The 144,179-nt window shown below is 40.0% G+C and overlaps 2 protein-coding genes across 23 annotated transcripts in view; one reads left to right on the top strand and one right to left on the bottom strand.

The window, feature by feature from the left end:
* SEMA6D (semaphorin 6D) overlaps positions 1-10,571 on the bottom strand; it is a 276,265-nt gene extending 265,694 nt beyond the window's left edge. For 16 of the 19 annotated variants that reach the window (XM_073303916.2, XM_073303919.2, XM_073303920.2 and 13 more), the window contains exon 1: positions 10,448-10,571. The gene's annotated coding sequence lies outside the window, so the exon portion shown is untranslated. Of the gene's footprint in view, positions 1-2,907; positions 3,037-10,059; positions 10,174-10,207; positions 10,419-10,447 lie in introns of those variants that run through there. The other 3 variants (XM_073303922.2, XM_073303923.2, XM_073303924.2) reach the window with 3 other exon arrangements.
* A 26,736-nt stretch (positions 10,572-37,307) lies between these two features.
* Positions 37,308-127,701, top strand: LOC140894943 (zinc finger MYM-type protein 1-like). Of its 4 annotated transcripts, XR_012154002.2 has the most exons (4): positions 37,308-37,607; positions 43,027-43,178; positions 52,373-52,484; positions 58,937-59,649. XR_012154002.2 is itself a non-coding variant. In XM_073303892.2 (3 exons), exon 1 carries the CDS (start codon positions 45,181-45,183, stop codon positions 46,123-46,125), a length of 945 nt encoding a protein of 314 aa, XP_073159993.1. In that variant the 5' UTR covers positions 44,927-45,180; the 3' UTR covers positions 46,126-47,408; positions 52,373-52,484; positions 127,308-127,701. The 4 variants fall into 4 exon arrangements, 2 of the variants coding, with proteins under 2 accessions (XP_073159993.1, XP_073159992.1); XR_012154001.2 differs by lacking the exon at positions 43,027-43,178; XM_073303892.2 differs by lacking the exons at positions 37,308-37,607; positions 43,027-43,178; positions 58,937-59,649 and adding exons at positions 44,927-47,408; positions 127,308-127,701.
* Positions 127,702-144,179: the final 16,478 nt, after the last annotated feature.

Genomic DNA, 144,179 nt, shown 5'->3' with positions numbered 1-144,179 from the left:
GGAAAGAAATTTTTAAAATTCTAAACACCAGCAAGGTAAATCCTAATTTAGTAATGAACTGCAATCTTTAGAAACTCCTCATTGTCTGTTAAAAGTGACGAACCATGTATGTGACGTTAGATGTGGTAAATTGATTATAACTCCATAACAGTGTTATTTTCCAAACCATACTGGTTTATAGAATTCAACTGCATTTTATTCTCACTCTACCTCACTCTTAAGCTGATGAATACCTACATACAAACCAATCTCTTTCTCTTCCCATATCTATCTATCAACATACGTACATCTCCCAATTGCGAGTAATGCAGTCAACTCAAACTCTTGTTGGATTGCTACTGAAATCTTCATGCCACCATCCTATCTCGTAGTCTCATTTTATTTAATATATTCTCTCTCACATACTGTCTATATCTATATATACACACACACAGATGCACACATAAAAAATTGCTTTTCAATGTATGACACCAAACCTCCAAGACATTCTGGATGGGCTCAGGAGTCTGCAGGCACAGAGTAACTTGAAGCACTGTAGCTAAGTATTGTAGGCAGAACTGGCAGTGATGCCTATAGTCAAGGTTCCCCAACACTTCTCACTATAAAGATGCTGTTTCCAGTTGCTTTGCCAAACTTTAACTGTTTGGTATGAAATTTCCTATGCTGGGTGTGTGCCCCAGACTAAATCTTTTCAGAAAAGTTTTAACTAAAACAGTTTAGATGTTTTGGAGAACAAGATTAGGGAAAATATACTTATACCTATATTAAAAATTATTATTACTGTTTCATTGAGAAGCTGTAGTACTCCCATGCTAGAAGCATGGCCTTGAAATTTAGTACAGGGAGGATATTGCCCTGGTGTCGACAATGTGCCTTTTGCAATTCCTGTGAAATTGCACATGCTTAGTACAGACTTGTTAGTGTTTGGTAGATAGAATCTTCACAGAATATGTCTGCAAGGACCCCATCCCAGTGGCTGAGCAGGCTCTCTCTTCAGTTGCTGCTGCTACTATGTCACCAGGTACCAGAACAAAGAGCAAGAACATTGTCTCTTCTGTACTCTTAGGGTATGCTTACACTGCAATTAGACACCCATGGTTGGCCCATGCCAGTTAACAGAGGCTCACCGGGATTGGGCTAAAGGGCTGTTTAATTGTGGTGCAGATGTTTGGGCTCAGGCTGTAGTCCAAGCTCTAGGACCCTGCTACATCACAGGGTCCTAAAGCCCAGGTTGCAACCCAAGCCTCAATGTCTACACTGCAATTAAACAGCCCCCTATCCTGAGCCCGCATCAGCAGGCACAGGCCAGCCATAGGTGTCTAACTGCAGTGTAAACATATCCTTACCGTCCCCCTTCTGGGGCCAGACAACATGGAGGAGGAGGTAGCCTGATTCATATACAGAGAGGAAAGAAGCTGAAACTGGAAGGGGTGTCAGCAGAGGGAGTAAACTGGGACAAGGCATTGGGAAGTAGGGTTGGAAGAAGAGGAGACTGGTACTAAAGTCAGCATGATCAGGGAGGAGAAAGTCATACAAGGAGGCAGGGGAGAACTTGAAATGGTGTGGGAGGAGGTGGGGAATAGAAAAAGACTAGGATTGTTTGGGAAATGAGACTGGGTCTGGGAGGAGGAGCCTGGGGAGAGAGGCTGAGACTAGTTGCCAGGATGTGGGAGGAAGACTGGGATGAGAAACCAGGGAGAGCAGTGGGCAGAAACAGGGGTAGAAGGGTCTGTGCCCACTATAGAACATTCCCTTCCAGAGCCCAAATGGAACCCAAGATTTCTAAGTCTGATCATTCCTCTGCTGTCAGCAAATATCTGTGAATCCCATTGACAAAGCATATGTCTCATTCCCCTCTAGTACTGGTCCACATAGTAGATAATCGACTACTGTTAACAGTTATACCATTAGAACAACTGGCAGAGGTCTATGAACAAGATGTAAAGGTTCCAACCCTGCTGATGACCCATATGGTGGAATTTCTATTTTTTTCACTTTGTTTTTCTAAAACCATAGTGAATTACACACAAAAATCAACATTAAAAGAATGCTAAAAAGAACTCAAAAGGCGGAATTATGAGTTACGATACAGTTTTTAATTACATGAACACATACTGTTTTTTCCAAACAAGATCCTTGCCTCTTTCAGTGCAAAAGGACAGACAATGCGCTGGGGATGAATCTGAGTTGTGTAATGAAAGAAGTTATTGTCTGTAGTATCTGTGCTTCATTTGTCGCAGCAGTTGAAAGGTGTGTAGTGAAAAAGACAGATTGCAGGAAAAGAAAGGTTGGTCAAAGCAGTAGAATGTTGCCCTGAAGTACCTTCCACTGCCACAGAGCTCCTATGCGATGGCAGGCAAGACATTTAAACCAAATTTTTCACAATTGGTCACTATTTGTATGTTCATTTTTGGGGTGACCAACATGAGACTCTAGAATCTCCAGAGCTGTTGGGCACTCATAGCTGCAAGTGAAGTTAATGATTTGAACATATAATGCTAAGTGCTCTAAAAATCAGGTCATAGGCATTTCAAATTATTTGAAAATAAAATAAATTAATATTTGTGAAGCACCAAAGAAAAGCCCATCACGAGGTTTGAATGTGGGGGGGGGGAGGCATGGGGCAACATACTGAACAATGGGGATAAAACAAAATACTGAATAGCTATTAATTAAGTGAGCACCATCCATCCTGTGTACTGAATAAGGCAGGGGGAAAAATAGTATGTGATAATGTAATATAAGACTGTGTTGTGACGCATATGCACAAGAGGTTAAATTAAGGTTGCACAGGAAACCTTCATTCTGGCATTTCCTAACTTTAGAGTGCTTGATTTTGCAACCTTAATGTTCTTTTAACAGTTTTTGTATGTAGTATATATTACAATATCAAAAGCTAAAGCTTACCATTTTGGGATTTTTCTCATTTCTAGCTGAGATGTTCCATATCAATCTTCTGCTTTGTTCCATACTTGACTTCCCCTCACCCAGAGATGATTTTTATTTTTTCCCCAAGTTTGAGAGAAATCCATTTACCTGTTTTTGAATTATGGAAAGGTGAAAAAAAGTGATTTTTTTAAAAAAAAACATACACAATTTGAAAATGGCTGATCTGTACGATCTGACATTTTCAGGTTGGCTAGCTCTGACTCAGTACTGGGTACTTTCATTACTTGCCAAGGGGAAAAAAAGAACACCCAAACAACAGATATAAACATTTTTTAAAAATTGGTTTTGTGCATGCATGGTAGCTACAACATCATCTGCACTGCTGAATTAGCACTGTAGTTAACAACCATGGTTGTAAGTTTTCAACATATTTCTCTGTAGGAAAATCAGAAAGCAGGAGGATTCTGTACTGAAATTCTTATGCTCCTGTGGAGCTCCTGAAGGTTCTAAATAAACTTCACAAGCCTAAAAGCCTGGTATTGTATTACACTTCCCAGATAATCTGCGTGGCTGGAGGCCCAATCTCCTCCTTCTCCCCTATACAGAATCTAACACCTTGGAGCACCATCTGTTGGGTTTTGAGAATAGTGCTGTAGAGGCACCCGACTCCTCCCCAAATATTCTGTATAAGAGAAGTGAGATCTATCCCTGAAGAGACCCATCCACATGTAGGACTAGCTGTCACAATCTGGCCCATGGAATTTAAAATGCAAAACCTTGTCTTCATAGAATATTAAATTAAAAAACTTTAATGCTGTAAAGTTGGGGAAAGAAAGTGTTAGTCTCATAGTAACACTCTTTGGGGTTAGTGAGTGAGTAGGGGGAAGGAACAATAGGTAGGCGAACTGTTGAATTAAAGGAAAGGGTATTGGAATTATATTGGATGCACTGGGGAAAGGACTTATTAGCTGATGAGGCTGAGAATTGATAAATTTGGAACGGGTCTGAGAACTACATAGGATGAGGGAAACTGAGAATGGAACTGATAAACTGGGTGAGGCTGGAACTGAATTGGGGAAGGGGAACTGAGAATATAATAGACTGGGAAATGACAGTGAACATTTGATTGAGTGAAAGGTGATGCAAACTCAATAGACTGGGAGTAAAGACAGAATAAATAAAATAGAGGAGAGGGACTAAGATTGAAGCAGATTATTAACTGATACCACAAAACTGATGGTAAGAACATCTGTGCCCATTTGTCTTTGTGGATAAAACTTAGAATCTTCAGCTTCAAGAAAGACTCCTTTGCTACTTGAGCTAAAGGAGTAACTGCACTAATTAATAACATTAGTAGGCATTTATCCTTTATGTTGACCACTCACTTAAGTGGAATACAACAAACTGAGAAAGCAATAACACTCTTCCCTTCAAGGGAAACTTGTCCTTAGCAAGTAAAGTCTGTGTTTGAAATCTAGTATCTTTCCACCCCACAAGGTAACAAACAGGAGCTTTACACCACCAAAAAGGGGAGATTCCTAATTTTCCAATGTGATATCAACTAGCTTGTAAGTCTTGGAACATCCCAAGATATCAGACTTCAAAGTTATGACATATTTCTTTCCTCCCTAGCTATTTTTTAATTTATAAAATGTAATAAAAAGGTTCTCATTCCTTCTGCTTCTCTAAGGGTAGTTTACATTATTTGAACAATAAACCAAAGCCGAATCAGCAGCAAAAACTCCAGCAAAACCCCTTCCATGATAACTCAAAAGGTAGGGCTTTCCCCACTAGAACTCAACCACCCATAAACCACATTTCCACTGTCAAACTCACCCTAGTCAGACATGAGGGGAAAGGATGGGCCTTACATAGTGGCCTGCCAATCAAGAATCCCAAACTACTTCAGACCAAAGATAGTGCTTCTACCACAACTGAAGGCTCCTCATGGAAGAAGCTCTATCACCAACCCCCTCTATGTCAAATAAAAGAGAATACAGCTCATGTGTCTCTGCTGATCAAAGTATGGCAGCAGTCTCTCACATAGGAAGGCCCCACACCAGTTGGGGCTTCACAGATTAAAGCCAACATCTTAAAATCCACCCAGAAACTAACAGGCAGGCAGTACACATCATGGAATACTTGTGTTCTGTGCCCTAATTAAAGTATACCATTTACTAAGTGGGCTGCTGTATTCTGAAAGCTCAAATTTCCAAGTTAACCTGAAGTGTAGCTCCATTGCAAGAATCTAGCCTCAAGATAACAAAGACATAAAACCCTGCAGTCAGACCCACACCCAAGAGAAATGGGTTGCAGGTACTCACAGATTGCAAAACTTGAGTAACAAATGGCCAATGCACTCACTGAATAGATCATCCTTGTCACAGCATTTGGCTGTTTCCTGCAGGAAACATCACTTTGGTTTTATCTGGACTGAGCTTCAGCCAACTCTCATCCAAGATCCAGCCACTTCGAAACACTAGGGTAGTCTTTCCACAGTTATGGTGCAGTCAGGTGAGACAGTACTACTGAGTTGAGGTGTTGTCAGCATATTGAAAGTGAGTAATTATAGGCTGTCGTGCTAGTTCTTCAATCAGCACCATACACAGATTGAACAAGATAGGAAACAAGATGCAATCTGGTGGAATTCCATGCCATAGCACCCTATGGAGTAAGAGCAATTGTCCCACCTTCTGAGAGCACTTAAGAAAATAATGGAGTCACTCAAGAGTGGCTCCATCTACTCCTACTGCAGTCTACAAACAAATCAATACCCCCCTTTGGTCATCAGTGTCAATGGCTGCCGATACACCTGACAATATCAGCATAGACATCCAGTCTTTGTTCATCCTCAGATCATTTACTAATCCCATCAGCACAATTTCTACCCATATACCAAGATCTGTAGCCAAAACATCAAGGAAGTCTGAGGAATCTAAGTACTTAAATAGTTGTCTCACCACCAGAAACTTCTCTTAACTCATAATAGAAGATGTCATACTGGTCAATAATTAATCAGACTGATAGCATCAAGGGTTGGTTGTGAAGCAAATGTTTCACAGTTGCCTCCTTAAGAGACCACCTGAAGGGAAACATTGACAATTCCCACCAGCAATGGACCCTGTACTTCCTTACTACCCTTTATCATACAGGAAGGACAGGCATCCAGAGGACATGTTTGATTAGTTATAACTTTTTTTTGCCTTCTGAGCACTGTGCAGTGAGCTAGTAGCAATGAAGACTGTCCAGCTTTACAAGAGGGGATATGAAAAATAGACATTTTTGTATATCTGTCTAAGACATTTTGAAAATAGATTTTCTTTAAAATACAAGGCATATGCAGAATACTTTGGATGATAGCATGGTATGAGGTTTTTATTGGCACTTCTTCTGGATAACCTGCATACGTCACACATGGCTTATTACTTATGATTAATGTGGCCATTATAAATTGATGCCAATGAAATCCTGTAACTACAGAACATCATCATGCAGTCTCTCTCATATGTACACAAAAGTAGGTATATAGCGTTGCTGGCCAAAATCTGAACTGACATTACAAAATCTTTACTGTTCACAATATCAAAATAAAAATCCTTATAATGGACAGTTCTAGCAGGTGCTTCTTATACTACTTACTCTTACTCTCTCCTCCAATTTCTGCAGGCCAAGATCTTCAAAAGTGACTTGTTACTTGGGGGGAGGGGCGCGTGGCTTTATTTTTGGGTGCCAAACTTGAGACTTTAAGGGGGCCTGATTTTTGGAAAGTACTGATAACCCATACTCTAGACTTCTCTCTACAGCAAATTAGTGCTTGGCAACTTAGTGTGCTGAAGATTCACATCCTGCCTTGCTACGCACTAACTCGCTCTGTAGACAATTCTTCTTCAGACCCCTTAGTATCTACAGATTGAGGCACCCAAAAAATCACAAGTCATTGTTGAAAATGTTGGCCTAAAAATATGGACCGCTTCCATTGACTACAGTGGGCTTTCAATCGAGCCCATACAGAACAAAAATCACAGTACGACAATAACTGTTTTAATAATACTCAAGCTTAAGTAGAAGTGAATTGTAAATGAAAAATAAATATTTATGTATAACAGTCCAAGAAGTACTGACCTAATCTTTCTTTTGCATCTTGATATGTGCAGCTAGGCAATGGATTACCAATATTTATATAAGATGCCCTTTAAAATTAGTACATAGCTTGAATTTAGAAAGGTCAAAGGAACAATCTTCATTCTATTCTCAGATAGTTAGTAAAACCTGACCTTCCCTAGTGTGTTATATGTTCTCTACTCTTACAAGATTTAATAAAGGCTGCTCCGTCCATGCAGCTTTCCCACACTTCTCAACAGAAAGTTCTATAACCTGAAGACGTTGGAGGTATTTAAACATAAATTTATGAGACAGGAGTAGACAAACAAAAGATTTAGAGCTAGCAGAGAATTCATTTCAAAACAATGGCTTTTTTATTTATTTCTGTTTTTACAGTGAATCCAAAATCAGAAAACATGTGAGCATCAGTGTACAAATAACTCTCTATTTTGGGGTCCTGAGAAGTTTCAGCAATTGCTTGTAGTGTAATGAATGTTTGTAATTCATTAGATTCTGTTTAAACATGCAAAGCACGCCATGACATCAATGATGTTCTCTTTATCTCAACAAATAGGCTATTACACTTAATATACTTCCAGTTAAGCCAGCGTGGTTAAAATAAGTATTTCTTGTATATATTCTAATTTTAAATTGTGTATTCATATTTTAATAAGATTTAAATTAATTGTCACATCCCAGACAAGACCACGCTCTGAAAATTATCCCAATAAGCTTCAGAATCTTTACAGTATACTATCTATATATATCTTCCCCACAAACGTATCTTTGTTTATATAATTTTGCAAATGATAAAATCTAAATAAACTCAAAATTGTCATGGACAGACCCTTCATAGATTTTCAGTTTGTAGCTGTCAATCTTCTTACAGCTGCTACATAACAAAACAACAGTTCTTTTCTTCATGCAGACAAGCAAATTCAATAAACATTGGTAAAGGTTCTTTTACAAAAGAAAGAAAACCTGGTTTTCTAACAATCTATTAAACCTTTTCTTATTTACTTCTGAACTTCTACATGATTTTTAAATCATTCATGCAAGTTGTACATATTTTAATGCCGCATTTAATCAAATATGAATTTTGCAAAACATGAATCTGCTGATTGCTAGACACACATTTTGTTGACAAAAAGTATGATCAAGACTATTAATGAATAAATTCATTAAAAAAGATAGAGGTACTGACTTACTATTCACATTGCATTATAATTTGGAGTCTGGGGTACAGAGAATGCAAGTAGTATGCAAGGATCTAAAAGGGCCATTAAGGGTAGTCAAATTTATATTTCACTTTATCTCAATCAAAATCTGCTTGAAATGGTCCATGTTATTCTAAGAGAACAACAACAAATGTACAATAGAAAGATCAATGCTGTGTGCAAGAATATACATTCAGTGCTCTAAACTGAGGAGGACAATGCAGATACGATAGAAAGATGGAGACAAACTGAACAGTAGTTAGAAATACTGTTAAAGGTTGAACTAGGGACAGAAAGCTATGATGACAGGCAAACAAAACATTTAATCAATAAAAATCAATGTGAAAAGGATAATAAAACTAAAAAATGAAAACAGATTGCTACTAAGAAGAGAAATAAATGGGTACATTGATGTGTAATTTATTTGAAGAAAGAGGAAATTCAGAAGTGACTTATAAAATGAAATATAAATATTTTACAGGAGCTAGATGTCTGTTTTATCTATCGTCACTTTCCATAATCATAACACCAGTTCTATGTCATGGATTTTCCCTTTGAAATCAAGCTCTGAGTTAGAGGTTTTCATATAACTAACGTGTTTCTCCTGGGGGCTAGAAACTCAGCTTCAGCAGACTGGAGCACTTAGCAAGTCCGTCAAGTACTGTCAAACCAAAATACATTCAAGGCATTAGATATGTTAGAGTCCATTGGGATTTACACCCAGCATCACTTGATGCACATGAACAATTTAGTGTTGAGAGTTGTACCAGTTGTTACCAATTTTTTATCACTAGCATCTTGTTTAGATAAATCAAACCCCCTCTGTGGGGGAAGTAAACAAAGTGACCAGGAGTTGGAATTATAAACAGGAAGGGGAAACTGTATGTGTGAATACACTTACACATTATTTGAAAGGCATATATATATATATGTGATATATGTGCATCAATATTGTATCGATCTATTCTGCTCTGGGTGCACATGCATTAGTGTTAGGAGTAGTTCATGTGGACACCGTGGGGAGAGTACACCTTTAATAGCATGTCTATGATATATGGTAACATCTGAGAAGTGGATAACATCATTAAAAAAATTAGAATTTCTCAGCCCATCAAGTAGAAACTGCTGAGCACTCCAGCTGAGAGAATAATTGGAAAGTGGAAACATCCTGAACGAATTAAACCACGAGAGAAACCAAAGAAGGTAATATAGGTGCAAACACATACACAATGCATAGAAAGAAAAGCACACAGACTGTATTGTACATATTTGTGCTGAGACTTTATACACTAAATCTCGTATAGCAATATTTTAAAATTTAAAAAATTCATTATTAAACTGCCTCCCCCTAAAATGCTTTCACTGGCTATACAGAGAGGCTTTCACTCATCTGCAAGCGTGTGCTTCCTTTGTACGGTGGGAACAGGCTCTAAGTTTTACGCTCAGAGCCAGTAGCTGTCTGAATAAAGCAGACAACTATGATCATAATCCCTTATCTATCCTGAGATTGTTGTGAGGAAGTCAGTTTTACCCCCAGACCAATCCTTCTCAGCAAAATACAGAACCCTGCCATCTCCTCACGCTTAGAGACCATCAGCAGCGGTCCTGTCTCTCGGCCACTGGCACGGATGGAAATAACACTGCAAAACAATGAGCCAAGAGAAAAGAGACCCACCCAGAGAAATGCAACGAAACCGACCAAACCCAGAGAAAGAAAGGAACCCCCCCCCCACCAAAACAAAAGCCACGCACTCCTTCTCTCTCACACACAGAGGACTTTTTCCACGCACCGATTTCCCCCACACACACACTTTTTTTTTTTTTTGCAAATGAAGCAAATCTTTCTACTCACTGACATTACGATCCAGAACCTATGTAACCCCAGAAGGACTGCGTGTGTGTGTGTGTCTCACCTCCAGACATTCTGCATATAGCTACTCTTTGAAAATAAAGATTAAAAAAAACAACAGGCGACAAAAATAAGACACGGGCCAACTCACTCGCTTTCCTTCCCTCTCCCCCAAATCCTGAGGGGCAGCAGCTCCGCGTGCGAGCGATGCTCACCTCCACCCACCCACCCAGGGGATGCCGCGTCTGGGCTGCAGCTCGCAGCGCCCCGCTGGGAAGCGCTCCTGTTTCCCCCGCCTAGGTCAGGGCGCCCGGGGAGCCCAAGAGCGCTGCAGCCGAGCGGGCAGCGCTGTCCCCGGCATGGCAGTCTGCTAGCGAGGCGGATGACTTACTTGGGGCTGCGGCTCGCTCAGGAAACCACCTGCTCCGGGCTCCGCAGGGCTCTGACAGCGATTATAGGGAGGCGGTGCAGGCTCAGCTCCCGGCACGGCAAACTCCCGGGCCGGCTCCCTCCCAGCCCCGGGTGACTCCACCTCAAACCCCACGCCCACCCCCCGCCTCCCGCCACTCCCCGCGCCTAACGCCCCTCCAGCGACCATTGCCTCAGAGCCCCACGCCCGCCTAGTAGCGACCTCCCTGCCGTTGAGCGGCCCCCGCCCCTCACATGGGTTCCGGCCGCAGCCTCCGCTCTGGAGTGAACCCCAGAGCCTCCTACCACCCCTCCTCTCCTTCTTCCACCCGACGCCATGCTCAGTGTCCCCTTCTCCCAGGGTCACCCCATCCTCCAGCCTGTGCCTCCTCCGACCCCGCGCCCCACCACAGAGCCTTTACTTCCTCCACCCCAGCGCCTCTGCCTGCTTCCATCCTCCTCTCTTCACTGGGTGGCTCAGTATGGCCTTCTCCCCCTCATCCCAGTATTTCCTGAAGACCTTACAGCTCAGTCCCACACCAGCTTCTCCATCAGCCACGCATCACTTTTACACCCTCCCCCTTATCCCCAAAGCAGCCCCCATCTCAGACACCCACACTCACACCCCTGTCTTGCAGCTTCTCATACCAAATGTCTCCTCCACCCATGTAGATCCCACCCCTGTGTTTTGCCTCCTACACACAGACCCCCCAATACACCTGAGTTGCAGTCTCCCAGATAGTGCCTCCACAACCACCCCCCAGTTCTATTTCAACCTATTCACTCTTCAGGGTGTTCCACAATGGCAGGCTGTGCCCAGTTTCACCTCTTCCTTAGCTCTTGCTTTTTCTGTACATCAGGGGCCTCCTCTCAGTGCTTGTCCTTCCTTCACCCACTCTCTTCCTTGTCCTTCTACCTCTCCTTCCTGTCTGCCACTCTTTCTTGGTTTTGGCCTCTCCATTTACTCTGCCTGTCCCCTTCCAGTTGTTTATTTTCTGTGCCCTTCCCCCCCCCCCCCCCCCCGTTCCCGAGTTTCTTCCCCTTCCTTGTCTTTCTTAGTCCCCTGTATCTCTACTGCCCTCCCATAAATGCAATCCAATTCAGGGGGCTTTTTTTTTTTTTAATTCTTCTGAGGGTTGGGGACATCCATAATGAAGGTGCATTAACTGCCTGCATTGCCTACATCTCAGGGAATTCAACAGCCTGGCTGACTGAACCAGCTCCCCACCCCCATCCTCTGCTGACACACAAATGCTCTTCAGTAATCAATAAAGCACTGAGTTGGTTTAGCTGTGAGGAAAGAGATCAGACAGAGATTTTCTCTTCAAAATGCACTGTTTTACTTTTCTCACTTTACTTCCTAGCCAAGTTTCCTGTTTAAATTTAAACACAAAGTGCTTCTCTTGGTTTACCCTAAACAGTAAAGAATACTAGATTGGGGCCAAATAATTGATTCCAGTTTGTGTGGATGTTTTCTTTTCTATCTATGCAATAGAGGTCAGGGTTTGAGCAAACTAGTGAATGTCATATAGTTGCACATTGAAAATGTATTTTCTCAGGGTTTTTATATGCATATAAGTCATTGAGGCTTCACAAACATAGGCTGAGTTCTGAATTTTTGGCCAGAAAGAAGAGGACAGGTTTTGCACCATTACCAGTTTTGTAGTAATGTTTTGTGTGTAGGCAGTTTTGCACGTAGGCAGTTTTGCACAGTAAATAACTCAAGTTATATTTCAGAGATAGGGTAACTGGCTAAAGCAACATAAAGGTGAGCTTGTTCTTGGACCCTTTTAATTCTTAATAAAAATTATTAAAATATAGTTACGTGGCTGCAGTTACTGTGTAATTAACGTCTGGTCTGAATTTAGTTGTTTTAATGTTATTTCAGAATTTTTTTTAGAAAGATATTTATATGTATGGTATGTATTTGAGTTCAGATCAATTGCTTTTGTGAATAAATGGAGACAGAAGTATATTACTAGATAAATTATTTTGTATAGCAGCATTTATAATTTCTTTAAACAAATTACAGAATGGTTCTTAAGGATAGGTACAATAGAAATTTAGAGGTGGTAGGGACCTTGAGAAGACATCAAGACCAACCTTCCAATCTGAGGAAGGACTAAGTATACCTAGACCATCTGTGACAGGTGTTTGTCCAGCCTGTTCTTAAAAACCTCTAATGATGGGGAATCCGCAACCTCCGTTGGAAGCCTATTCCAGTGCTTAAATACTTTATAGTTAGGGAAAAATTTCTAATATCTAACCTACATCTCTCTTGCTGCAGGTTAAATCCATTATTTCTTGTCCTACCTCCAGCAGATATGGAGAATAATTGATCGCCATTCTTTTATAAAAGCCCTTAACATCTGAAGACCATTATGGGGTCCAACTTTAGTCTTCTTTTCTCAAAACTAAACATGCCCAGTTATTTTTTATCATTATAAAGATGGGAGTGGTTATGCCAAGGAGAAGTAATACTAATGTTGTAATGTCAAAATCATTCTGTGTTAAGCCATTGAGCATGTCCAGTATAAACTAAATGTTTTCCAGAAGCATAAGCAACGTCAGTCTGAGCTGGTTGCTGGTTCACTTAGTAAAAGTCTTTCTTTCTAATCAACTTGTCTCCTGCATGCTCATTATATTGTATCTGGAGTTAGTGTTATGATAGAGCTCTATGTCTTATATCTATATATAGATAAGCACCAGAGGATGGCACTCTAAAATACGTAATATAGTTCCTGAATTTTATCATATTGTCTAGCTCTTAGATAGCACTTTTCATCAGTAGATCTCAAAGCGATTTGCAATGGCATGTATCATTTATCCCTGTTTTACAGATGGAGAAACTGAAGCACAGAGAGGCTAAGTAACTTGCTTAAAGTCACTGAGCAGGCAGGGCCAGGAATACAACCTGAGTTCATGTCCAGTGCTCTGTCCTCTAGGCCACAACAATAAAAATTTGTTGTGTACTGCAAATGGTTTCTAATGTGCAGCTCTTTATATCAAATCTTAAATCATCTCAAACAAATAATGAACCAGTTACTTCCTTCAAATGTACTGGGTTTGCAAAGGAAGTTAGTAGGAAAATTGCACCTGCTTAAACAATAGTTTGACATTTTTCTATATCTCATTGATGCAGCAGAGACAGACTTTTTTCACATTGTGTTTGGCAATGTTACATGTACTTGTGATTTTGACATGGGAGAAGAAAGAAAACAATGACTATTAGTCAGGGATTATAGATATATTTGTTAGGTACTGTAACCCCATAAAAATGGTACTTATGAGACATTTGTTTTATCCGTGCACTATGAGCCAGTTGATGAATATGTGACTAAAATAAAGACTAAAGCTGGAACATGATTTAGGGAATTATGTGACTCCATTTTAAAAACAAACAAAAAACCCCATTCCTTTGTGGAATACAGAATAACCAAGAGGGGCACAGACCGCTGTGGAGAAGTGATTTAACTTCAGCCTGAGACATAGCCATTTGCAGAATCTGTGTCCTAAATGTCTCAGTTCAGAGTGAACATCATCTCATCGGGAAACCAGCGTAATCTACAGTTCTGAAATTTGCTGCAGAATTCACCCATCATTGCAGAATCATGTTTCAGAATCTCAACATTCTTTTTTTTTTTAAATCAAGTTTCTAGTTCCTATGATTGCAAAGATAACCTTTAACATGTGAAGAAATTGTAAAATGATGCCCAAATGAGTTTGTAAAAAGCTTTAAAAATTCCTTGCAAAGATATCTGTAGGCTTAATAGGCCTGATTTTTTACTGACCTTCATCTTGTTTTTTCGATTTGCCCCCTGTGCAAAGTAGATGTAAAATGCTACTATTCTGCTTTGGTAGTGTGTACATACACATGGGGTAAATGATTACACAAGCTGCAAGGATCAGGTCCAATGACTGCAGATTGGTAAATACAGCTAAACATCAGTAGCAAAACTGTATCCTTTAACATGGATAATGGCATAAAATGAAATGTCATTCCAAGAATATATATGACTTCAGATAAGAGAGAACAGAGGTGCAAAGCAAAACTTGCTTCATATTCAAGACAGAAAATAGCAGTAAAAGGGCAAGAAACTATTATCTTATTTTAAAATTCAGTATCACTTGATAACTTTCCACATAGTAAATGCTGATGTAGCACTTGTTTTAAGATTAAAAAACTGCCTAGACATGAAGTTAGTTAAAAAAAGATGTTTGCTGCAAAACCACTAGATAGCACAAAAAACAGATATAATGTGACATTTTTCAGATGTTTTCCAAAGCTTAGGATGTCTGAAAAAGAGAACACTACAATAAGTTAGGCAAATCAGTAACTCTAGTGAAGCAGACACCAAGAAAAATTCAATTTTCCTTAACAGATAAAGTAAAAAATGAATTTGATAATATGGAAACCTAGGATATATTTAAAAGGTAGAACAGCTTACAGAATACTTTACTCTAGGGTTATAATTGAAAAGCCAAATAAAGTATAGATATGCATTGATCCATGTGATTTAAATAAAGCCATAAAACATTAACATTCTCTTATGAAAACCATTAAAGAAGCGGGAGCTATGATCTCAGAAGCAAAGATATTCTCAATATTAGATGCAGGAGCTGTATTTTGACAAGTAAAGTTAGATGAATCAAGCTCTAAATTAGTGACTCAATAAATGTACCATTTAGGTGTTAAAACTTTAAATTAATGCTTTTAGTTATTATACTCTCAATATATTCCTAAAGAATAATATTACCCTGAGTTTCAGAGATTGGGACATAAGGTTCAGAAATCATAATAAATGATTTAGGCCACAATTCTACAAGTTACTTTAATCAGTGCCCTGGGCCTGGACAGAGTGCCATTAGAGTCAAGGTTTATATGTTTAACAAAGATGAGGACACAGAGAAAGGGACAGTAAATACACAGAGAACCTAGACTATTTAGAGGAATAATTTTGTACTAAATTCTGAAATGGGCAGAAAGCTACTGAAGATTTCTGAGGATGGAAATGATATATTTATATTTACATGTATGAAGAAGAAGATGAGCAACTACAGTGTTGCTAACTCTTATGACTTTATCACAAGTCTCATATTTGGTGTTAAAGCCCTAGCTCCTATAGTCATGTGATTACGGAGGATCTCAACTGTCATTTAGCCCATATTTGAAAAGAGTTTGACAACATGAACACTCCATGCTCAAAAACCAAAAAACAAATTAAAATCTCATGATTAAGCCAATCTTATGATTCTGGATGCATGATTCACAATTTTTGAATGAACTGGGATTCACAATGCTGCAACTATATATTTGACAAAACAAAACAAAAATCAGAGTGTAGCCTTAGAGAGAATGTAGAGTAATTGGAGAAAAGAGATGGAAGCAAGAGTAAGATCTCTAAAGATGCTTTAGAAATGTTTTGGAGGAATTGGTAGGCAGTCTTACACACATGGGAGAAGTGGCAGGCAAAATAAAATGTAAGCCCTTCAAATATATAAAAGTTTAATTAGGTCATTTAAAAATCATTCACATTTTTCATTGAGATGACTCAGTTACACCAAAAATGTTTGTGTCACAGATTCACAGGGTCTGTTCTATGCCCCAGCCGTTAACCAGTGTCTTGTGAGTATCCCTCTAGTGTGCTGGACTCTAGGAATCCTCACTGTTTCACAGAGGCAGACCCATGGCCTCCACAACTCCAAAACTGGGACTTCAGGTTCCAGCAATCCCTGTCTCTTGCAGTGGCTCACTGCAGTGAGTTCAGCCAAGCTAGACTTTCCCGTCCTCCTCACTTCAGGACTCAATGCTCTGATTAAGTATCTGCTACGACACCAGGCAGCCTTTTCATAACAGAGGTGCCACTAGTACTCCTTTTCTTTTTGCGAATACAGACTAACACGGCTGCTACTCTGAAACCAGTAAAAAAAGTATTACTCACCAGGAGCACAGCATCTGAAAGTCTTTGGGTTAGCATGAGAGATGCAGACTTAGGACAGAGTTAATGTTGGTGGGAGACAGGCATCCCCACTCTGTGTCATTTGTCTTCCAGTCCCAAGAGAGCTGCCACCTCTCTGTGAGCCCTACCCTTTTTTAAAACAGGCACCTGTAAACCAGAAACTCTGGAGAGCTTTCATTTCAAAAACACTGTTGCATGGTGTTTCTGAAACAAAGTATGCTCCCTAGGACCTGGCAGCCTGAAATTGACAAGATTTTTATCATTTTTACAGCTCCTCACCACTGACTAGCCCTTTCACCATTGCTATTCAGTGGTTGGCAGCCATGAAACTGACAAGAATCATGTCAAGTTCAGGCAGCAGCTGATGGGTCTTCCAGCATCTACAGCTCTGGGGCATGTGGGCTGCCCCACGGCTTCCAGACTCCCAGGCCAGCTGGCTCACTGTGCTGCCTGACTTTCAAGGTATCTACCTCACCAGGCTACAGGTACCTGGCAGCCCAGGGAGCTAGTCTGCCTGGGAGTCTGGAAGCCCTGGGATCCTTAGTTGGGGGAAGAGGGGGAACTGCCTTGGTACTATGGACCTTAGAAGCCTAGAGTCCACAGCAGCCCACCAGAGGAGCTGACAGGAAACTGGGCAGAATCTTACCTGGGAGGAAGGTTTCTGTTGGAACCCTGCCCAGAAGTTCATTGAACTGGATGGGTTTCCAAAAAAACCTTTTGGGTTTGACAAATCAGCATTTCCCATTAAAAAATTCCCTTCCAGCTCTAATTGATACTTGTCCAACCTCCATTTACTAAAAGCAACAAAATGAGATCCACATTCTTCTTCTTCTTCTTATCAGGTGAAGCACCCGCCAAGCCAATTTGCAACAGCCTCAACAGTGAAGTGCAGAGCCTTCAGACCACCATCAAATCTGGCCAGAGGGTAGTTGTGTGACTTTGTCGGTCTTTGGCCACAACCACATGTGGAATCCTCTTGTTGGCCCTAGTTGTGAAGGCAAATTGATCCTGGCCTGTTTGAATTAGTTCAGAAGGGCCCATGAGTGCCATAGCAAATCAAAGCTGAGTACTTGCATATTTGGGCCAGTTATAAGAGACTGGTTTATGAGAGACACAGTAGATTATATAGATGTTCATAATATGATCCTCCCTCTTCTTTCTTATATGCTTTGATCAGCAGTGAGTAGTTAGTAACACTGACAAACTTATCATCATTGGGCATCTGAGTTTTCACCTCTTAGATGAATGGCACTGTTCATTCCTTTCTGAGTTACTATTTCAGGCTCTCTGCAAACTCAGGCTAACATCACTACATCAGTTACACTTGCTTCACATTTTCAGAATTTTCTTCACAACCACAATAGTGAGAAACACTTAAAAAATGAAAGTTAGAATCTGGAGCACAGGATAGCACTGTAGGAGCAGTACAGTGTGTCTTATTAACATGTACCACCCCAATTTGAACCCTTTTTCCTTTTGAGTACAGTGTTTAGACTTGTAAAGTTGTTTCTTTTCTAAGAGCTATAACAGCAATATGCCTCATTTCAAGTATAGGATATATCTTTCAAACTGACAGAATCATTCAAAACTTAAGTTTGAGTACTGTATGTGCTTCAACTACTTTTAATATGTGCATCACGAGGATGTGCACTTTCAAAAAGGAGGCAAAGTCAATCAAGGTGGCGCATTCTGATTTCAAACAAAAAATGTGTGTATAATAAGTAAGAATAAAGATGGAAAATAAAGTTTTTGGGAAAAAAAGCATGCAGCCCCACGGATAGCAGTAACCTACTTGCAGGGATTTGAATGTGTGCTAGTTCTCTATGTTCTCTGTTAGAAAAATGTGTGTAAACAATAGCAACAGGCACATTTCATAATACTTATATGTTAATCATTAAGCTAATGATTATTTGCTTCCTCTGAACTGGTGAAGAGCATTTTTTCTGTTCTCTTAAGTGTTAGTTAATAAAATATTAATAAAATAACTCATAAATGGTTAAACATATTGAACGGTGGAACTTTAGGTTTCCTTTTTACATTTTCTAATACATGGAGTAGAAAGATTGATTTAAAGTAAAACCTACGACACACTCATTATGTCCTTTTTGCTCTTAAGAATGGGATCCACAATAGCAAATGCAATTATGCCAAGAGTTATATTGCTTAGCCTGCTTTATATTCCCACTTCACACCTTTAACCCCACTAAGTGGACAGTAAGGTTTTCACTTTGGTTACATGAATTATTATGTAATAATAATACTCCATCACTTGTGGACATTTGTATTGGCTTATATGTAAGGCTATGTTTTCAAACTCTGAAACAATGTTATGACTTTATTATTTTCTCACCCTTCTTTCCCATTGAAATGTAAAGTGATTAACAGCAGAATTCAAATCATTTACAGATTTTCAAGATGTGAAATTTTGTTAGAGTCAAATTCTGCACCTCTCTGTCCATGTAAAGTATAAATAGGCATACTTTAATTTTACCTAGAATAACCCAATGTCAAACTCAAAAAACTTGCCAAACCATCGCAGAAATTCAACTCATCCCAAACACCAATTGAGGCTAAGGCTTGAGTGAATAAATAGATCTCGTAACATGTCCTTAAGGTCAGGAACTCAGGGTCTGTCAGACCAGTTATGGAAGCAAATCTCAGAGTCAAATGACCTCCACTCTCAACTCCCTATCTCCATCCCTAGAGGTACTAATATAGGGACAGTGTGCAAGAATACCCCAGATAAGCTCAGCTTCTGGAGTAGAGCAAGAAGATAAGGCAGTGTCTAACAATCAGGACTCAAACCCTATAGGACTTTACAGGTTCAAAGCAAAAAATTGAATACACTCGGATACTAAATGGAAGTAACTGGCATCCATAGAATACTGAATTTCGATGAGAAACCACAAGCAACACGTTGCAAAACCTTTTGCATATACACAGTAATCACTGTAGGGTTCATTAAAACATTAATGGATGACAGTAAGTGATTTATCCTATTAGGTTATTTTTATTCTTGATATGTTAAAAGTAGTAGGTTTTAACTAATTTTACTTACTATATAGAAGTTATGTGTAGCCCATTTAAGGACATAGTTTTGCAGTAGTTCCATTGGGCAAAATCAACCATCCTTCTTTCTTTGGGTATATCTACATTGCAACTGGAAGCAAGCTTCCCAGCCTGGGTAAACAGACACACAAAGTTTGTTTGAGCTAGTGTGCTAAAAATCACAGCGTAGCACAGATGGCTGCTTGGGCTACCTACCCCAGCACATACCCAGGGGATCCAGGTGGATTTCTCATCAGGTGGCTAGCCTGAACTACCACCCATTCTACCTCTGACTATTCTGCTATTTTTAGCATGCTAGCTTAAACAGAGGAGGCATGTTGTGTCTATCTGCCCAAGCTGGGAAGCACGCTTCCAGCTGCAGTACAGATGTACCCTTTGTCTATTGTATACTCTTTAAAGGATAACTCCAGAAGCTACATAATGATTTTCTAGCACCTCATTTACTGTATCTCCCTCTACCATATCCATACTGGATATCTATGTTCAGTTTTCTGTTCTTGTTTAAATAGCTCAACTCCAGGCAGGGCCAAGGCCTTCTTGATTATCTGCAGGCTCCAGCCTCTCCTTTGAAGAGGTAGTAGTACACTCTTTCACAGTGACCAATCACAGAGCTTGAATACTGAATCAAGAATATTTAAAGGAATAGTTACAGTAGCAGCAAACAATTAATGATCATTCAATAGGCTGAAATTTGTTCACCAAAATATTTGGCGAACAAATGCTTATAGCAATCAAATAAATGGATCTCACAATCTGTTCAACCAATTAGCAAATAGAAAAAAGGCCTAAATTTGCTGAACAAGTTGTTCACTTCAAATACTTTCCCCAGCTGTCCACAGGATTAACAATGGCCTACTTAGTTTTTCCTAACGGTGCACAGAAATGCTGTATAGATAAAGCTGTTGAACTCAAAGCTAAAACTTTGCAATTGATAAATGAGTATCACTACAGACCATGGATTAGTTAGTTACTTGCTTTTGAATTCATTGTACTAGCAATCAACTGTCCACAGGATTGTGTTCGTGTGTGTGTGGAGGGTGATACTTTTGGACTAAACAAAAAACAAAAGACATAAAAATGAAGTTTAACAAATTAATATCCAGTTGCTATAATGAGTTGCCATTGGTAAGGATAATAGCAATCAACCCAGCATGAGCATGGTACAGTAGTTCTAGGCTGCAAACAGGCTGAGACCTGCAAATCAAGATTTAATGTGGAGAGTCTTTTGCTTTTCCCAAGAGAACTGTAGCTGCATTTCAGATCTTAAGGTCTTGCCCTCAGTTATTTTGCCTGAGAAATTATCCTTGGATCATTGATTCTACTAATACATGTGTAGTACATAATATCTGCTGTAGGATATAAGAACTGACTTATCAGTTACAAGTAGGCACCTGTCATGCAAATAGTAGTAAAACAGAAATTCCTTAATGAGCAGCTCGTATTTGTGTTAAGCAGCAGAAATTGATCTTTTTCCTCAAAGATAGACTATTAGTATTTCCTTTCTGAGAGAGAATTTAGAGATACCCCTTTCTTTTTGAAGAGCAGCAGAGGTAAAAGAATGATCTTAATCAGTTGTTCAGTTTTCAAAATATGGGTAAGAAATAATGCCCATAAAAGTTAGGTTTCTCCTTAACATCTTTTGAAATCTAGTGTAAGTTGTTAAAGCACACTCTGAAACTTAAAAAGTGCAAATCCTACCACTTGTTCAGCTTTGACTAGGACTCCGCTGTAGCAGAATGAATTAAGAATGATTGCATCATTTACATTCTAAGTTTAGTTTTCAAGTATAGTTGATTTTGCTTAAATGAGAATCCTGTCGCTATTTTGTAATTAGGACTAATAATTCTCTGCAGTTCATAATTGGTCCAAAACAGGTGTTTACTTTTCTCTCTCCTCCCTCCCACGCAAATTATATACATTTTCAGCCTGTGCTTAAAGTATGAGATTCTAAAGAATTCTGCTAAGCATAAAACACAAATGAGGATACAGTATTTATAACAATTTTATGTTATAAAGCCTAAAACTCGCTCAACGTGCTGACATGGTCCATTTAGGTCCATTCAAGGTCCATTTAGGCCTGATTTTTAGATATATCCATAATTCCAAGTGAAGTCAGTGAAAAATGGAGGTGCTTGGCACATGTGAAAATCTTCTAACATGGTTTGATAACATTTGGTGAACCTCAGTAAAGACAATGCAGTAAATTCAAATAACCAGCAGAGCTAAAGTAGGGGAATTGTATTGCTTTTCTGTGTAGATTGTGCCCACTGTAGGTAGATAGATTCTGACTATACTGTTGAGACCCATAGCTGAGAACATACCCGGTTTTATCCCTAAAGATGAGGTTCCCTTTTACATTGCCTAATTGCCAGGAATCACAAAATACTTTAAGTTAAAAGTTTCTGTCTGATTTGTCTTACCTCCATTATTATAGATTTGTGTCTGTGCTTTGAAAGTGGTAGCACCTGGCAATCATTTATCATATCTGATTGTTCTTCAATGATTTGAGCTCAGACAACTTACCTTATCATCCGTGCAGCCAATTTTTATGTAAAGTACTCGTATTGACTATAAGAGATCTGATGGCAGTTTTAAAATCTTTCTGCATTAATAGCCTTTCCGCTGCATTTAAGCATCCTGTCTCTTAGATGCTGTGACAAATGTGGCACTGCTATTATATGTCCTAACTACCCACTTTGAATGGTGACAACGTCTATTCTTCAAAATGATAATTGCCTAATGCAATCTATCATTCAAATTTATGTCCACCTAGGGAAAACTATACCTTTACAATTACATGAGTATTTAGTTAGAAATACATAATTAACCAGTTACCCTATTGGAATTACTTTAGGGGAGTTCCATATCACATAATTCTCAGATAGAATACTTGGCATCCTCTTGTTGGGAAATTGGGGCATCAATTGTTCAAGGTCCTTTTCAGTTCCCACTTATAAATTCTAGAAGGGAGACAGTATGGTTTAGTAGTTAGGATACTGGACTGAGACTGAGGAAACTGCAGTTCTTGTGGTGACTCTACCGCTAACCTGCTGTGTGACTTTAGACCGTCACTTCATTGCTCTGTGCCTTAGTTTCCCCTCCCACCCTTCATTTGGCTTGTTTATTTCGACTGTAAGCTATTTGGGGCAAGGATTTTCTATGTCTATCAAATAAGGCCCTATTCTTAGCTGGGGCCCATAGGGCTACCGTTGCATTAAAAAAAACAAAAAAATCATTCATTCATTCACTCCCATGGATGCTGAACGCACTTGGCATCTCAGAGGAGATTAGCTGAATCCTCACACAACTGTGCCATTGGGGTTCAAACTGAAAAATTACAAGTCATTTGAATAGGTAAAGATGAATGAAAACAGAAGAAAATTGCCACTGTAAGCAAGCTGTCCTTATTTCCTCCTTGCAAAGCAGCCATTAGACTCACTAGTTTTCATCTACCCTTCAATCACAACTTAATACCTCAAAACTTGAAATAAAAAGAATCATCAGAATAATTACATTATAGACAGTCACTAGGGCGAATTAATTTTTTTAAATTGAACTCTTTCAACAGAAAATTGTGTTTGACCACACGATAATTTTTGCAGAAGATATCAGCTCTCTTGGAATTTTTAATTTTTTGTTGTTGGGGGGGGCGGGGGGGAGGACAACACAAAAACAAAAAACAGCTTGAAACTTTCCAGGTGTTTGCAGTTTTAAATCTGAGAATATTTAAGTGTTTGGCAGGTTTTGGTTAAATACATAAATAAATAAATAAATTCAGTTTTCTCTTTCTCAACAAAAAGGTCAAAATTTTCTGTAGAATTTTTTTTTCCAGCCAGTTCTAGCAGTCACACAGGGCCTCATCCAAAGTCCATTATAATCAATGGAAAGACTCCCACTGGCTTTGGATAAGGCCTACAGCCAGTACACAGCCAATAATACAAAATAGTGAATAAATGTATGCTTAGCCTTACAACATAAAAGTGACTTTAAATAATCTCCTTCCTCCCATTTTTTCTGTAACATACTAATTGTGGGCCAAATTATGGACATTCCAGTGCCAACGGTCCTAAGGGTTTAGCCCTGGAAGGTGGAGCACCTCAGTTTATATGGAAGTCAACAGAAGCTGAAAGCAGTCAGCACTGTTCAGGAGATTCTCAGTACCTTGCAGTATCAGGCCCTAGGCGAGAAAGCAGAGGTGGATTTACCATGAAACAAACAAACAATGTGGTAGCACGGGGTCCCCAATGACAAGGTGGGCCCCAAAATGTAGGACAAATCTCATCTGACAACCTGCCCCCAAGTCCTGGCCGGCAGCACAGCAGGGCTCAGGCAGGCAGGCTGCCTGCATTCCGTGGCCGGTGGCCCCACATGGCTCCCGAAAAGCGGCCGGCTGCTGGCATGTCTCTGTGTGCCTCTGGCAGAGGGAGGTGGATCCGCACGCTGCCCCCACCCCAAGGGGTGCACAGAGACATGCCAACAGCAGCGCAGCAGGGCTAAGCCGGCTCCCTGCCCATGCTGCCACTCTCACTCCGTGCCGTGCCACTCCCAGAAGCAGCTGGCATATCCCTGTGGCCCCTGCAGGGTGGTGTCTCCGCGCTTCGCCCTCGCCCCGAGTGCCGACTCTGCAGCTCCCATTGACCCGCCTGGTCCTCCCTCTGCCTAGGAGCCACTGCCAGAGGGGTGTGCTGGTCGCTTTGGGAGCCGCACTGCCCAAGGTTAGTGACTGACTCCTCTGATACCCCAACCCCCTGACTCCTCTGATACCCCAACCCCCTGCCCTACCCCACACCCAAACTTCCACCCAGAGCCTGTGCCCCAACCCCCTGCCCCAATCAAAGTACCTCACTTTATTTTCATTTACTTCCTATTACTTTATAATATAGGAGGATGAAGAAAAAAAAAGAACGAAAAATGGGGTGGAGTGGGGGAGATAATGTTCTTTTTCTTGGCTGGCTCCCGAGAGGGGGCCCCCAAAAATGAAGCTGCGCACAGGGTCTCACTAACTCTAAATCCCCCACTGTGAGAGAGGGTGCAAATGGCTCTCCCCTCTCATCCATAATTTTGCTTGCACTGCTGGCAGTATTAGAAACTGCTGAGGTTTTTCTGGGCAATCCATACCTTTGTGCCTTCTGAACCCAAGCAGGGCTGCTTCTGGGAGATTGTGCCTACAGCTGTACAATAATATCTTGCTTTTCAGTATGTTTCTTCAGTCAATGCTGTTTGGCCAGTACACCTAGTCCACATCCCCAGCATGCTACTCCCTCAGGAGAGGTACAGTTGTGCGCCATGCGCTATACAATAATCATTTATTCTAGCCTTAAATATTTCAGGAGGAACTGCTGTTCTACAAAATGTAAAAAGTATATTCCACATCCAATAAAGATTTTAAAAGAGAAAGTCACCTCTATTCTACAGTGCCTTTACAATTCTATTATTTTAGCTACAAGTTTTTTCTTCTTGAAATTGAAATGACTGCATTAAATGACAAATATTTAACATGTAACTAAACAGGACGTTAAGAATGATATATTCGTCTGAATTCGTAAATGTGCAAGGGTTTATTTAAAACCTCCTCAAGGCAGATTCATGACTTCGCATTTTATTAGCATAAATGACACTATACTGGGCAACATAATGCACCTGATGAAGCACTGAAAGAAAGACTGAAAGGCAAAACCCATCATCTAACATAGATGAGAAAAAGGTCTGAAATTTGTAAATGTCATTGTAATGAACTAAAATAAATATACTGAAGGCTCAATCTTGCAAAGTGCTGGATTGAGTCCTAGAAGCACTACACAAATTTAGCTGATCTTCCTCTGCATTGAGCATAATAGATTTGTTACAATCCTATCCATATGATGGAAGGATATAGATCTAAGATTGTTCAAAATTTGCTAGGGAAGAACCTCAGCTGGTGCAAATTGTCACAGCTCCCTTTACTTCAATGGTCCTATGATAATTTACACCATTTGGAGGATCTAACTACATTCAAAGCTGACTTTAGAATGTCTGGCAATGTTTTACTGCAGCTCCCTCTGTTCAGCATTCACAAGTCCATCAGATGTCTTACTTAAGGTTCCCACAATCTCAATTTAATTCTCGCACATATTCTTTCCCAACTAATGCAGCCTATGTTCCTTGACGTTTTTAGAGCGACTTATAATTTTCTATTGGATTATATATATGTTTGATTGTAGGATTTTTTTTAAAACATACATGGGGCGAAATCCATCCCTGTTGTTGTTCTATTCAACTTAATGGAGCAACACTAGGAATGCATTTATCTTGACACTCATATGGGGAAGAATCAGAGCAGTAAAAATGGTGTCTGTGGCACAGGTCAGTTACATATCTGCAGGCTGCTCTCACAACCATAAATCATTCCTTGAAACATTGCACAAAGTGATTGTAACATTTGGGGGCTGGGGGAGGAAGGGAGAGGCAAGTTTCTTCTTTGACATTTTGTGCCCCACTGGGAAGGAGAAGAATAAACACTCCAAGGTTTGAAAAATTATCCACAGGCCTTCAACTACAGTACAAATTATTCCACAGATATCTGCAGAGGCAGAAATAGAGGGCATTCCATGAGTGGTGCTAGGGCAGCATATGTCAAGCTCTGAATTCTGTGGAGCACATGTATATAAAGACCCTAAGCATTCCTGCCCAGTAGTGCTGCACACATGGATGATAGGAACAGAAACACACTCATCACTTAGCAAACATATCAAAACAACTCAACACATGAGATGGCAAGGAGATATTTCAGAAGTAAGAGACGAATTTAAGGCCACTTGTACATAATGATGAAACAGTAGTATACTTGAACTGTGATTATATTTGGCAGGACTTCTCCACTGCAGTGTCATATGACCCTCAGAATTAACCACACAATGGGCCAAATAATGAAGGCATTACTAATTTCATACACAGGCAAACGCCTAATGACTTCAGTGAGAGTTTTGACTGAGTGACGGCTTCAGGATTTGTCCCTACAATAACTGATTATATAAACAGTGATATAAGCAAAATTAATACACAGTGAACTGTTTCCATGCATTTTCTTAGAAAGATGTATTTGTTGGGTTTTATGCAATTAAAAGTACAACTAAAGAGAAGAAATGAGAAGCAATTTTATAAAAAGAACTTTTGAAAATGGGAATAAATCTTAAGCCATTTAGGGCCAGATTTTTAAAAGGTATTTAGGGCCCTAAAGATCCAGATAGGTGCTTAGTAGGATTTTCAAGAATGCTTAGGTCCCAATATCCCATTGAAAGTCAAGGGGACTCGGGCTCCAAAATGTCTAAATTTGTTTTGAAAATGGGACTTAATTTCTGATGTCACTTAGATGCTTTTGAAAATTTTACTCACTCGGACTCACTACTAGAGCTGATTGGAACTTTTTTGACAAAATACGTTTCTGTTGAAATATGCTGTCTTTTGGAAGCTAAACATTTCACAGAATTATCCTGATTTCACCAAAGTATGGGGGGATGTTTTCTGAGGTCCAAGGCTCTACAGCCATTTGAGTTGAATTACAAACCATGACCTTTTGGATCCAAAAAATGGATGTTTTGATACAATTTTGTTTCACAAAAATATTTGAAAGGCCCTGCTTTTGTTCCAATGCCAAATGAAAACCAATTTCAAACCCACAAAAGTTGTAAGAATGGAATTGTCATCCTCCAGGCAGCTCCATTCACTAGTACTACCAACCTTTTCCTCGAAAGAGAGGGAAATAATAAGTACAAAGGAGGCCATTAGGGACATTTTGTTGCTTATCACAAGGAAAAAGATCTATGACTTGCAGGAATTATCTTTAGGGTTTGTGTGCAATATGCCTACAGTTTAAGATGGTGTACATGAGATTTATGTAAATAATTATTAGGATGAACTTTGAGGACATCTGTACATATAGACCACAAATCCTTTGTGCAAAGTATAAGTCACCAGGTTTCATACTGAACTTACACATCCTGCCCTCTCCTTCCAACCTGGGACCAGGAAGAAAACAACCCCGTAGCTGCTCCGTGGCTTCTACGTACAGTTCACAGACCTGCAGACTACAATCTTGCTCCTACTTCAACACTGGCCCAACCAGCCTCATGAAAGCGGCTGCACTGCTGTGAAGAAAGCCACTTAACAGCAGTAGGTTTGCAGCTTGGAGAGGGTTTACAGTCTCTGCATGGCCTCTGTAATTTCTCTTTCCCCATGAAACAGAACCACAGCTCTGCTGTTCCACGGTTTTCAATCAGTGCAAGAGAAAGTGAGGTGTAAGGGACTAGGGTTCATATTAGGAACACTGGACTTTGAAACAGATCACCAGGGTGCAAGGTCCCTTCAGTGTTGGAAGCAGGAGTGTCATTTCACAATACGTGTGTGTGTGTGTGTGTGTGTGTGTGTGTGTGTGTGTGTGTGTGTGAGAGAGAGAGAGAGAGAGAGAGAGAGAGAGCACGCGCGCGCAAGCGGAGCCACAAGCTCATAGTATACAGCGAATTTTTGACCTTTTTCTGCTCTTCTCCTGTAAACTATGAAAACACCTACTGCTCTGCAATAGCCATGGTCTCTATAGAAAGTAATTATGCAAATAATATAGTCTTTATTAGATTTGTCTGAGTGGCTGTGTGTGTCAGAGACTTCAAAGCCTTGGCAAAAGACTCCATTCTAATACACTGGCACTTCAATTAATAGAAACACTCGCCCACTATTTTGGACCACATTTGGTCACTTTTAATAATGGTATCATTTGCCCAAGAGTATGCTAGGGTTTTTCTTTTTAAATAATACCCTGATTAGCAAACCTAAAATCAAGGACACACAGTTTGGTTTCAAAGACATCATCTGTAGTATCTTACTGTGTGCAGACCAGTGTGAAGATAAACCCTTCATTAGGAACAGGAACTGTGTACTGAAATGAGGGATCAAAACTGCCTAATACTCTGTGTAGCTGCAGCCTGCAACTGACTTTCTGTGGGCTTCTTCGTTTCTGCTCCAGCAGAAAGTGTCGTGAGCTACCAAAGTCTACATAAAGAGTGTACAGGAAGTTTGGCATCTCTGCACTTCCTGGATGACTTACCCGATAGCACAGCTTCCCTTTTTAAAAGATCCTTTACTGAACTAAAACACTATTAAATTAAACAAACTATACCAGATACAATAGTTGACTTAACAGCCCTTCAGGCTGCCTAAACACAACATATTTCTATCAGCCTATTCAGCAATCTTCCTGATCTGCTGTATTGCAAACCCCCAAGGCAAGTCCTTGTCTGCAACAGACCATTCTGTCTCATGATCAATAACAGGGTCAGATTGTGACTTGTTTCACCTTGTGTGCCTACTCTCATTTCATTTGTCTCAGCCAATGGTTCAGGTATCTTGAGCAGATGTCTACTATTGTTTTGTAAGATTTTGCCTTCATCTGTGAACACTAAGTTTGAGAGAGGTGACTTCTCTAATCACTGTAGCTTTCCCTGGGCAGTGCCCACCCTGCCATATTCTTAATTTTTTCATATTTTTGCCTTATTCATATTTTTTTAACCTGTGGAAGAGGTCTTGCTCCTTCAGTGTAATATTTTGACTGACTTTGCTTTCCTAGACTTTTCCTCACTATTACAGACTCCTTAGTCATCCTGTTATTGTTGTCGTCATCAAGTATTTATAGGTATTTCTTGTAGAGGAATTCAGCAGGTGATATTCCACATTGTAGAGGTGTAGCTCTGTAGTTCAGTAATACTAAATATGGATCTTCTCTTGCATCCATGGCTTTTTTGAGCAAATTCGTCACCGTACGTAGTCCACATTCCACAAATTCACTGTTTTGAGGATATTTGCGAACGAATGTCTCGTGGCAAAAATCATACATTTTAGAAAAAGTCCAGGAATTCCCTATTCTTGAACTATGGTCCCCTGTCAGTTATTCCTGTTAGAATTTCATGACATGCAAATACAGATTTAATGTACCTGACAACTTTTGCTGCTGTGGTATCTTCAAGTGTGACTGCTTCTGGGAGAGGGGTAAAGTAGATCATTGTAACCAGGTGGTGATATCTCCCCAGGCTGAATATGTCATTCTAATTCAGTCTCACGGAACTGCACAGTATCATTGGTTCCTTCTGCTGGGAGTTGCTGTACTTCTGATATGTTTTCACCATTTCTTTGATGTCACTGTTCATCTGTGGCCAAAATATAACTCTGAACACTCCTTTTTGCTTTGGTCATTCCCAGGTGCCCTGTGTGTATTCATTCCAATAGATCCTCTCATCACTGTGGTAATCACAGTCTGTCTCCTTGAAGAGCATGCTTGAGATCACTGACAGCTCATTTTATAGTGGGACTAAGAAGGTGGGAAATCTTGATTTTTTTCTCGTGTTTTACACATTGCTTGTGTCACTGCTTAAAGAATTCCATCTTTAGCTGTTTCTGCTTCCATTATCCCATATATCTGGAGATCAGGACCAGCTCTAGGCACCAGCAAAGCAAACATGTGCTTGGGGTGGCACATTTCCAGGGATGGCATTCCGGCCATCTTTTTTTTCCCCCCAGCCCCGCTCAGCCAACCAATGAGCCCCTGTGTGGGGTGGGGCGGTGGGCTCAGCACGGGGGTCCCGGCCCTGGCCCCCTGCCACCTCGGGAGTGGGGCGATGCAGCTCCTCCCCACCTGCCCGCCCCTGCCACATGTGTCACAAGTGGTGGAGGAGCCAGAGCCGAGCCCAGGATCTGGTCTGTCCCCCTCCCCACGGCTGACCCACCCCCCGAGCTGCTCTGTTGGTTACTGTCCCCTCTGCAGGGGTGAAGCCAGGTCTGAGATCGGGCTGGGGGCCCACGGGCGGGATGTACAGCCCTGAGCACCTCACTACAAACACTGCTATAGCATTATGCATTCTTTTAACATTACCAGTATCAGTGGCTTCTGGTGAGCTCAAGTTCTCAAAACTGAAAATTACTAAAAAATTATTTGAGGTCCACCATGTCTCAAAATCGTTTGTCAGGACTTGCATTAATTTCAGTTGAAAAGTACCATTGCACAAAATTTAGATTTCACTGAATTATTAAGAGACTACGCAAGTATAAAAACCAGAAACATTCAGTTCATATAAATTCTTTTAATTTATGAAAAACTGGGCGCACTGGAAGACACTAACATTTTTCATTACAGTGTATAGTTGAACCCAAATTCTTTGTAATTGTGATTTTATTAAAATTAAATGAGTACACTAGTAGGAAATTGTTTTATTTCACTAACTACAAATTCTCTGGTTTTCATTTTTTTTTAAATTTTAAACAGTCAAAAAAACCCAAAACAACAACAACAAAAATTGCAAAGTGCAAACAGGTGTAAAAAGCCAAAAAAACAAAAGGGGGTGGGGTGGCGGGGGGCAGGCCAAAATTTGTTTTTGCTTGGGGTGACAAAAAACCTAGAACCGGCCCTGCTGGAGATACAGCACATGACACTTATATGTTCATATGTACGTTTACTGCTTGTTCCACATTACCAGGCTGAATACTGTCCGATGGAGCATATGCTCTTGGGAATGTGTCCGTCTTTGCTAAGTGGTGTCCCAGCTGGAACTCTCAGGTCACAACATAATTCTGTATTTTCAAAAGTAGTCACTGCATTCTTGGGTACTCTATCCCTTTGTGTGTCCTGCAGTCAGTGGTTTGTACTCTATTTTGAAGCTATGACCATATAGAAAATCATGAAATATTTACATCTGGTGTAATGATGTACATGTCTCTTATTCAGTTCATAGTTACATCTTCTCTGTGTCTACTATAGCCCTAGATATATGTGAGGCTGGGAACCAATCAGCTCCATGACACTAATAGTATTGCTCCCAACCCTCCTTTTGAGATGTCTGTGGAGAGTTTGGTGTTTTTAAAGAGGTCAAAAAATTGCAGCACTGGAGCGGATGTCAGACTGTGCTTTAAATCACTGAACTCCTTTTCATGCTCTGGTATCCATTCCCCATTGTGACCTTGTGGAGGAGATGTCTTAGGTGAGTTGCATGAGCAGTATAGTTAAGTATGAATTTGCTGATATAATTCAACATGCCTACCAGCCTTTGAATTCGTTTTTTATCTTCAGGTCTTGGCATGTTCACAGAAATGTAGGGCTGGAAGATACCTCCAGAGGGCATCTAGTTCATCCCTCTGCACAGAGGCAGGACCAAGTGCACCTAGACCTTATCAGATAGATATTTATCTAACCGGTTCTTAAAAACCTCCAGTGACAGGGATTCTACAACCTCCTTTGGAAGCCTGTTTCAGTATTTAACTATCCTTATTGTTCAAAAGCTTTTTCTATATCCCTTGCTGGAGATTTAGCCAATTACTTCTTGTCCTACCTTCGATGGACATGCAGAACAGTCAATCACCATCCTCTTTACAAGAGTCCTTACTATATTAGAAGATGTATCAGGTTGCACCACTCTCAATCTTCTTTTTTCAAAAATAAAGATGCCCAGTTGTGGGTTCCCTCTACTCCCTAGTATTCAGTATTGCCTGAATCTTTGATTCATCAGGCAAGAAACCTTTTGAGGTCAGTCTCTCTCTCTCAAGTGTGTTATTTCCGTGGTTTGAAATTGGCCTTATTCAGTTTAAGGTTATTAGCTCTCTCAACTTCCAGTTTGCTCCTCAATGGCAGTGCTGCCCCAAATTATATCATCAATGTACAAGGTCATGCCTGCTCATCCCTCTAGCATCTGGATTACTGTACAGTGAAATACTTCTGGAGCCAAACATACTCCTAAATGCTGTCTTAGGAAGCAGTATCTGCGAAACGGTGTATTGAGGGTGCTGATCTTGTAGCTCCCAGTGTCTAAGGGGATCTGCCAAAATCCTGCTGCTGCATCTAATTTGCTGAAGAATTTCACTCCTGCCATTTCAGGCAATAGTTCACTTCTTGCGGACAAGTGGGAGTGTTCTCTTCATGTTCCATACACAGCTGCATAACAGCCATAGTGGCTTTTAGATACAGTTCAAATTGCTGTCTGAACCTCTGTCTGAGCCAGGCATAGTCAGCATTTCCCCTGAATCTCAGGGCTGGTGGGAGGATTTACTTGCAGTAGCACAGGGGCTGTAGCAGCCATTTCAATGTTACCCCTCCGACTGGGTCTCTCAGAACACTGTGCCTTCCACCCCGGTACCACAGAGTATCTTACTGATGACCGCTGTCAAGATTAAACCCTTTATTATGAAGGAGCTATGTACAGAAATGAGGCAACTAAACTCCCCATTGCTCTGTGTAGCTGCAGCTGGTGATGGCCCTGTCCTGAGCTTCTTTGTTTTGGCTCCAGAAAGGAAGTATAATAGGCTACCAAAAGCTATATCTAGAGTATAGAGGAAGTGTGGCATCTCTACACTTCCTGGAGCACTTTATCTATATCATATCATCCTTGCTATAGGGTGGTGATAATGGACTTAATCCCATGAGATGGTGAGAACCCTGTGCTTCCATTAGTGAATGGGAGTAGAGAGCAGCCAGCACCTCACATGGGTGGATTCACTGCTTCTAGGATTACTGCTTATCAGAAAATGGATAGGAAGAATATTGGTCTTTAATCTTAAGAGTGAAGTGGAACTTAACTAGTTACGCCACTGCCCACTTTGGGTGGGAGGTGCTTGAGGATGGACTGCATGGATGGGCCTTCACCCCAGGGATAGCTCACACAGTACAGGCATCTGTATCATGGTTATAGGGCTAACTACACTTCAGTCTCCTTTCTGGGATCACTGAGCGCACTTCCTTAGGTGTCAAACCTCATGAATTTACCTATCTTAGGGTAGAAATTCACAATTCTTCCACTCTGACATCAGTCCCTGGGCTACAGTACCTTGAGTATCCACCCTGCTTACCCACCTGCTGTTCTTCCCTTTGGAGTTTGTGACCAGTGGTCTACACTGATCAGGTAGCTTCTTAAGCCAAAGCCTTTAGCAGTAGGACTAAACCATAAGAGAAAACGGTTTTTAAAACAATGGTTTACATGTGTATTTTACCTAAAGTATTCCAATGGTAATTAAGCAAGCCTAACTTCTTCAGACTCCCCCAAATTCCTGTGTCTCAGTCTTATTCCCCTTAACATCTACTGCCCATCTCTGGAGATGGCCCCCCTCTCTAAACCTGGATCCTGTGCACAGCAAAGGGAAGCTCCTTGCACCTTCTCCCCATGCATAGCCATGCAGCACCAAAGGCTAGTTTGTGAATCTGCCACATGTACTTGTAGCCTCAATTTCAATGATTACCTCAATACAGAAATCAATATAATTTTCTTTTAAAAAGTGGTGTAGGAAATAAAACCAAAAATAAATAAACTAGGAGAAAAGAGAGTTACAAATCAAGTCTTCAAACCTAATAGGATTCTTTTTTCTTCCTTAATTGTAATCCCTAATTGTAATCACATTTGAGAACTGGCGATGGATTTTTTTCTCAGTTGACATGACACATGATGTGGTAGATGCTACAATGTTTTCTCCTGTGAACTACATGTAGCTGAGATCTCCAACAGTTATGCTACAAAGCCTGCTTCAGTCTACTTATCCTTTCTTAGTGCTGTCACGATCTTCCTTAGAGGAAAGAAGGAGAGATGTAAGGGGACTGTTTCATGTTCACTTTATGAATGAATTTAGTTATGCAATATCTCATAAAATGAGAATACCTTCTTGTGATGTGTGCTGTGAGCATTTCTGGTGCCGATAAAATGAATGAGACTTTTCTGACAATGTGGTGCAATGACACTATGTTTTCTATTAATTTATTATAAATCACTGTGCTAATCTTTGTAGATTTTAATCAGCAATGAGTTGTGTGAATGAATACGGAGCTTAGCTTCTTTTATTTGTGAATACTACTACAAAATCCTATAGATTTTTTTTTTTTTTTAACAAGTGGAAGAAAGAACGGTTTGGGACTTTCATTTTGGTAAGTGTGGCAGATTCTGATCTCAGTTACACCAACATAAATTTGGAGTGATTCCACTGACTGTAATAGACTTACTTCACACTTACACTGGTGTCACAATGATTGTCTCTACCTGGCTAAAAGAAATGTTACAAATATGAATATTCAAAATCTTTCAACATCACTTCAACTGAACAACTGAATGGTTGAAAATCAGTCCTTATAAAAACTTCATGCTCTTTTTTACATTATTTTCAAAGACTTCATTTTAGTTTCCTCCATAAATCTTTGTAGACCACTGATTTGTCAGTTTTTTTTGGCTCCAATGTATCCCATGGGTATTTAAACAAAGAAAATGGTAAGTAAATGGGATACTAGTTTGTAGTATGTGGAAGTCAGTACAACTGTTTTTCCTATCAACATATGTACAGATATATAGAGCTTCTTCATATTCCAGATGTTTAAGCATATGGAGAGAAGAGATTCAATGAGTTGGAACCGCTTGATACAATTATTCTGGTGACAAACTCTCTAGCTATATAGTTCATTGAAAATTTTCTAGCATTGCCAAAGTAGCTGCAGTTGCCATTCACAGATGTGCCCACACCTGCATTTCCACCCATACCATTTATTACACTAGAAAAGAATAATAAGTTTAAGAAATGAGCCATGTGCCATATGTGGTCTATCCTCCCACTGATGAGCAAATGATTTATGTGGGTAACTCCCACTAAGAGAACAGATTAATTGGAAAATTACTTGTGAATCAACTGGCTTTCAGACCTTTATGTATGGATAACAGCCACCAGTTTTTATGACACATCCAATTTTGTAAATTCAAAATAATATTTCATCCAAGAGTCATTTTTGTATCGTAGCAAAATTCTAGGATTTTTGGTGTCACATAAAGATATCGGGCACATTATTCACTGCAAAGTTGCTATCAAATATTTGGCCCATCTGTGTATCAGTATAACTTCAAGACACTACAGGATGTCCATGTACTTATAACAATCTCATAAGCTAAGCAATACCAGTCTTATTATTTGATTAGGAGAAGTCAATGAAAATCTAGGCTCGGTAGGTAGAAAGTATATTGTTCCAAATGCAGGAGGTAGTACTGCACTCTCTGAGTAGGTACTGATTGAACAAATACCCTATTATAATGCTAAAGGGTCAATACTATACTTTAAGTTCCAACTTTTAGCAGAGACATCTATTTTTATGTCTCTGCTAACATGATCATTAAAGCTCCCACGGAATTTTTCATAAGAGCTGTTGTGTCCTAGCCAAATTCCAACATTCTGCCTACCTAAAATGATCCTATATTGTCAGCTGGATAAAGTAAATGCTTTCTATTTACTATTGTGTAGTATTGTTACATGGTATTGAAGAGCTGCCCTGTTTCATTTCAAAGCTGGCTGCATTTCAATAATGGGTTAAAACATAGAACACTACCTTGTCACTATTGTGGCAAAAATAATTATATAAAATATAAGTGGTTATTATTGTCTTTTAGTACTCTGCCTTTTTCCTAATCCGAATTTTGCCTAAATCAAAAATTTGAGAATTTTTATGAATTTATGAACATGCATAATAAATATGGTAATGGTCACTCCTGAACAAGTTTTAATAAGCCAATATAGGTGCTAGGCAATCGTAATAATTATCCTTGAGAGGTAATTACTCATTTAGTGATTTTTTTCTGATAATGGAAGTTCCTCAAGCAGCTCACGATTTCTATTAATTTCTTTGTTAATCAAAATTACTCAATTGTTTTTGCAACTTTTAAAATAAATTACACTGTGCATTGATCACAAACTGTTCCCCAAAAATGTTTTAAACTTCATATTCAAAATTTGAGTGGTGTGGGTTAGGTGTTGTTGATCTGTAAGTCACCTTGTACTGTTTCTGTTCTCTGAGTGTATGAAAATAAATCAGGAGCATGCTTTGAAGAAGCTACTGGGCTCTGTATGTGTTTGGGAAAGGTAGAAAATAAGCAGGATTAGGGAATATTAAAACTTTTTCCATTCTGAGCCACAGTACTGTCTCTAAACCTTATTCCTGGGGCGGGGGGAGGGGGGTAATGGGGATGGGGTGGAAATGGGCAATTAAACCAAAAAAGGATCTGACCACAAACTTCACAACTATGACCATATTTACACAGACTTAAATTTTGTGACTGTGATATGAGAAAATTAAGTTTAAATTGTACCCCAAGCAAATAAATCTACTAGGAGTCTGGCAAGGGGTTTTGCGAACCCCATCCCTTTTGCTCATCTACTGTATACTTTTGATTCAAATAGTCAAGCTTATGAGCTAGAAATGAACTTCCCACATCATTTGTGTAAGAATATCCAATATAAATTCTTTTTTAAATTCAAGCAACTGCTTATGGAAAATATTTTATGATATTCATCTGGCTCTGCAGTCCAGAAAGGAGGACTACAAAACCTACATATCTATTCTAAAAGTGTAACGTTAGCTAAGAGTTTGAGCTTATGATTAATATTGCTGTTTGTTACCTTCTCTGGGAAGACCATGTACAACCACAGTGAAGATTTTGCTGTCTTTCAAGTAGAGAGAGAAGCCAGTTCAGGGAGAAACAGTGAAAAGTTTCAGAGTTAAATTTGCCTACATGCTGTACAGAAGTGTCCTTACCAGTCTTGCATTTTCCCTATAGTCTGTCCAAGGCAGGTAGCCTAGCCTACAAATCCATGATGTCCACTAAATCTGATGACAGTCTTATTAAATTACCTGAACAATTGTAAAACATCATAGCATTTCACCAGAACTTAGACATGTAAGCAAGTTATGAAATCAGAATCTGCTCCTTTTGGCAGGTTCTCCTCAGCACGTTATTCTACTTATTAAAATGTTGACTGATTTCCTGAGGTTTGAGAGTGGGGGGATGGGGGGACAGGATAAAAATATGCTGTTCTAGCAGTCTCTTCCCCACTCCCCAAAATAACGGTTCTCTTTCTGGACCCATTTCCACACTTGATTACCTCCTAATTCCAACTGCACAGGAGTTTCACGGCCTTGGCAGCTTCCTAGCTAGTCTCTCCCTGCAACTACATCACAGAACTGCTATAAAGAAGAACAGGAAATTCTCTCCATCCCTTCTTTGCACACCATTTGACTTCCTCTCCAGAGACAGCAGAAACAAGTAAATAACCCTTCCTCTTTTTCAATGGAGAAGACAGAGGAAAAATAAGGTAATTTTTCCATTTCCTTAGGATCACTATTATGAAATGGCTGATAATAATGTATGGGAAGCTGCATTTATGAACTGTTATCTATTCAATTTCCTACTGTAATGGTGCATTGTATAAATATTACATTTCTATACTTACTGTAGTTAATTAAACCCTTTAAAATGTGACAGAAAATAAATAGGAGATTATATCAAATAAAAGGCTTTGGAAATCTGAAATGCAGTTTTTGGGTAAGGGGGGAAACACCCTACTGATAAACACATTTGACCTTTTTTGTGTTTCATTCTATGCTGTTTGCTCCAACTTAGATCTCTGCCATTTTATGTTGTTGGTTACTAATACTGGATTTTTTCACTGAATAGTTTAAAAGGTCCACACACATTAGAATTTTTGTCTTGTATTACTCAAACTGAATATTAATATATAACATAATAAAAATATTATGGCTTCAAAGTAATACAACAACATTTTCATATCTTTTCTATTACAGACATACCACTCTTCTGTTCTACCCCACTACAAAACATTCTGAGTAGAAAGGGATGGCATACATTTCTGTTTGTAAAAGGAGCTCCATTCACATTTCCATGGTGACATACACAGCTCTTTTCTTTGTTACTCCGGAGTAAAACGTGCAGGATCTCTGCCACATACTAGAAATGCCAGTACTTGCCATTTTAATTGCAAAAAGTCCTTCCCCCCTTCTAATTCTATTATTTTTGTCGTGCTTGCTTGCCAACTTCCTTGGAATAACTGGCTCCCTCACAATACCCAAGTTCTAGCTGAGAGGGCAGGAAGCATAGCCTTCTTCAAAGCAACTGCACTGGCTCAAATCCTGCAGCCCTCAGTTTTTACTAAATCCTTACTCACACAAAACTCCCTTGATTACAATGTTTGCGGTGTTGGTCCCAGACTAGGAGAGAGACAAGGTAGGTTACAGTGGGAATTTTGACGGAGTAAAAACGGTGTCATGACTAAGATCTGGCCCACTACAAAGGCATACAAAGGTTATAAAGGCATCAATGGGACTATTTATGTGAGTAAGTATTATTCCACCTAAATAAGGACTGCAGAATCAGGATTACAGTGTTCAATTAGCATGGTCCTGGAAACCAAATTTTCCATCCCTAATACTATGTTAGTTTACTACTGGCCTATGGAGAGATGTCTTAGGAAGACTTCAGCTTGGGAGTCTGTTGTTGCATCTCAGTTATAATAATCATCATTTTTATGCATGTAGGCATTCAGCTGAAAAGGAAACAAACAGTTGTTGGTTTGTCTTTCTATGCTCACTCCCCAGGTTACAGACCGCAGTAAAAATACTGGGACAGATTTTCAGTTGGCATAAATTAGCATAGCTCCAGCTAAGAATCTGGCCCATTTTTTTCTTTTAATATTTCATCGTGTTCTCCTTTTTAATGGAATGCTAATTCTTCCTGCACTGCAAATGCAATATTCCCTTTTCTCTACTAAGTCCGGATCATTTTCCTGTGGTTTTTCAGAGAGTGAAACCTGAGTCCTGTTGTGTCAGCCTTAAAACTCAAATCAACCATATGCACATTTCTACAGCACATTTTGTACAAATGCCCTAGGGCAAATGCACAAAGATGTAAAATACAATAAAATAAATATTTAAAAAGCTAAATAAGACAAATGGATTTTTCATTTTGACCTAAAAATAGACAGCATTTTGGAGTTATAAAACATAAAGGAATCACATTTCATTGCTGTGGAGTACAGTGAGTAAATGGATATGATCCATTAGATTGTCTGTACAAGTAGAATAGATAAAAGCTATTTAAGAAGAGGAACAAAGCCCCTTGATTAAGTCTCCAAAAGACAGAACCAAGACATACAAAGCCTTGTAAGTTGGTATCAGGATTTTAAAATCTAACGTATTATTACTGTAGACCAATTAGGTTCTTTTCAAATAGGGGTAATACAATGGAAAGACTCACCTAGTCTGGGAAGCTATTTTCAGCACCTGATGAATTCTGTACTTAAAAGCAACATTCAAGGGAAGTTGCTGGAATACTCACAAATAAAAAAACGGAAGCAGCCAAGTTAAGATGAAGTAAAGAATATACATAAATTCTCTGTTTTTTTAAAATACCGGGCTTAATTGCCTTTTAGAAGGTTCAAAATAGAAAGCATAGATGGTAGGGAAATGCATTTCCATCAGATAATCACTTTTTCAACTGACTTGTGTGCATTCTGCAGAGCTCACATTTGCTTGCATAAATTAGGTAGCGAGGCATACAGCTATCGGGCGTTCATGTACTAGTTTGAGTGTGTGCATGAAAAAACACGGACAAACAAAAATGTTGCAAGCCATCTACTGGAGGCCAGTTGTAGATTTGGCCCTGATTTTGTTCCTGTGTTTAAAAGGGAGGTGATATTAAAATTGCTGTTTTTTGTTTTCACCTTTGCTTTATGCACCAGTATTACTGATGTAAACCCAACCCAGAGGCTATTGCTAACCTGGTAAGTGATGTTGCAGAATCAGCAGAGAGAGCACAATATAAAAGCAACTGGCTAAAATTTTTTGTTTGAATTTTCTTTTTTTAAAAATTGATGGTCTTTTTGTCAGAATGGAAATTTCTGCAGGAAGTGTCAACAAAAATGTTTTGGAAGGGTTGTTAAGAAACTGAACCCCACCCCCTAAAATGATTTTTATTATTACAACTATTTTCAATGATTAATCCCCCAGACAGAATTTTTTGTTTTTTTCAATTTTATGACAAAAACCTTAACTTTTGAAGAAAAACATCAATGCAAAATGATCATTTTTGTTTTTGTTGAAGGTTTGCAGGGGAACAAACAAACACACCAAAAACAAAAAAAACCCCAAACATTTTCTAACCAGCTCTTCAAGTAATCCTTGTTGTGAGTCTCTAAAAAGGAAGCCAAATTTGTGTGTGTCAAATATTGTTTTAATTTCTTGATGACAAGCAGGTGGATATAAATTTAAACACACATCTGGATGATTTTCCAGTTCAGAACATAATATTTTTGGCCCAGATAACATATGTAGGGAAAGAGAATGGTCTCTTTAAAAGATGGCATTTAAGTTTATAATTATTTCTTTTGAGTTGCACCAGACATGATATCCCTTTTAGACTTTTGGCAGCCTTTGATACTGCTGATTACAATGTTATTTTAGTTTACTTCCTGTCTATTACGGTACTGTCTGGAATAAGGACAGGCTCACTTCCTCTTAGTGATCAATAGTGACATCATTAGAGGCCTTTACTTCTGAGTCTCCTTAGAGTGTACCACATGTTTTAATATTAGGATTTTGGGCTAAAAGTAAGTAGTGATTCTTTGGTGCCCTACTTGAAAGACTTAAAAGGGTCTGATTTTTTTTTTTTTTTTTTAAAGTGCTGATGTGGTTCTGGATGCTGATGATAGAATGTTCCTGAGCTTTAGAGGTTGTCTCCAAAATTGCCTCCCAATAATTTGGTTGATTTTATGGCTGTCTTGTTTGTTTTAATTTTTGTGCCCAAACCTAGACATTGCATGATTAGCATTATATACCATTTATTTTATATATATATATAAAAATACATATGTATGTAATGAGCCAGATTCTTGGCCCTTTTTAAATCTCCTTTGCACTGTACCGCATGGAATTGCTCTGATGTAAGGAAATCACCTGGTGGCTTTTAACTTGATTTATGTCACCTGATCCCTCTGCTCTTTGCTTAGCGGTATACTTGGAAGACTGGGTTGTGGTGAGGGCCAGAGAGTCCTGCCCTCCAGCAATCTGGGCTGCTGGATTATTTCTGTTGCCGTAAATTGGAGTAAACACAGAGTTGCTCTAGCTTATGCCAGGGGCTACTTCAGACCCCAGGAAGCACAGGATCTGGGGAGGCGTACAAATTATTTAGAGCCATCTTTCCCATCATGCTCCATTACTCCAACTGTGAACCGAGCACAGATGAGGATCCAATCCCATTAGTTTTTATTTTAAAAAAAAGCAAAGAAAAAAAACACCTTGTATATAGGCGATTAAGTAAAAGACTGCAACATTTTCATTCTTGAAATTGTGCAATTCCATATATTTTTGTTAGCACCCCCAACAAAGTTTCCAAGGCCAATTTCCAGCACTTGTTTGATGGCTGCACTTGGTATCAGAAAATTAGAAAATGTGATGCCACTTTTAGCAAACTAGTAGCAGTGATTGTTCAAACAGTTTAACACTCACAGCTAGTTTAAATTAGATTACAAACATTATTTAAACAACAATGCCTGACAGGGAGCATCTAGCACCAGGTAATGGAAGGTATCAGAGTGAACAGAAGGCAAGATCTGAAAGGCATAACTACTATTGTAAACTTCAGTTTTCAACACGAATTATACAGGACTAAAGATTCTATTTTCTTGTGGACGTTTACTATAGTGTAATTTCTGCTAGATAATGAATCAGTCTTTCCAAGGGAAAAGTCAATATTTAATATCCAATGTGTTCTGGTTTATAGGACATATTTCAGTCAAATAATAGCAACTTAGACCAAATTAGGGCATTTCCCCCCCTCCCCCGCAAAAAAGACTGGATATGTGCCATGAATACAAAAAAATCCCCACAGTTTACTGTAATAGATTCATAGCAGCACTCGAAACTGCAGACTTAATATCAATAAATTCATGGTCCTTAGATTCAATAAAATGTTTGTTTCTCTTATAAATGCAAGCATAAGACTCTACAGTTTTATCCCATAAAGGCCTGTGTTTTCGTAACTGACAAACATTCTGAAGTTTATCTTCTAACATTTCTAGATCATTCAAATGTTTTGTTATTATTAAGGAAAGTTTCCACTTGTAAGTTGACAATGGCTCAGTAACCGCACAGTTTTACATTTCTGCACTCCTGCATATTTGTAGTTTCATGCCCTCTGAGACTATCTCACAGAAATCTCAATTTTTGTAAATTAAAACCTATACATTAAACTGATTTGTGATTATTATGGCTAATAATAATAATAATACTTGGTATGTAGAGAGCCTGCTCTCCTTTTCAAAAGTAAGTCTCTGATTCTGGATTTACACCAGTGGAACAAAGCCAAATTTGGTTCATACAGCCCTTTACATTTGAGGCCATCAAAGCATATTAAATAAGACTTGCAGTACCCTGAGTGGAAGTGAAATATTATCCCCATTTCATGGATGAGGAAACTGAGGCACATAAAGAACCTATGTCAGAAATAAAATCCAGATCTCCTAGCTCCCAGTTATGTCTCAGTATTTTTAAAATCAGGAACACCAGGCAGGGGTACTTTCAGATAATAAGTTTGGTTTCAGCCAATATCAGCTTTCTGATGTGCATTTATTTTGTTCGTTCTTCCTTCTGTTCTCATTAGATGTATTTTATTGAAGGTTAAGCCCATGCCATTTTTAACTCCATCCTTCCCTCCTCCAGCTGCTCAGTTCCAACTCGGAGATGACAATTTATAGAGAAAATCGTTTTGTAAAGCAAAATGAAGTAATTGTTCAAAACAGAGATTGCTCCTTTGGATATAACATGAACAACAGAAGCAAGCAGCAGATAGGATGGTGATAAGGTTAACAATGGTGGGTTGTTACACAAGGTTTTTAATAACACTCATATTAATATTAAATGAAATATATAAAATAAGGACCTAGGTGTAGCATCAAATAACTGGGGGGAGGAGGGAAGAAACAGACATTATGGAGAGGGGTTGGTGAGACAGGCAGCAAATTTTCTTTAAAAAAAGATTTAAAATAAGTAGTAAATTAACTATGGCATCATACGTTATTCTTGCTAATGTTTCAGTGCTATTACTCTGACCAGTGGAAATCATTCACTGTCCTTACAAATACTTCAACCATGAATGCAATTATCTAGCAGCTTTCTAAAAATAATTAAAATGTAAGGGCTTGGCTAATTTGAGATACTCCCATATGGTTCCCTGCATAGCCTGAAAAACCTCTTACAATGTATGAGCACACACACACAAAAGCAGATTTTACAAGATACCTGGCAGTGTACCTATAGATTTTGGATTAAGAGGTACCTCCTTACATGTAATTACAGTATTTCGAGCTGTTAGGAAGAATCTTTGCTTCTGAAAGTGTTAAAGACAGTTACATATTTTACTGAGCACACATTTCATACTTGCATTACAAGAGTCATATTCCAGCTCTGCATTAGTTTACACCAAAACTATTGGGAGATCAGATCCCAGCTGTGAAGGTCCCCACAAAAAGACCAGCAAGGAGGTGACTACTAAGATAGATCAGTTAATGTGCATGCTAAAATATACTGGCAATGACCCTTGTCACCAGATCATTCTCACTCTGTGCAACTGGCTCCGGGTGATCGATGGAGAGTGGAGTGTTTGAGAAGGGCTAGAAATGGGGTGCAACAGGAACAGGGGAAAGTAGTTGAATCTCCGAAGATCTCCCCCCCCCATCTCCACCACCCCAACTTCGCTGCTTATAACAATATAAACGAGGCTGCCTTCATCCTTATAAAGTTAGGGACATATAGGGCTTGATTCTCCTCTTACAATAGTGTAACTGGAGTAACTCTGATTAGTCAGTGGAATCCTGGTATACAAGCAGTTCAAGTGGGACGAGAATCATACATTAACAAAAATTTTGAGATGATTTGCACATAACCTGCAACAGGGCTGGCCTTACCATGAGGCAAACTGGAGGTGGCCGCCTCAGGTGCCAGATTGTGGGGGTGTACCACTAGGACCCAGAGTGTAGAAAATTGTGTCTACAGCTGATGCATACGTATTCTCTCTGCTCTAGATCCACAGAGATGGTGGAGTGCTGTGCTGGAGGAAGGAGACATAACAGGCAGGCAGGAGAAAAGATGAGAGGGAATAACAGAGAGCAGCAGGAGCTGCAGGGAGAGAGAGGAGGAGGAGCCTCTTATGTACCTCTCTAGCACCCCCCAGGAACCTGGATTGATTAACACCAGCTTCTCAGGGAGCTTCCTGTTTCCTGCTGCTTCCCTCAACCCACTTGAGGAGAACAGGCAGTCAACTGAAGTAGTTGGAGCCAGTTAGGCCTTTGAGATGCTGATATCTTCCCTCACTCAGGCCCTGCTATCAGCTTCCTTATTTGTTCCCTTCAATTGAGTGTTGAAAGCCACTATATCTGGCACAGAACAGCAGTCATGAGTGAAAGAAGAAAACGCCCCTCTGGGGCAGCATTCAGAAAAAGAAAGAAAGCAAAGGAAGCTTTTCTATCTAAGCAGGAAGGAGCTCTCCTGAGATACATAGACACAAATGTTCATAGTGAGCCTTTCGGCCCCAGCGAGGATGTGAGCGGTGAGGAGATGCCTGATCTTCCAGTTAGTCACAGTGCAGGTGACCTGGCAGCTACTGCAGCATCCATATCTCCATCTCAAACGGATGTAACCATGCACATTCCTAAAGAAAAAAAGTGTAGATCGGAGAAGAGTATGGTGGAGGCACAAGAAACAGCTGCTGCTGACCTTAGTTCCTTAAATCTAGATGATCCAGGACTGTGGGCCCACTTGAGCAGCAGCCTAAGGGACTTCCTTGTACTGCATGGGTAACAGCAAGTGAAAAACTTCATGTTCCCCAAAGATAATGAGAATAGAAGTTTCCATCCAACACATTACTGGCGTGAAATTCCCAATGGTGACAGAGTGGAGAGGCCATGGCTTATGTACTCAAAAATCCAGAATGCTGCAGACTGTTTTTGTTGCAAACTCCTCCAGTCGAATGTTCCAGCCACATTGGGTTCCACAGGAACAAAGGACTGGAAAAATCTGGCTAGAAATCTGGCATGCCATGAGAAGGCAGCAAATCATCAGAGAGCATTCCACAGGCGGAAAGAGCTTGAGATAAGACTAAGGTTAACGACCACCATAGATGATCAGCATCAAGAGAAGATTGCATCAGAGTCCCTTTACTGGAAAAATGTTCTGAAAAGGCTCATTGCCATTGTGAGAATGCTTACTACCCAAAACCTAGCACTGCGTGGCACTTCAGATCAGCTTTATATGCCAAACAATGGAAACTTCCTTAAAATTGTGGACCTGATGGTGGAGTTTGATGCTGTACTCCAGGAGCATCTAAGAAGAGTCGCCACCCAAGAAATGTACACACACCACTACCTTGGAAAAACAATTCAAAATGAGACCATACAGTTACTGGCAACAAAAGTCAAACAGAAGATTGTGGCAGATCTGAAGTCAACAAGATATTACTCTGTTATTCTGGATTGCACACCTGACATCAGCCACACGGAACAAGTGACTTTAATAGTGCGTTTTGTAACAACAACAGAACCTAGTGAAAATGTCCCTGCAATGGTGACTGTCGGAGAGCATTTTCTAGAATTTATTGACATTGATGATACTACAGGAGCTGGTATGACAAATGTGCTTCTTAAAAAGCTGGAAGATACGGGAATTGTGATAGTTGACACAAGAGGTCAGGGCTATGATAATGGTGCCAACATGAGAGGAAAGAACAGAGGAGTGCAAACACGGATCCGAGAGTTAAACCCTTGAGCTTTTTTGTCCCATGCAGTTCTCATTCATTGAACTTGGTGGTCAGTGATGCAGTATCAGCTTCTAGTAAGGCTGCTGAATTTTTTAATGTAATTCAAAGCATCTATGTATTTTTCTCTGCATCAGCTCATCGATGGCAAATTTTGAAGCAACATTTGGGAACTGACACTGAAACTACTGAGTGCCACACGATGGGAAAGTCAAGTGGAGGTGACAAAGCCTATCAAACACCAGATTGGGAAGATAGATGATGCCATAGTTGCCATTTATGGAGGATAATGCTATGACAGGAACTGTTCGTGAGAGAACAGTGGCAGAGGGAAATGGAATCACCAGAAACATACGTAACTTCACATTTCTGTGTGGCTTATTGTTGTGGCATGACATACTGTTTGAAATAAATGTAAGCAAGAGACTCCAAGGTGTTGACCTTGATATATCTGGAGCAATGGAACAACTGGACAAAACAAAGTCATACCTACAGTCTTACCAGTCAGATGAGGGATTTCAAAATGTTCTGAAGAGCGCACAGAAGTTGGCAGAGAAACTTCACACTGAAGCTATTTTCCCACCCACTCAAGAATACAAGAGTCACCGAAGAAGACGACATTTTGATTACAAGGCACGGGATAATCCCATAAGAGACCCCAAACAACAATTCAAAGTTGAATTCTTTAACCAGGTGCTAGATTGTGAAATACAGTCAGTTGAAGAACATTTCATGCCGCTCAAGGAACACAGCAGTATATTTGGGATGTTGTCCGATATTCCAAAACTCCTCACTACACCTGAAGAAGACCTACACCAGCAATGCAGGGCACTAGCGACAGTGTTGACACTTGATGACATGCGCAATATTGATGCGAGTGATTTAGGTGATGAACTGAAAGCCTTTCAAGATACATTTCAACAGGGTAAACTCCAAAGGCTGTCTTGAATATATGTGCACAAATAAGATGACCGCCCTCTTTCCAAATATTTTTGTTGCTCTGCGCATACTTCTAACAATTCTTGTCACAGTTGCCGATGGAGAATGCAGCTTCTCCAAGCTGAAGTTAATAAAAACACATCTACGCTCCACAATGACCCAGGAGAGGCTGGTTGGCCTTGCAACCATCTCAATAGAGCATGAGCTGGCCCTGACTGTGGACCTCAGGAACAGTTCAAATCCTTGCAACCAAGAAGGCAGGGAAAGCACCACTTTGATTATTCAAACAGATAAAAATGCCAATGTTTACTATGCAGACAAGAAAAGTTAACTTTCGAACGCCTGAACAGCAAATGTAAGTGTTACTTAAAATTTTTGAACAAGGCATTTTAAGTTGTTAGTTCTCCTTTACTGGGGTAGGTAGCAGAGCAGTATCATGAGAGGAGTAAAACAGGAAGAAGGCAGAACTGAGACCTTTTAAAGTTTTGGTCTAAGCGAGGGGAAATGGGGGTGTCATTTGAGCTCCCTGCCTCAGGTGCCAAAATGTTGTGGGCCGGCCCTGACGTGCAAACTGTACACAGCTAAACCTGGGTGGTACAGGAGAGCCTGCACTGATCATACAAGAAGGCCATTTTCCTTGTTGATGAAGGTTAAAACCATGAGTTTTTTTTGCAAAAAGATCAGACAATTAAAAAAAAAAAAAAAAAGATTCTTGCATGGTCAAACGTAAGGCTAAAAAGCCAAAATAAACCAATGATAACCACAGTGCCAAAACAGTTAAGCAAAATCTTTAACAACAAAAAAGCAAAAAGCTGATATTTCTTTCCTGGATGGTCCGCTTCCAAGGTGCAACACTAGAAATCTTTGAATAGAAACCCAGGCATTCAATAAGAGCTTGATTATATTTTACCTACTAGGTTTAAGGGAATTTGAAGACATCTATGATTGAATATCACATAGAAAATTATGCAAAACATCAACTGCTTCACAAGATCTGTAAGGATTGGAAAGTATATTTGAGTATTTTCTGCATACCAATGACACCGCAAACAATGATTTTATTCAAGGGAAGACTGTAAATGAAAAATAAAAAGGGACCACAAATGTCAGTCGGTAGTTTGCAATAATAATTCCCCAGATAAATGGCATGAGACAAACAACAACAGAAAACAGATAAACGAAGCTTGATGAACCAGACCAAAATCCCAGGTGAAAAAGAAAGGACTGTGATTAGTAGCATTATAAGCCACAAAAAGTTTATGAACAGGTAAATGGCATCATAACTCTGTGGTAACCAGATGCAGGAAGGGCATGTCTGCATATTTGCAACCGAGTAGTTTCAACTCTACGAGCTGGTGCAAAGCCAGACTAAAGGCCTAATTCACCTCCCATTGCAGATTTACACCATTGCAACACCCATGACTTCAATGGAATTATCCAAAATTTACACCTGTGTATGTGAGGTCCATACCAGTCTAAACCAGCCCACCCAGCCGCTGCACGGCCCCTCCCGGGAGAAATGTATGCACAGCTGGACAGATAGACAGGTACAGCCCACTCCTCATGACATGTTACTCTTATTTAATGTCCTCTCCCTTGGATACAGCCGCTCGCCTGCTAGGCCTGGGAAAAGACTCTGGGAAGGCGGGTGGCTGCTGTCTGCATGTGCCCGCTGAGGGGGCAGAAATAAACCTTCAATCTTCAAAACACACTTCAACCTTCAAAACACACTGGCTTTACATCAGTATAAATTTGTGCTGGCTTTAGTGATGTGGTGGAACCATCAAGCTGGCTCTTTCCACCAACACAGGGGACATCCCTGTCTGTTGTAGAGCCAGTTTGGCTGACTCTATGACTTCCTCCACAGGAGACCCTGGTGCAGGAGGTCTATCCAGACTGCTGTTGCATACTAGCTCTTCCTGGCTGCTGCAATAGTTTCTATGAGCCGTTGGCAGCCACATAAAAGTTAGAGTGGTGCTCATCTGCATCAGGCCTCCAAGCCCTGCACTGAACTCACTTATGACACAGGGATAAATTGGCCCCACTACTTGATTGGAGTTACTCCTGAGTTTCACCAATATGAGATGAGATCTGAAAACTAAGACTTAATGATAAAATCAAATATATGCCACTGCTGCAAAAGCTGTTTCACTACGCCCTTCTTACCTGCCACTGAAATAAACAGGAGGTAAGAGACCGGACGAAAACTAACTGAATCTAGTCCAATTAATTGAGCTCTTTAATTATAATAGTAATTGCAGCCATGTTCTAATGAGGTGAAAGCTGACCCTGAGTAAGCAGGAATATAAACTAGACTGGTGAAGAGCCCTAGGAATGGATATGACTTATTTAAAGCAAGGCAAACAAGGATCAATGAATCAGCTGATTTGAGGTATTTTTCTGAATAATAAATGTAGTCTCATCATTAATGAAGTGGATAAATTTAGGGAAACAAGTTGATAATGGCAACAAAGAGAAACTGAACATCAAAACTATGGCGTGTCATAAGGCAACCCCCACCAGGGGTGACCTGTGGCAGGCTGTATCTGCCCATGAAAAGAACATAGTCACTCAGTGTGTGATACAGAGTCCACCTCTGGTCATAATTTATTCATAGTTCCCCAGAAATCTTGTAATAAAACCACTCTCCAATTCCCACAGTAAACATATAAAGATATTAGGGGTTTTCCATTACCCTCTCTGGGAACATCACTTCCAAGTCACCCACCAAAAAAGTCAATCGCAGCACTATGTTTTCAGTTCCTTTATAGCTCCTGATCCAGGTCTCCACCTTTCAGGTCCCCCAACTTGAGAGTGCTTCTTCCTACAACACTTCACTTTTACCCCAAGTGCTGCCCATCCTGCAGTGCTCCACTTCTCCAAGCTTCCCTATCTGGAGTTCTATCCCTACATGGGGACCTACCCTCCTGCAACAACCCTCTGGCTTCTGAGCTTGGCTTCCTTGACCAAGTTGGATCTTCCCCTTTTCCTAGGGGCCACTGCCAAAGCCTCCCACTTATCAGGGGTCCACAGATTTAGCCAGTGCTCACCAACAGCTTCCTCCAAGCTCCTCACTGGCGGTTCCCAGTTACTGCTCTCCTTCAGCTCTTTGCTTCAAGCAACATTCATTGGCCCTCCCTGACTCTCCAAGGCTCTGTCTCACCAGGTCTGCTTCATTCTAGGGCCCAGGTGCCCTCTCTTAAACCTAATTGGGCATCAAATGACCAGTCACAGATGCACAAGCCTCCTTCCTCTTCAGGTAAATCTACACAGTCAGCAGCAATGAGCTACTAAGCCTGGGCCTCACACTACTGTACTAAAATAGCTGTGAAGATAGCACTTTTAAGTTGCAGCAAGGTCAGCTCCCCTCCCTAGGCTTCAAAGCCCAAGTTCCAGCCTGAACCTCAATGTCTACACAGCAATTTTTAGCTAGGTAACATGAGCCTGTGAGCCCAAGTCTGTTGACCTCGGCTGAGAGCTCACTGCCATGGGCTGGACAGATGTACCCTTAAAAGGCCAGTGCCACCCTGTGACAGGGAGTTTGTCTGATCTTACTTATTTTCTTCACAAAAAACTCAGAGTTTTGTGCAAATGGGATGTTCATCAAGATTGCTGCTAGGGACGGAAGGAGACAGTTAGGGAAGGGGAGAGAGCAGAGATAGAAAGTAAGCGGCTGAAAGGAGAGGAGGGTGGGGAAGAGGAACATTAAGATGGGAGGGGAAAGCAATAGAGGAAGGGTAGTAGGTGAAAGGAAAAAAGAGTAAGATAAAATGAATAGCAGGAAGAGGAGAGGTTGCAGGGGAGGAAGAGGAGACGGATGTTGAGAGGTGTGTGTATATATACATAATCAGAGGTATGTAGCTGGAGACTGGTAGCTTCCCACCTGTACAGCTATGTGAAATTTTTCACAAAAGACCTTTTTTGGAGGGCCAAAAAATGCAGATTTGGGTTGATCAAACCTATTTGTGACTTCAGCTTGAATCTGCCAATTGTTTCAGCCAGGGGAAGGGAAAAAAAAGAAGAAGAAAGTTTCAAAAAAATTGAAAGCTTTATCTGGACAAACTGTTTTGATTTTACAGTTCAAAACATCTTTTTGCTTTGAATTTTACTGCAATTTATATTATATATAAAAAAGGTTAAAAAACCCAAAAACAAAATAAAAAGTTTTATTTCCGATTGAATGAAATGTTTTGTTTGACTCAAAATTATTTTTTTTTCTAATTTTTTGTTTCACTGGATAATTTGAAATCCCTCCCCCAACAGTCCATTTTTCGGTTTAGCCACCGAATAAAAAACACAAACAAACTTCTGTTCTCACAGCTCTACTCACAGGGCAGGAATGGGAAGCAAACTAATGCATAAGGATTGGGGGGTCTGTGTCAGACATGAAGTTTTTTGAATTTTGGAGGCTCATTGCCCTGAATTTCTAAAGCTTATTGTGTTTAGAAATAGGAAATTTGGCAAAAATGTGCTTTTTGGGTTGCCAAAAGGAGGAAGGATGATCTTGTGGTCAAAATATTGGTCTGGAATTCAGGAGAGCTGGGTTCAGTTCCTGGTTCTGCCACAGACTTTCAGTGTGACCTTTGGCAAGTCACCCTCTCTTAAATGTGGGCACAGCAACGCTTCAATGCCTCAATGGGGTGTTGCCAAGGTACATTCATTGGTACTGGTATGTGAAGCTCACATGCTATGGTGGAATTAGGGTAGGGCATAAGAAATCTAAATAGATATAACTTTGAAAATTACTGACACTTTTCAGAAAAAAATCAATAAAAACCACCAAACTGTGGATTTCTTAAATATTGTATCACTTTTGAGACTTGGGGATTCTCTATAGCCTCAGTCATGCCAACATCTCTCCACGTGCTTAATATGAGTGCTCCCAATTAAGTCAAAAGCTAAGTACACACTTACATGTTGGCAGGATCAGGAACCATAGACCAAATTTTCAAAACAGCTCAGGACCAAATTTGCACTGGAGCTGGCTGAAACCCCTCTCCCCCCAGTAGTTTCCTTTAATTTCCCACAAAACAAAATTTTCTTTGAAAAAATTCATTTTGGGTTAATCAAAACATTTTTCTTCATACAAATTGTAGTTATAATTTTGACTTTTCTTATTTTATATTACAAATTATGATGTAATAAAATAAAAAATGAAATGAAAAGTCATTTCAAAGAGAAAAATTAAAATCTTTTACTTGAATAAGGTCAAAATTGAAGGTTTTTCTGTGTTTTTTTTTTTAATTATTATTAAATTTCACGCCAAGTGACATGTTCCTGCAGAAACTTTTAATGTGGCAAAACAACATTTTCTTACAGAGAGACTTTCCGTCAGAATGGGGTGCTGTGAGTGGACAGCTGAGATCCCTCCTGCCACCTCTGCCTTTCTTTTGCAGGGTCTTTGAACTCTTCACCAGCTGCAAATCTACCTGTGAGTATTTCCTACCCCAGCCTCTGGTCTTTTGGGCTTGGGTGTGAATGCTAAATCCCCCCCACTAGAAGAGACCAGGGATGGTCAGTCATACTCCCCTTTCCCTCCTAGGCCAGCTTTCTACTTATCAGAAGTGGACCCGTCTCTCTGTACCCCCTTGGTTACCAGATTTCTAGGAGGGGACTTTTCTCTGGCTGTCAGATTCCTTGCAGAGGGCATGCTAGGGGGTTCTCACAACAAATTTTTTGGTGGCCACTCTGATAATTTTTCCTAAAATACTTAATTAACTTTTGGAAAAACAAAAATATGCACAGATACATGTCCAAATCATTGTAATTTATTTGTGTAGGGTTTTTTTGCAGACTCAACAATAAAAATAGTGTACAGTTTTGTCTCTATTCTTTACTGGACCTATATAGAATAGAAACATAAATAAGGTGCTTTGCATGTTATCTTTTGTTGTTGTTTCTTTTGTTTTTTTGATTGCTTTTTTTTCTTTAGACTTGCTAGCTAGTAAGTCTGCTTCTGTGAAAAGTGATATTTATATATTTGTTAATATCACTTTTCATAGCAGCAGACTTGCTAGCTAGCTGGGAGGCAATGAAAAGTAATATTAGCAAGCATACAAATATCACTTTTGACAGCAGATTTATTCGGCCCTGGCAAGCCAGGGGACAAATTAAGCCCTAGATGGGGAGGTAAGTAGGGAGGCGGCAGGGGCCAGGGGTGATGAGGGAGGTGTAGAACCCGCAGCCGGGGGTCAGAGCCTACTGCCATGCAGCTGGAGCCTGCTGCCCACCACCCCAGAGCTGAAGCCAGAGCCCTTGCCCCCAGGAAGGTGGGGAACTCACAGCTGCTGCCTTCTCCTTGGACATTTGTGGCTCCGGAGAGGGACAGGGCCCAATCCCTGCTGGCAGCCCCAGGGTTGGGGCCGCTGCTTGTTTCCTCCCCTGCACCCCCCACCCCCATTACTGCCCAGGAGGCTGTGACCACAAGAAAAGCCACTGGTAGCCGCACTTGAGAAACGCTCCCACCATAGGCAGCCAGGCCCATGTGGGGTCCTGTCTTCAGGTAGCCTGCGCTGCCCTCACTGGTGCTCATCATGGCTGTTGCCAGTGATACAAACAAACTCTAAGAAGAGGTGGGGCCTTGTGGGATCCCCAAAAATTTAGACACACTCTGATTCAGATCTGAAAATGAGAATCCCACACAAATAAACTTATCCTGCCATACGATATAGACAAGTATTGTATTTATTTTATCTGTGACTTGCCCAAGGCTAAACAGCGAATCAATAGCAGAGCTGAGAATCTAATATACAAGTCTCTGATCTTGCCCTGTGCTCCCACAAGCAGATCAATATCCACCCTTGTTTTCCTTGTGGGCAGCCCTAATCATCTGACATAAGTAACACGCACTCAACAATCAGTGACAGGTATCACTTGTTGGCTCTCAAAGGGCAATGCCATCAGCTAAACTGGCACAGGATAAATTATAATAGCTCATCAGTTATGCAAAATAAAGAGGAAGAAAAATGATGAAGCCATATAAGCCCATAAAGAGTTTTGCCTGTGTGGCGGTACACTGACTTCAACAGGACTGTGCTTGGGTATAAGGAACCACTTGTCTGGTCCCAAGACAGGATTGGGCCCAGAATGGCTAGCAAATATCACAGGAGAAGAAAGGAAAGGGAGAGAAACCTTTAGTCAGTCAATGGGAAAATGAATGAGAAGGATAAGGTGTGTTATATGGCTGAGATAAAGATTAAGTAAGATATCCAAATCTAATATATGGCCCATTTTACAAGAAAGAAAATTAACATAATTTGATAAACTAAGGAGATTCGACAAATCATTAATCCTTTGTAAAAGTGGATGTTCTGAAGCATCAGCATAAATTTCAAAATCACCCAAAATAAAAAGCCTGAAAGAGTGAAGAATCAAACCAGGAGCAAGCTTAGACAATTAGTTAACAAATCAAAATGAATGTTTGGTTGGTGATAGAGACCCAAAATTGTACCAAATAAACAATAAGCAGAACTACGGACCATTTAAAAGTACATAGATCAGGTAAAGGAAAAGGAACTAAATACACACAGACACACACAGATTTCCACAAATGGCACAAATAACCTTTAGCAACATTCTTAATATTTGGAGAAGGGAGAGCTGGCTGAAGTTTGGACATTACTTTAGTGGCTCTTTTAGCATGTCAGTGTTACCTTGTGCCTCTTAGCCCCCTGCTGATAACAATACAGACATGGTCAGAAAAAAGCCTCTTTTCAAAATAGTCCCTGCTTACATAGGGGTTTGGACTTATTTTAAAATCAAGTGATTCACCCAGGGTCTGTGCCAGCTAAAGCTGGCCAGAAAACAATTTTCTGTTGGAAAATGCCTCATCAAAAACAGATTTTTTTCATGAAAATGTCTTAATTTCAATGAAACGGCCCATGGAAAAATATTTTTGAAGTGAAATTTTTTGGAATTTCAGTTTCACAGGAAATTTAAAATATTTGGTTTTGTTCCGATTCGTAACTTCAAAATGTTGATGTTTCCCATGCAATAGAAATTCCAAGTTTCAAGCAGCTCTAGTGCCCCCTTCTAGCAACAGAGGACCCTCTGTGGCAGAAAGCCTATCTGGTGAGGGACTGCAGTACTGCATAGCACATGCAACTTCCCCTGTGCTGAAGGACCCAACCTAGTCAGTGCAGACCCAAAAATGGGCTGTGATGTCTGGTTAATGAGTGTCACTAGGACAGATGAAATCTTGCCCTGAGAGGATTTAGCAGTCATTATTCTAGAGGAACCCACTGGGAAGGGGATCAGTGGAAACAGGCTACCTACTGTCCCAGTCAGGTGAGAAGATGAACACCCCTCTAAGCCAGGCACAGTGCCTCTCCCTGCATCAGCAGAGACTAATCTGGTCCGAGAACTGTGACAGATGCATTATTTAATTGCAATGCAATCCTCTACATTATTTTATTAGTTATTCCAAATCCAAAAACCTCTGTTGCAGAGGTTGGCAAGAACGGATCTTTTGTTTCTGGGATTCCTCAGGGTTTTGGGGGTTTTTTTTTGTACTTTCTCCCCCTTTTGCTTTTCCATAGCTAAATTAAGACAATATTTAAAAAATTAAATAAATGGGATGGGGCATACCACCAGTTTACTCCCCTGGGGTGGTATGGAGTAAGGTTGAGTCACATTAAAGAGGTGAGGGATGCTGGCCAACCTGGTAATAACTGCTACAGAGCCTGCCTACCCCAAAGAGCACCAGAAAAGATATGCTTATTCTCTACATAGTTATTTTAGCCAGGCACAGCCAGATGTTGGGAAAAAGGTCCTAGAAATTCTTAGCAAAGTGTCATGCCCCAAACTAGAACCCACATTGCTGGGTTCCACAACAGATGATACACTCTCATAAACCATAGTGTGTCTCAGCCAGGGTTGGTTAGTTACCTCATCTAAATTATGGCTAATAGTATGCTTTGCACATAGCTAGCTTTTCATCTGTTCATCTCAAAGCAAAAATCCAGTTGCAACTTATAGTCCTGATCTTACAAAGACTTATGCAGGTGCAAACTTTACTCATATAAATAATTCCATTTAATTGAATGGGACGTGCTTTAGGATCATGGCCTTAGTATGGGGAAGTCCATGCCCTACTATAGTGAGTTCATGAGGATCTCTCTCCATTAACAAGGGCTCTGTACAATGACTGATTTGTTGAACAACACAACTATAGGAGTTTGGGCATAATGAACAGTTTTGTCTAGGACAGCGCTTTGTGGTTTGCCAATGGAAGATGTAGAAAACTTGGATTCTGCAGTACAGATGATCAGTTAACAGTCATTTACATTTATGCAAGTGTATCTAAGTTATTGCTTTTGTACAATGCAGTTCTTGTTATAACTGCATATTTCGGGTTCAAATACATTGATGAATATACCTTCAGATATGTTCAAATACGCCAATCAGTGGTATAGATGATAACATTTTATTGATTAGAAACAAAATATTTTCATCTGTTCATGGAATAGACTGCAGAAAAGTACACTAGAAATGTGGCTGAGCCACTAAATCCTCTCGTGTCAATGTTTCTCCAGTTTTTAATTTGATCTATCTGAAAAAAAAAAGAGCTTTTTACAGCATGATCTAAATATCTTATCCAACTGAACCTAGAAGGGATATATGAGCAGAAGCAGCAAGAAAAGACTATAGACCCTATCAGAAGTAGTTTCAAAAGCCAAGTGCAGCTGGAAACAGTCATTTCTTGTAATAACTGTTGGTCTTTGGTAACAAAGCTTTGCTCCAGTGATAAAAGGCTTGCTAATAGTACTTTAATTGAAACTTTTTATCCGAATGTTGGCTGATACTCTGTTAAATGTTACTTTCTTGCTTCAGTTCAAATTTTCTTAATCTTCATTTTCACGTTGAATATTGGTACACTGTCTGCCTCATTATGCTAAAGAAAGATGAAGTGAGCTATTAACATGCTGAACAGCCTACGAGATGTTATGATATAGAATGTCATTCATTTTTATGAGTTGGCTGTCAGTGTGTGCTGCAATAAAGTTATAATTCCTCACTGACAGTATGTGATGTCTGGAGTCGCTGCACAATCCTTATTAAAATTTCAATAATTGTAAATCAAAGGAAAGCAAATATGACTTTTATGAAATGGTTGCTTCTGAAAGTCAAGGAGTACAAAGAGATGAAATACAAAATCAGAGTGTTAGTCTTGTGCTGTTCCAGGTCATCACTCTATAGTTATTCCTATGCTCTGCATGAGACCTGGTCTTCGTACTGTATATTGTAATATTCTGAGGAATGTCGCATGCAGTTTGCTGTTGATATAACAGTGCATTAACAAAACACAGATGATACTTTACTGACACTATCTTCAAATTGCTCAGATACATGGAATCTATCAGAAAACTTTTTGTTGTGATTATTTAATATCGCAGCCCTACATCTGCAAAGCCTGGTACCTTTGTAACCAGATATAAGTCTTGGACAGAGAGGAAAGTTAGACAAGATTATTTAAAATAGCATCTCCTTATATCAGTGAGTCATGATTTCAAAGTCTGACTTATCACAACCTGCCACATGTGCGTAAAGAAAGGCACATGTTTGTGGCACACTCTTTAAAACTCTTTCAAAGAAGCTTTAGAGGTTTGGGGTCTTAGTGGACAGAGTGCAGGGGAGCAAGTCACAAGTTCAAAGTAAATACAGCTCATGTGGGTATTTATTATTAATGGTAATATATGGTAGCAAAAAAAGGGTTTTACCACATGGATATTACCATTTCATATGGTATAAATAAATGTCAATATATTCATCCAGCAGCTCTTAAATAGAGAGAAATGATCAAACCCCTACCATTTGATATCACATTCAGTTAAGTTACAAAACAGAACATCCTCCATTCCCTGCCTCACACAAGCCTCCCAGTTTGGAGAAACTCATTGTCAGAGCAGAATTAATACCCATAATTGTTCTCCCTATGGGTGAGAAGAATTATCCCTCCTCCCCCAAACTTTCCAAGTTCAGCAGTGTCTGTCCCTAACCCCAGGGCAGCCATCCAGCAAGCTCTGAAACTCTGTATATCAATCACTACTTCCATGGCAGGCAAGGTGATTCAGGATGGGTTGGCAGAGTGAAGGGGACATGCCAGTGAATTCATCAGTTGCCTGAGTTCACTGGTCTCAAACCCCATTTACAATAGGGACAGTAGACTGGAGCCAGTACACAACCGATGGATTATGTTACTCTGGGCCCTGTCCTAAAATTGGGGTGATAAATTCCATCCCCCTCATCCCAAAATGCCCTTTACTCCAGCTTTGCACAGGTGTTAGGAATTTCACACTAAAAGAATGGACTACTGTGATTCAGAATCAGAACTGTGAAGCTTATTACCACCTGCGTCCAACTTCTGAATTCACTAGTGGCACTACAGGTACATTTTAGCAATAGTTCATATGCAGAACAACATGGTATGATTTATATCCCTCAGAGTCAAATTTCCAAGCATGTAGGCAACCCAAGCGTATAATTGCATCAAGGTACAAAAACAAATTGGCATTTGTATATTCACAGACACAAACACACACAATTGCTCAGCATAAATGCAATATTCAACTTATGTACATGCATCAGTGTACTTGTATGTATAATTTAAGCACATGTATTTGAAAAGCTGGCCCTCAGCATCAGAAACACACAGAAATACTAGAAACAATATGTGCAAGACCTCCAGAGACCTCCAGACCTGATTGAGACATCACAAGTCAGTTATCATTACTGGAAAAGATCTACAGCCAGTGGTCTAACTTGAAAGATGCTACAGTTTATTAGATATCAACATTTTCCCAAAGGGAAAAATGTCATGGCTGAACAACTGTCTGAAGGAAATACTTTCTGGGTATATTTTCTTAAAACAATGTCTCCTTATAGACTCAAACCGTCATACACTATGGTGAAGTGTACGGGAGTTGGATTCCATACCTCTTCAGCTCCTTTGAAAAATCTCAGCTGAAGATGAGAACTGCATGGAAATGTAAAACAACACTACAGCAAATGGAACTCTTTGCATGTAACACAGAACACCATGTAATTTCCACTCTAGGGATATATGGGGTTTCATATGTTGTGAATGGCTAAGGTTAGAAACACATGTTTTGCTGGTGTTAGTCAGGATATCAGATCTAAAAACGGTCACAATTCTAGGATTGAAAAATATGTCAGTCTTGGATTTGAGACCAGTATAAGTCGGTGGGGAAATTCCCTATTTGTGGAAGGAAGAAAACAAAGTTTTGGTAAGTTCTACTTCATTACTATTTCACCAGTTGAGAAGTTTGGAATATTAGTAGTAGTTCCAGCTTAGAGTAGAAGGCAGAGTGCAGTTGAGAGGGTGAAGGGTACAGAATAAATGTAGTTTACTCCATGAGTCCATAGTTTATTCCATGTCACGGCTGTAGAAAAAGAAAGGAAAATTATACTATGGATACCCTAACTTGATAAAGACAATTCTCCTGCTGCTATTCAATTGAATGACAAAACTGCTACTGACTTCAGTGGGTGCAAGACCACCCGTTAGTGACTATGCTACTTTTGAGTAATGCTGTCATTTTACATTCATGTCAATAAAACTTTTATACTATGACAGATGTACCCAGATGTGCGCATTCCTAAACCATGTAACCTCAGTTTCACATATCTGTAACCCTCATCCTTCCTCATCTCTTTGCCACCCACACTTGCTGTGTTTCATCTATAATTGTAGATCTTTGGGACAGAAAGCATGTCTTTCCATGTCTTCTGAGAAGTGCCTGGCTAACATCTGGGCTCTAAAAAATAATTCTAAACAACAACAAAAAGCACTCTATTGTGCAATCTCTCTCCCCCTCTCCCTCCCACATATACCCACACCTTTCTAAGCATTTATTTGGCTGCAAATTTCTCATGTTAAAAGGCTTAATTTTTAATGAAGTTCTGCTATGAATGGAATACATTCTGATTAATCTAATATATTACGACTTATAAGGATATATGTCTTTTATGGCTCCTCAGTTCAACAACGAGTTTTTAATGGGATACACTAGCTTCATTAAGTTTGGTCTCTTAACAGAGAACACCAAATTCTTGTGTTGTCCTCAGCATTTAAACTATCAAAGAGAATTTGTGTGAGCAGCCAAATCATCTAAGATTGAAGTACTTAGTGTTCTTCAATTTAGCAACAAGTTATGAAACTTCCTTTAAAATGGGTGATTCTACTAATTAGCTCATTCTCCTCAAATGAGCTTACTGCTCGGAAGTCTAAAACATAGTTTATTAAATCAAAAGATATGACTGCACTTTAGCACACACATGGACATTAGAAATCAAATAGTCCCCATAGATTAATCCTCATGGCATCAGAGACTGATTTGGCTTGCCTACATCACATTAGTAAACCATCTAATCCAATTTAGGTCAGGCCAGGAACGCTCCATCCATTACAGTATTTCTAGTGTCATTAGAAGCAGCTTGATTGAATCAGCATCCTCAGTCAGTCTAGTAAACCATTGTGGCTGTGCACACTGAGATTTTTTTTTGAATAAAGATTTTAAATTTTTTTTTTTTTTTTTTTTTAAGAAAGGAAGGTAATAATGCTGGTAGCTTTCCACGGGCAAGGCTTCTGTTTCTGGACCCATGTGGTCAGCAAAGATCTCTTTGTATTCTCACATGCAAAAGAGTTTCTATACATGAGGTGGCTATTACTGATATTAAAGTTTCTTTAGTTTTAGGCAGGTGTGTTTTTAAGGAACTCATTGGGAAAAAAAGAAAAGAATAAAGGATAATAAAGTAGATTGAATGATGGGACAGCCTGATTCTTTTATGACTAATGAAGTAAACGGTATGAAACCAGGGAGCGTATGTAATAAAATCTATCAAACACAATAAAGTTTACAATAGAAAAGAGAAAAAGGAAGCTCAGTTACAGTATATACACTAAATGAAAACCACTCAAGTGCATTACAAAAACCCCTCATATTTCCATTCCAAATAGGTATACCTGGAAAGAAGACAATAAAAGGTGTAAGTAATTGAATGAAACGTTGGAAATAAATTGGTGGAGACCACTGTGTGATTGACAGCACAGATTTCAGAAGGGTTTTGGGAAGGGATTAAGTAATCCAAATGGCACATGTTCCTGTGAGACCTACCATGTTCCACCACCAGGCCCCACAACTCTCAGCTGCACGCACCATTTAAGCAATCATCCATAAAAAATACCCATTGTGCTAATGCACAGCCAACGAATAGCTCTCCTCTTCAAGAGGGTTCGCTACACTTGTCCCATGGTACTGCTGCTGTACTACTAGTCAGACAGTTCATACCAGTATCTGAAACCCCTGTATCTGGGTTACAGAGGAACCCATTGCTTCTCATTATAGCAGGTGCAGAAACAATAAGGATTACTTGTAATGACAAATCTAGACCTGGCTGGAAAATTATTTTTTTCCCCACAACATTTTAGTTTTTAATTGAAAAACTGAAAACCCCCAAACAGGTCTTTTTTGTTTGTTTGTTTGTTTGGCAACCAAAACCCAAACACATTTTTCAGCCAAAAACTGATTTTTCTGAAACAAAACAAAAAACGTATTTTGACAAAAGCTGATACTTCTGTGAAAGTTGTTTCACTGAACCCGCAATTTTCCACTGGAAAAAAATTTCAATGGGAAACTTTCCATCAGGCCTAGACAGAATCCTGCTCATATTGCTCCTTCTCCTACCTCAAAAATTAAATCCCTCCACACAATTGTGTTAAATGGCTCAAAGTCTTATATAATGAATCCCACTTGAGTGAAATAAAGTAGGAGAAATCCAGTCATGACCAGTATTCCATTCTTAAACATAATTACAAGCTTGAATACAACAGTGCCAAGTATTATTATTGTTATAGATAGGACACCCCTAGACTGCTGCAGTAAATCATTTTCCTTCCAGAGATGATTACTTGTCAAATGTTTAGCATAATAGTAAATGAGGAATGTACTCTGACTAACAAAGCCTAAAGGTTTACCGGGGGCAGAGGGAGGGAAGGGGGCAGGAGAGACGCTATCCTTGTATATTCTTAGATATGAAGAAAAATGCAAATACTCCCTCCAGCTAATGACTGAGGGCTAGATTGTAACATTATGAGGGGACTACAGGAACAGAGCAGGACTTTGAGAATCACATTCTGGTTTCTGATTTCCCCCTTTGCTCAAGAGAAGAAATATTCTGCCACTTACTTTCCCTAGATTGAGTACTTCCCCTCTGCACATGTTTAGCTTTGATGGAACCATGTTGGGTGAGGAGTATAGAATAAAGCTGCTACCCATGTCTGTTCTCCTCCCCCCAAGCTGTGATCCACGTAGTCCAGAAGATCAAAGGGTTTCCTTATGCCTCCGTACTTCCTTGGGTGGCCATGTTGCCATAATTGTCTTACTATGAATGAATTCTCTGTGCCAGAATTTGGCACTGACCGCTCAAGTTTTAAATTCTTAAAGTATTAGAATAATACAGGACACTAGAGGCTAGCTACCAGTTTGACCATCTCAAGGACATGTTAAGGTCCAAATTTTCTTGGTCACTGATATTTTTGGTTCCTTCATTTTTGTATGCTTAATGTGAGTCCTGTATTCAGAAGTGTCGAGTACTCCCACCTCTAATCCAAGTCAGTAGGAGCTGCTGGTGCTCATTGCTCAGTCATTTTAAAAATCAGGTGCAAGGTGGTTCAGCTTGGGAACCCAAAAATGAAAACACTCAAAATCATCAATTGCTTTGGAAACTGTTGGGCTTACTGCTTAAAAGCAAACACTGCTCCAGCCAACCATGCATAAATTGATGCTGACATTCTGTTTTAGCAAAGGAGAGAATATGGAAAAAAACTGTGGGTTAAATTCTCTGCTGGTTTAATCCCACTGAAGTCAATGGAGTTATGCCAGCAAAGAATTTTGTCTTAAAGACTGCAGTACCAATAAAGTTGTCCATAAAGTTGTCCCCATACTCAGGATTTATATATAGCAATATTTTTAAATAGATCTATTAAAAAGGCACCTCCAATATCCAAGTCCTTATGCCTGATTTTCCAAATGCATGTGTTTACTCAGGGATGATGTTATGCAGAGGAGCTGGTATGCATCCTTAGAGACATCCTCAATGTAATACTTTACCTCTAACTAGGGGAGTCACCACATAGAATAATTACAGTCTCTCTTCTGAGGAAAGATGCACCACTGGTATTTTGAAACTGCTCTTCTATTGCATGTATTGGCTTCTATTAGTGCCAAGCTAATAATTGCCATGGAAAGGGTGCGCTAGGTATGAACCAGAGGAGTGCACAGTTGCTTCGCTGATCAGCAAGGCAATTCCCTGGGGCAATGTGCTGATCAGCACACTGAGCTGAAACATCTGCAGAATGAAGGATTGTGAAAACCCTCTGTCTGATGTCCATAATTGTGACAAAGTCATTGCATATTCTATACAGAGAAGCTCTTACATGGGGTGGGTAACTCTAAGTACATTTGGGAAATCTGCCAGAGAGAAGCACGTCTGCATTTTCTGTTGTCTTTTCTATGATGTGTCAGAAGAAATAAAGATACATATTTGCAAGGTTTCCGCATTAAAAAAGAAATCATTCAGCCACAAATTATAGTTTTTTAGCATGCGTATTATTTATACTTGAGAGATCTGAGTGGCTTATTGGTACCTCGTAAAGCCTGTCAAATATCTATCTATGCAGGCAGTTTTTACCTATTAAACAAATAGCAATTTAAGGTAGTTACATACTATTGTATCATGAAAATTCACCATGAAGAGCTGTCAACAATGCCTTTTCAGTATACTAAACATGTTCTTGAAAAAAAAAGTTACCAAGCCGAAGTATTTTTTGCTTATAAAGTCCCAGCACTGGGCTAGATATTTTGCACACAGTAAAGTCCTGCCCAAGGAAGCTTACAATCCAAACTGATGATGTATAGTCAACAGGTGGCTCCAGTGGGTGGAGAGATTCTACTCACCTTGCAAGGTCACTTAGCATAGGAATCTTGCTGGTTCCCCAAGTTCTGATAGGATTTTACCAATTTTAATTTTTTAATACAGATATTGACTTTTTACTATCTAGTTAACACATTTCAAAATGGAAAAAGCTGAACTGGTAGACACAGCACTGTGCTGAACATTGTGTCTGACCTATGGGAGCTTAGGGAAAAATCCCTCCCTGAACTCATCACTGTGCAGTGCGCAGTACTCAAAATAGTGTAGCATACTACCCCAGCACACTGCGCCACATCTGCTGGTTGCTTTGGAGGAATTGGCAGGAAAATGGCCCAATTATCCCTCCCTACCCACACTTCTCAGCTACCAGATGAAGAAATTCCCATGCTACCCTGAATGCAACGACCTGTGTCTATCACTGGCCTTTGCATCAGGAGTCAGAGGTAAAATCTCTTTGCGCCAAGCTCCATTTATTTGTGCAAGGGCCAGGGACCCTAAACATCCTGTCAAGTTTCATTTTGAAAACAGCCATTTTAAAATGTAAATGATGGGAGCCCAAATATCTGTAAAATCATCACTTCTGCTGACCATCTGAGGCTTTGCTCATGTACGATCTCTTTGGGGCTACAGGATTTTAAACAGCAAAATAAGGTAAAACTTTTGGGGCCTCATCCAGAGCCTATGAAATTCATTAAAAAGACTCATCGACCTCAACAGGCTTTGGATCAGACTCCATAGGAGAAGATGCTGCCTAGAACAAGTTGTTCAGTTAAGTTAGAAAACGCTGAAGCACAAGATTTTATTATGGAAACTTGGACAGGTACTTCATAAGGGGAGAGCTAAAGATCTGCTGCTATAAACACATTGATCTCTTTATCTTTCCAAGCAACAGGTGTTAACGGTATGGAAAATTGCAAGGGCGCCATGCCAGTGCCACCAGCATGCAGAGTTCCCTTGTGCGGGGGCTTGTGTCATAGGCCTATTTGTCTTGGTTGCAGCTATAGAAGAATTCTTCTGAAACAAGGCACTCTAGGGATTTATCAAGCACCTTTCAATCCTCAACAAGATTTAGCAAGCGAAGCAGTTTCAAAGATTGTAGATTAATACTACACAATCAATCTCACATTAATGAGCATGACAAGGCACAGCATCAGGGAACTGATGGGTAGGATCCCCTGGGGGAATAACATGAGGGGGAAAGGAGTCCAGGAGAGCTGGCTGTATTTCAAAAAATCCCTATTGAGGTTACAGGGACAAACCATCCTGATGTGTCGAAAGAATAGTAAATATGGCAGGCGACCAGCTTGGCTTAACAGTGAAATCCTTGCGGATCTTAAACATAAAAAAGAAGCTTACAAGAAGTGGAAGATTGGATAAATGACCAGGGAAGAGTATAAAAATGTTGCTTGGGCATATAGGAATGAAATCAGGAAGGCCAAATCGCACCTGGAGCTGCAGCTAGCAAGAGATATTAAGAGTAACAGGAAGGGTTTCTTCACGTATGTTGGCAACAAGAAGAAAGCCAAGGAAAGTGTGGGCCCCTTACTGAATGAGGGAGGCAACCTAGTGACAGAGGATGTGGAAAAAGCTAATGTACTCAATGCTTTTTTTGCCTCTGTCTTCACAAACAAGGTCAGCTCCCAGATTGCTGAGCTGGGCAACACAGCATGGGGAGCAGGTGGCCAGCCCTCTGCAGAGAAAGAAGTGGTTAGGGACAATTTAGAAAAGCTGGACGTGCACAAGTCCATGGGGCCAGATGCATTCCATCCGAGAGTGCTAAAGGAGTTGGCGGCTGTGATTACAGAGCCATTGGCCATTATCTTTGAAAACTCATGGCGATCGGGGGAAGTCCCAGATGACTGCAAAAAGGCTAATGTAGTGCCATCTTTAAAAAAGGGAAGAAGGAGGATCCTGGGAACTACAGGCCAGTCAGCCTCACCTCAGTCCCCAGAAAAATCATGGAGCAGGTCCTCAAGGAATCAATCCTGAAGCACTTACACAAGAGGAAAGTGATCAGGAACAGTCAGCATGGATTCACCAAGGGAAGGTCATGCCTGACTAATCTAATCGCCTTCTATGATGAGATTACTGGTTCTGTGGATGAAGGGAAAGCAGTGGATGTATTTTTTCTTGACTTTAGCAAAGCTTTTGACACGGTCTCCCACAGTATTCCTGTCAGCAAGTTAAAGAAGTATGGGCTGGATGAATGCACTATAAGGTGGGTAGAAAGTTGGCTAGATTGTCGGGCTCAACGGGTAGTGATCAATGGCTCCATGTCTAGATGGCAGCCGATATCAAGTGGAGTGCCCCAAGGGTAGGTCCTGGGGCCGGTTTTGTTCAATATCTTCATAAATGATTTGGAGGATGGTGTGGATTGCACTCTCAGCAAATTTGCGGATGATACTAAACTAGGAGGAGTGGTAGATACGGTGGCAGGTCAGGATAGGATACAGAGGGACCTAGACAAATTGGAGGATTGGGCCAAAAGAAATCTGATGAGGTTCAACAAGGATAAGTGCAGGGTCCTGCACTTAGGACAGAAGAATCCAATGCACCGCTACAGACTAGGGACTGAATGGCTAGGCAGCAGTTCTGCGGAAAAGGACCTAGGGGTGACAGTGGACGAGAAGCTGGATATGAGTCAACAGTGTGCCCTTGTTGCCAAGAAGGCCAATGGCATTTTGGAATGTATAAGTAGGGGCATAGCCAGCAGATCGAGGGACGTGATCGTTCCCCTCTATTCGACATTGGTGAGGCCTCATCTGGAGTACTGTGTCCAGTTTTGGGCTCCACACTACAAGAAGGATGTGGAAAAATTGGAAAACGTCTAGTGGAGGGCAACAAAAATTATTAGGGGATTGGAACACATGACTTATGAGGAGAGGCTGAGGGAACTGGGATTGTTTAATCTGCAGAAGAGAAGAACGAGGGGGGATTTGATAGCTGCTTTCAACTACCTCAGAGGTGGTTCCAAAGAGGATGGTTCTAGACTATTCTCAGTGGTAGAAGATGACAGGACAAGGAGTAATGGTCTCAAGTTGGAGTGGGGAAGGTTTAGGTTGGATATTAGGAAAAACTTTTTCACTAGGAGGGTGGTGAAACATTGGAATGCGTTACCTAGGGAGGTGGTGGAATCTCCTTCCTTAGAGGTTTTTAAGGTCAGGCTTGACAAAGCCCTGGCTGGGATGATTTAATTGGGGATTGGTCCTTCTTTGCGCAGGGGGTTGGACTAGATGCCCTCCTGAGGTCCCTTCCAACCCTGATATTCTATGATTCTATGTCATCTAGCAAGTGACATTTTACATGTTTTTGAAGAGAAAGGGTTTCGTTGCACTTGAAAAGCAAGAACGAGGAGACTGTTCTACATTTTTGTGGGTAGAATTACTTATGAAAACCAGTGCGTTCCTCTCCCTATCAGCTGATTCTGACACTTCTAGTGTTCATCACATCGACTTTAGCAGGGTTGATAATGTCGTCAATAGTTTCTTTAACACAGACACCATGATGATGGATAGATTAAATTAGAACCCCGCTAAAAAAATAAAACCACAAAGACATAACGGTAGGGCATATATAGGCTAAAAACAGTGGGGTGAAATCCTGTTAATAGGAGTTTTGCAATTTACTTAATTGGGGCCAGGATTTCACTTTGTATATTTCAGTATGGTTTTTGAATCCAAAGATTTGCCTTAGTAGAGAGCTGAAAGTGGCTGCTGAGTCCAGGAGAACCGATATTATAGTCTGCAAACACTTACTACAAAGCCTTTCATTCTTGTGCCTGGGACAATGAGTCTAAATAAGGGTAGCAAGCACAAAGTTCAATTTTAGAGTTTGGAGAGAAAAACCAAAACCAAAACAAAACAAAAACCAGGGAGCAGGAAAACTGTGAAATGATGTTTTCCTGTTTTCTTCTTTCAAGTTTTCAAATTGAAAAATTTCAGTACCAGCTCTGTAACTGGTAGAACTATGCCAGGAAAATATTAACAAAAATATTTTAATTTTTCTTCTCTTTTTTCTGTTAAATTTGGAAAAAAGAAAGCATTTCATCCAGCTTTGCTGCTTCTGTATTAATTGTTAACAGGGTTGAACCCTTAGTCTGAAGGAAGAATATTGACTTCTGTGGCCTTGTGACAGGTTTTGAACAGCAGACCACAACACTATCTTTCAACGAACCAGAATCTTGAATGGGGGATGTTTGGAACTTCTGGATCAAATTTTGCCCTTAGTTATACAAATCTAAATGTGGAGTAAGTCTGTTGACTTCAATGGAGTTATTCTGGAATAAAATTGGTATAAAAGAGAGTAGAATTTCACTATCCAAACAAAAAACAAAGTTAGTTTTTAAAGGGTCTCTTTAAAACGTTCCCTTTAACTTAGTGAGTGATTAATCATCTTCCAGCGATACCCAGCACGGAACAGTGAAGCATAATGTTGCTGAGTATTATGATTATTAGCTGTATTTATTATTTGTATTGCATTAGTGCCTACTACCTCCATTGTGGTAGGTGCTGTAAAAACACAGAACAAAAACTGGCCTCCTCCCCAAAGAGCTTAAAATCTAACTCTTTTGACTTTACATTACCATTTCTATCTAGGAGCAAAATATTTTAGTGTTAGAACAGAGCATGGTTTATTAACCATCACAGTTCTCTGGCTCGAAATCTATCTAGCTTTTGTGGTGAATTTCCATAAGGAAATGCCCACATTTGATCTATGCTTCAATTTTAGTACTTACAATAGCAATGATGGTGAGGCAGGCCATATGACTAAAGGTATAGTGGCACCATACAGTAGTTACTAATTCAGTTCATTAGTAACATTAGGACATATCAATTATTTAACTGGAAAGTTAAGAAATTGTCAGAACTTTCAATTGGTCAGGAAGATTTGGCATTCATGGGAAGGAAATTAGCTGAAACAGACACTGAATTAATAAATTATTAGCACCCCAGAAACTTTACATTTTTAAAACTGCTAAAATATTCCCTGTTAATTACAAATGTAAAGGCATGTTACAGTTCAAACTGTGTGAAACTTGGCAGCTTAGGTTCATATGGGATTTGTAGAAACCTTTCTTTTGTTTTGGGTCACAATGGTTTGTACCCTCAATTTCTGTTCAAGTTTCAGGATCAAATGAACGAAGTGAGCTGTAGCTCACGAAAGCTTATGCTCAAATAAATTGGTTAGTCTCTAAGGTGCCACAAATACTCCTTTTCCTTTTGTGAATACAGACTAACATGGCTGCTACTCTGAAACCTTAAAAAAAATCAGTGAAACTTGTAAAATTCAGTCAAAATTCATCCATAGTTCCTGCTGTTGCTATGGAACAATCAAAGCCTAGGCTCATCCAGCCCTCAGTAAAGTTTTTGGGAACTCTGGCATGAATTTGGGTTTTGTAATGAGACACAAAGCTAAGAGGGTTGAGTTCGGGTTTAGAATGTGATGAGAGCTATGAAACCTCCATTACAACTGTGCAACCCACTGGGCCAAATTTGGCCACCTTGTAAATAAAGACAGGTTTCAGAGTAACAGCCGTGTTAGTCTGTATTCGCAAAAAGAAAAGGAGTACTTGTGGCACCTTAGGTGCCACAAGTACTCCTTTTCTTCTTGTAAATAAAGCAGACTACTATTATTAATCCATACTCACAGCTTTATCAATCAGAATGCAAATTCTACTCTCGGTTACACTCATGCAATCATATAAACTTCAGTGGGGTTGAATAGGTGTAGTTGAGGACAGAATTTTGCACATTACATATAATTCCTGCAGTGATGGTTTTGAACAATGGTGGACACTGGATAGTCACAATTAGTGCAGTCTGTTTATATTTACTCACAATACCACTGCAAGTCCTTGAAGTGGGAAGATTACTCCAGCTGTTCCAGTTAGCTGAAGGCTCAGTAACAACAGCAGTATATAGTTAAACAGAACACAACATATTTGCCATAAAGTCATTTTACATGTGATCAGAGACATTTGGATATCCCTCTTTCATTTGAATGAAAGGCATGACGTGCAACCACTTTTGCCAGCAATTTCAGATTCAGGCTATGGTTTCAGGTAACATGATAAACTTGCAGTGAACTAGGATAACATAATATGGAGTGTCAAATTTATTTGTAGCTGCAGGCAAAGAAAAGAGAAGGAAGAAGAGCTTCACTGTAGCATTGCAATATAATAAAAATTTTCCCATTAAGTTTAATAAATTCCATTATGAAGTTTAAGGCATATGTTTACATCCCTAATACAGACTAAAGCCTGTGTTGCTAGGCATTTAGCAGGAAATTGCTTCACTTCACTAATTTTCATCTAAAACCCTTTAAACCATTATTCTGAAATAAAGGCACTGAATATAAGCATTTCCATCATCCTCACATCTTCACAGACATGTCTGTATTATTAGGACTATACTTGGTGAAGCAGCATCAGAAATCAGGTTGCCATAGAGAGATAAAGGCTGGGATTTGCAACAGAACCTAAGGGAATTAGGCACTCACCTATTAAATTTCAATGAGATTTAGGCATATAATTCCCTTAGGCTTTTTGAAAATCCCAGCCCCTCTCTCTCTGACAACTTGTCATATCTAATTTTTAACACCTATTTGGTCAAAGGCTTCAATTACCACATTTGTGGCCATTGGCTACAATCTTTTCCCACAGGAGCCATCCAACCCCATGCAACTTTGTTGGGGCTGCTTGTGTGTGTAAAATATGAAGGATTTATGAATTTATCTAACCCTTGAGAACCAGGAGGAATTTACAGATGTTAGTCAATGCTAAGATCTCAAACGCAATCTTTTGTATTTCTCTGATATTCTGGATTACAAAATGCAGATTCAGACCAAAAACCAAACACAAGTCACAGTATAGTCTGGTAAACATTAGTCAGATAACTAGACAAACATGGTAAATAAAAGTCACCTTACAGAAAAAAACAGAAATATAAATATTTCTAATTGGTTTGCCACAGCATATTTGTTCTTTGTAAAGTTTAATGTTGCCCCTGACAAAAACATTTAAATGATTTCCAGTTTAATTTTAATTAGTCGCGGAGCTGCAGCTTCTGATACCTCACATTTTTAATTGCTGTATTACTGCTAAGTCTTAACATCTTGAAATGCATTGGATTCCACACAGTGTAGTATACTGAAACTTACCGACTTTTATTATAAGCCTTCACAGCTGATGTGCCAGCCTAATAACTTGTAAGAAACTCTGTGTGCATGTGTGTATGCATGTGCAAAGATGTATCCAGGTTGGCACGCTGTTATGGCATATTAAGCATAATAGAAATTACAGTCACTTTTTTATTTATATGCCTGCCTAACAACATTTGTAAAGTTGCCTCAATCCCCCTTCTATATGCAAAGGATCATTAAAGACTCCTTACATAACAAGCAAGGCCCTTTGTGGATAGGTCTACAGAGCTGGAGGTGTAATTTACAGCACATATCACGTTAGCTTGATCAGAGCTAGTGCAGTAAACAGAATGTAGCCATGGCAGTATGAGGGGCTAGCTACCTCAAGTATAATCTCATATAAGACCTTAAGTGTATATTTGGGTGCCTATCCCCTCCTGGTGTTCACACCACCATGATTACACTGCTATTTTTAGTGCACGAGCTTGATCAGAGCTAGAGCAAGTATGGTTCCTCGATCTTGGAATTATACCTTCCAGTGCCGGCATACACATACCCTGTGTGCAGTCAGCTCCACAGGCTGGTATGAAGACACTGGCATCCAGAACACGAGAGCTGTATCATAAAGTGCAGTATCAGGCCCCTACTGAGTAAGGGGTTAATTCTGACTTTACTTCCCTCTTATTTGTTGGTTGCAAGGATTTGCTCCAGCTAAAGTCTACCTTTACTGATTGATGCTGCCTTTTTGGTACCTAGTCACCCTCCAGGGTATAGACTAACAGAAATGTAGGGCTAAAGGGACTTTGAAAATTTGTCAAGTTCAGCACCTCTGCTAAGGCAGGACCAAGTAAACCTAGACCATTCACTTGACAGGTGTTTGTCCAACCTGTTCTTAAAAACCTCCAGTGATGGGAATTCCATGACCTTCCTTGGAAGCCTGTTCCAGTGCTGAACTACCCGTTATACTTGGAATTTTTTCTAATATCTTACCTAAATCTCCCTTGGTGCAGCTTATTCCCTTTAGTTCTTGTTTTGTTCAGTGGACATGGAGAACAATTAATCACAGTCCTCTTTATAACAGGCCTTAATATATTTGAAGACCGTTATTAGGTTCCTTCTCAGTCTTCTTTTCTCAAGGTTAGACATACCCATTTTTATTTCAATCTTTCCTCATAGTTCAGGTTTTCTAAACCTTTTATCGTTTCTATTGCTGTCCTCTGGACTCCCCTGTTTGTCCACATCTTTCCTAAAGTGTGGCGCCCAGAATGGGACACAGTACTCCAGTTGAGGCCTCACCAGATCCAAGTAGAGTGGGACAATTACCTCCTGTGTCTTACATACAACACTCTGGATAATACACCAGATATTACTTTTTTCCCCAACTGCATCACAGTGATGACACATATTCAATCTGTGATCCACTATAGCCCCCACATCTTTTTAAGCAGTACTACCACCTATTCCACAATTTCCTATTGTGTAGTTGTGCATTTGATTTTTCCATCCTAAGTGAAGTACTCTGTGCTTTCTTTTATTGCATTTCATCTTGTTGAGTTCAGACGCATTCGTCAAGGTTGTTTTGAATTCTAATCCTTCCCTCCAAGGTGCTTACAACCCCTCCCAGCTTGGTGTCATCTGCAGATTTTATAAACATGTTCTCCACTCCATTATCCAAGTCATTAATGAAAATAAAGACTAAGAACAGATCCAGGTCTGACCTGTCTGGGACCCCACTAGATACATCCTCCCATTTTGACAGTGAACTGTAGAGAATTCTCTGAGTATTGTTTTCCAACTAATTGTGCTCCCACCTTATAGTAATTTCATCTATATCACATTTCCCTAGTTTCCTTATGAGACTGTCATGGGGGACTATGCAAAAGCTTTATTAAAATAAGATTTATCACACCTACTGCCCACCCCCGCCCTCATCCACTAGGCAAGTAACCCTGTAAAAGAAGGAAATTGGGTTGGTTTGTTCTTTACATATCCATGCTGGCTATTCCTTCTAACTCTATTATTCTCTAGGTGCTTTGAACTGAACATTTAATAATTTGTTTTAATATCTTTCCAAGTATTGAAGTTAGAATGACTGGGCTATAATCATAGAGTTTATTGATGGAGTTTATGCTTTGGAAGGTGGTGGAGGCATCTTGTACCCTCCTTACTCCTTCTGCCCCAGGACATACTGGCCCTACATATGCAACACCACTTAAAACACATCTTGTTGAGCTTAACATTTTTGCTCATCCACTTTCTGGAGAATCCTGCTATGCTGATATCCTACACATTGGCTTAATTGTGGAGTTTATTTCCTTTGTTTTGTAAACTGAAGTCAGACACCTAATCACTCTTCCCTAGCCTCTGCTGGTTTAATTTCCTTTGTTATGATTAACCATGGAACCATATATATCTCGACACACTTTATATTTCACGGAGTATTACTGACACAACAGATTTGTATCTGCTGTACATGTACAATAATTCATATTACAGTGAAAAATATGAGCTAATGCAGCCCCAGTATAAGTTGGCATATCTCCATTGAAGTCAATGGAGTTGCATCTGCTTACACTAGAGAAATAGTCCGCCTGGTAGCTACTCTGTATGAATCAAATATTTGCTTGGATATTTGTTTCTTCTGTGGAAGCTATTTTTTAAATGTCCTGTTTAAACACATAACAGAGAAAATGTACAGCTGGCGTAATGTACATGGAAAAATGTACATGTTTCAGAGTAGCAGCCGTGTTAGTCTGTATCCGCAAAAAGAAAAGGAGTACTTGTGGAACCTTAGAGACTAACCAATTTATTTGAGCATAAACTTTCGTGAGCTACAGCTCACATTAACATTTTTGATCAAATATTTTTGGTCAATAACTCAATAAATTAGCTAATATTTTTCCTCATTCAATCAATTCTAAAACTGAACAAACTACCCTAATCAGCAATACGTTGGAATGGAAATATCTGTATGAACTCTGCCTATGCATGTCTAATGAGGCCATCACATATCAGTAGGTGTGATGCATTTAGAAACTCCACCAGTGCTCTCTACGCTAAAATTTTCATCCATTATAAAAGAGGCCATGGAAGCCCTCAAAGCAGCAGAACTGCCATAGTTGCACTGCATGTGAGAGTGAAGCAGGCAGACAGGGGGATCTGCAGCCTCTGTATCATGTGGAACTGGGCTCTCTTCAGCCCAATATACTGAGAGTTGGGAATACTGAGTTGGGCCAGGGGACAGAAAATATGGCCAGTAGGTCTGGCACAGATCCACTGGGTTTGAAACATGATGGTGCTGGAGGTCATGGGACCTATTCCAGTCCAAGGGCTGGACTAATGTCCAGAATGTCTAGTAAGGACTCTGGAGTTAGATAATTGGCGAGAAGGCATGCATTTGCATTAACGAATGATCAGTCATCTCAGATTGAAACTGATCAAGTTTCTGAAAATCTTCTAGTTCACAATGGGCATGCTTAGAGACATAACAGGTATTAGCATAGTCTTTTGAATACTAGTGATATAATAATATCTTTAATGTAGCTGTAGAGCTACACCAACGCTCTGTCCTTCAGTTGGAGGTGGACTGTGTTCACCCAGCCCAAGAATAATACCCTACCCATGCTGTTTAGCATGTACGGAGTACACAGGCTCCATGCTAGTGAGTTCCAAGAAAGAGTTCCTCTTTCCAATTCTGCAGAACATCAGGGGAGCGTGTGCATGGCTACTATGGCAGTCTCAAGGCTGAAGCAGTATCTACTTGTATGCTGGGCCTGCCACTCCATGGCCTGGTAGACCTTCATAATTGTGGATCCACCAGCTGTGGCCTGCCTTTCTTTTGCCCTGCCAATGCCTCTCCACATTGCAGTTCAAGGAGCCCCCATGGAGCTATGCTCTGTGGTACACAGAGGTGACATGGCCTCCCCGAATTCTACGTAGTAGAATTGCACCCGTTCGTCTGCATTTGGGAACTTTCTGGGGAAATGCAGGATTTGCACCATAGTAAACTAATAGAAGGAATAATTCCAGCAACTCTTGTAACTGGTACAGTTATTTTAAAACAAAATATTAATTCTCCAATAGTTCCAAGCCTTCTTAAGGAAATCCCCTACTTCCATTTATTGCATATTTCTGACAATCAGAAAAAAATATCTGCCACTTATCAGGCGATAAGCAAGTTCTATGCTGAAAATTTAACAGAGGTGTTGGTTTTCTGTTGGTTTTGTTTATATTAATAAAAATCATCCCAACTTGTTCACAAATTGAATTATACTTGTCCTTGGAATAAGCCAAGTGTAAAGCCTCATTCCATTTCTCACTGGACTTTATGGAAACCCCTGCATCATTCAATAGTAAAACATTACACATATTAGAATTTAAAATAAAAATATGGTGAATGGAAGGAGATAACATCTTACTTACTAAAATGTTAATTCCAGTCCTTTGATTCCTTGTATTTGTAATGAGCTCAGTTAATAACTTAATAGTAAACATTGGCAAAAAATAATTGAATAAAAGCAAAAGCACAGTTTCTTTTACCACACTAATTTACATGAAGTATTAGATTATGGGAGTGATTTTCAAAGGCACAAATAGCAGGTGAGTGCCTAATTTCCATATGTGATGATTTAATATATGCCTGTATATATGTATATCAAACCACAAACTCCACTTTGTTTTGTGAGCACCCTTTTGATTGTATAGCTGTCTGGTACGGTGATGGGGTGCTCCACTCACTGTTAGGATGGTGCCTCCTCCTAGTCACTCTAGGGAATAGCTTGTGAGTTGCACACCATCTCTCCACTTCTCTCTCTGGGTCTGCAGCCCCTCTCTTGCTCCATGAGTTTCAGCCTCCTCTTCATGATTTGGCCCTGCAGCCAGGCCACCCTACATCTTTTCCCCTTCTGGGGTACCAATGTCTTCCTTCAGCAATCCTAGACAGTCTTCCCATTCACTGCCTCAATGCCACTTCCTTAGTGGCTGGCAAGGGAACCTGGGCCAACCCTCTATTCCAGGTTCTGGCTCAGGGACCCTCTAGCCAGAAGTCAAGGTCTGTTCCCTTTTAGGCCTTACTGCCTTTCCCTGAGCCCTCTACCACCATCTGGTACTCCCCCTTCTCTGGGGTTTACCAGCCTCCTAACCCCCCACACACTCTGGGCGTATCTGTGGGCTCCCTGTCGCCTCCAAGAACTGTTCTCTGCTGCTAGGAAGTGACTGCAGACTTTCCCAGCCACTCCTTCTGCTTCCAATTTCCTGTCTTTATAGTCCCAGCTCGTTCATCCTCAGCTGGCTCCCTCACTCAGCCAGGGAAGGGGATTATTTGGCTACCTGATTCCACTCAGCTGTGGCTTGTTGAGTTAATTAGCCCCCTTCTCACTCTGCATTAACCCTTTGCCAGGGTAAGTGTGGGGGTAAACACACACACAAGCATGGGGGTACGTCACAGGCACCTTCCCTGTGGTCTTTTTACCTCCATCTTCAGCTGAAATTCTGTGGGGTGTTGACACAAGGCAAAGAAGGGCGAGCAATGAAGAGACTTAAAGTGTCCTTGTAGCTAAGTGATAAGACATTGAAGTTTTACTGCCCAATAACAATATCTAGATGCCGGTGTATTATAGCTATTCCTGCTTTATAAAGGGCCAAATCCTGCTCTCCTTACTTAGACGTGTAAATATACTGTAGTTAATTTCATTATTCATGTGAGTAAGGAGAGAAGTAGGCCTTTAAAGGGATTAACAATACTTCTCCCCCCCCATTAATTTAAAAACAGGAGTATTCGATATGAAAATTAATCCTACAGCGCACTTTGGATAACACAGCATTAGGTTTTTGCTGAATTAATGAAATCAGTTGTAGTTCCACATATCAAGGACTTGTGAGATGGGGTAAATAGAAGTCAAATATCTAATCATCCTCTAGTGGACACCTTTCAACTGAATATCCATTATCAACACAACATGAGCCAAAGATTCTATGGATAAAGCAAAAAGCAAGGTTGATAATACACTTGCCAGCATGCAAGGGGAAAGAAAGGAGAAATCAACCAAAATATAAAATGTATCCAATCCAGTATCAAATCCCACTGCTAAGAGAACCCCTCACTGCTATTGCCACCCAACACCAGTTAACAGCGTTTCTAGAGAACCTTTCCTCAAAAATAAAATGAAGTATAATAAAAAAAATCTATTCTATTCTTTTCCATTGGAAAGATAACCTTCAGAATGTAAATCAGTGCATTTCTGCCTTGCAGAAAGCTGTCTCCAGTTAAACAATAGAATCAGAAAAAAGAAAAATCTTTCCAGCACCTTATTCACCTCTGTGAAGTGTTCACTTCAAGTCCTAGCTGTGATCATTTAAATGCCAACCTTAGTAACACTGCACAGACAATCTAAGAAGAACTCTTAACTGGGAACAAGGTCTCACTCTGCTCTTGTGTACATGAAGAGTGAGATCATTGGTGTCAACGGAGTTGTACCAGCATGACAGATGAGAATCAAGCTCAATGTATTTGAAAACATTGGGCCAAATTCAGCCCTTGTGTAAGCAGACAACTCCACTGCCATACAGTCTTCCTTAGCCAGCCACCCCTCTCCAGAAAGGAGAGTGTTAGGGACGGTGGTGTTGGCTATATGGAAAATATAAAGTATTTATATAACAAAGTGATCAGGTGTGTATATGTAACAACCACAGACTGACTAGTGCATGACAGATACAGATTACTGTAGAGCAGACTCATTAATCTTTCTCTACGTGGTTTTGTTGCCACTAGATGGGACAGAACACCACACCAGAAGGTGTATGGGTTACATATATGCTGGGGAGGATAGCAGAACAAGAGGACTGCTCCCCCTCCCCCATTTATTAAAAATGAATTCTCTTAGTGAACGTGACATTTCTCATATTATACCTAGCAAGCGTAAGGGAGCCTCTTCAATGTGCTGGAGTATATTTGTCTTGCTAAGCCAAGAACTTCCTCAGGGCACCAGGGATCTCAGCTCTAATAATCTACATTGAACCTTTTCTCTACTAGGAAATCTACTAACTTTATAGGTGTGGCCGTTAGTTGCATTTAAAAAAGATACTATAAGCCCCTGGCCTGTCAAACTCCCTGTCATTCGAGTGCCTGACACAGAAGTCACAGAAGAAGTCAGCTCCTGAAACAGAATAGGATGTTTCCTGTGGGAGACAGAATCAGTGAGGTGTTCTTACAGCAGTTCCTCCACCGATAGCATTTTGATAGCATATGCCAGCCAGAATCTGCTGGTCGTCCTATGAGCTAGAAACAGGAACAGCCACTGTAAATATGAGACAAGACTGATTTCACATCACAAAGTGAGAAAGGGGTTGTATTCCCCAACTAAATGAAAACATACTGAGAAACCCTTTGGAGTTGTAAGCACCTTTACCCCTGAATCCCACTTTTTTGGAGAAGGCAACACAGCTTCACTCTGAAAACTCAGCTCCTGTTCAAGACAATAAATTCACCTCTATGACATGTGGACACACAATCTCTAGGATTTGTTAATTGGACACTTCACAACTAGATATAAACAAACCTGTTCTGCAGCTGCTCTTCTTTATTCTGATTCCATGAAATTTACAGTTTGGTGCCCAACACAGATAACATCACTGCAGCTGGCATGCTTCAACATCCCACAAAGATAAAGCTGTGATGATCCTGATATGCTTTCCTTGAAAGGAAACAGGAACAGAGTCTATCTACATTGTAAAAACGTCATGTAAAGTAGTGAACTTTCCAAAATGGCATTATTTTAAGAGAGCAGTGAATCTTGATACAGAGAGACAGCCGTTCCTGAGGTCAGAAACATCAGCTTTACAAAAAAGTCCTAAGGGATGCTTGAATGTATTATCTTGAGGTCTTTCACCTCTCACTTAGGCCCTACTGCCCATCACTGTACTATAAATCCATTTCTAGCATTTTACTTGGCTATGAACTTCTTGGAATGACAAGAGGATGATTCATAATATATAGTAAGGCTTCCAGGAAGCTTTTTCACTTGAAGCTACAGGGTAAGTGAATCAGCCTTTTGCTTTCTCCCAGGAACTACTTATCTTCAATCTTTCAATTAAAGGTCAAACAATGAAAGGAGACAGTCCAGTCATCTATTCTGTTTTCCCTTCCTGTTCCTATGGTAAAAAGGTCTGCTCTTTACATGGTTATGTCTCAACCAGCTTAAGATTGTTTTTGCTGGTAAAAATGTGAAAAATAATCTTCCAAGACCTTGCAATTTTCTAAAATTAATGTACGGAAAAGTGGTGGTTCCTCCCATGTTTGACTTAGTCTTTTGGCGGCCTAAATCCCTCTGATGGAGACAAATCCAAAGCATTTATCACAAAGGTAACAAACAATGTCTTCTGGGTACCAAACTGAAAAAGTCTTTTGCGGAAAACATTTCTCCCACCCCTCCACAGCCAAGGATTTGAAAGAAGAGTAGATGAATACAATAAGGCTGGTGTTTTTAACTGGAATGCACACAGTGATGATTAATTGATGACTTGAATTAACATACTGGGCCAAATTCATCATTGCTCTAAGGTGCTGTTGTGCCAGCTCAGCTAGCATACAGAGATGTCATGGGGCAGGCAAAAGTCTCACTAGAGAATACCTCTAGCACAGAATGTCTCTATAGCAGGCAAAGAACTAACTCTGCCTGCTCTACGCCAACTCTAGGTGCGGGCGCAGGCGTAGTTTGGGAAATGCTAGGGGGTGTTGTCCCCCTAAACACCCCCCAAAATGTGCCATTCCAGAGAATGAGTGGAGAATGAATGTAGAGGAGTGTGGCTCTCCCCAGCTCTAAGAATATTTTCTGTCATTTATAGAGGCATTTCCCTTATATCGATGCCAAGAAACATTTGCTGATTTAAAACAGCCATTTCTCTTTTTGGAAGGTAATAATGCAACAGCTCTCCTGGATCTGAGTCAGTGGACGTGTCTGTGTGACAAGGAAAATTGGGAGACTGTGCCTAAGCATGCCTATTTTTAGGTGCACATGCTCAGTTGCATGTGCTTTGGTAGTTACACGAAGCAAATTCTTGTTGTTTGATCTCAGTTAATTCCTCCATCAATAAACAGCAGCATTACTATCAGTATAGCAGGCATAGGCTGTAGACAACAGTTGTCATGGGGTGATACTCTGTTACTGGACTTTTTGTGTACAGCCACAAAAATGACCAAAGGTCAAATCCATCACTGTCTGGGGTTGGACATGGTTGTACCAGTTATCTGGTTCCTAGTGTATTTCAAATCCAGACCCACCAAGTTGTGACATGTCATGTGACATTAATTTTTAAATAGCTAGGTAAAACGTTTTCACCATTTGAAAAGAACAGCAACAATAACAGCAGCAGCTTAAAAGTGTATTTTCAGTTCTCATATAGTAAGAGCACAAACAGACAGTATAGGCTCCTGATCAACCTCCAACCTTTTGAGAACTATAGAGACAGGGTGTAGCCAGTCAGAAAGAGTCAATCTCCTTTCACTGGCAATGAACTTACAGTACTTTAGAACAAAGGTTTGTCTTTATGGAAAGATCTTTACATTTACTGGGAAATTAGAAGTTAGCTATGTGCTACTTAGATATTCTGTACATGACTGTCATTAAGCTTTTCTCTAAGTGCATATTTATGCTGCAGGTGGCATTGTTACTGAATAGAGAACCCAGACAGTACAAATGTTGAGTGACTCACTTTTCTAAAATGAATCTTGAAAGCCCTTTGATCAGACATTTCCTGCTTTAACATTTCATTTTGAGAACAAAGTGAGAACGACGCATGGCAAGAACGAGAGACGAGTGTAACACTTACACTGAGTTTTAATGAAATATCTTGTTTGTTCAACAGCTGTAGGAATCCTGATATCTTGTTCTTGGTGGTAGCGTGTATAATATGAATGACAACTACGTTCAAAGTTTTCCCAGCTCCAGAACTATATTTGAGGGAGTGAGAACAAGGATTTGGAAAGGGGATAGGGAGAAAATATTTTATTTAAAGGTGGCACATTTTACTTATTTAGCAGGACAAAACACAGAGCCAGATTCGTATCTCCTGTTCTTCTTACTTTATGCTACTGAGCACAAAATCAGCCAGGAAGCTGCCCTAAAGCAGCAGTTGAGGATTCCACTGATGCAGGGGAATGCACTCAGGGTGTAAAGGTGGCACAGATATCTCTACACCACCTGCTCTCCTTTCTTGCACATATCGGAGACTTGTTAGAGCTCTTATGCTGCTCTAAATTTCAGAGGCCATTTCAACTCCTGTGATGTTCCCAGAACTGAGAAATCAGAAAGGCAGGCACCTTTCCTCCCCTTTGTCAGCTGCACTATGGATTTAGCTCACAGTATGTTACTCATGAAAACACATTGGGCCCAATTCTCCTTTTATTTACACCAGTGTAAATTGGGATTAACTCCAGTGAAGTCTATGAAGTTATACTGGTGTTAGCTAGAAGACAACCATGCACTGACAATTGAGAAGGGTTTTTCTGGATGTATAATGTACATTCATATAAAATATAACTTCAAAACACAAACACAAAACATAGCTTCCCTATATTCTCTGCTCTTAATTTAAATTACTGTATATCACTAATAGCAGTTCATATGCTGTTCTTTGAGGTTATGATATGCAAACAGATTAGGAATGTTAAACAGGTGACAAATAATGAGCAAGGGATTTATTGTAACCAGTCAATATGCTCAGGCTTATAAGTGCTCAGCATGCTGTGCTCCACAATTATATGGGTGCCACAGTATAGCCATTCAACAATGTCATAATTAGCAAGTAATTAACTAAAGTATTTGATGAGATTCTGCAGAGCACAAATTGTGTGTGCAGGTTGATAGCAACAGGATATGTAAGTTGCCTTTTTAACAATTTTCTGAAACCAACATGAAAACCCATTGTTCTTCAGCTGCGGCAATTAAGAGAGCTGCTCAGATGCTGATTCTATAGATTAGAGAGATTAAAGTCTTGTCTACACACAAAAGCTATATCACTTTAACTGATATAATTAAAGCTATATAACCCCCCCGCCCCGCCCCCAGTGTGGACATAAGTATGTCTGTATAAAGGTATTTATAGCTTACTCCTGTGTATGAAGGGTAAAAAGCTAGGGATTGTACTGGTATAACTATATTGGTTAAAAAAAAATCACACCCTTAACCAAATTTGTTATAACAGTACAAATACTATGTATAGATCTAGGCATAATGACAATTAAGAACTGTCAAAATTGATTTTGAAATTACTTTATTTTCATATTTACATTTTTAAGGAAAAGAAGAACTTTTGGAGAAATATTTACATTAGCCATTTGGGCTGAAATTCACATCAATGTGGAGGGCTCATGCAAATAGAGCTGTGTGAAAGGGGGCTGGGGGGGAACTGGGCCTGTCAGGGGCCTAAAAATGCCTCTCTCCCTGACTTCTTAATTTCTTGCTCTTTTCTTCTGTCATGAAGTCCTGTCCTTTGCTGTAACCACTCCCTTCACTTGACCTTGATTGATCTTATCCTCATTCATTCATCAACAACCAATACATTCTGTTCAATGTTTGTTTGGGGGTTTTTTGGATAGAAAACGGCCCCATTGCTCATTTAGAACAAGGCATTTTGCCTACTGAACACAAAAGAAGGCAAGTATAAAAATCATGGTTCTTTGTCACAACGCCTCACAGGGAGTTATGCCAGCAATTTTAGTTGTATTTGGGCCCCATTTTGCACCCTAAAAGGACCATAATGCCCCAAATGATGTATTCAGGGCACCATTTAGGGTATGTCTACACTGCAGCGGGGAGGTGTGATTCCTAGCGCAAGTAGACAGTCTGGCATTAGCTTAGCTCAAGCTAGCAGGCTAATAGCAGCCTGGATGTTGTGAGGCTGCTGGTGGCTCAGGCTAGCTGCCAGAGCTTGGCCCCAGGGGGTCAGGTGGACTTGGGACTCAGGTGGCTAGCCCAAGCTGCCACCAGTGCTGCTATAGCCTTACTACTATTTTTAGAGTGCTAGCTTGAGCAGTGCCAGTGTGAGTCTGTCTACCTGAGCTGGGACGTACAATTCGACTGGTCTCTTTGTTCTGTTTCACTTGTTGGCTTCTCCAGCCAAATTCCTCATTTTTCTGCACAAACCATAAAACTGGGTTCACAAACTTTTTTCACTTTAACAAGCAAGTATGCCAGCATGAACTTTCGAAGGAACAGTGTGAACTGCCTGCTTTCATCTCAGGGAAGAACTGTTCACCCTGAAACCTAAGGATGACATTAAATTTCAATGTTTTAAACTATTTCACTCCTGATCATTATATAGCACAAGCATCCAACTCACCTGGAATTGTGAACAGAGCTTGGGTAGAGTGATGCCATTACCTGCCCTCATTCTGCCTCCAGGGACATGCAACTGTTTAATTGAAGGATATTTTACTGCTTCCAGCACAATCTGAACTGGGCAGATGTATCCACTGGAAAATAATTAACATTTTCCACATTTTCAAAAAATATTAAGTGAGCTTGGTGCTCACAAATAGTATCCGTTTCACAGTCTTGTAGATGGATATCTTCCATTTACCCACAGAGTAGGTACATCAGCAGTCCAGGCTTTCCTCACGCTGTCCACCAATGCCCCTCAGCTTGACCTTGATTGATAACCTCATAACGAGAGTGTGATTCTGGCTTCACACTCATTAGCTCCTTCGTAGCCCTTGGCTTCTTTGCTGAGACTGCCAAGAAAAGAGCCCATCAAGTAGTGCCTGTCAGGGTTTCTTTTAAATTTTTACTGTCCACTAGATTCCAACTCCAAATCATGATCTCTTGTGACAGCAATCCCATTGCAATGACTTTTGAGCGCTGAGCACTGGAATCACACTTGCACCAGTGAAAAGCTACCAATGTCTCCTGAGCCATCTGATTCTCTTCCCAAAACTAAAAAGTGAGGAATGGAATTTTTCAAAAGTGCTTTCAACTGGCCTAATTACTCCCACTGAAGTTACTAGCAACTCCCATTGACGTCAGTGGGAGCAGAGGGGCCAACACTGAGTGCCTCTGAACATCCTACTTGAAATGCATACATAAATTGAAACATTCACCTTACAGTAAAAGCAGCTCATAACATCTCCAAATAAAGCTACTAACTTATGGTTTCAGGATCTTTGGCTACTCTATTAGCAAGAAGAAAAGAAGTACTTGTGGCACCTTAGAGACTAACCAATTTATTTGAGCATAAGCTTTCGTGAGCTACAGCTCACTTCGTCGGATGCGATGTACTCCTTTTCAAGTACTCCTTTTCTTTTTGCGAATACAGACTAACACGGCTGTTATTCTGAAACCTATTAGCAAGGTAATCAGAAGTCAGCAGAGACAATAACTACATTGGAATTCAGCAATGAGGAATGGTTTGCTCTACCTAATGTGGCATTTTTGGGAGCAGGCTATATCAATAAGAGGTGAATCAATTGATCCCAAAATTACATGTCATGTATAGCAAACTTGGCCCTTATTGCTTTTCCATTATAATTTGTCCATACTCTCTTCATTACCATTAAATACACTTGTGGACTAGACCTGTTCCCCCATTTATCTGTTTAGAAAGGTGGGCTCTTACTAGGTGGATTATTTTTTTGCACAAGAGATTACAAAACATCTCTTTTTATTTTTTAAATGTTTATTGGTTTTGGTAGGAAAGGGAATCTGTGAAACAACTGCAGAAGATAGTGTTTCAGGCACAAGTTATAGCATTGACACCATAAAACAATGTAGACTGTGGACAGCATGCTTAACACCACATTTCTGGGACCTTCACATTTCTTCTGTCCTGCACAGTGGGAGGGTCTTTCATACAAGAACTCAGTGTTATTCAATGGAATTCACTCTGCCAGGCAGGGAATTTCTTCAAGGATAAGTGGAATATTAAAGCTCCATTGTTGTATATAGAAAATAGGAATAACATGGCCTCAGCTCCAAGGAGCTTACAACCCACTGAAATGATTGACAAACACCCGACTGACTTCAATCAGACCAGGATTTGGCCCAAAGGCAAATAATACAGACTCAAAGCACCAGGTTGCCAGAAGTGGATGCATCACATAACTGCAAGTTCTTTTTAATAGTGGATTCACTATGATGGGCTTGACCAAAAATAGTGTTTAGAGAAGAGATTTGAAGAAAAGAAAGTGAATGACAGGGAGTTTAAACATAAAAGGCGATCTGGAGAGGGAACCATAGATATGAGAGTTTGACACGGACACAAAGGGAAGGATACAAAGAGTGGAAATGTGACCCTATTGAAGCCAATGGCAAAACTCCTATTGACTACAGCAGGGCCACAATTTTACTCAAATTAATTCAAAGATAGTATGAAGTATGGAGATGGAGCAAAGAAAAGAGTAAAGTCTGAGAAAACACAAAATTAATAGGGCATGTAAATGAGAGCAAACCCCTTAGGAAAGTTAGAACATGTTTTGCTCTAGTTGGTGTGATCTGACAATACAATTAATCTTTGGACAGACTATGTCCAAATTTTGATCAGCTGGCAATCGTTAAGGAACTGATTGGACACCATTCAAAAAGGTGTCCAATATGGACTGGCAGAGTCTATGACCTTATTCTACACTGAGTATATCTGCCCCTTGATGCAAAAGAGATGTACAACCTTAGAATCCTGGTGGACTTGTTTCCGCTTCTGAATCAGAGATAGCTGCAGTGGAAAAAATTACCTTTTTCTATTTATGGCTGGCCAGGAAATTGTGTATTTTCTGATAGATGAAAACCTAATAGCCATGGTGATCCATGCATTTTCATTTCTTGCTTAGACTGCTTTATGTGGGTCTAATCAAAAGGGCCACTTAGAAATCAAAGCTGGTACCAGGCATTACAATGCATCAGGAGCATATCACATCAGTGCTTCATGTTCTACATCGGCTGCCTGTCCATTTCCAAATTCAGTGCAAGGTCCTGGTCACCTACAACAACACCCTAAACAGATTGGGATACGGCCATCTCACAGAATTCCTCTGTCCTTTCCCCTGAAGGTATTCATGTGGAACATTCTGGCTGACAGAAGACAATTTCCCTATCACAGGGGCTAAAACCAGAGGAAGAGTGGCTGTGGATTAAACTTCCAATAAAGATGAGTTTGATCCTGAATCTTACCCAACTCTTCATCATGGCATTATCTAAATGAAGAGATGTGGCTCTGCTTGGGAGTATTAGCATTCTGACAAAAGCTCTGAGTAATGACAGGTGAGCAATGCTCCCATTAGAGAGCATTCCATGCACTAAATTCACTCCATGGATCCTATCCTCAGCTGGTGTAAATTGATGTGGCTCCCTTGAAGCCATTGGAGTATCTGGCCTTAAGGGAGTATTGAAAGACATATCCACAAGATCTGGGTATACGCCTGTTAACTGCAATAAAAGAATGCATTATCTCCCCATTATTACATAGTATCTTTGAATAAAATATCCCCCCAAATGATTCAACCGATTTACAGCTACAGCATCCTGCCCCTCAGTAATTAAAACCTTATTTTTGGACCCAATTATTTCATTCATTGCTCAGGTACATTCTGAATGCAGCTCTGGAAAAAAATGAGAAGATGCTATCAAGAGGAAATGTAACAAACCTAACACTGTACAAAGTGTCCTATTTCTGATCATTCAGGAGGCATTCAGAAGTGTAGCAACTTATTACTTGTGGTGAAAGAGTCTGGTGCAGGACACCTTGCTAGTGACATTGTAGTGGGAACTGTATCACTGCTGCTAGGGAACACTTGCTGCCAAGAAACCAGGAGAATTTAGATTATTCTTTAAGCTTCAAACCTTTGAACATGTTACAATGAGCATTTTCTAAAAGCTCAAAAAAAATAATTACCAGCATAACTGAGGGTTTAAAAAAAGTCACTAGCAAGCTAGAGGGAAAGGTCTTTATATTTCCCAACATCCTATAGCTTTTATTCTGTATTGCTTAGGATGCATTTATTACAGAAAATAAAACATTGATAATAGGATTTAATGTTTATGCATAATTTTTTAAAAACAGGTTAAAACATTATTTGGGAGAAATGAAAGCTGAGAATTATTATTTAGCTGATTTAATTGTGCAAAACCGGCTGGCTTCTCTTTTCTAGGTCTGAATACCTCTACTGTTTTTAGTCTGCCTCAGTTTCCCCACATATAAAAAGGTGGCAGATTACTATACTCTTTGCCAGTTGTTTTAATTCAGAAAAAGATCATTTACAGACTCAGAGCTCTTATGTTACCAGACAACATGATCAAGTACCAAAGTAAATATTTACTATTTATTATTTAGATTTATAAAGCAAACACAAGCATCTCTCTCTCTCATGCTCTGGGTGCTTGTATGTAGTTTTATTTTCACAACATAAATTATAAAAGGCTGCAAAATACAATAAGACTCAGCAAACATAATTTAAAAAAACTACTCCCCCTACTGTTGCCAGTCAATGAATCTTTTCAATCCATTTGTTCCCCAAATGACTGGGGAAAAGTTAGGCATTTGTAGCACACAAGAAGCACAGACACATTATCTGAAACAGTCCTATTTCTAGCCCTCATCTTGTAATGGGGGTATAGTGGCCCTTTAAACCCTGAGGAGGTCAGAAGACCCTGTTCCAGGAACACTGGAATGAATTAAGCATGAAGAGTAGATTTTTTGAGCAGAGGCCTTACAACAACTCAGGAGTGGCTGGTACCCCGTTCCTCAGCAAAGAGACAGACAATCTCCACCAACAGTAGAGCCATTTTCTCCACACTGGCCACGAAGGTCTTGGGTCCAGCTCCCATGGGCTGTAGTTGGAGTAGACCTAACACCCCAAGAGCCAACATGAGTGGCACTGGTGGAAACTTAGGACCAGACATTTGTTCCTACAAGAAACTTTCTCTGGCTTCGCAGGAGAAAGAGGAAAAAAAAAAACCTCAGTCCAGATCTGAGAGATTTTGTCTGCAAAGTACTATGGCAGTTACTAACAGTGAAGAAAATTTGACTCTGAATGAAAGGAGCTGGAATTACTCATGCTATTAACCTCCCAGAACAGTGCTGCTCTGCAAGACTTGGAAAACACCAGGATGGAAACAAAAGGTGAAATCAATAGCAAAATCCTCAGGAGTTCATCCAAAAAAACCTTTCTTCATTTCTGAAACAGCCATGGCATACAGTTTTAAAATACTTGTGTACCACAATCAGTCATACTCAGCCCGAAACTCTAGCTGCCTCCCCTTTAACTGCATCTGTCATAGATCATCTGTGAACTGCAGAGACTTTGAGGGTGACTACTCCATGCACAATAATAGAAGACAAAAGATCATTGTAAAGTCCTACCAGACAATCCATAGAATGGTCTAGCAATATTTTTTTTTCAAGGCTGCCTGGAAGCTCACTGGTTTTATCAGTCTTCGAAGGGAGCCCATCAAAACAGGTCCCTTAGCCATCCAAGTTAGGTATGGCCAGTCTCAAACCAAGGGAGACAATGACCAATCCATGACAATTGTGTAATAGTCACCTTCCAAACACTACTCTCAACCAAAACCTCAAATCCAGAATTTTCCCAGCATTATAAGTGGCATTCACCCTACTGGGGACAATCTCATATTGTTCTGGCAATTATGAAATTCTAGACTGATCTGGAAGAGCCATCATCTGTGATGAAGCACAATTATCCTTGGTGACACCAAGAATACTGTAGAAAGGGACCTAAGCAGCATAGATAGGGCCTCTGGATTGGAGCACACAGATATCATGTCTGAATTAAAACTATCTAGTTTGCAAGCAGAAGGAAAAAGTGACACCAACAATATACCAGAGAACAAAGAGAAATTAAATTCACCACAGGGACAAGGGCTGCTATTGACATTCAAAACCAGAAGTAGATCAACTAGATAAAGTAATATTTTTTTTAAAAGCATGCATCAAAAGTTTAGGACTCTCTCACTCCTCAGCTTTTTATCTGACAATAGCGTTCCCACAAAATGGATAGACGCTTTGCATTGTAGGCACATTTTGGTTCAGAAGACTCAAAGCATGTCTTAAAAAGAAAAGGAGTACTTGTGGCACCTCAGAGACGAACAAATTTATTTGAGTATAAGCTTTCGTGAGCTACAGCTCACTCCATGAATGCATCCGATGAAGTGAGCTGTAGCTCATGAAAGCTTATGCTCAAATGAATTTGTTAGTCTCTAAGGTGCCACAAGTACTCCTTTTCTTTTTGCGAATACAGACTAACATGGCTGCTACTCTGAAACCTGTCAAAGCATGTCTTGACAACTTTGCAGCAGAGCCAGGGAAATGAGAGTTACAGGACAGGAATCAGTCTTCAGAGACAGGAGACAGCAGGAAGTTATTGTACTAATTTTGTCAATGGAAGGGAAATCTGAGATGCAAACAGGGTATTTCCAAGGACTAAAAATACTGAGAGACTTCCAACTGGAACATCTTGTGTCTGACTCTATTTATAAAAATTCTTATGGAGAGAATCCTGTTAGCTGAGTAGAAAAATGCCATAAAAGTATTAATCATTTTGCCTATTCATATGGATTTGTCCTGTGGTTTTGTAAATATACCTAAATGCCCCCTTTGAAGCACATGACAACGTGCTGTGAGGGGAAAACAGCATACATAAAGAAAACTGCATTTAGCCACAGTAAATGTCACCTGAACCTGCCCAAATAATTAACATATTTATGAATCCCTCTGTATAAAAATTATTTCTATGTACATTTCAACGATAACTTTATATGATGGTACTGCACTATGACACATCAGAGTGCCTGTGTTGTTCTTAACTCTATGGCTGCACTTCTCAGACTTTTGGACCTAAATCCTCATTTGTGAACTCTGCCCTTCAGGTGCAGGAACAAAAACACAAGTGCCTACTGAAAATACCAAGATATATTTTTCCTGATTCTCTTGACTAACACTGAAATGTTGAAGTAAAGCAGATGGATGCTCCACCAATGACAACCCAAGAGGACATTGTGTGGGCAGTTCAAATTAGTTTCAAAGTGGTGAGGGGGTGGTATGTGCAAAATCCTATTAGCAAATAATGGGATTTCTGTGCCTTCTGTACCTCAAAAGACGAAAGCTACTGCACTCAATTTCTTTGCTATTTGCTTTATATGAAGTGATCGCTGAACTCTTTGGTGCTCTGATGGGTGGGCTGCTCTTGTTTAGCCACATCAGCTGTATAGTCAGAGTTGGCCACTCAGAGAGAGCACAGCCTTTACACAACTGTGTGTGCAAAAAAAATTAAAATATTTCAACCTAGCTCATTTCCCCCTTGTTTTTGAAAGTGGAGTAGTGAAGTGAAATCCCAAGATCCTTATCCCCAAGAAATAATGGCATTTGTCTTTTTATTGTTCATTTGATTTGGAAGAAAATCTCCAACGCTCCTATGAGTAAATAGATGCCCATATTTCAGAGTAGCAGTCATGTTAGTCTGTATCCACAAAAAGAAAAGGAGGACTTGTGGCACCTTAGACACTAACAAGTTTATTTGCGCATAAGCTTTCGTGAGCTACAGCTCACTTCATCGGATGCATCCGATGAAGTGATTTCATGAGCTACAGCTCAGTTTTGTAGATTTTTTTTTGTAGAATCTCAGGGTTGGAAGGGACCTCAGGAGGTCATCTAGTCCAACCCCCTGCTCAAAGCAGGACCAATCCCCAATTATTGCTCCTGATCCCTAAATGGCCCCTTCAAGGATTGAACTCACAACCCTGGGTTTAGCAGGCCAACAGTTCATCGGATGCATCCGATGAAGTGAGCTGTAGTTCACGAAAGCTTACGCGCAAATAAATTTGTTAGTCTCTAAGGTGCCAAAAGTCCTCCTTTTCTATATGCACATAGTTTATCCTCCATTCACTATATCAACAATATTCACAATACTGTGCAACAGTCATGCCTCACATTATGGCATCTTTAAAGCCCAGTACTTTTTGTAGGTCATCTAAATCTGTTGTGTGACTTTAGGGATCCCTAATTAGAACTGTGTATTCCACTGCTCTTGGCTGTTCACCTACCAGATGTATGCTCACCTAGAGATATATTGAGATGCCATCGTATCATTCCCCAGATTACTGCCTCTGGAAAGGCGATTCCTCTGGGAATGTTGCCTCTAGATCAGCAAACCATTGTTTTTCCCTTATTGCAGGATCATTCTCAGAAGTACAACTTCCAAAAGGAGAACTCAGGGTGTGATTCAAAAGCTTTGAATTGCTAATTACAAGGGCAGCAGGTATTACTGTATCCACCCTACCAATAAAACCCTGTTTATCTGTAGTGGAATTTTCTCCCGCAAGAGTTTTGGCTGCACACTCCATATTAGATCTAGAGAAAGTTATGTATTTTATTGCTACTAACAGAGGCCATAATTTCTTGCTTGTTACCAGACTGATGTGCATGTTAGTGTGTTCTGCAACTGTAAGAGACACCTGACAGCCCACAGAAAGTTACCTGGAGCAGGAAAAGAGAAACAATCTTGCTTGCAACAAACAAAATTTCAGCACAGACCATTTCTCACATATTTTTGGTTTCCAGAGCTTTGACATTTGAGAGACATTAAGATCAACAGCATATATCACCTGAGGCAAAACACTTCAATATGGATGACACGCTGGTAATGACACCGTAGTACATGGATTCTATTAGTAGTTGCAGTACAGAAACAAAATCAACTGTGTGGATTATCTCTAAACTTGAAATGCTGCATGTTTCCCATCATGATGTTATGTTAATTTTTTTAAAATTCCAAATGTGCATTTTAAAAGCAACACTGCAGTACAAGGAAACGCTGCCTCTAGGTTTCACTATCAAACCATTTCATGAGGAAAGGAGGCTGGGTTGTCAAGTTGTGCAGTCATAACTGAGGTTAGCTAGTATGCTTTCATCTAGAACTTCTCTACAGGAAGCAGTGATAGCGCATGTTGCACCATTGCCCCCCCCCCACACACACACACCCCTGATGCAAGCCTGCCATGTTTTCTTGTTTAACACTTTGCAACTTCTTATAACCTAGAGAGTGAGAAGAGGTGGCAACTCAGCCTCGGACCCTGGGGCTGCTCCTTAACTTTGGCTCACTCCAAAGCATTCTAGTTCTGAGTTCAATAGATCTCACACTCCTATCCTAATGGAGATTACATACTATTAGAGTAGGCTGCTTTGCATCCGCTTTGGGCCTGATCCAATGCTCGTTGAAGGGAATGTGATGACTACCATGGACTTCAATAGGCCTCGAATCAGGCCCTTCATTCCATTGTAGTAGCTTTTTTATGTTTTTTCTTTTACCTTAACACAAAGCCCAAACCTGAACTGTCCCCAAATCACAAATTTTAGGACCAATGTATATCCCTAGATTGGATCGTGCTTGTTCTGAGAAGTATTCCAAGCCAGCTTTACATGCCAAACCTAGTCACATCCAGCTGTTCAGAACACGCAGGAAGTCCGTCTTAATCAAGCCTTCTGCACTCATTAGTAAAAACTGACATTTCACGTTTCAGCTGTAACATACCTAACCAGCTATTTATTTTATATACAGAATAGCAAATGTAGCATTCTCTGACGCCTGTTGTACAGTGGGAGCTCTCCTGACAAAAAGACATTTTATTATGCTTTCCAAACATGATTGTGCTGAACCCTTTTTCACATCCTCTCAAGCATGTTAATAGCAAGTGAGCTTTATTAGTACGCAGAATTAAATTCGCAGGAAACATCAGCAGATGTCGTGATCAGTAATGTGTGATCAGTGCTTGACCTTTTGCCCAGCCTGCTGCATTTGATTAAGTACGTACACTATTGATTAGCAAAATAACCATTCTCAAAAAATACATGTAACAGTTCAGTAACACTTCTCTGTTTCAGGCCATGTTTGGTTCTGTGCAGATTATTTATTCACATGTCAAAATTTTACTCCTTGTTGCTTTTTAATCTAATCCTACCAGGTTATTGAGGACATATGCCTCATTTCAGGAAAAACCATCACTATACAGAGAGTGTGCTTTGAAAATCAGGCAACATTTACAGTATATTAAGTCTAGTAAAACTAATCTAAACCAGAAAGAGTTGTATCCGGAAAGGGTGAATTTCACCCTGTGCTGAGGGCCAACATAGCTCTGTGCATCACTTAGGTCCAGTTAATCTCTTGAGGGCATATATGGGATTTATGTGGTGCACTGACTGGATTCTGATCACAAGTGGACTGCTCATAGAACTTTTCACTGATGTAAAGCCTGTAGACACACGTGCTATTCATCGCCCCACCTCCAGTGCATAGTATATGATGGGTAAGGGAGACAATGGGTCCAACATCACTATGCTGATCCTTAGGGACCTCACCTCAGAAGTGTGAGAGCAGCCCCTAGGCTGCTCTAATTCACACCAGTGCTAAGCTGGCACAGAATCATTACTGGCCCAGCCCTTTTTGCTGAGTGGTGCTCAGCTGCAGAGGAGAAGAGAGTCCTATGTACAAATGTACTGTTTGCAAAAAGTACCAGACTGGAAGCTATGGAGACTGAACTCCTCTAGGGAAAACTGGGGAGCAATCTGCTCACAATCTTATATATCTATCTATATATACGAGGAGTAGGGGGAACAAACAGGAAGAGCTGAAAGTCTCAGTAAACAAGCACACTTATGATGTAACTGGCATCAGAGATAAATCTCATGAGTAGAATATTGAGAGAGAGAGAGAGAGAGAGAGAGAGAGAGAGAGAGAGAGAGAGAGAGATGCAGGGCTGGCCTTACCATGAGGTGAACTGAGGCGGCCAGGTCCCAGACTGTGGAGGGAAGGGGGGCATTAGGACCCAAAGTGTAGAAAATTGTGTCTGCTGCTGGTGCATACGTATTCTCTCTGTTCTAGGTGCACAGAGATGGTGGAGTGCTGTGCTGGAGCAAGGAGGGCACAAGAGACATAACAGGCAGGCAGGAGAAAAGGTGAGAGGGAATAACAGAAAGCAACAGGAGCTGCAGGGAGAGAGAGGAGGAGGAGCCTCTTATGTACCTCTCTAGCACCCCCCAGGAACCTGGATTGATTAACACCAGCTTCTCAGGGAGCTTCCTGTTTCCTGCTGCTTCCCTGAACCCACTTGAGGAGAACAGGCAGTCAACTGAAGTAGTTGGAGCCGGTTAGGCCTTTAAGATGCTGATATCTTCCCTCACTCAGGCCCTGCTACCAGCCTGCTTATTTGTTCCCTTCAATTGAGTGTTGAGAGTCACTACAGCTGGCACAGAACAGCAGTCATGAGTGAAAGAAGAAAACGCCCCTCTGGGGCAGCATTCAGAAAAAGAAAGAAAGCAAAGGAAGCTTTTGTATGTAAGCAGGAAGGAGCTCTCCTGAGATACACAGACACAAATGTTCATAGTGAGCCTTCCAGCCCCAGCAAGGATGTGAGTGGTGAGGAGATGCCTGATCTTCCAGTTAGTCAGAGTGCAGGTGACCTGGCAGCTACTGCAGCATCCATATCTCCATCTCAAACTGATGTAATCATGCACATTCCTGAAGAAAAAAGTGTAGATCAGAAAAGAGTGTGGTGGAGGCGCAAGAAACAGCTGCTGCTGAGCTTAGTTCCTTAAATCTAGATGATCCAGGACTGTGGACCCACCTGAGCAGTAGCCAGAGGGACTTCCTTGTACTGCATGGGTAACAGCAAGTGAAAAACTTCATGTTTCCCAAAGACAATGAAAATAGAAGTTTCCATCCAACAAATTACTGGTGTGAAATCCCCAATGGTGACAAAGTGGAGGGGCCATGGCTTATGTACTCAAAAATCCAGAATGCTGCAGACTGTTTTTGTTGCAAACTCTTCCAGTCTAATGTTCCAGCCACATTGGGTTCCACAGGAACAAAGGACTGGAAAAATTTGGCTAGAAATCTGGCATGCCATGAGAAGGCAGCAAATCGCCAGAGAGCAGTCCATAGGTGGAAAGAGCTTGAGATGAGACTAAAGGTTAAAGGCCACCATAGATGATCAGCATCAAGAGAAGATTGCATCAGAGTCCCTTTACTGGAAAAATGTTCTGAAAAGGCTCTTTCTTTTCTTTCAGAAAAATGTTCTGAAAAATGGCAGAAATTGCCATTGTGAGAATGCTTGCTACCGAAAGCCTAGCACTGTGTGGCTCTTCAGATCAGCTGTATGTGCCAAACAATGGAAACTTCCTTAAAATTATGGAGCTGATGGCTGAGTTTGATGCTGTACTCCAGGAGCATCTAAAAAGAGCTGCCACCCAAGAAATGTACACACACCACTATCTTGGAAAAACAATTCAAAATCATCAAGATCATACAGTTACTGGCAACAAAAGTCAAACAGAAGATTGCGGCAGATCTGAAGTCAGCGAGATATTACTCTGTTATTCTGGATTTCACACCTGACATCAGCCATACGGAACAAATGACTTTAATGGTGCGTTTTGTAACAACAACAGAACCTAGTGAAAATGTCCCTGCAGTGGTGACTGTCAGAGAGCATTTTCTAGAATTTATTGACATTGATGATACTACGGGAGCTGGTATGACAAATGTGCTTCTTAAAAAGCTGGAAGATATGGGAATTGCGATAGCTGACACGAGAGGTCAGGGCTACGATAATGGTGCCAACATGAGAGGAAAGAACAGAGGAGTGCAAACACGGATCCGAGAGTTAAACCCTTGAGCTTTTTTTGTCCCATGCAGTTCTCATTCATTGAACTTGGTGGTCAGTGATGCAGTATCAGCTTCTAGTAAGGCTGCTGAATTTTTTAATGTAATTCAAAGCATCTATGTATTTTTCTCTGCATCAGCTCATCGATGGCAAATTTTGAAGCAACATTTGGGAACTGACACTGAAACTACTGAGTGCCACACGATGGGAAAGTCAAGTGGAGGTGACAAAGCCTATCAAACACCAGATTGGGAAGATAGATGATGCCATAGTTGCCATTTATGGAGGATAATGCTATGACAGGAACTGTTCGTGAGAGAACAGTGGCAGAGGGAAATGGAATCACCAAAAACATACATAACTTCATATTTCTGTGTGGCTTATTGTTGTGGCATGACACACTGTTTGAAATAAATGTTGTAAGCAAGAGACTCCAAGGTGTTGACCTTGATATATCTGGAGCAATGGAACAACTGGACAAAACAAAGTCATACCTACAGCCTTGCCAGTCAGATGAGGGATTTCAAAACGTTCTGACGAGCACACAGAAGTTGGCAGAGGAACTTCACACTGAAGCTATTTTCCCACCCACTCAAGAATACAAGAGGCACCGAAGAAGATGACATTTTGATTACAAGGCATGGGATAATCCCATAAAATAATCCCCAAACAACAATTCAAAGCTGAATTCTTTAACCAGGTGCTAGATTGTGCAATACAGTCAGTTGAAGAACATTTCATGCCGCTCAAGGAACACAGCAGTATATTTGGGATGTTGTATGATATTCCAAAACTCCTCACTACACCTGAAGAAGACCTACACCAGCAATGCAGGGCACTAGCGACAGTGTTGACACTTGATGACATGCGCAATATTGATGCGAGTGATTTAGGTGATGAACTGAAAGCCTTTCAAGATACATTTCAGCAGGGTCAACTCCAACGGCTGTCTGGAATATATGTGCTCAAATAAGATGACCGCCCTCTTTTCAAATGCTTTTGTTGCTCTGCGCATACTTCTAACAATTCTTGTCACAGTTGCCGGTGGAGAATGCAGCTTCTCCGAGCTGAAGTTAATAAAAACACATCTACGCTCCACAATGACCCAGGAGAGGCTGGTCGGCCTTGCAACCATCTCAAGAGAGCATGAGCTGGCCCAGACTGTGGACCTGCAGGAAGCAGTTCAAATCTTTGCAACCAAGAAGGCACGGAAAGCACCACTTTGATTATTCAAACAGATAAAAATGCCAGTGTTTATTATGCAGACAAGAAAAGTTAACTTTCAAATGCCTGAACAGCAAATGTGTTACTTAAAATTTTTGAACAAGGCATTTTAAGTTGTTAGTTCTCCTTTATTGGGGTAGGTAGCAGAGCAGTACCATGAGAGGAGTAGAACAGGAAGAAGGTAGAATTGGGACCTTTCAAAGTTTTGGCCCAAGAGAGGGGCATGGGGTCGTTATTTGAGCTCCCCACCTCAGGTGCCAAAATGTTGTGGGCCGGCCCTGGAAAGATGCACAGGTTCTTCAGGAAGGACAGGCAATGGGTAAAAAAAAGAAAGCAGAGTTGCATTGTACATCAAGCACGTATGCCCTTGTCCTGAGACACAGAAGGAGGTGAGAGGCAGACCAACTGAAAGCCTCTCTGTGAAGATAAACGAGGGGCAATGTCATGGTAGCGGCTTACTATAATCTACCAAATCAGAATGAGGTGGTGGGTGAGGCATTTCTAGTACAATCAACAGAAATATCCATCACAAGACCTGGTAGTAATAGGGGACTTTAACTACCTAGACACCTGTTAGAAAAGAAATACAGCAAAATACAAAATGTCCAGTAAGTTCTTTCAAAGTATGGGGAACAACTTGTTTTGGAAGGTGGAGAAGAAACCAGGAGCGCAGCCATTTTAGACTTTATTCTGAACGGGGAGAAACTGACTGTGAATCTGAAGGTAGGTGAAAGTGATTTTGAAATGATAGATTTCATTGTTCTGAGGAAAGGATGGAATGATATACGCAGCAGAATACGGGCATTGGACTTAAAAAAAAAAAGCAGATTTTGAACTCAGAACAGGTAGATAAGGTCCCATGGGAAGAAAATCTAAGGGAACAAGTAGGTTGGGAGAGCAGGCAGTTTCTCAAGGACACAATGTTGAAGGCACAACTGTAAACTATTCTGATGCAAAGGAAAGATGGGAAGAATAACAAGAGGTCCATATGGCTGCATCCAGAGCTCTTTAATACCTGAGAATCAAAAAGGAATCCTATAAAAAATGGAAACATGGACAAATTGCTAATTATGAGTACAAAAGAATAGCACAGGCATGTTGGGTGAAAATTAGAAAGACTAAGGGAAAAAATTGAGTTACACTTATTAAAATACATAAAGATTATAGGAGCTTCTATAAATACATTAGGAACAAGAGAAAGACAAAGGAAGTGTACGTCAACTATTTGGCAGGAAAGGAGAGCGCAGTAACAAGAAGGCTGAAGTGTTTAATGTCCGTTTTGTTTTAGTGTTCTCTAAAAAAAAAATGAGAGAGAGAGAGAATTGTAACAGCATGCTTAACACAATTAACAGCAACAAAAAGCCAGAATAGGAAAAGAATAGGTTAAAAAATATTTATATGAGTTAGATGGGCCTGATGAAATCCACCTTAGGATACTTAAGGAACTAGCTGAAGCAATCTTGGAACTATTAGTGATCATCTTTGAAAACTCATGGAGGACAGGTGAGGTCCCAGAGACCTGAAGAAGAGCAAACATAATACTTATCTTAAAAAAGAGGAACAGAGGGAGGGAGGGAATTATAGACTAGTCAGTCTAACTTTGATACCTGGAAAGATACTTAAACAAATTATTGAACAATCAATTTTGTAGCACCTAAAGAATAATGGGGTAAGTAATACCCAGCATGGATTTGTCACAAACAAATTATGCTAAACCAACTTAATTTCTTTCTTTGACAGTTCACTGGCCTCCTGAGTTTGGGGGTGGGGTGGGGGGAAACAGTAGATGTGATATATGTTGATCTTAGTACAGGTTTTGACACAATCTCGCATGACATTCTCTAACCAAAAGGATAATTATGTACTGGAATAGGTTGCAAGGGCCGTTGTGGAATCCCCATCATTGAAAGGTTTTAAGAACATGTTAGATGAACACCTATCAGGAATGGTCTAGCTATATTTGGTCCTACCTCAGCATGAGGGGATAGACTAGATGACCAGACAAGGACATTTCCAGCCCCATGTTTCTATAATTCTATGACCCACACAACAGATACAGGATGGCATTGCCAATGTGTCTTAATCCCAAGCTAGGGAGGGGAGGGTAGCTGAGGCCTGGTCTACATTGAGGGGTGGGGGATGAGCTAAGTCGGTCTAAGTTACGCAACTTCAGCTACAAAAATAGCGTAGCTGAAGTTGACGTATTTAGAGCTACTTACCGCAGTGTCTTCACTGCGGTAGGTCAACTGCTGACGCTCGCCGGTCGACTCTGCCTACACTTCTCACTTCAGTGGAGTACCGGAGTTGATGGCAGAGTGCTCTGCGGTCGATTTATCCCGTCTTCACTAGACGCGATAAATCAACCCCTGCTGGATCGATCACTCCAGAGGTAAGTGTACACATGCCCTCAGTCACAATAAGTGATTCAGTATTTCACCTCTCTGCTGAGGCTGCCAACAAATCTGCCAACTGCAGTGCTGTTTTCTTCCCTAAAATGGGACACCTGTCCCACGGGGACTCACCTGAGGCTATTAACTCATTTCATGTAGGTGATCAACCATCAGAAGATAATTCTGTTTGCTTACTATCGAGGTGGGCTGGATTTGAACTAGTAACTTAGAAGTGAACAGAAGGTTATTGGGATGACGGCAGCTCAAAATGTTGCCAGTTACTGAACGCATGCATTTTTGTGTTCCAACACATGATTCAGACACACAATGGTGTCAAATCAGAAATTTTATGTCAAATCAGAGAAATTTCACACAGTTTGTTAAAACTCTTATCCCACTGCAGTTAAAATGAAACAACATTCAAACACATAGAACTCCTCACTCATCAGCATTTTCAGACCATCAAAATGTTTAATCCCTTGACATTCCAGGCATTTTTGTTTTTTTATTCTGAAATGCTCACCTTATGCTGTGAAAATAAGAGCATTCTTTCTTCACACACACACACACTCCCTATTTTTCCTCTGTGTGATATCTTAGTGAACTGTTTAGAACTATACTTTACCAGGACCAAGCTACTTACAAAGCTCATTTAATTCCACTCCAGACTATCCTGAGGATGTAGAGCGTGATACATAGATAACCATCTTCTTGCTGCTTCCAGAGTTTGCTTCCTCCTCAGGGAACAAGAGACCGAGTTCTAGTTTCAGATTGGGTTGTCTGCACACCTGTGCATCTCCTTGTTTCTTTCATCAACACAAAATGGATACTGGGGGTCTGTGTTGCTGTAATTGCAAAGCAGCTGTTCTGCCTCCCGGGGTTTGGTGTGGATTCTCTGCATATTTGCACAGGAGAGACAGACACACTGGGAGACAGTGGAGAGGAGGAAGGAAAGCTATTCTGCCATTACACTTATTGTCATCTATGAAGGAATCAGCTCTGAGGCAAGGTGGAAGAGGAAGAGAGAAAGCAAATTTTTTATTAGTTTAATAAATCCTGATTAATTTTTGCCTTTGAAACGGCTATGTTTACTTCAACATTTTTCACATAGCCAACGGCTGACACCAGATATCTATGGACCCTACAACATCAGTGGCCCTCCCACTCTCTGCATCCAGTTGTTAGAGGCTCCTCAAAGAGGCAGGCCTTGAAGTAAATAAAGTCTATAGCATTGTATAGTCAGAACTGTGAAAAACTCAGTGTTTTTGATTCACAGGGTTTCATGGGAACCATTTTGTAGGTTTTGGCTTGGGTAAAATTTGCACCCATGAATTTTGCTTTGAATTTTGAACAGACACAGAAAAACACATTGCAAAAAACACATTTGAAACTGCCAACCTCAGCCAGGTTTTGGTCCAAACCACAGACCTTGTCATGGTTTCTAGTTCCACCTGTAACCATAAATGAGCTCAAGTTCACTTGAAACTTAGCCCAGGTTTGGAGAGAGATTTGTGAATCTTGGCAACTCTGGTCTGAGCTTCAGATTTCCTACACAGCCGTAGGTGTGAGGTTCCCTGTTTTGATGTTCTCAGGTGGCCTAATGACCTCAAGCCACTCTTGATTGGGCTCTGCTGCTAAAGACAGCTGCTTCTGTACAAGGCACTTGTGCTCCAGAAGCTACAATGTATTTTCAAATCCCAAAGCCTCTGAAGCCCATTGCCTTGTATGCATCCAAAAATATTAATAAAACCCAAAAGATAGAGAACTATTTTCAAAATGGGACTCATGACCCAAAGTGCATTTAATGCCACTTAAAGAAACACCTACACCTTTTGTCCCGTCCCCCGGTTTAAAGGCAATAAAATGCTTCAAGCACTGGTGCTGCTACAAGAATATCTGCACTTAAGTCAGGTGATTCAATGCACTAGGCCCCTCACTGCTCCTGAGGCATGTGAGTGTCCTGGGATAGCCACACACCTTGTTGCATGTCAGTGCTTGGATGAGAGCATGAGTTAGTTGATTGTTACATTTATCTGCTTTCCTACCTGTCAAAACAATACAAGTTCCTTCCTGCTACCTCTCAAGTGCCATCAGCTGAGTGCATTGAATCGATTTCAGCTAGCAAACCTGTTTGGCCCAAACCATACTCTGTTCTTGTTTTCTCAATTCTTCTACATCCATACACTGTATTTAATCTATAAGACATAAGAGGCAGCGGTGAAAGAGCGATTATTGCACTCCTAGAGTGTTGTCATAAGGTATGAAGCTGAAGGCCAAATTACTTTACCACCTGAGAGGCGCAATAATTCCCTAGAAATGTATGGCTGAGAATGTCTTATTACATTATGAAATAGAATTTTGCAGATATAATACAAATAAGGAAAACAGTTAGTGCATTAGCTGAACACTATTGATATTGATAACATCACTGCCAGCCAACACAAATATTCCTCTCTAAAACTGTTTCATAATATGAACATAACTAAGTATGAAAGCAATACAATCTATGATGATTATAAGGCTCTCCTTTTCTTTACAGCTTTCATTGAAGACTCTCAAGGCAGTTTATAAACATTAGATAATTGAGCCCCTTAATATCCCAATATTTTTAAAAAAGGAATTTAGGGAGCTCTTTTACAGATGGGGAAGAGAGGGCACAAAGACAATGAGTGACTTTGCCAAGGCTGAGAAGCAAATTCACAACCGTCCAGTATAGCAGTTAGGAGTCGTCCCACACCCCCTGCCAGTCACATTACTATAGTATAAGTGGAACTGGAGGAGGGTCAGCTGGGATCTAGTTTGCTGTGCCAACAGGGGCTAATGAATGCAGGCTGATACCAGACAAACACAGGCCTCTCTGCAAGTAACACAGGCCTTTACACAGGCTCAATAAAGATTTCTTTCCTACAACTCTACCTGCCTGCTGTATTACTTATTGCCAATTAAACCAATCCTTTTCAACCATAGGCTCTGAGATACAACCCCTCCTCCACTCAGCTTAATTAATTATTATTATTATTATTATTGCTATTATGTAACATTTATATTGCAGGAGTAGCTAGAGACCAATCAGGTCAATTATGTATGTAGGGCACCTAGCACATAATGACAGCCACTGGCCCAAACAGCTTCCAATGAATCAGAATCCAGAGAGAGAATAAAAGCCTTAGTTTATTCCTTATGTAATTATTTTACTGGCCTCTCTAATTGTGGATGGTTCTATTTTGGTTAGAGACCCTTCCCCAGATACATGTTAGCACTATCCCAGAGCAGATAGGGTTCAACAAGTAGGGAGACACTAATGGAAATGCAGCCTTTTGGCCTACCTGATTCAAAGACATGGACAAATACTGGGGTCATTTACATTGGCATAAATTGAGTGATTCCATTGACTTTAATGGAGTTACCCTTGATTCCCAATGTGTAACATAGCATAATTTGACCCAGCAAAAATGTTCCAATGTTGGGAAGCACAAGTTACGATTTTAATTGATATTCCTTTGAACAATCTATTATAGAAGACGAAGAAGGGAAGATGCCTTCCCTTTTATACTAAACTCCCTTTTTGTTTTCCAGTGCAACTCTGTCTTCTGTTACTCATGGGTTGAACAGATGCTAATTTACCAAATTCCAGTCTAGTATGGACAGTAATGCAAACTACTTATTCTAACTTGAGACATAGCCTGCTTATACACAGATTCTGCTTCCCTTGCCACGAGTTGTATTCTGTGCCTCAGTCACTCACTTAACCAATGGCACATGCATATTAAACAAGTGCTAAACAACAATTAAATCAGTACACCTTGGGAAGGGGGAGACAAAGATTGAAGGCATTTTTCATTCATTTAATTAGTCCGAAGATTACCATGACTTTTGAGATTTTTCTTTCTGCAAAAATGTCACCTCTGAGTTAAAACAGAACCTAAAAGTGGGTTTTGGTATAGATCAGTATTTACAGATCACATACAATGCACCCAAATAGGGGTTTATAACATCACTGCTAATACAGAAACTATTGATCATTGTTGCATTAGTTTTGATGGAATATATAGGCCCAAAGAGTCAAATGCATTAACATCACTGTCCAATATTAAACAATTTTAAACAAGGATTGGATTCGGTATACAGAGATTTCAGGTTGCTTAGAACCATAGCAAATGTTATTAAAAATCTTTTAAATCTTGTATTAAAGATACCGAAAAGGGGAAAAAGAGTTAAAGCATTTGAAATGTAAAGTATTAAGAAAGACTTTCCTTTTAATAACCTCCCTTGTTCCCTTTTTATTTGTGTGTAGAAAGTTTTTAGAATGAAAACCCCTTTCTTTGACAGTCTCTTAGACAGTCATAACTGTCCTTTTTGGATGGGGGGCGAGGGAGGGAAGAGAAGCAGCTAATTGAGATGGGCCGCAGCTGCTGCTGTTGAAGTCCAATCCTGTTTCCTAGAAGACTAAAGACAGATGTACACAAAAGGGGAGAGAAGAGAACAGCAAAGATAGAAAATGAAGCTTATATTGTTGACTCTGTCTTGCAGCCTCAATAGTGGGAAAACACAGGCACAGCACATGGTCTTATTAGCCTCTCTAAGACCTGGCAAACTCGTTCTAATGTCAGGCTGTTTAGAGCATGGCTGTTAGTTGCCTTTCTGATCACAGGCTTACAGCAAAACATTCAGTCTTGGCCAGCTAAGCCAGACTTATTAGACAGAATCCAAAAGGAGAGGGATAGGAAAGAGGAGAAATTAGAGGGGAGGGAAGGAAAAGAACATACAAGGAGGTGAGGTGTGGGACAACAAAGTCTCACATCTCAGATGGTGTTTGGGATTAGCTGGAGCCAGTGGCGGTCAGGGGTGCTGGAATAATGTTTATAGTGGGGTGGACTGCTGAGAGCCATTGAACCAAACTCTAAGCCCTGTACATGATGGAAACCACTTCAAGCCAGGGTGTGCTCCAGCACCCCCAACACTCCTAGTTCCATCACCTATGACTGCAGTGTCAGTGTCATTTGAGTCCTTCTCTGGCTTGGTCAGGTCAGGACACCTCAGCATTAGAAAGGCACAAAGGTGTCCCTCTGGATCCTGGGATCCCAGGCGATAGCGGAGGTAGTAGTCATGAAGGGAAAGCTTGCACCTTCCCTTTCTTTTAGTCAGCCAGTGTCAAGGTACAGTTTCCACCCCAAAGTCTATCTCTCTTTCTAAGGACCTCAAAAGGGAGTGATAGAGCAAATAACTCATCCCTTCATTATTTTATACACCAATTAAGCCTAATTTCCGACACACCAATTTTGGTTCATTTATTTCCAGTCCCACACTTTTCTTATTTACCAGGTGCAATCTTAACACAGTCTTTGAATTATACTAGTAGCCCCTTATGTTTAGTTTAATTCAGTCTTTGTCCCCCTTTTTTGCACCTTTTCCCATCAACATTTATTAATACATGTTACTGTGACATTTTATGAACTTTCATGCATTTTTCACAATTGAGCACACAGTCGGGTAAATTTGTAGGTCCAATAATCACCCCACCACATGGGCCAAATTTGCTAAAAGTAGCTCCCCTAGCTGTATGTGTGTGCACACCAACGCAAACTCAATTACATTTGCATCTGGAAACAGGATATTGCATACAAATACAGTAATTAAATGTACAAAAGCCATGTAATTTGAAGCCAAGTTGAAAATGTGTAGTACATTATATGATACAGACACTGGCCTTAGAGACTGCAATCCACCAAAGTATTAAAGTTGTGCACATACTTAAAGCATGTGAGTAGATAAAGTTCCTTATGTTTATAATTATGCATGTACAGTGCCAGAGCCATGAAGACCCAGGATCCGCTAAGACAGCTTACTTTGCAAAATACAAGCAGGTATTTTAGTGTTCATGGGACCTACCAACAGAGCTGCTGACCTATGGTATTATTCCCAGGACAGTGCTTCCAGGAATAAAATGAAGGGACACAGGTTTACTGTGCAGATTGGCAAAGGTGTCAGGGAATTAAAAATACCCACCCTGTCTATGAACGTTCTCACTGCTTCAGGGTGTGTCCTCAGCATTCCTACTTTCCCTTGCATTGTTTTGGGGTGTCTGTCATAGATAGAAGAGGCCAAATTCCATTCTCCATAACACTGGTAGAAATCTTAAACAACCATTTGTAGACAAGAGAGTTAATCTGGATTTATGGTGTAACCGAGGCCTGAATTTGGCCAAAGGTATTTTGGTATGAAAAAGGCTAGTTGTTTTTACTGAGAACTTCTTCTTGGATCAGATTTACATTTGAGCTATGCTACTTTACACCAGCTGAACATCTGACACATTTTCTTTAGATTCCCTTTAATTACAAATGATCTAGTCTTGTTACCAGTTTTTGAAATCACAGAGCATATTTCAGAGACTACTATCGGTTAGATGCCTCACTGCACTACTTGTGATAATTTACAAAAACAGTGACAGGCATTTGTCAACCTCTGAACCTAGTTTTCTTGGGGAAAGGAAATTTTTAGAAGGTGGCTGTCATAAATATAAAGGGAAGGATAAACCCTTTTGAAATCCCTCCTGGCCAGGGGAAAGCTCCTCTCACCTGTAAAGGGTTAAGAAGCTAAAGGTAACCTTGCTGGCACCTGACCAAAATGACCGATGAGGAGACAAGATACTTTCAAAAGCTGGGAGGAGGGAGAGAAACAAAGGGTCTCTGTCTGTCTATATGCTGTCTTTGTCGGGGATAGACCAGGAATGGAGTCTTAGAACTTTTAGTAAGTAATCTAGCTAGGTACTTGTTAGATTATGATTTCTTTAAATGGCTGAGAAAAGAATTGTGCTGAATAGAATAACTATTTCTGTCTGTGTATCTTTTTTGTAACTTAAGGTTTTGCCTAGAGGGGTTTCTCTATCTAATCTAATTACCCTGTTAGGTATCTACCATCCTGATTTTACAGAGGTGATTTCTTTACTTCTATTTACTTCTATTTCTATTAAAAGTCTTCTTGTAAGAAAACTGAATGTTTTTTCATTGTTCTCAGATCCAAGGGTTTGGGTCTGTGGTCACCTATGCAAATTGGTGAGGCTTTTTATCCAACATTTCCCAGGAAAGCGGGGGGTGCAAGTGTTGGGAGGATTGTTCATTGTTCTTAAGATCCAAGGGTCTGGGTCTGTAGTCACCTAGGCAAATTGGTGAGGCTTTTTACCAAACCTTGTCCAGTAAGTGGGGTGCAAGGTTTTGGGAAGTATTTTGGGGGGAAAGACGTTTCCAAACAGCTCTTCCCCAGTAACCAGTATTAGTTTGGTGGTGGTAGCGGCCAATCCAAGGACAAAGGGTGGAATATTTTGTACCTTGGGGAAGTTTTGACCTAAGCTGGTAAAGATAAACTTAGGAGGTTTTTCATGCAGGTCCCCACATCTGTACCCTAGCGTTCAGAGTGGGGAAGGAACCTTGACAGTGGCTAAGCACACAAACTCTCTAATGGTTCTAGGCTCAGAAATTTATAGGGGATGATTGCTTTTTATTTTCCAGTTGCCTCTTAACATGACAATCAGAATAATGAGATGTCACTGGTTGAACCTATAGTTGGTACTAGAGTAGCAGCCGTGTTAGTCTGTATCCGCAACAGACTTGTGGCACCTTAGAGGCTAACAAATTTATTTGACAGGTTTCAGGGTAGCAGCCGTGTTAGTCTGTATTCGCAAAAAGAAAAGGAGTACTTGTGGCGCCTTAGAGACTAACCAATTTATTTAGTCTCTAAGGTGCCACAAGTACTCCTTTTCTTTTTACAAATTTATTTGAGCATAAGCTTTCGTGAGCTACAGCTCACTTCATCGGATCTACATATTGGTACTACATATTGTCAAAGATTGTTCACACTAATCAACTAATAATGACATGGCTTCCTAAACAAAATTCCCTTGATTATGCAACACAATTACTACTAATAACCTTGGAAACAGTGTGTTTAAGGAGACTATTGCAGAGACTATCTGGAGACTTGTTTTAGAATGAACTGGGGAAGACAAAAGTCTACCAGATGGAGATTATTCTTTAGTAATTAACTAGACATTGTGCCTTAGGGTGCACAGTATTTTCCAACATCATGAGGCATTTCTTTTAGCATAATGATGTATCTGCATTAATATAGTAGTTTTTATGCTGATGAAATATAGTTTTTAATATTTTAACATTTTAATAAATGCATTATATTAATTGCCTTTCTTTAGTCTCAGAAAAAGCCCATACCAAGTGATACTCAACAAACAATTTGAGGGCATTAATATTAAAAGAGATGATGAATACAAATATAGTACACAAAAATGCATGTGTGTTCACTCCTCAGGAGAGACATACTCTCATGACTATTAATAAAAAATTACTCCAGGACAAGTGCTGAACACACTCTGTACTCTCTAGTTTAGGAATCGCTTTAGAATTAACTTTCTTGTTGGGTTAAATTTCACTCAGATGCAGCAACACGTCTAGAATGAGGTAGCAAATGAGCAGAGGCATTTATTGTGACACAAATGTTGTACGGCTTGTTTTTGAAAACATTAACCATAAGAAGAAGAAAAAAGATCTCAAAGAGCAAGGAGGAGGTTAAGTAAAGCCATCCAACATCTGTCACATTAAATACATAGTAAGGAAGGAAAGACAAATCTTATTTCTAGCCAGAAAATCTCTAACAATTTGACTGACAATTGTCTTTCTGTGCTTTGAAATACAAAATATCTAAAGGTACAGTCTTATCACCTTGCCCAATACACTCAAACCATAATATTACCATCAGATTTCCCATCTTTTTAAAAATCACAACAACAGTTCTTGAGAAAGTATCTCAGCAGCACCCTGATTTAACGGACTAAATCTTTATAAAGCAGAATTTGTTATAGAGCAATTTTGGAGTGGTGAGGGATGAAACGTTTCGGTTAAAATAAGATATATCAAACAAGTGTGAAGACTCTGGGTCTGATCCCATGATCTGATGCTTTATCATGGATTCCTATGTGCAGAGCCACATTATTGTACAAATGAGCTTCAAAGTTCAGCTTCAGATGCAAACTTCCTCAAAGTTCCCTGAGTTCAGAGAGGATGCCCTCGATTCAGGTTTGAAAACCATTTGTTGAATACTTTATTTTTTTTAAATGACATTTTATTCAGTCACCGTTATTTATTTCCTATTCCTCCTAGATCTATAAAGTTGTGATACTTCAGATATCACTGCATAGTAACTTGGGCACCAATTGAGCAAAGCACTGCAATGCATGCTTAAGTCCAACCTTTGTTAGCAAAATACTTAAGCATGTGCTTCACATTAAGTACTTTGCTGAATAGGTGTGGTTTGCTGAATCAGAGACTTGGCAAATAACTTTTTAACAAAAAGAAAAGGAGTATTTGTGGCACCTTAGAGACTAACCAATTTATTTGAGCATAAGCTTTCGTGAGCTAAATTGGTTAGTCTCTAAGGTGCCACAAGTACTCCTTTTCTTTTTGCGAATACAGACTAACACGGCTGTTACTCTGAAACTTTTTAACAGCAACCACTGCAAGCATTCAGTCTTTTATATGCTTCTCTGACCTGAATGTGAACTTGAAACCTTTTGAGGTTTTCCCATTCCTATTTCCTATGCCTTTGTGGGCTGTGCCAGTGACTCCTGGGATGCAGATCTAAAATATTCAGATCCCATTCTAATCACAAGTTTCCTGTTAAAAAAAACAGATGTGTGCACATATGCACTTGAGATCTTTCATAATTTGAAACCGTATCATTTTAAACCCATCTTATCTGATACAGATGAACAAGTTTGTTTTTATCCTGGCAAACTGCTGTTTCCATTATTCTTGTCCTTGGCTTCGAGAAAACTTTTTGAATAGCATTTGTTTTCCTGAAGAGAGTAATTACTCTTAGTCTGCCATCTTGAGATAATCCCAGAAAACAAGCCCATTGCTGCATCTAAATGAATCTTTTAAATATAATGTAGGCACTGTAAACAATAGACTCCTGAAGGTTGGTAATAATTTACATTTTTTCTTTTAGATGTGACTACAGGTATCTAGTTCCATTATCGCCAATATTTTATGGAATTTTCTCCCTTTCTTTTTATTGCTCAAGCTGTAGCAGTTTTCATGCCCAAGATGAATAAAGTCTTCACAAAATGTTGTGTAGCTTGGGGTATTCTGAGCAGCTTTGCACAAAACTGGCCATTTTTAGAGTAAGTTATTTCCACAGCTGGAAGACTTTTTGGATGGGTGCACTTTCATAGCTTGATGCTTTATCTTTGCATTATCAGAATCGGAAATCAAGTAAAACATTGGACTAGAATCAGTGATCATCACCAACACACAGAGGAATGCCTGTAGCAAACAAAGCATTCAAATCACTGGCTGGCAAAACAGTTCTGTCTCATTTTCTTCAGTGCTTGTCTACAGCTAACATCTGTTTCCAGTTACGGTATTAACAAAGGCTTCTCCTCCAAATGACTGTTATTAAACACACAAGCCCATAGAGCCATTGGGATAAGTTTCCAGTGTGACCCATGGGGAGTAAAGTGTAACAGCAGTACCGTAAATGTACCTTACATCACACATATATCACTTATATCACAGTGTAGGCAGGGAACTGTGCAGCCTGGAAAAACCCCAGTCAGGAGGGAGAGAGATGTGGATCTCTGCCCAAGAGAGATGATGGCTGAGGAGCCAGGAACCTAAAATGAGTGCCCTCAAGGGACCACAGAAGTGCAGTTGTCCTGAACTCTTAACAGTTGGTGGCCTAGCATTTTCTCAGAAGTATTAGCCTGGCATATTGGTCACAACTACTCTGGTCTGTTTTGATTTCTGTTATTATCAACCTTCCCCAGCATGTTCTCCCCTAATAGCTGGCCACTTAAATCCAGGAGAAATGGCCAGCTAGAATCAAGAACCATTCTGGATCCCAGTTGGGGTGAGTTTTCATTCTCTCCCTTCCAGGTAATAAGCATTTGACACATTTTTATCTCTTCCTGGCTTTCTAGTCATTTTAGGAATACCCATCCCTTTAAGGTAGGCATGTAAGACACTCAACACACTTTTCTCATAATTGATCATATACTCTTTGCAAAGTGCTAGTACAACAAACCTCCCAGGCAGGCCCATTCAGAGTACAGTTGCCAACTGTGTAATCACACAAACCCAAACACACTTGTCCTGCCACCTGTGCCTGCTGCCTGCCACCTGCGCCGCCCCTTCCCGAAGGCCCTGCCCCTGCCCAGCCCCTTCTCCGAGGCCTCGCCCCACTCACTCCATCCCCACTCCCTCTGTCACTCACTCTCCCCCAGCCTGACACACTTTCACTGGGCTAGCGCAGGGGCTTGGGGTGTGGGCTCTGGGCGGGGTCCAAGGGGTTCAGAGTGTGGGATACGCCTGGGGCAGGGAGTTGGGGTGCAGGGTGCAAGCTCTGGGAAGGAGTTTGGGTGTTGAAGGGGCTCAGGGCTGGGGAAGGGGATTGGGGTGCAGGCTCTGGGAGGGAGTTTGGGTGTAGGAGGGGGCTCAGGGTTGGGGCAGGGGATTGGGGTATAGGCTCCGCCCAGGAGGTGCTTACCTTGCGGGGCTCCCATTCAGCGGTGCAGCGGGGCTAAGGCAGGCTTCCTGCCTGCTCTGGCTCCATGCCACTCCTGAAAGTGGCTGGCAGGTCCCTGCAGCCCGTGTGGGGCGGAGAGAGCTCTGCGCACTGCCTGCGCCTGCAAATGTCGCCCCCGCAGCTTCTACTGGCCGCAGTTCCCAGCCAATGGAAGCTGTGGAGTCAGCACTGGGAGTGGGGGCAGCACGTGGAGCCACCTGCTCCCCCCCACAGTGGCCGCAGGGACGTGCCAACCACTTTCAGGAGCAGCACGGGATCAGGGCAGGGAGGGAGCCTGCCTTAGCCCCACTGGACTTTCAGCACTTTTGGACCAAAAATCCCCAGAGGAACGAGTGGCTGTTGTCCTATCCCATACCTCAGCCATTGTTCACAGTAGGTAATTGGGCACAGAGAAAGGGAAATGACTCACTCAGGTCATGCAGAAGGCCTGGGGCAGAGCCAAGAATGGAATTCAGATCTTTTGCCTCCCCTGTTCTGTAGTTTAGCCCCGAGACCGTCCTTTGCTCATAAGACAGGCAGACTAAGGAAACATTATACACGCGCAAGTGTTGATTAATGGTGAACACAACACTGGCCATATGTTAGTAGAAAGATGGTGCTTTTAACCAAGAAATGGGTAGAGGGCATTTCCCCATGATTGGCTTGTAGAATCCAGGAACAGAAATTTTGTGGACAGTTGATCAGAAATTTAACTGCACATAACATACCATACCTCTAACTCCTCTGTCCTCCCTCTATCTGGGGTTGATTCAGTCAGTTGTCAGTGACACCTGTAATGTAATGTTATCAATCTGATCAGCTCAACGATGCTTTTTTTCCTCCTTGTTTCCAACATCATTACAATGCTAGAAACAATGCATTCTAAAGAGATGTCACAGTGACAAAACATGCAGGAATGGAGCCTGCATAAAAAGAAACTGAAGAAGAGGGAAGCATCACAAATAGCAAGCCCTGAAGTTTAGAATGAAACAAGTGATCCAAGAATTTTATTTCCATTGTTGAGAGAACATTTGTCAGTTGGACAGGAGATGAGAATGGTGGGAAAAGGAGAAAATAGCGTATGCACATGGCTGAGTTTTGAGATTATTTCAATGAAAACACCACTCAGAAGTGTTTCTTTATAACTAGAACTGGCAGCAACTAAAAGACATTTAGAGCAAGGACAGAGTAATTTTGGGCAACACTAGGAAAGCTAACGATGCACAAACAGAATATCTGAGAGGAAGATGTGATTTTCATACAAGAAGATAAAGAGGATGAGAAGAATAGGAAGTGAAAGTAGGGTGGTATTAGACAGAATCCATGTAATTAAAAAGGCTAATATAACATCTCAGAGGCTATTTCTATACCAAACTATTTCCTTTGTACAAATCTAAACACCATCAAGTTAACTGAATGAAAGGCCTGGCTTTGCCTCATTGAAGACAAAGGGTCAGATTGGCTGCTTGTGTCTCTGGCCCCCCGCCCACAAGGGCCTGTTAAAGTTTCAATGCTTGGGCATGGGGGACTGCATAGACTGTTCCCTCAACATGCTCCCAAAGGGAGTCATGAGTGATAGGGATAGGATTTTGCCCCCCCTATCCCCCCATCCCCGATCACAGTAATGGTCCAGACAGAGCGCTGGGCATACTGGAGAAAACCGGCTGCACTACCTGAAGAGAGGGTTCAATCTGTGCATATTCATGTGCACCAGGAAACTCCCTAATATCCTCCTTAATGAAGTTGGGTCTTCAGCACCTCCTGTGCAGACCAGTGCCTAAAAGGCTCAAGGGAATCAGGCTCAGGCCCAAAATCTATATACACTACGCTCAAAAATTTAGGACTTATTCTGATCTCCTCTGACTTCATGGAGTTACTCTGGATTTACCCTGGTATAGCTGAGCACAGAATTTGGTCCTTCACATGTATCGTTCTCTATCAAGGATCTGACACTGGGTGAATACAGAAGTCACAGCTACCATAAAAACATGTAGTAGGTTGGGAGTTTCCATTAGATTGGACATCGTTAGAAGTGCAACATCAACAGCACTATAACCTGAAGGACCTGTTCTAAATCAGGTGATGTATTGTTAATGTGGCAGTATCATCTTTAAATCACATTGCTTCACTTGAATGGATTGCAATACTGCGTAGAAGTGGAGATTGGGACTGGATGATTTTGAACTCTGGCACTAAATCAAAGTACTTGATTTATTTCAGTGATCGCTGCTTGGAGTGTTCTGTATAGCAGGGTGCTATGCATGGCAAGAATTAAAAAAAATGGTCTTGGTTGCTGCGTGCACGCCAAACAAAGCAACTGTACGCTGCGTGAAGGATTTGAATTAGGATGAAAAAGCAGTAGCACATCACGCCCGCCACACTACAGATCTGCGTCTCGTTTGGAAATGTGCAAAACATTCACATTTTTCTTCCAGAAAACATACATATTTCACCATTTTCTGCACACTTCTGTAGCACCAAGCCTAAAATTTCGCTTTGTGCAAAATGTTGACTGAGTCACCATTAAATCCTGTACATGTTCTCCCATGAGTCTGCTGGGGTGTAGGGTGATTCCACAGGGCAAAGATCTATTCCAATCCTTACTCCCATTTAGACAGACCCCTCTCAGAACCTGCAGAGCACTGGCTGTATGGAGTTCATATAAATGCACTTTTAGGGTGTCAGATGGAGGGGTACAGCATGCTGCTCTTGCTTCCTACAGGTTTTGGCAGCTTTTGCTTCCTCTCCTCCGCAGCCCCAATCTTTCCCCACTGCCAGCAAAATTGAAAGAGATGTGGCCTGAAATGCCTTATTGCGATTACCAGAGTAAACAAATGAGCCTGTTCAGACATTTGTTGGCTCACTATCAGCAAGACTGCTCTGGTTTCAAAATAGTTGCCCCTAAAATCCAATTCAAGCGGGCTCCTGTTTTGAAGGAAATGGCTTAATACAATTAATTGTGAAAGGACAATACACCCTTTCTCCAATAAACTTTAGACAGTAATCATTCATCTTAGTACTGCAGAAAGTGTCCTGATATAAATAATAGCATTACAAATAACCATCTGTCTTCGGGATGTAAGTATCTGAATATAACCTTTTAGCTACAGTGTCATAAATTTAAGTGCATTTTTGTTTAGAAAAAACTGACTATTGCCCCACTTTCAATCACCTACACACCTTTTCCAGACTTCCCCTTACACGTGGTACAATGCTCCCGAGCTTATCCACAAAGTCCCCTACCCTCGCCACATTATTGTAAGTCTTGGAAGGCACTTCTGCTGGGGATGCTTGTTGCCATGTATACTCAGTAATCAGAAAAGCAAAAAGTATACAGTGCTCCCCTTCCCTCTATTAGCTCTGTCTATCTGTCTCTGTCTGTCCTTTAGACTTGAGACTTTAGATTTTTTTTGATTCGGGGGCAAACCGAAAAAAACACACTCCAGCTCAATTTGAACCAAACCCAGTTTTTCCCATTGTATCGCAAGGCTCAAAAAACCCCATACCAAAAACATTGTTTCACGCTCACCAATTTGGTCAACCCAAATCATCGTTGTTTCAATTTTTTTTGTTTTGATTCAGCCATTTGCGGGGGTTGGGAGTGTGGGGGGGTGTCACTCTTTTTGTGCACGTTTTTCCTTTAAAAATTGGCTAAATTTGAATTGTGCTATGTGAAGTGTGAAACACAAAACAAAAAGACAGTCCCCACCCCGAAGAGCTTGCAATCTAAGTAATATATTTTTAGGATAATAATCAGTAACAATCATTTTGGTGTGACTTACTGTCCTGCAGCAGAAGTTATCTAAAAGCTCCTGTTTCATGAGCAGACCATTATGTGGACATTGCCAGTGATGCTGATATTCAGCTGGAGAAATAAAGAAAAGGCAGCACAAGAAACACTAACACAAGAAACGTAATACAATTATATGCCCATCAAAAGACACTAGAACTACTAATAAGACAAGTCCTAATTCTAATTTCATTTACCATGATGCAAATCAGGAATAACTTCATTGATGTCAATGGAGCTACTCAGATGTAAGATCAGAATCAGGGTTTTAGTTAAGCATATTTAATAGCCAACAAGGGGAAAACTATCAATTTGTTGTTGGCAGTTTACTGAATTAATTAATAATACAATTTCACTTTTGGTAAATGGAAGGGGTCATCAGTTTCTGATGATATAGAGCTAAAACCCCCATTAAGCTACAACAATCATTTTCATTATTACATTGAAACTAATTGCATTTAGGGCTGTTACTGAACTGAACTGACAACTATATGATACAGAATTAAGGCCAGATCCTTCCTTCTCATTTCAAGCGAGTAGTTTTTCCTCATGTGAATAGTTCCATTGGTGTCAATAAATATTATGTAAGTAAGGATTAGCACATGAACAGATGCAGAATTGGGCAACTAATTTCTAACACCCAATGGCTGGATGTCTTTTTCAGATTTTAGATTGAGCTAACACAACCAATACATACTACAAGAGTTTTTACTTTCATAACCACTCTCAGTTAAAGAATGCAGATGTGCTAAAAATGTCTCTGAAGTCAGCTCCTCTTTCAATTAGAGATGAATTTGTGCAGACAAGACTTTTATAAGATTTTTAAAGGAGCTTCTTTGATAATCTTGTTCATCTAGATGCATGAAAAGCTCTATTTGATGGGACAAACTCTGCTCTCAGTTACACCAGTACAAATACAGAGTAATCCCATTAAAGTCTGGAGTTATTTCAAACTTATAAACAGAATAAGTGGGAAACAGAATTTGGCCCAGCATTTTTAACTGTCCGGTTTTAGAAGTCACCATGGACAATGGTACAAAATACAGAAAGCAGACTTCAAATGAGGACATATAAACTTTGAATATAAGTAAAGTATCTTGATACCACCTAACTCTTTATCTTCCTATCGGGTGGTTCACAATATTCTTAATGTCATTTATGCAAGTGATGTTGCGTTCTTAAAGAGATTGACTTCATGGCACTGTAACATTAATTTTTTGAAGGTATGCCAGGAAATCATATCCTATAGTGGCTCTTATAGTAGTATCTGAGAGTAGACATGGGTAGTGGGTTTTTTAATATCCACACATCACTACTTTTAATATCCACGCATAATCTTTGTCATGAGTAAGTTTTACACTCCTGCCACAAAGCTAACTGGACCCATCTCTCAAAGGCTAAACATTTGTTCTTGTATCTGGGGGGTGGCTTTCATTGGCATCTTTTCCTGCTCTGTTAAATGCTTATGAATATTGACAAGCTGTTGTTAAGACAAAGCAATTTTGTTTATTCTGCATGAGAAGGCCAGAAAGTACTGCAGGGATTTCAAGAATGGAGTTCATTGATTTTCATTTGGCTGAAGTTCCTCTGGTAAGTCACATGGACATATCAGAGAAGGAATAAAGGTGTTTTATGGAACAAAAGCAGCTCATTTCAGGTAAATAAAACTGGAGACAATGAACAAACAGCATATGGAACTTCTCTGCTAAAAGGTTTAGCTACATGGTGCATGAATATAATGGGTGAAGATTTAGGAAAGCTATAGAATGGATTTCTATTCCAGGAAGAAATAAGGGTGAAATCCTAGCTTTGTTGAATTTAATGGTAAAATTCCCATTGACTTCAATGGGGCCGGGATTTCATCCTAATTGTTTCAGACCAATCCAAGAATAATCATAAATATATAGCACTGGAGACTGCATTCTGCTCCAAATTTCCTCCTTCTTGGACATGATCCTGCTCCCACTGAAGTCAATGGCAATATTATCACTCACTTCAATGGGATGAAGATCCGGCCCATAATATTTAACTAGAGCTGTGATTTTGGCATGATTGTTTTTAGGGTAGCTATGGTAAAAAGGTTATTTAATTTTTAAACGAAGAAAGGGTGAAAACAAAACAAAAACCAACCCACCCCTGCACATTGTTTTGTACCCGAAATACCCTTTCTTTTCCCATTCCTGGTGCAAATAACAAAACCAGAACATGTGCTGTGATAGCAGAACCCCACTAAACAAAGGCAATTCTGTACCAGAGCTAGCCTTAGTAATCCCCACAACTAGACACTTCGGTATTTCTTAAATTGCCCTTTTTTATCTTCAGAAGAATCTCATGTCTTCATACTCAATCCACCAAACTCTTACAGACTTGAGTAGTCTCTATTCATGTTCGTAGTCCCTTTGAAACCAATGCACCCACAAGAAGCCTCACTGTATAAAAGTTTGCAAGATGGTACCCCTTATGGATGACTTAAAGCTTTCACTGAGAGTTCACTGGTTTAAGGCTTGATCCTACAAAGTGCAGAGCACTCTGCCCCAGTCCAGCAAAGCACTTAAGCATGTGCTAATCTTTAAACATGCGAGTGCTTAAACTCAGTGATACTACTGACATGTTTAAAGTTAAGCATGTGCTTAAGAACTGTGATGGACTGGGGCCACAATGCCTCAGTCAAGATCAAGCCCTTAGTCCCTTCTTTAATTGCAGTGTTATTCCCGAGTTCACACACACTGTTTGCCTCCAACAACCTGAGATTTAACTTCTCAGCTTGCAAAGCTCTCACTGAAGTTTATTCAGTTGATACTATCACATCAACCCAACCAAATCTCAACATGCCACAAGTCATCAGTTTTTCTGGTTATTAACTGATGAAAGTCCTGCCACTGAAGTCCAGAATTCACTCTCCCTCCTTCTCCATCTGCTTCACATTATCCTCTTGCCAGTTATCCTTCCCATTCTGAAACTGACTCAGACACATGAGATTCAAAACCACAGAACCTTTCATCAAAGTTAACGATGGTCATGGCTACAGTGCTTACATGGTCCTGGAGAAATCAGGCAAACCCACTTATTTAACAATTTACCAAAACATGTTCCTGTCTGAGAACATTACATCCAGAATGTGGATTAGGAGTTAATATGGAGTCATTCCTAAGAGCCTACTTCCTCAAACATCAGCTAATGACTGAAAATACTTAACTAATATCAGATAGAATTGGGCTGGCCTCTTATTTAAATGGTCATGTTCAGCATATTTAGTTTGTACATGTTTACTGCCATTTTGTGTATGTGAGTTAATAGTGGCTTTCACAGCTGAAAATAAGTATAAATAATACTATATAATGTATGTCAAGGGAGTCAATATTGTGTCATTTAGGTGTATTATGTTGTTACATTGTATTAGAGAACGCCAAGAAGTTCTATGCCTAAATGACAAAATGCTGGCTCTCATGCTTGGCAAAAAAAAAAAAAAAAAAAAAATATCATGGGCCTATTTTCAGCTAAGAAAGCTATTTCTAGCTAATGCAGAGATTTTTATAATTTTAAAAGTCAATGATCTAACAATATGCTAACGGAATAAAGTCCTGCTTAGTTCAAAGTCATTTTTGGACCCTAATTACCACTGAAGTTAGGTTGACGTTTACACAGCTTTTCTCAGAGAATGAAAATCTGAAAATGTCTGCAATAATATATACCAAAGTAAAAAGTCAAGACACAAAGCACAAAATTAGATAAAATCTTTGTTCCCACTTCATTTTGATGCATATCATTTCAAGTTTCATCTCCAATTTTTTAGGAAAAAGGGCATAAATTATAGAAAACCTGCTTGTTTACATGAGATGAAAATGCAATTTTTATGAAATTCTGTTTTACTATAAGCATAATCATCTAGTAATTACTTGTTATGCCTCTGATTTAGTTAAAATTTAAAAATTAGCTAAATAATGAATAGGCATATCATTTCTTTAAAAAAAATGTTCCAATGAAAAATATTTGAAGGTGCATCCTAATGTAGGAGAATGTTTTGGGTGTAATTTATCTAGCATATATTGTTTGAATATATATTTTGGGATCGGATTTTCAAAAGAGAACAAGGTCCCCTGATTTTCAAGTCAGGGCAAGTTTTTTTGGACCAAAACATTTTCAATGAAAAAATTTAAAACATTCTATGAATTAGTATGGACTTTGCCAGGTTTTTTGGGGGTCAAGTCTCCCACAACATATTTTTGGAAAAAATCAGAACCTTTCCATTTCAACATTTTCTAAACAATGTATTTTGCTATTTTTAATTCAAAATGACTTTTTGTTTCAAATTTTACTTTAATTTTTGAAAAGTAAAAAACTTGAATATGAAACAAAATGTTTCATTTGATCCAAAACAATTTTTTCTACTTTCCTGGTTTTCCAGAAAATTGAACATTTTTTTGTTTTGGCTCAGTCTGAAAGGAAAAATTGTTTTCAACTTTTTGGTTTGGCATTTGGTTATTCACATGGCTCTACTCTGCACTCACAACAGGATACAGATTACCCAAAGACTTCCTTTCCCTTTTAGACACCAAAATAAAAGGCCAACTTCACAAAAGTGTTCAGGTACCAGCAGCTCCTACTTTGACATTTATAACCAGATTTTGGTGCCTAAATGGGAGTTGAGCTCTTCTGATAGGCCAACATTTTCAGACAATCTTGGTTCCACTCCTGCATGTTCAGAAATCACCAGGTTTTACTACAGTGAGTAGGAAATATCCTGTTCCCACTATATGCTAGTAATTTTTCCACAATCTGAATCCAAATCTTCATATGGGATTCCATTTTTAAGTCCCCGCCACCAGGCTCATTATCTGATGCAGTGTGGGTTGAGTACTTTCTCAGAGAGCAGAGGTTCTATTCTTTAATATTAGAGGGAGGAGTACTAGCCTAGGGCCTTGTGTAGCTCCGTTTCCTCCAAATCACACTTACTTTCCTCCCCTTTCTGCACTATTCTCTTTGTAGCGATTATGACCCTGGACCTCTTGATGCAAACTAACAGAAGGCAAAGAGTGGATGCATCAGGTTCCACAGGGATCCTCTGGGTCAGGTATATGTATAATATTTCACCAAAGGGTAGCGTGTAAGGCCTCTACCAAGAGCCAGTAGCTTACTGGTCATTATAGTCATTGCACAATGTATGTACAGATAATATCTAAGAAGTTACGTGGGGATAAGTTGGAAATTATGTTCTTAAAGCCTTGACATTAAAAGTAGGTGGTGACAGGAGGTGACAGGTCTTGGAGAGATTCTGCTCAGGTATAGGGTAGAGAGACACTGCTCTCTCTCTCTCTCTCTTCAGGTGCGTATAGTATGCATCACACTGAAGGCTTATCCGCATTGCTGAGTTTGTGGTTAATCAAGAGATTGCAAAAAAGTCACAAGAGGAGAGCTGCAGGAAAAAACAAAAACAGCAGGAGGTATCCTGTTTATAAGTAAAGGCAATGAATTTGGGGAATATAACTGGGGTACTGCAGAACCTGGATCCTTCACGGAGGAGATGAATTGTCAGCACGTTCTCTCTTATGAAAGGAAGGTCACAGCCAACCTGGCCGAAAAATGCTGCGGAGACTTTGACTGAACTAAAAACTTTATTAAATAGAAAATTATCTTGTTAATTAAGCCTAGGTGTCACAGAGTACTTCTTCAGCTACCCTGCATGCCTCATTTCCTGTTTCCATGGTCCCTCAATCTCAAACATGCTCAGGCTCTTTCCCTTTCACAACATATACCTTTGCTCCTCCGTTCTCCAGCAAACAGAACATGGCACACATGTTACAGGAGATGGCTTCTACACAGCTTCTCTCCTCTGCACAACTCACCCTCTAAACTCTCCCCCACTCCCCACTTCCTGATCCTGCTTGTCCTGCTTTGTCCTGCTTCGAGCAGGGGGTTGGACTAGATGACCTTCTGGGGTCCCTTCCAACCCTGATATTCTATGATTCTATGATTCTATGATCCTCCCAGTTACTGCCAATTGAATCAATAGCCTAGTGATTATCACCAGGTGCTCATAATCCTCCCATTCCAATAGAAAATGGCTGATTACTCCCAGATGAGCCTGCAGCCTTTTCCGTGCTGCAGCAACATCAATGATCAGGGTGCTACAGATAGCACTCTGTCACACTAGGCTTTAGAAGGTGTGTTATGATTTTATTTTTCTGTTTCCAAAACTTTACTCCATATCTCAAATCTCTCTACCTTGTTAAATAAGCCTTTCTTTGTTTTCACTATACACATATCTAAGTGAAGCGTGTTAAGTGGAGTGATGATCCTGAGGTGGAACTGCTAAACTGGTGTGTACTTTTCCTTTGGGATCGGCAAATCTGTGAATTCTACATGGGGCCAGTGGAACAGGGGCTACACACTCCCGGGGGAAGGAGGGAGATGGTTCTGAGGGCTTGGAGTACACCTATTATTAATCTGCAGAGAGACACCAGAGTTTGAATAGGCAGAGAGAGGAGCGTTGCCCCTGTCTGGTTGGGATGGGGAGCTGACCCTCACTAGACACAGATCAGACTTTCTCTCGCTAAGGACAGATGGTAGCAAGGTGCCTCACAACTCTGGGTACCCCCAAGAAGCATCATCTCAATGCTGAAAGGGAATAAAAGAAGGCATGAGGTGAAAATGTCTGTGCAGGATGGAGCATTTACTTTCTGAACCAGCATAAAGAGCTGCTTTGGAGCACAATTGTTCTCCTTTTCCAGTTAGACACTGCTAAACCCTGTCCAGCATTGTCCTACACGTTTGTTTTATATGATCCATCACATCAACACAACCCCCTATAAAATGATTCAGAAAAAGGCATTTGATTTCTCAGAAGTAAGTATTTTAAGAAGTTTGGACCAGCTTCTCTGCTGGTATTGACTGGCACAGTCCAACTAAAGTAAATGGAGCTATGCTGGGTTAAAGCAGTGCAGGAGTTGGTTGGTTATATTTATATGCAGCATTTCTTTTAAAAACTATTACATTAATAGAGCTACTGGAGAGAGTCCTCACGTCCAACTGGCCCAAGATGCCAACCTCCATCACTCACTTGTTAAATTTTAAAACAAGCACTTTTGTGCTATCTCTTATGTCTCTGACCCTGGGGGGGAGTTCCCCATCTCAAAGCTACCTTATCCTCCTCCTTCATATCCCCTCTTAAAACTCTCCTTTGCCATGATGCCTACAAAAAACTTGACAATGGTTAGGAGGCTGATATACTGATATCACTGCCTGTAATGCTGAGCAATATTACCATAATAATATCAATAATATCATTGTTTCCATGTGCTCCCCCCCTCTGTTTGTATCCACCTGTTCTCTCTAGTCTTATAAGCACTTTGGGGCAGTAACTAGATTTTTATACTGTGTTTGTACAGCACATAACACAATAGGGTCCTGGTCCTAGTACAAAATAAATAATAATAATAACCTGCAAAGTGGAAAATTATACTAAGAATTTACTGGACTCCTGCACACTACTTGGAGTTTGATGTACTGGACAATGATGTGTGTTGTCTCATGGGTGGCAATGTGACATGCACAGAATTATACCCCAACACTGTAAATACCTAGTGTAAATATCTAGTGTAACAAATTCCATAGAAATTGCATAGAATAAATAAATAAATTACCACATAAATCAAATTTATATTTACTGTAGGATTTCTTGTCGGCATACAGACCAACAAAGACATAAAAAATGGATTTCCATTCCCTTGTTTGCAGAAAAAGATTTCTCCTCCAAAATTAGAAAAGTCCACGTGCTCTGGTTTTGGAAGAGTGGTATAGTGACACAATGGAGAATGCATCATACAAGCATTTTGCTGAAGATTAACAACAAAGCTCCAAATTTGCTGCACATTTTACAGAAGAATATATCTCTACCATAAAAGAACAGCTGCATGCAAAAAGTGGTCACCATTAAACATTTGCTATGTTCCTTTTTCATGTAGTTACTTTCTGCCATACTCCCTATATACAGCATAGGGAATGCTGCAAATATTATAGGGATGTTCATTACCATACTTCGAAAAGCAATTGCAAACTGTGCAAGAGTGAGAGATTAGATATTGCCAGTGAGACTGTGAGGGACCAGGGAATTATACAGTACTCTAGGGCTTGACTTGAGTCGTTCTGCTCCCCACACAATTTACAAAAGGAAAAGGAGTACTTGTGGCACCTTAGAGACTAACCAATCTATTTGAGCATAAGCTTTCGTGAGCTACAGCTCACTTCATCGGATGCATAGTTGTTTGTTTTTATACACACAAATCATGAAGAAATGGGTGTTTATCACTACAAAAGGTTTTCTCTCCCCCCACCCCACTCTCCTGCTGGTAACAGCTTATGTAAAGTGATCACCCTCCTTACAATGTGTATGATAATCAAGATGGGCCATTTCCAGCACAAATCCAGGTCCCCCCCCACCTGGATTTGTGCTGGAAATGGAAGAGTGATCACTTTGCATAAGCTATTACCATCAGGAGAGTGGGGTCGGGGGAGAGAAAACCTTTTGTAGTGATAAACACCCATTTTTTCATGATATTCTTCTTCTGTATTTTCCACAGTATGCATCCGATGAAGTGAGCTGTAGCTCACAAAAGCTTATGCTCAAATAAATTGGTTAGTCTCTAAGGTGCCACAAGTACTCCTTTTCTTTTTGCAAATACAGACTAACACGGCTGTTACTCTGAAACCACACAATTTAGTTATTTTTCTTATCTGCTACATATACCGTATAAATAGTATGTATATCTCCATAAACGACTGTTGTTTATGGCTGACATTCATTAGGTACTGTATGTTATGTCCCCAGATCACCCAGTATTGTCTATTATTATTTATTGGTACTGTAGTATTACCTAGAGGCTCCTACCAAGGAACTTGGCACTGTACACACAAGTTTATATTATGGTAATGCCGAAGGACTCAATTAGGGATTGGTGCCAGACTTCCTAAACACTGTACAAACATTTCTTAAAGAGGCAGTCTCAGCCCCAAAGAGCCTACACTCTCATCTAGCTGCTGGCTAGGAGGAATTACCGCACAGCTCAGGAAACAATTCTCTTTGCACAGGGAGCCTTTGTCCTTACTGGATAACAGGGAGATCCAGCTTTTTTAAAAAAATACTTCACTGCTTCCAAACACCAGTTAAACACAGCAGACACAGTTCATAGATCCCCTTAAATTTAAAAGCCAAAGGCGTTTTTGACAGGCAGACTCAAAATGCTTTTAGCTACTAACAAAATAGAAGAAAATTTAAACAGATATCAAAATAAGTTTCCATTTAAGAAATTCACTTCATAAGCATAGCTTGTGAACAACTTAATTTGAATAGCATATGGATGGCTAAGGAAAATTTCTCTCATATGGAGAAAAATATAGAAAACATATTAGTTTTTTTTTTAAAAGAGCCATATCTAAGGATAGCTGTTTGTATTCTTATCTAGTGCAACTGTGGAAAGACATAACTGAGTGTCAGCTAAGAAAATGAGTCTAGATGTCTTGGAAATACTACCCAAGTAAATACGTAGAGAAAGAAAGGTATCACATTTAGCTTCATCAATGCAAAAAATAAAAAAAAACCATGGAGCTTATTAATGACAGTATCCCAGCAGCTATGGAATATATACAAGAAGCCAGGCAGTGACTGTGGTACAATTGTAGGAAGAGAGAAAAGAACTAACCGTGAGGACAAAAGCTTATTCAGCCTCATGATACTGTAACTCTATATATCTAAAAAAAAAAAAGGAGTACTTGTGGCACCTTAGAGACTAACCAATTGGTTAGTCTCTAAGGTGCCACAAGTACTCCTTTTCTTTTTGCGAATACAGACTAACACGGCTGTTCCTCTGAAACCTGTCTATATATCTAATCTCAGTGCTAGTAAGAAGTAGGAGAACAGGCCCAAAGTCATTAGGGTATTCTTAATATTCACATGGGGCAGATTCTACCTGGCTATTCTTTGACTTTGTAAATGAAGGAGCTTTCCCTGCCCCTGCATAAGAGCCAGGTAAAGGGCAGGGACTGCTCTACCCCTGTTCTCTCCAAGATGCAGAAAGGGATGAAATGACTCTGCCCTCCCTAGGCACTGGCCATGTATCACGTAATTAGCTGCATCTCACACAGTGGTGTCATAGTGGGTGCACAGGCTGTGTGTGCCTTAGGAGCTATGGGAGGACACAAGGGTAGTTCAGGACACTAGGAAAGTGCATCCTTCTTCAGTGCTGTGGTGCCTAGATCTGAGAGGGCTCCTAATGTACTGTCAAGAAATACAGCTCAGCAAGGCGGAGCCAGGGGAGGAGTGGTGGTGAGATTGGTGAATCCTTGACTATATGAACCAACTGGCCATTCTCCTCTACAGAGGAAGGGAGCAACTTCTATGGGGTCTACTGCAGTGCTGAGCAATTCAATATTCTTTCTCCCTACCCTGCAGCAGCTCTCTCTCTCTCTCCATAAACTGTTTACTTAGGGTGTGCATAGAGGGAAAATTGGTCATTAGCACATCATGAGTTCCCAAACATTGTAACAGTGAGGCCTTACAGCCAACTCTCCATGACAGCCAGGGCCATATCTAATTTGTATGTAAATGTACATAACATAATATAAAAAACCCAAACCCAAGCATATTTATTTGCATCAATATTGTCCTTGGTAGGAGAAGAAGAATAATCACTTATTGGCTGAATTCACCAGCCATGAATCCACAACATTAAGGCATTCTTAGTCATGAGGGAGGAATAGGAGGTTTGGATTTTTCTTAATAGAATCAATATTCTCTACGTATAAAATACAGAGCACTGAACAATGACTTCAGATCATGTTTCAAGACTCATAATACACATTTGGTCACCCTGATATAATCACACATTATATAGGTCACATGGAATAGAATTTAACCAGAACATTAAACAAAATATAATGATTATTCAGTCACTGGATAGAAAATACCAAGCTCATAATAGACAGCCTCACACTTATCCCCAGGAAGCAATGATGCCCTGCTCCAGTTAGCATCCAGATATAGTGTAATTAGCTTTAGCTCCAGTTCACCTAATTAAGATATAACACGGTGCATTGTTTTGTGGCAAAATAGAATATTCCTGAACGTACTTTATCAGGTGGTAATGGAATGAAAACTCATATCAGTAATTTAGAGAAAGTAAACAGTTTAGTGATCTTATACATATGTGATATTTCTTCATTTCTGTTTACTAAAAAGATGAAAGTAAATGTTATTTTTATAAAAGAACAAAGAAATTAGCTCACGGAGGGCTTAATTATCCCTTCTTCTCCAATGGGAAACAATTCTATTGGCAGCTTGCAGGCCTGTTCTCTTGACAAATCAAGTTGTTGGCTGAGGCGTGAAGTGTTAGATTATGATCGACTCAGTGTGACATTGTGATTCATGGCTACTATATTACAGAGGGAAGAGGGGGATTTATGCTTCATATCCACTTTGAATTCATGGTGAAACAAGTGAGTCACTCTGGTCAACTTCAGGAGCTCCTGTTCTATATCTTGGGACTGAACAATATTTCAGGCTCAAACATTTGAGGAATAAGTAAGATTAAATAATGCTGTGCAATATCCTCCCCCCCCCCCATACCTTTTAGAATCAAGTGGAGAAAATGTTTCATAAACCCAACTCATAAACATGGGAGGAAGGTAGAATGTGGGGTGGGGGAAGTGAAGGGAGGAGTAGGATGGCAGTTCTTTACAATAGATATTCGTAATGCACAAGATGAGAGTTTACTGGCTGCTTTAACCACTACTTCTTCAGATTGATATGTCTAGGGATTAAAAGAACAGCTATATACAGTTAGCATAAAAGGCCTAAACATATGCCTAAACGCATTTACAGGCCTTAATTTTTCAAAAGCATCTTCGAATAACTTTAATCCATTGTGCAGCCATATTTAAATGACGGTGCAAAATTAAGTGTGTCTGCAAATGGACTTGAGCCTAAACAACTGACAGCACTCACAAATCAGACAGTTGGGGGTAATTGCAGACATGATTAAATGCTCCATCATTTAATTATGGGCACAAAATTGCACCTGTAGTACTTGAGATTGGACTGAGGTCTGGCTAATCCTCATCACCACAGAACCCACTACACTCAAACAAACACAAGAAGCCATCTCATACAGAATAGATGTTCCATTGCCTTCAATGGGCTTTAGATTGGGCCTTAAAAGAATATAACAATGCCAGGTCAGAAGTCACATACCAAACCAGATAGAATGTATCCCGTGTAAAATGTAACTTGAATTAAAATGCATGCAAGTCTGAAGCAAAATTTAAACCCAGCTCCAAGGTCAGTTCGGAATTCACATCTCAGCCTTATCTTTCTTATGGATCTAAACATCAAACTCTATCACAATGCAAAATTAGGGGAAAATCAGGAATCTGTTCTCCTACAGGTAAATGGTTCCCCATCTTCTGTTCAAGTAAAAGCTTCCTTCCTAGGTTTTACTCACAAGTGTGAATTCTCTTTAGCTCTTTGTTGCTGGTTTTTGCAGAAAGGGGCCAATCATCTGAAAGACTTGGAGAAAGGCCAAAAGAGATAAGGCCAAAAAATCTGTGTCCAGCTCAGAGAAGGATTTTCTTCTGTACACTTATGACTTTCAAGAGACAGTTTTTGTTTGAGACTGTTCAGAAATAGCAAGGAAGAAGAGCTTATTGTTATTATTTATACAACACTGTGTGTGTACAGCACTTCAAAGACATATAAAAGGAATGGTCTCTGCCACAAAGAGCTTGGTATGTAAATAATTATTAATGTAAATGGGAAAAGGGGGGATTGTTTATTTGTGCTCTTGTATGACCCTCTTATATTTAAAAAACAACAGGAAAGATGGGTGTGTGATTTATTTTAAGGGTGTTTGGCTTTTAAACTGGATTGATGTTTTATTGGATGCTGTTCTGCTATTAAATAAAGAAGTATTTTCTTTTTAAAACATTAATGTGTAATGTATTTCTTTGAGGGCATATTCTCTAGTCACTAGGTTCAGTGCTGGTGTGGTAGGGGTTTTTGTTGAAACTATGGTTTGCCCAGGCAGCATGGTATTAGGATGCTCTATGACCTCTGACCTGAGGATGTTATGCTGTTCAATTTATTAGCCATCTGAGAAAAAATGGGGAACCATTTACCTTCATGAGAAACAGATTTCCAATTATAATAAATTTCATGGTAAACTGTCTTTACATACTGCATTATTCAAGGCCCACACAAACCTTAACTGAGCAGGAAAACTGCAAGCTAGTTTATTCACAACCATTAATAAAGTTACCAGAATTGTCCCTCTGATGTTTGACATCTGCCCTTCAAAAGCTGTTTTATAAAGAAGCCAGCACCTTTATGGTACAACTGCTGCAAAACATAATTACTTGGAAAATATTTCCAATGATGACATGTCAGAACCATGTCATAAAAAGGATCTAGGCCAGATTTACAGCTGGTGTAAATCAGCTTCAATGGACAGCTGATTTTAAAGGAGCTACAGCAATTTACATCAGCTGAAGATCCAACCACCTATGTCCAAATCAAGGTTATATCATTCCCACTCCTTGTAATCTGAGGTTTCTTTAGAAGATGAGAGTACCAGATAGGATCAGGAGGTGCCAAATGGTAGCAAGAGATACATTTTATTTACCAATACAGCTCACTACAGTAGTTGCTATTAAAAAGTCAGTGGCTATCAACAATTACCATAAAGTGGCAGCTGAGACTCTACTATTACTTCCAATTCTAGATACAGGAAATATTGTAATAGCTCAAAAAGCAATGAGTGATAAATTGATAACTGTTGGTAAATGCTGACTGCTGTATGAGAATGCCATTATGAGAAGCTCCCTGGACTAGATTATAATGTCCAAGGAACTATATTTGATCCTAAGGATTCTGCTCTCATCACTATCCTGCTGCTAAATTTATTGCCCTTGTTCAGCAAAAGAGCTAAGCATGTGTTAATGGCTATTCCTATTCTGCAAAGCACTTATGTGCTTAAGTCCCATTAATGTTACCATAGGCACTGACTCCGTGGGTGCTTTGGGGCTGGAGCGCCCATGGGAAAAATAGTGTGTGCTCAGCACTATTAGGGGGAGAAGCAGGGGCAGGAAGAGGCAGAGCGAGGGTGGGGTGCACTTGGTGGAGGGGGCTGAAAGGGACAGGAAGAGGTGGGGTGGGGTGGAGTGGGGGAGGAAGAGGCGGGTAGGGGTGGGACCTGAGATGGAGTGGGGGTTGAGCACTCCCTAAGAAATTTGAAAGTTGGCACCTATCAACGTTAATGATGAATTGGAACCTACACAACCTTTCAACTGGTTGCACTAACTGATGCCTTGCTCATATCATGTCTACTGAGACACTGCAGAATAACCAGCTCTATTTGCTTTGTGGGTGTAGTCTTATTTATTTTTGAAGCATTTCCCCTAAATTACAGACAGTACAAGTCGTCTCCTTATTTCTATTAACTATATTTAAGGCTATGATTTTGTCATGGATATTTTTAGTAAAAGTCATGGGACAGGTCATGGGCAATGAACAAAAATTCATGGAAGCTGTGACCTGTTCCTGACTTTTACTAAAAACATCAATGACAAAATGGAAAAGGAGGAGGGTCTTCCACTGCCCATGGCAATCAGGAACTCCAAGGTCCCTTGCTTCTGGCTGGGGCTGGGATCTGCAGGATCCCCCGCTGCCCATGGGAGTTGGGAAGCTGCAGAAGGGTTCCCCATCGCCCGCGGGGGTTGGGGAGCTGCAGAAGGGGGTATGGCAGCTGGTCTAGTGTGGGAGGGTCTCCCCAGTGCTGGTGGTGGCTGGGCTGCTGCGAGGCCCAATGTCACAGAGATTGCGGAAAGTCACGGAATCCATGACTTCCGTGACATACTCACAGCCTTATATACTTAATTATATTATTGAGTAATATTTGTATTTGTCTTACCTAGAGACCCCAAACTAGCCCTCAAACTAGCCTCAGGCTCAGCGCATTACATAGCAAGAGACAGTCCCTGCCCCAAAAAGCCTGCAATCTAAATGGACAAGATAGACATAGAGTGGGAGAAATAAAGGATTATTACAGAGATACAGAGAAATTAAATGACTTGCCCAAGATCACACAGGAAAGTTTGTGGAAGAGCCAGGAATTGAACCCATATCTTCTATTCTATTCTATTCCTTAACCATAAGTTATATTCCCATAAGGAATAGGACCTATTCTAGTTCCTTAACCATAAGTACCAAAAAGAAATATAAACAATAAAATAGTAACATAATTAATGACTCTGTCATAAATGGCATTAAGAACCTATCATGGCATCAACTTATCAAATATAATGAAACATTCGTCCCCACGAAATTAATTTCCAGCTATTCACTTATGGGAATACATACATTTTTGAATCAAATTAGAATTGGTGAAAATATCCATCTTGACCCCTAGAAGCACCCTTTTGAAAAGAAAGTTGTTACTGTAGCTCTTATTTGGAAAGTTCCTATTTTAAGAACTGCCATTTTGACTTCCTCATTTGCGTTTTTAAGTTATGTTCTTTGCCATGGTATTTGCATTGCTAGTATTTATGGCTCATGGCAATACGTACAGTGCAAGGGTTGGCACCACGATCTTGTGGGACTGACACTTGACAAAATTGCCATACTTAGTAACGTTCATTGTGTAGGGGTATGAGGCGGGGTTTGTCATTCAGTCATTCAATTTTTTGAAAAATTACATGGACCTCAACATTTTTATCACAGACACTTGTGTCCACGTACAGACACGTTGCTGACCCCAGTACAGTGTGTACAGTAAGCAAATTTGCCATTTACCTAGTACAGCTGCGTTTCAGATGAGGTTTAGTTGGCGGGGAGGGAGTAGTGGTCAGGCTTTAAAACTTTTTACCTGTTCAAAGATTATTTCCCAGCCAAGCCTGGTCCTTTAGAAAACGAATGGATCTCCTACCCCTTGATCTTTGACAGCCCATGTTAACGAAATTGATATTAGCTTTTCTGGACACACCCAAAGGGCTGGCAAATCCCAGATTGCTGTTTGACCTTGTGCTTTAGTGAGCTGTGTTTTCTCTCTGTGCTGACACAGGGTCCAGTCCTGCTACCAATGTACACACAAATCCTGGAGGTTGGCAAATAGTGGATTTTTCATAGAATTTGTGGGAATAAAACAAATTAATTCATTTCAGCCATGCTCATGATCCTTTTGGGTTTGCTTTTCACTGCCATTGCAGAAACCATCATTTACTTGCATACTAATTCACTGAAAGCACATCTGAAAGTTCCATGTGAAAGTATTCACAGAAACCAAATGCTAAACAGGCAACAAGTGACCATTCGTGCTGGAAGAATTTGCACACACATGCAATCAGGGCACACAGAGATGATATCATGTGACCAATCATAAGCAGTAACACAGCTTGAATAGCCAATATTGAACACTCATTCAGAACTGTTCCAAATCAAACCACAGAAATAACAAAAATATTTAATAATCAGCTGAGTAATTTGGAGAAATGAATAAATTCATGGGAATTGCTACCTTCTTGCAGACAGCCTGCAAAGCAGAATACAAGCTGATTTTGTCATAGAAGCTATTCCTTGTGAAATATTTACCTTGCTTTACTCAGAGAACTCCCATTGGCTTCTATGGAAGTTCCAGTCTTGAAATGATGGCAGGACAGGCCACTCTGTCTGTACCTACACTCCTAAATAAAGATCTTGCTCCTGCTCTCATTGAGATCAATGGGAGTTTTGCTAAGTTTCTTTAATTTTAAGACTGGGCTCAAAGTTTGATTCTCATAGGAGAAGTCTGAACACAAGGAAATTGTGCTAGGAGAATGTCACTATATGAGCATGCTGGTCACAGGGAAATACAGCTTTGGCCCCATATACACAGCATAAATTAGCAGTTCTCAACCAGAGGTCAGGGCCCCCTTGGGGGGCCTCCAAGCAGAGCTGGCATTAGACTCACTGGGGCCCGGGGCAGAAAGATGAAGCACCACTATCCAGGACTGAAGCCTGGGCCCCTAAGCCTTGCCACCCAGGGTTGAAGCTGAAGCCTGAGCGACTTAGCTTTGTGGGGACCCCTGTGGCATGGGGCCCCAGGCCATTGCCCTGCTTGCTACCCCCTAACCCTGGCTCTGGCTTTTATATGCAGGAAAACAGTTATTGTGGCACAACGTAGGCTGTAGAGTTTTTATAGCACGTTGGGAGGCCTCAGAAAGAAAAAAGGTTGAGAACCCCTGGAATAGATAAAGTAGTGCATCAAAACACGAGTACAGAAATAAGTAGCAAACGTTATTAATTTCACACTTTTATCTTTTGCAGCCCTAAGTACGTTAAGGAATTTTTGATAAATTTTCTAATTATATTTGCTCAAGAGCATTGGCAAAACAATCTGGGCTATTAATGAGATATTTGGTACAAATTAATCATTAATTGGACACTCAGCATTCTGAAATAAAACTTGCTTTGCAGTGTGTTTTTATTAGGCATAGCCAAGCTTAGGAAATGTTAATATCCTTAATAGATTTGCATCATAATAACTTGATGGACATTTACTATGAAAGTACTAAGTTATGATGAATTGAACACAGATTCCACTATACGAGTCAAGTTCTCTGGTCTGCTTTGCTGCCTTTGCACTGCTCAAGAATGAAGGTGAAATCTCTGTAATTTCCCAGTTTGGCATATATCCAGCAAGTGGGAGTCCCCAGTAGAGGTCTGCTGGAGGAGCCTCTGCTGGCTCCTCCACTTCCCCTCCCTGGTAGATTCTAGCACAGATTATATTGGAGTTGGCAGCAGGAGTTCTCCTTCAGGACAATTACCACCTACCAAAGCTAGAGCAGCCCCCCCTGGCTGCTGTGAATAGCTGGAGCCAGGGCAGAAAAAAAAATAAAAAAAAAATCGGGGAAGTAGACCCAACTCCCAGACCAGCATAAGGTGGATGCAGCAGAGAATCTAGCCCTATTTGCATTCACCTGGAAATAGCTCTTTTTCTTTGTCTTTTTTGTCAATCAAATAAGCTGTACCTAGAAAGTAAAAATAACAGCAACAAACTACATAGTGCTATTTTATAATAAGTGAGTGATTACTGTTAATGCATGCTATATAGATGATTTTACACTCAAAGACACATACTGTACAGGCTCTATCCAACAATCGCATGTGTATATATATATATATATATGTATATATATATATATATATTAATGAGATATATATATAACCTTTTTAGCAGATTGCGTATATACTATATGTTATTTTCCACAATGTATGTACCACTGTATGTCAGTGACTCCTAGTGGGAACAGTTCTTGCATAACAGAATTATAGTTTATCTAAAAATAACAACAGCATAGAAATTATGAAAACAAAATCAATCTTAATATCCATTAAGATTCATTCCATTGTTTTAACCTTGTAGTCACACAATACACAATGTTTTCCCCCAGCTATTTGCCTAACTCCTTTTTAAAGGTATTTATAGTAGAAATTAATATCACTGCCTGTTCTTTATAAAGCATAACTATTCTCTGCTCAGAGACATTCTGCTTACATTCCTTCAGGAACTGAGCCTTTCTTAGTTCTAGTTCATGACTCTTGTTCTTGCATTTGACACAAATTCAAATGGGACTGTAGCATCTATCCTCTCACGTCTCTTCAGAATTTTATATACCTCAATAGGGTTACCTCTTTCTCTCTCATCTCTAAAGAGGTTAGAGATGGGGATTTTTTTTTAGCCTTTTTATAAAAACCAAGTTCCTTGGTTCTTGCAACATTATGGTTGCCATCTGTTTTATTTTATGCATTTCCCTGATATTCTATCTGTAATAAGTTGACCTGACATAATCATGTTTCACATATGGCCTGATAAGTCCCTTGTATTCTGCCAATAGTCCTACTACTTAGTAAATATAGTTATTATGCACACATTTACATAGTTACATTTGTTCCTTTTTAAAATTGGTTGGTTTTTGACACGTTTTAGTCTTTAATGTTCTCCAGCTCATAGGGGCTGCATATGGATTTATTCACCTGGCCACTAGGTGGAGACACTGAGCAACCAGCTGAGCTCCCATGACCAGCCAGCTTAAGGCTGAGAATTGACATTAGCCCAAGGATCATTAAGAAACGCAGCAGGGCCCATTGGTCCTAAGGTGGGCAAAAAGTCCCTTTGCAGGGAGAAGCAAGGAGATTCTATTGTGCTTGGGGATCTAATTCAGAAGCGATGTGTAAGGTGATGCAAAAGTTAGACTTCTTTACACTCATTCAAATTCCATCAGATCTACTTACAGCAACTCTATCTATCAGGGAGTCTAAATGAGTGCTGAAAACCTGGAAGACAAAGTAAGTTACACTAGGACAGTTACTACTTTAACTTCCTGTTTATTTTGGTTCCTCAAGCTGTATATTATGTACAAACGGACAGATCCTCAATTGGTGTAAATGGGCACAGGTCAACTTGTTTCAATGCAGCTCTGACCATTTATGCCAACTGAGGAATTAACCTAATGTCTTTATAAATAGGGCACATGTCAGCATAGGTGAAATTTATCAGAGGACTAGGACATCCTTCATGTCATAACTCCATATAATAATTCTGGGTCAAATTCTACCTTCAGTGACATATATGAAAGTGCACTGATTACCTCTTTAGCGGGTTCTCTTAAAATGTCAGCATTTGCCACACGGTTGTATCTCAGATGACACAGTTTCTCTCTATGCTTTGAAAATAAATTATAAAATATAATTGTGTGATGATGTCTGTTGCTAGCTGTTGACTATTTACTGGCAGCTACTGTATCTGTGAGTCTATGTTGAACACATATCTTTAGGGCTCAGATTTTACAAGGAGTTTCAACTCTCTCCTCCAATATTGCAGGTGCAGTTAATTTCAGGCACAAGTGATAGTATTTAGATGTTTGCACCCACACATGAGTTAATTAATCAGACAGTTGCTACAGGTTCAAAAACTAGGATTTTGACCCATAATTAATTTAACTTGCAGGTGATTTAAAGGAAAAATATATGGCCCTAGATTGGGCAGAAAATTGCTATATGAGCTGTAAACTCCAAGACTACATTACAAAAACATTCACTAGCATACTGTAGGTCAATAGGTCTATGCTAGGAGTTAATAGTTGAAGGCAAGGAAGGAAAGAAGGTACTAATATGGTAGCTTTTGTAATTAAAAAGAGGAGGGAACATTTATGAAGAAGGTAAAGAAAATGTGATACCTTTATTGGATCAACATATTGTGTGAATTTTATTATAAAGCTTTTGGACCAAAATCCAACTCCCTTTACACGCTGGAAGATTTTACAGGGCTATGTTGATTTCTTAACTGTGAATTGCATAACTACAAGACAGAAAAAGATTTTCATTGCATGACAGGAGAGCTAAGTTCAACTCCTTTATATATTTACCACTTTATAAACATTTTCTTTGCATTTAGGCCCACAACACTTGGTTGGTATTTTGTCCAAATGTGAGAAAAAAATATGGATAACATCTTGTATTCTCATTTCAAAGATCCATGTTTACCACGGAAAAAAATATATATATATTTGCCCTGGACAAATTCCTGAATGCTCAAAATGAAACCACCCCAAACCACACAAAATCTATAATAAAGTTAAATTGTGACTTTCATGCTACACCCTAGTTTAGGCTTTCTTCCTAACAATTAAATAAAAGGCAGTAAAGGTTGTTTTAGTGATAAGAGTGGTGTATATTCTTGGACTAGCCAGCCATACAGTACTCCTTCCTGTCCTTCAGCATAGGGAACATGTTCCAGCAAACCAGCCATCACAGTGGCACGTTGGGGGAGAGAGGGAGGCATTACTACCAAAACAAGTTAGAACAGTCCAAGGTCATAAAGCTGGTCATAAAGGTGGAGTCCTGCCTTCTCCACCCCTCTTTTGAAGAGTACTGGACTAAGCACAACCCAGCCTACCCAATTAGCAGGGCCACAATCTTTGTTAGTTACTTCACTATCCAGGGAGTTTGATGCAGGTAATGACACCCTGAAATGTGTCAACAGGGTGGTGCTATAGAGTTATAATTTCCTAGACTTACCATAAATATGTGGAGAAAACACCACAAGGGTATAAGGAGGATGACAATACAACTGTGTGGTCTCTTGGGAGAATAATGGCCATGAGGAGTGGAACAGAGAGCAACTCTGATGACAGTTTATTAAGAACTGAGTTGGCCTTGCAGTGTGTTCTGTAAGCTCTTTGGGGCAGTAGTGCCCAGAACACTGGGCCCTAATCTTGATTGGAGTTTCTGGGCAGTAGTTTAATAAAATAATAATAATCTTCAGTGCAGTCAATTGTTTTCTGTAAGAAAATCTGAGTCTGCTTCATTAATATAATCTTGTTGGTTTAGAATGACAGTATCCACTCTTTTGTCAGCTGGCTTGATCAAGATGTTATTGGATTTTAGTGACTGCTTAGCTTTCCTTTCTAAAGGGGAGTGATGGTAATAAATGTTATATGTGATTCTCAGTGGGTTGTAGACTCCAGGCCCATTAGGAACAATATTCTACATTTTGCATTTGCTCAGGAAATGCTTCTCTGATTTTTCCATGTAGCAAAACTGCCATTTGAGAGAGCAGATTGCGGTGTCATCCACACTGTTCACAAATTGTTTGTAGCCATATTGGTCCTCACCATGAGCATATGTGTGCATTTTTCAAACGTCACAGAAACTTGCTGCTTTAAGGATAATATTAAACACCCTGTACCATATGGAGCCATATGAATGAGTGTCCTTATAGATTTTAGCAAGGTGCTGCATGATTTGCTAGGATGGGCTATGTTCTAAGCATCTTTAGTGACTGAAGATAATAGCCATTCATGTGGTTAAAAACAATCTCTCCCGCCACAAACCCAGCTTAATTAGGTTTGCTGCAATTTTCTATGATAATTTAGTTCTGCCTTTGCCTTTTGGCTGGCAGATCATCCCTGGAAACCTCTTATAGAATTTCCTGTTGACTGCAATGATACTCAGTTAGGACAAAACTGATCACTGCTGCCTTCCCTGCTGTTAAATTCAATCAACAAGCCATACATAACTCTCTACAAGTAGCAAACACCAGTGAGGTCAGAATCTGAAACCTGGCTGTTTGACACAAAGAACAAAATGATAATATAACTGGCTTTGCCAGCACTTGCATCAGAGTGTAACAGATGAATGCATCAGTCTATTGAGTAACCTTGCCAACTTTTTTTTCAATTAGTTTTCTCCTCGTAAATCAAGGAAACCATTCACTCAAATTCCAATATTAAACCACCACTGCACGGGGGAAAATATTAGGAAAATGACAACACTGTAACTTACACAATCTTTTTTGTGACAGCAGAGAAGACTCCTCTGTTCCCCTCTCAGTCTGGAAGGCCCCCCCAACCCTCAATTTTCAGTTATACTTTCCCCAGCCACAAAGACTCGGCTTTGTGATGATCATCCCTCCATATGAGATGAATGGAAAACAGTTTCTTCCGGTGCTCTGAACTGTCATCCTGAAATGGCCAGCGCTGAGCACAAGGCCACTGCCATGCTCTAGCCTTCCATTTCATGATGGCACCAGAAAGGAGGAACAAGCACAAGTCTCAGACTCATATCCACATGGATGCCCTTTGTGCCACAATTAATGGAGCTGTGAGAAATATGGTGGGTTCCCTTCACAGGAGTTCATGCCAACATTTTCTCTGATTTTAATGCATGTGAGATTCAGATCTCTCCCCACATTTCACTTTGAGTTTCCAGGTTCCAGGAGAAAAACATTGAGCGAAATTCAATTGAAACCAGCACATTTTGCCTGTTTGCACTGCAAAACAATACATTGTTCCAGGCGTATTCAAACCTGGATCCAAGTTTGCTCAGGAGTTTTGCCAACCTGACCTTAGTTTAGAATCTGGAATAAAAAATACACACCCATCCCAAATACATCTTGCACGATTTCAACTTTGGTTGTGATCATTTTACACAGTCCTAGCTGATTAAATGCTGGACCAGCCTCAAGTTAAACTATTTTAATAACTGTATTGCCATGAGGCAAATGTTATTTGAATACTCACTGAATACTATTGGTCTTCTGTAGCCCCCCCAAAGAAAAACAAAACTGGGTCTCATTCTCAGGTTATACCATTATAGCAGAGTTCTTTGGGATAGAGGAAAAGTTTTACCTTTATCCTTTTGTGTGCATCTTTTCAATGCCACAAGCAAAGACTAAAGGAATCCAATTACCTTTTGAAAAACACAAATTACCATCAGGCTTGGTTTATATTTTAGAATTTGAGACAAATATTGAGATGCATTATAGAACAGGGAGAAAGATCAATAGACCAAATGAATAAAAATAGCTAAATGAAACCTAGAAGCCAGGAAATGGCTAACAATAAAATGGAAAACATAGTTATTGAAACTGTGGTTGTACTTTTTACTTTAACATCTGAAATGTCCTTAAAATAAATAATGTCAAAAGGAAGGGAGAGCAGCATGCTAATCATTGTTTCATGCAGTCTGCATGGATACTGTATAATGTTTTAATATGCAATTTTACAATTGCCAGGACTAGAGACTTTTCCTCATTTAAATGGTACCTGATGAATAGGAGTATTGTAGGGATTATGTCCCTTAATGACAAAGCTAATCTCCTGTAATAATAGCGGCTGCTGCTGATCACTGCTTGAGTTATGCAAGGTAAAAATGATTTTGTGTGTGTGTTTGACTTCAAAGGATTTTGATTGTCAGAAAGAGAAAGCAACAGAAAGGGGACATAGGGACTGGAACCCTAGATTGAAGAAGGGGATTAATTGTGATTATTTCAATGTTTTGTACAAGGTAAACTCATTAGAAAAACATAAGATTTTCCTATTTTAAATATATTTGATTCAAGAAGCTTTGTTAACATTAACGAAAGGGAAAATGTTCAAATGCTTTGTAATGTGCAACTGGATAAATGCAAAGCATTCCATGATTGCATCCCACAAAAATAAAATAAAAATATCACAAATCCAGACCACAAGTTGAGATTGCTGAATTGCCATTATAAAAAGCCTATAATACTCGCAGGAGTTATTTTTCCTTTGAAGAAATGTCGTTTTCCACCCACAGCCAGCCACATTATGCAAAGGACAACACATTATGCAAAGAGGTATGATTCATACCTCTCTCCCCAGTCTGACCCTCCTCCCCGCTTGGGTTTACCTGTTTCTATTCTATCCTCTACAATTTCTTATGCCCTGACCCCTTGTGTAAATGGACACCTTAAACTTTATACTGACTTTATATATGCATTTCAAAAGCAGCCAAGACCACTGGCCTTTAAAATGTGCAGCTAAGACTCCAAGTATGGGATCCAACAGAAAATTTCAGAGGAAACAGGTAGAAATAATGTCAGTTCTATAACATTTGTATAAACTCAGCTTCAGAAGTCATCAATTCTGTAATCAGAAGTTCAAGAACATACAGTAAAATTAACTGCAGATTCGTGATCAGCTGAGATAAGTCTGGTATTGAAATTGATGATGTGTCCCATAATCAATTCCTCCACAGCTGACAGGAGCAGGTCTGTGTATCTGTGTTATTTAAAGCACTGGTAGAAGAGTACCTGAGGAACTCTCTGCCATGGGAAGCTGCACGAAATCGACTAGCAGGTATTTGGAGATTCATTTGTTTTATCTGAGAATCACACCAGTTACAGAAAGAGATTATCTCAGGAAAAAAATTAAGTACACTGTTTATTTTTCTGGTAGATTTCACGGTTGGCTTTAAATGAGTACTCCTCAGAGTCCTTTGGCTTGCAAACTGAGGGAGCTTGGAAGGAAGTGGGAAAAGAGAAAGCATTTACCAAGTGGGTTTCTATAAACCCTCAAAGCTGTGTGCCTTAAAATGGCTCAAATGAAAATATTTTGTGAGGATATGATCCAAATCAAGATGATAATGCGCACCCTGGGGACAAGGGAGAACTCACAGCTCCCACCATCACCGGTAGCTATTATTGCCACAGGGAGACAAAACAACTTACACAATGATATGTCTCCAGCCTTGAGAGAGAAGGTTTAGTCTTATCAGGAAACTTTCAAAATAAGCATGGCTTAGCACAAAAATTATTGCGTGGAAATGTCTTCATCGAAACACTCCACTGTCTTAGAATTCTCATGAAGAAAGGCATTTATTTGATCTGTTGGACACATGCAGTGCATTCTGCTATGTTATTACCATGGGATTGAAATCAATAAGGTCTCACCACAAGGGGGTCTCAATAAGTATCAGGCAAAGGGTCGGGTAACTGGAATATTTATACAGGTATAGATATATTCCAGTTATCTGACCCCCTTAAATAATACATGCTGAGTCATCTAACATCCTAGAAAAACTGGGTCTGATTCTCCATTCCATTCTGTAGCAAATTATATGCCCACAGATTGCAGAATGTATGGAGGCCTGTGTATATGTAATGAAGCAGATGATAGAAGAAGTTAATTAAATAAAAAAAATAGAAGTATACACACATGCACACCCCATATTCAGGCATCTGGGAGATTGGGATGAACAAACTAAATGTTGAGCCTAAAATGATCAGCTGTGAAACAGTTAGCAACATTGACTTTTAACTTATTGAATCTAGGTTTCAGAGTTAACATTGAGATGAATGGGTAAGTTCACCCCCCCTTAGAGCTATTGGGTCCCATTCTGCATTCTATTACAGCAGTATAACACTGATGAAACTGTGATGAAACCCATAAACTTACTTTTTTGAAAAAAAAGTGAAAGCTTAGATTGAAGAGCGCAAGTCTGCAGTAGAGAGGGAAGCAAGATGCAATCATAAAGTATATGGGATCCTGTTTATATACAGCAACACAGTTATAACAAAAAGACCACTAAGTAACCCCAGTGTGATGCTGAGCTCCTAACATGGCTCTGAAAGAATGAGGGAGAGGAAAGGAGAGATCTGGGTTGGGTGTGGTCAGATGCTCTTACAACTGTATGGGTCCTTTCTTCCCTTTCCCTCTCCCTCCACCTAAATATAAGTCTGTGCTTGAATGGCAAAGGCTTTCCAGCAACAAGACTGGAGTCCACTGCTGTGAAAGGGTTTTGTTCCCACTCCACAGCCTTCTCCTATGCGTTACCAACACCGAGCCCACCTGCTAAAGACAGGCACTAGGAAGCTATGCCTTGTTGTATTAACAAATTACATCAGTTAAAAGAAACGGAGTACTTGTGGCACCTTAGAGACTAACCAATTTATTTGAGCATGCCACAAGGTGCCACAAGTACTCCTTTTCTTTTTGTGAATACAGACTAACACGGCTGTTACTCTGAAACCTATCAGTTAAAAGAAGAATCATGGCAAGGATTCTCTCCAAGATTTTTTTAAAATGAGAAGCAAAATTAAAAATCTCACACATACTTACCATAAAGTGATTACACTTCCGTATGAGGCAGTATTACCAGCACAGCACTTTTTTTGGTGGTTTATGGGAATTCTCTACAATCTGAAGTTCTTTAAAGTTAAATTGCACTTCAAAGTTTCATTTACACACTGTAAAAATGATATAGTTAAGTTTTCAACAGGGAATGAATTATTCATTAAAGAAGATAATGGTGCTAAACTCGACCAAGGAGCTATAACATTAGCATAAAGAATGGCTTATGTCATATTAATTTTAAAAACAGAAAACATACAACACAACAGATATTGAAGCACAGATTTGTTTTTTGGTTACATTAAACGAAAAGCAATTATTCTTACAGCAACCTTTCCATAGCATTTTAATCATATTGCTAGGTATTTTACAAGCCATTTGATCTTAATTATTAATTGCATTAGGGTAGGCTGGGTTGAACATGCTTCCATCCTAATTTTACTATCTCTGCTATTTGATTTTATGCAAAGATCCAAACACAAAAGTGCTTAAAGGGGGAAAAACTTGATGACACATTTTTTTCTGCTAGTTGGTGATATGAAAAATTAATATGTAGGAGAGTAATCTCACCTTTAATTTTCTTTTTTTAAAAAAGGTAAGCGTGAAAAATATATGCAGGGTATTTTGAATTACGAAAAGGACCATCTTTGGAAAAAAAGAAGAAAAGAGATTTTCCAGAAAAAGCAGTTTAGCTGTAGTGCACAGCATACATATAAAATTCAGAGAGCAGTAAATCTGAAGAGCTAAATTAATAAATGTTAAACAATCACTCAAATTCCAAAGGCAATTTATTCTAGATGCTAAAGTAAGAGGCTGGGAGTCATGAATCCTGGATTACTTTCCCTGCTCAACCCACCATGCACTTCAATAATTCAATTTACTACCTCACAGTCCCCCTCTGTAACATGGGTATAATATTACTTTCTAGCAGTAGTTTATAGTACTTTTCTGCATATTATTTAAATAATGTTTTGAAATCCTTGGATGAAAACAACAATAGATCAAATAATGACTGAACTGTTAGTTTTTTCTAAAACTATACTTCCCTATCATCATACAAAACTGGAAATTTACCAGTTTGTTACTTCGGTTTAAATAATTGCCCTTACATTCATTTTGAGATTATTTTCAGTGTTGTTCGATCTTTGAGGTCCTCCACTTATTCCTTCTAAGTTGAATTTGGTTTAATTATTACAGACATGTTTTTCATTTTGCCTGAGAAATCATTGCAGAAATATAGATCTGATTATTTGTGCCATTCAGAGAGTTCATACTGTTCATTTCTGAAAACAAAGGTGGTTCAGATCTGGATCTCAGTTCATCCAAAGCCCCAAAAGCCCAGTGGGGGGGATTGGAAAAATTGTTTGGGTTGTTCCCCATCTGTAATTATAACATTTACTCCTTTTCTTCTCATGAGGTTGTTTTTTTGAGCAGTTGGTATGGGATAACAAATCTCATCCTCCTCCTGTTGCATACAGCTGGAAACTCTGAGATCACAGTAGGGGCCATATCTCCTATGTTTACTGTGGAAAACTCAGCATAATTTGGGAGGGCTATTATGGTAATAATAATGATAAAGATAACAAAGGCCCTATATATTGTGTGATTCAACAGTGTTGGAACTTGCTGCACAATCCATTCCTTACCACAGAACTGTTCTCCAAAATCTACCCTTTCATTTCATATATCTGTATCTATCTCCAGCTCTCATGGCTGTGATGATAACATCGAAAACATGGATTGAATGTAAACCAATGCAGTGTTGGCTTCCTGAGTCTGCAGACTGCTCAAAACAATAGCTCTGGGAAGTAGCTCACTTGCCTCAAAAGGTTGTTAACTCTGAAATTTAAAAATAACATTGCGACTATCAACGCCCCTAACAATTCAGTGCTGATCATTGTAGCAGAAACATCTAGCTCCTGTCCTTATTCCCCTCAAATTGCTTCCCATTCCTCTTCATGGATAGAAAGCCCCAGCTACCCACTGCCCAGCTCCCAAAACCTCTCTCTGCCCCAGACAACTTCTTTGATGCAGTCATTCCTTGTCAAAACAAATATCTGCTCTGCATTGAAACTGGAAACACAGGAGCTTAAAACATTTAACGACACACGAAATATCTCAGGGACTAATGCACTGATTGAACCATGCATTTTCGTATTTAATTCATTTAAAAAAAGCTCCATATGTTAACATGAATGACTGAGGCTGCTGCAGACTTTTCAGTCTGCTGCATCACAGTATGGCAGAATGTAGGTCTAGCTTCTTGGGGAGTATGCAGACCTTCATTATAATAAATTATAAATGTTCAGCCAGCTCTATTGATAACTGCATATGTTTTTTCATTCAACCTTCAATTACTGTGCTACCTCTCTAAAGTAATTACCCTTTGAGGATATCTTTAATCACTGTAATATATTTCAGAAGTACTAAGGGCCTGATTCAAAACCCAACCTATTCTATGGAAAGATTCCCATTCACTTTAATGGACTTTGGATCGGCCCTTAAGTCTGTGAACATGGAATTGTGTTAGGACTTAAAATACTATCTTAGGCTATTTAGAGAGCACATCAAGAAGCAAGTATCGTATATCGTGTTTGGGGAATGTAATGTTTCTTTTCTTGAATCCTGATCTAGCTGATAATGCCAAAAATTCAATATTTCAAAAGAAAATAGTGCTAAAAATATAAATTAGTCTGAAATCAGCCATCTAGCAACAGAATAATACAGATTCTATTTGCAATAATGGAGAGATACTAACAATGGATAGAATATTGTCACAGGATAATGCTTTCTTGCTGTTAGATATATGGCAAGAAAAAGCAGGGATGTTTATTTTCAAAGTGGGAGGCACTGAAATTGTGATAATTTTCTGTCTTATTAACTTTAGTTCTATTATGTGAAATTACTGATGTTTGGAAATAATCCTTGTATCTGATGGATACCGGAGCAAT

Source organism: Lepidochelys kempii, chromosome 10 (assembly GCF_965140285.1).
Source record: "Lepidochelys kempii isolate rLepKem1 chromosome 10, rLepKem1.hap1, whole genome shotgun sequence".
Lineage (NCBI taxonomy): Eukaryota > Metazoa > Chordata > Testudines > Cheloniidae > Lepidochelys > Lepidochelys kempii.
This window is presented reverse-complemented; position numbering and strand designations above follow the sequence as displayed.

Excerpts from the sequence above, each read along its gene's own strand:
- LOC140894943 (XM_073303892.2), top strand. The coding sequence starts at position 45,181 with ATGTTCCCCAAAGATAATGAGAATAGAAGTTTCCATCCAACACATTAC.